Source organism: Miscanthus floridulus, chromosome 1, assembly GCF_019320115.1.
Source record: "Miscanthus floridulus cultivar M001 chromosome 1, ASM1932011v1, whole genome shotgun sequence".
Lineage (NCBI taxonomy): Eukaryota > Viridiplantae > Streptophyta > Magnoliopsida > Poales > Poaceae > Miscanthus > Miscanthus floridulus.
In genome coordinates this window covers 44692411-44835849 of record NC_089580.1, presented here as the reverse complement: position 1 = coordinate 44835849, position 143439 = coordinate 44692411, and the positions used below count along the sequence as shown (strand labels likewise).

At 48.4% G+C, this 143439-nt stretch overlaps 4 protein-coding genes and 1 pseudogene across 8 annotated transcripts; 2 read left to right on the top strand and 3 right to left on the bottom strand.

Moving 5' to 3' along the window:
• Positions 1-63451: 63451 nt before the first annotated feature.
• Positions 63452-64689, bottom strand: LOC136455980 (jasmonate O-methyltransferase-like; annotated as a pseudogene).
• A 15903-nt stretch (positions 64690-80592) lies between these two features.
• On the top strand, positions 80593-82320 carry LOC136482117 (protein NEN4-like). Its single transcript, XM_066479365.1, has 2 exons — positions 80593-81090; positions 81229-82320. The coding sequence occupies exons 1-2, from the start codon at positions 80829-80831 to the stop codon at positions 81945-81947; spliced, it is 981 nt and encodes a 326-aa protein (XP_066335462.1). The 5' UTR covers positions 80593-80828; the 3' UTR covers positions 81948-82320.
• Positions 82321-82793: 473 nt separating this feature from the next.
• On the bottom strand, positions 82794-85459 carry LOC136482107 (uncharacterized). The gene is made up of 4 exons (XM_066479356.1): positions 85362-85459; positions 84464-84691; positions 83528-83588; positions 82794-83418 (listed from the first exon to the last, which is right to left on the bottom strand). Exons 2-4 carry the CDS (start codon positions 84658-84660, stop codon positions 83146-83148), a joined length of 531 nt encoding a protein of 176 aa, XP_066335453.1. The 5' UTR covers positions 84661-84691; positions 85362-85459; the 3' UTR covers positions 82794-83145.
• Positions 85460-106658: 21199 nt separating this feature from the next.
• On the top strand, positions 106659-111755 carry LOC136482100 (E3 ubiquitin-protein ligase ORTHRUS 2-like). Its single transcript, XM_066479349.1, has 9 exons — positions 106659-107292; positions 108259-108791; positions 108894-109019; positions 109291-109390; positions 109871-109935; positions 110036-110138; positions 110209-110347; positions 110453-110667; positions 110759-111755. The coding sequence occupies exons 1-9, from the start codon at positions 106876-106878 to the stop codon at positions 111335-111337; spliced, it is 2277 nt and encodes a 758-aa protein (XP_066335446.1). The 5' UTR covers positions 106659-106875; the 3' UTR covers positions 111338-111755.
• Positions 111756-112278: 523 nt separating this feature from the next.
• LOC136482065 (protein MEI2-like 3) lies at positions 112279-120171 on the bottom strand. 5 transcript variants are annotated; one of them, XM_066479336.1, is made up of 13 exons: positions 119939-120171; positions 118127-118399; positions 117955-118003; positions 116571-116891; positions 116091-116404; positions 115859-116010; positions 115119-115198; positions 114628-115020; positions 113746-114337; positions 113559-113643; positions 113369-113437; positions 113080-113259; positions 112279-112917 (listed from the first exon to the last, which is right to left on the bottom strand). In XM_066479336.1, exons 2-13 carry the CDS (start codon positions 118232-118234, stop codon positions 112810-112812), a joined length of 2451 nt encoding a protein of 816 aa, XP_066335433.1. In that variant the 5' UTR covers positions 118235-118399; positions 119939-120171; the 3' UTR covers positions 112279-112809. The 5 variants fall into 5 exon arrangements, with proteins under 5 accessions (XP_066335433.1, XP_066335417.1, XP_066335439.1 ...); XM_066479320.1 differs by having other exon boundaries at positions 112280-112917; positions 116091-116407; positions 119939-120170; XM_066479342.1 differs by having other exon boundaries at positions 112280-112917; positions 116091-116407; positions 116571-116828; positions 119939-120170.
• Between the last annotated feature and the right edge of the window lie 23268 nt (positions 120172-143439).

The window sequence follows — 143439 nt, the reverse complement described above, 5'->3', positions numbered from 1 at the left end:
GAATCATGCTCGTGGAGCACGAAGGTCTCTGATCCTCTCGGATCTCATTGACTTGACAGTGTGCCGCTTTAAGCATAGCGGCGACCTTGGTGAGCTCGGGCGTCTGCGAGAGGTGGGTGAGCTCGTTGGCGGCCACCGCCAGATTGGCGCTCAGAGTCTTGAAGACGTCATGACCGTCAATGCGAAGAAACTCTTCGTCGAGGTTGCGGTGGAGCGGCCTTCCTTGCGAGTCGAATTGGTTGTCACGAGTGGCCTCGGCCATCGCAAGGGCGCGCTCATTTTCACGGTGTTGCGCGCGGTTGATGTTCCTATTTTCATGAGCGGCGCGTTCCTCATCGGTTTCGCCGTTCTGAGGAGGGTTGTCGATGCTGACATTGAAGATTGCACCACCCCGGAAAGGCAGGAGAGGGGGTTGCTCGGTGAAGGTTTCGGCGAGGGTCTTCGTGGAGCCCTGAGATTCGAAGTCCAGATTTTCCTCTAGGATAGTTTGGAGGGATGCTCTGAGGCCTCGGCTAGCGTGCAGCATGTTGACCATTGGTGGGAGCTGATCGGCGATCTGGTCGGTGAGAGTGTGACAGAACTATCCAATTTATACAAGATCAAGTACGGCTGTCCCCGCTAACACGTTGACACGCACATACTTTTACTTATATAAACCCGGTAGTCCGCCGAGTGTCACGCAGGACCTCGGTAAATCAATATCACAACCAAGATCGCGTGATTAAGCAAATACACATCACAAACGTAGAGTTACAGCGGAAATAATATTACAAATGGATTCACAAATAATAGTAAAAGTTTGGGTTTCAAAACCGATTATTGAAAACAACATAGCTTTCAAATTATTACATTAATATAAGTTCTAAATACATTGCTAGCATAAGTGACGTCCTCAGACAAAAGCATATAGATGAGAACTAAATATAGAATCACCGAGCCCACCGGCGGTTAGCCACCATCTTCAGCAGGCCAAGAACTTCACCTGCAACATGGTGGGATAAACCCTGAGTACTCGAATGTACTCAGCCAGACTTACCCGTCAGAAACCAAAACAAATGACACCAAGGATTATGCAAGGCTTTCTTTAGTGGGCTAGCTGACTTGTTTGCGAAAAGCATAAGCTATCATGAAGGAACCATTTTAAGTACTTTGCATCATCTTTATTATGACATATCCATCTAGGTAAGCACCTGTACTATAGCAATCACTTGATTAACCAATAACATCTAGTTACCAACTTAGATTTAGCATATCTCATACCATCCAGATAACCATTAGTGTTCCATAATAATTACTACGATGCCGTAGCTCGAGTCAAGTGCTCACTATCTAGGAGCGATGGCGATTCGAATCGATTCCTAACCAGCTGGTGATTTATTCCTCACACAAACCATGCTTCCCCCATCAGGGTCGCTTAGATCACCAATGACACTTTCCAAGTAGCCACGGGATAACAGCCAGGACCGCACTACCCAGGGACCGCCCGACTACCAGGACGCACCTTGGGCTCACTCTTCGCGTCCCCGTCATACCCCCTTTAGCACCAGTCTGCCAATCCGGGTTTATCCTGGCTCGAATAGTGTCACTAGCTTCACGGTCGAAAGGTACTTTGTTCGGCCAGCTAAATATGAGGCATGCGTTCAACATGACAAGAGGGATGAGCAACGATCGGTCCTTAATCGACACAAACGGAAACTAACAGCACCCCAGAACCCTGTCTGGTTGCCTCCAACTTTTTCCGTCCGGTCTCCAATTATCCATCACACATGGTTAATTCCAGGATATCATTCTTTCCATAGCTAAATTCTTCCAGTAACCACCTATAATGTAGGTGATTGGATTATCACCGATCGCGATTGGTCTAAGCAAGGCTAAGCAGTTATTCGATCCTGACCTAACAGGGTAACAAGGTAGTAAGGTAGGCAAGGATAGTAATAAATGCATCAACGGTTTCAATCAACTCCTACCACTTAATGCAACAATATATAAACTCATATATATAAAAAGAATTGCTTTTATAAAGTAGGAGACTTAGAATGCTTCGGGGCTTGCCTAGGATCCAACACCAGTCAGTTCAGTTAGCTTGCACCGTCTTGGTGACATCTCCGGTCCTAGCACTTGCTTAGTCCTTCCATCTTCGGGATAGATCCACCAAACCCAATCTTTGAGTTTGGCTCCACATCACATCCTTCACGTGGTTCATCTAGCATACCTAAATGAGATGCAAGATGCATGTGTAAGAATGTGATGAATGGTAACACAAGATGCCTCACATAAGCATCCAAGACCAACACAAGATTATGCAAGACATAGACACCAATAGCTATTTAACTAACATCACACAACTAACCATAGAGAGAAAGCACATCAAGCATGACACAAGTTTAACAAGGTCACAAGTATCATAACTTGACCATCAATAAGGGCATAAGCCACACTTAGCAACACATGTAGTAAACAACCACAACTAGCATATGTCTATTTCTGGACTGGAAACAACAGCTTCATGTTTGGATCATAACTGGAGTTATACAAATCCAATAGCCATGAAACAAAACATTCTGGAAATCTTATGAAATTTTCTACAATTCATCTTTAATCATCTTAGCATGATTCTCAAGTTAACTAAGTCATATATACCCATTTACAGAAACTGATCCACAATTGACAGAGAGCAGCTATTTCTGACACCCAACTTTAAACAGGCATAACTCACAAACTACTTGGCCAAATGACACCAAATTTTAACAACAGCTATATACATGAATTATCTACAACTTTCTTATTATCATCTAGGTGTGATTCAAATCCTAACTAGATCAAACACTAGCATCTTTAAGATCTGCTCAGAATACAATCAAAACCTGACAGAAGACTTAAAAGTCATGTAACTCCTAAACTATCAGGCCTATGGTCTTACAATTTGAACACAAGCAATATTATGAAATTTGCTACAACTTTTGTATTCACTACAACCATAGCAAACATCATTTACACCCCGAAAATAATTGCGCAAGCAAAACTGCAAATGCAGCCCAACAGCAGTGGTACAGAAAACTGATAGAAACTTCAGAGAAGCATAACTGGAGTTCTAAACCTCCAAAAAAACATGAACCATAACTTTTTGAAAAGCTGAGGAAGTTACCTACAACTTTATTATTCTCATATTAAGATTATTCTACAGTTAGAAGGGTCAATTATTCCAATAATTGCATCTCTGTCCAAAACATAGACAGAAACTGACATGCCACTTTAAACAGCTATAAATGGAGTTATACATGTCCAATAAATGTGGTTCTGGACTTTTTAGAAAGATTAGAAAATTCTAAACAACTTTGTTGTAAACACCTAAAGCTAATTCTACTAGTAAGAAGGCCCCACAGTAAGAACAAGGAAACCCTGTTTGGGTTTGGGCAGAAACAACCATAGAGATTTAAGCAAGTATAACTCAAGATCTACTTAGCCAAAAATAATGATATTTAACTTTTTGGAAATCTTAAGAAAAGTACCACAACTCATGTATTTTCACCAAGTCATGATTCATAACTTAACTGAGCCAATTAATTCAAACATGTAGAACTGTTTAGAGTAGAAGCAAAGCAATACAGGGCATTTGTTATTTTTATAACTCTTAAACTATAAATCCTAAACTCCTGAAATTTTTACCAGACAACAACAATGACCTTAGTAGCACTCTACAAAAATTTCACATTTATTTGAGCATAAAAACTGCAGTTATGAAAAAGAGAAGACATGGCAAGTATCAAGAACCTAGCTGCATAGATCTATTTTTACAGCAAAATATTTAAACTAAAACATGCCACATTATAGATCTACTGCATATATAATTTCACAAGGATTCCAAAAAGTCCTCATTTTCTATTTTACGATTTTTGTATGAATTACTATGAATTTTCAAAGTGGAGCATTCAAATCTGCAAAAATTCAGAGAAAGGAAATTTGAATCTTGCATTGAGGACCCTGGAATTTACACAAATTAAACCCGACAATTATATCCTTACTGCACTATTCATCAGAGTCACTGTCTATTCACTTAACCCCCTCCCTTTGTTTAAATTTTTGCGCGAAGTCCCTGGCGTCACTCAGAGCAGAGGAGGTGGCCGGGAACGGCGGCTCTGGCCGGTGGGGCTCCTCCCCGGCGGCGAGCGGCGGTGCCACGGCCAAAGGGGGCCTGCGCTAACCCGCAGAGGGGCACAGCACAGATGGAGAGGGCCCACAGGCGGCCGGCCACAGAAGCCGGTGGCACGAGCCTGCCGGAATTGGCGGCGACGGCACTCCGGTGGCCAGAAGAGACGACGGAGAGGCGAGGGAGGACGTACAGTCCCACGTGCATCCGATGGAGAGCTCTGTGCAGGCACAGGAGGGTTGTAGGAGAGGGAGCAGTGGCGGCACAGAAGCTTGGCAGCGGCGGCCATGGTGGCTCCGCTCTGGCGTGCGCGCACGCAGAGGGAGAGTGCCAGGAAGGGCGAGAGCGAGTGCGGGATGCCAAGGCAGCTCGGGCGTCCGCATTTGGAGCCATAGGGAGCAGGGTGGCACGTGGCGTGGAGTTTGGACGCGCGTCGGCAATGGAGGACGCGCTCTGCTGCATGGTTGACGCGTTGGCCTGCTGTCGAACACCTGGCGTGCGTCGGTGTGGGTAAGGTGGGGAGCCGATTTAGGCCACTTCTAGGCTGAATCAGACCTTGGGCCAAAAATGAAGTTTGTTCACCTCAGCCTGCTCTACATTTTTCATTAAGGCACTCTAGTCATTTGAGCAACCTAACAGTGGGTAATTTAGTCTCCAAAGTGGCATTGTCAATGCATTGACGGCGATTAACAAACTCCAAAAATCGATGGTCAAGACAAAGTCCAACGAGTGCCATCTTTATACATGCTCTTCGCCATCATGTACACTCCAACTTTTATCTTTGGACCAAATCGAGTTGCTTAACAAAATTTGGAGAACGCGAGACGTCAATGCCGATGTCGATGAATTTCTAGACTTAGAATATTTCTAAGTGCTAAAATCAGCAGCAGGTTCCAACTTTGAGCCACTGCTAGACTTAGTTCCGAGCCGATCCATGGTATACTCCAAAAACAAAGTTTCTTGTACATAACATGAGCTCCAACTTTTATTTAATGTCCAACTTTAAAACAGGTGCAGAAGCTATAGTTCTACTTAGACCAAAGTAGGATCACGATAAAGCTTAAATTATCCTTTGTGATTTATTGAAGCATTTTCTTGGCATTTGCTCAACATGAACCTTTCATGACTTTTGTTGTAGAGTTCATCTAGAGTCATTTGGGCATGGTTGCAAGGTTTGGTTGATGATCGAGAATTCCATTCACTTTATAAATTAATTCAAGCAAGGACATAACTTGTCATTTCATGTGACTTCTTGATTCCAAACTTCATGAAACTTTTCCATGGATCAATATAGATGGGTATTATTGTAAGACACATGAAGATATTCCAATAACACTAGCCAAGCATATATCTTGACAAGGGCCTATATGTAAAGCAAGGGTGCAATATCCAAGTTTAGGTTGGGGCTCATTTCCATAGGTTTGACCTTGACATCTTCATCATCACTTAATATGCCATGTTTGAGCTCAAACCCATTGCTTAACTAGTGGCAAACACCTGGGGTGTTACAGAGAGGATGGATAGCCCCCACCTGGTCAGCGAATTTGCCCCTCAGGGTGTCTTGGTATGTAGCAGTGGTGTTGGCGAGCCCAAAGGGCAAGGCCATAACCCCCGGAGTTTGCCAAACAGCTTCCAATGTATGCGGATCAGAGGGTGGTCAGCACTGAACAAAAGTGTCCAGAGCCGACTCGGCGATGGAGAGGCAATCGGCGAGCTTCAGACCGACCCGATCGATGGATTCGATCAGATCGTCATTGTTGATGTGCCTCCTCTAGTAATGAGGAAGCGAGCGGCGAGTCGTCGATGAAGACAACCTCACAAGTGGTTCCAAGATCAAATCTGTAGTTGCAGGTGCAGGGGAGGTTGGCGTAGAATGGATCTGTACTGGCTTAAGGAGCTCTTCGACTCCATCAGCGTTGATGACCCATGAGATGGATCCGACCGTGAAGATCTGGCCGGGCTATGGGAGGGACGAAGAGCCTGCGGAAAAATCATCTTGTTCGACAAGGAAACAGCACGCACACCCCTACCTAGCGCGCCAACTGTCGACAGAATATTGTCAGCAGTCCTCTGAGGGGTACCCCACGAAGGTAGACTAATCGGTAGAGGAGCGTGTGATCAAGAACAAGAAGGCAACAGAGACACACGAGTTATACAGGTTCAGACCGTCAGTATGACGTAATACCTTACTCCTGTGGTCTGTTGGTTTGTATTAGCTATCGTATGATATGCCGTGATTTGGGGGGGGGTCCCTGCCCGCCTTATATAGTCCGGGGGGCAGGGTTACAAGTCGGTTAGATCTGAGAGATAACCGGAAAGTAATAATAGATTACAAGAATCATGGGACATACGTATCCTAACAGATCTCGTAGTATCTTCAGGATATCCTTCCTATATCTTGAGGGAGGCACCGAGCAAAATCGTGTCTAGCAAGGCTTCATCTTGTAGGGCTGGGCCGCCCCTAGGGGCGCAGCTCATGTGGTCCGCCGTGGGTATCTGGGGTCGTACCCCCCACATTTGCATTGAGCTTTTTGTTTTTCTCTTACTTCTTTTCAAGTCCAAGCACTTGATCATCACCATGGCATCACCATCATCAAGTCATGATCTTCATTTGCTTCACCACTTGGAGTAGTGCTACCTATCCCATAGTCACTTTGATAAACTAGGTTAGCACTTAGGATTTCATCAATTCACCAAAATCAAACTAGAGCTTTCAACGTATTCATGAATGGTCAAATGCTGCTGTTGATTAGGTCCTTGCAACTGGGGATGCAACTGATTAGCAATCTGACTCCTGTGGCCTTGGTCCTGCAATTGTTGAACACATGAAAATTAAGTCCTGGTGATTGAGTTAGTTTCGGTTTAGAAAAAAATCATGGGAGGCGAGGGGGTGCTTGCGGATGGAGACGCATAGCCAAGGGCTACTAGCTTGGATATGGTTGAGCGGAGTGTTCAGGTAAAAAGGAGCACATAACCTTATTAGTTAGTGTCTGAATATATATTGATCTCTCAGTCAAGGGCCTACCATCAGGATTGTTTCACTTTGCATGTCCTCCACAAAGCCAAGCACAAAGAATCCAGCACTTGTGGCCTCTGTATTGAGACATAAGTAATAGGACTGAGTCTGTTCAAAGTCAAGAGTTACTGTAGTTAGGCAAAGAATGGTTCACAGAGTTACTCCTTTTGCATGTGACAGTTTACTTCCAGTGTGGGGTTCCTTGTAAAGCTGAGTAGGATATTTGTATGGAGCTTTATGACAGGTCATGTCAGCCTGAACATAAAATATTTTCTATAGCCTGAACATATAAAATATTTGTATGATTTTGCATATTCTCAAATACCCTGAAATATTTGTATCATTTTGTCGTCAGTTGCTGAATCTGTAAAATGAAATATCGAGCAACTGCATTAGGATGGTTTCACACTATTATTTTACATAACCATATTCAAGCAAGCGTGTACAGAGGCTAAAACACATAGTTCTCAAGGTGTCCCTTGCACTAGAGCCCACCAACTTAGAATAACACAGTCCAACACAAGAGATCTGAATTCAGTTTATTGAAACACATAGTTCTCAAGGTCTACATTTTGCCATTGAAATCTGAGGTGGTAGTCAGTTTATTGAAACTGAATTCGGTGACCTTCCTGAAAATTCAGCTTCATGTTCTTGTTCCTGTTCCTGTTCCTGTTCCTGAAAAATCAATGAGCCTACATAAGCATACAGATGTTCCTGAAAAATCAATGAGCCTACATAAACTCTCACGGTTTACCAAGTTACGTTAATTTTGTCATCATTTATTTCTTTCATGTCAATAAATTGCTGACTAAAGCCAATAATGGCCCCGTTTGCTTCGCTGAAAAAACAAGCCAAAACACTGTTCCGGCTGATTTGTTGTGAGAGAAAAACACTGTTCCGGCTGAAAAAACAAGCTAAAAAGTACAGATTATAAGACAAGCGAACATGGTCAATGTTTAGGCAATGTGAGCAATGGCTGCATTGCATTGTTTCATATCATCTTCTTATCTGCACATAGCAGAAATTATGATTCCTTATCTATGTGCATTGTTTTCCAACATTTTCTTCTGTCACTGATAGTTTACTGATTGAAAAAATTGGCACTTCAATGCAGGAAGAACAAGATACTGTTTTGGCAAAATAAAAGTTTCGCATGCTCATCTGGAACTGTTAAAGCATACATATGTTTTGAATGATGCATTCTATATTTCACAACATGGAGTGTTTGGAACAATAAATAACCTCCGGTCTCGGACACTCTCATGAGGTAGGCTGTTGTTGTTTCCTATACATTAAAATGTGATTTTGTTTCATCCCCTTAGAGTCTTACCTCATTAAAGGTTTAATGGGAGGGCAACGCGTGGCATGAAGTTGTTGCATCAAGTTTGGTTTTGCAACTGATTTTGTCAAATAGTTTGAGCTGTAGTTTTTCCTCTGTTCATTGTACAGCACCTCGAGTGAAGATGTGATTCTAGTTTCATGTCAATTGGAATTGGGTTTGGTTTTGCACATGATTTTGTAAAATAGGCCGAGCTGCAGTTTTCTCTGTTTAGTGTACAGAAGCAGCTTGTGCTCTCTTTTTTGTTTTTCAGATCAGATTGTCAGTCCAGCAGCAGATTGTCAAGGCAAAGGGATCAATGAGGTCTGCTGGTCCACTCATAATTGCCATTGCCACATATTTCTTGATAAATTTCTCATCTTATTTGGTTTGGAGCTTTAGAAAGCAGATGGATCTTAGCAGTGATTAATAAATTAAATAAACATGTCCTGAAGTGAAGCATTTGTTCTATTAGAAACAACCACCATTACTCTGTACCCAACGGGATGAGCATGAGTACTATTGCAACAGATTTTTGTCAGGCCAGAGCACATATAAATATTGGACAAGCTGCTCAACAATATTGAATGTGGATAGCCAAAAGGCAAAGTTCTTTTTTTCTTTTTTCAATAACCAAGATGAGCCAGTACAAAAGGTTATGTTCTCTATCGTCACTCATTCAGCAGCGAGCTTCATCTTGTTCAGAACATTATATTAGTTTCTACTTCCTTTGTTTCATTTTGCTTGTAAGATAATCCATTTTCTTTCTTCATGTAGTCACATTATTGTAATACATGATGATATGATAGCTCCTTCGATTAATTGGTTCAAAGCCTTTTGAAACAATTTTTTTCTGATAGTCTGCTACTTTTCCTTTTTTACCATTTTTGGCTGACCCTTCTCCCTTTAAAAGACGATGCAGGATGAAAATTGGACAAATTAAAAGGTGACAGTGCATAAAACTGACCGAGGAACAAAAAGCACAAGGCGATTGTTTATAGGTTCGCAACCTGCTTGATGCCTCATTTGTAGTAAGGAATGTTTCTTTTCAATGCATAGTGTAGATACTAAGTTCAGAAAATTCAGTCTCATGTGATGCTTGAACTTAGTCACCATATTGTCCACATAGGGCTAATGAAATTGTTGTTTTTCCAATGTAATGACCATCTGCTAACTCAGATAGAAAGAGCCGAAAATCTTGAAACTATTCCCACTAGAAAATGATTTGGAAGTGCCATCATATATGTTGAGTTGAGAAAACATCATATATGTACATGGCAGCTTTTGAAGCTTTTTTTGTTACAATAAAATCTCAATCCAACGAACTTACATGTATGAGTATTCTTTTTATAGCATGTTCTTACTAGAAACAATTTTTTCGGTATGTTGCATTTTGACAATTAATAACAGTGAAGCTTCCCTATTTTTTGTCAGGAACAACAATCTTGATGCTTTGGCAATAATGAATGTCCAGATTCAATGGAGGATGATCACTATACCTGCGTAACTTTTGTAGTCACTCCTATTTTGTTAAGTTTTAGTTCATAGCTGTGATGAGGAAGATTATTATGGTTACTCTCGTTCTTCATACCTATATATAGATGTAGTTATATGCACAAAATTTTTCAATATGAACATGTTGCCTGGTGTTGATACTGATTTATGAATGCATGCTTCCTATATGGTTGGATGTAGTATTTGTTGAAATTGGGATGATTTAATGATTTAACTGGACTAATTTCTATGATTCAGTGAAATGCTTTTTTGACAAAATCCCTTGGAACAAACCTTTGCTTGAGATTTTAAGACTTGTTTTGTTGTTTTGACGAACCAGCTTTCCAGGACACCGAATCATAACGCTTTAGTGGACAGAGTGTTGGCATGTTGGCCTCCCTTGTTTGTTCCTGTTACAACGCACGGGCACGATCCTAGTGATGCATAATATTAGTAGTACATGTAAGGAAAATGGACCCTAGGCCCATTTACTTTGGATTTTGGTATTTGATGACCAACACAACCAAATTGGACAAATGGATTTGCAAGTAATTGTTTTGTAGTTTAATAGGATGCAAAATGTGACTTGGATGAGGGCGACGTGATGATCCAATGATCAACACCTCAAGAAAGACATGTAAAGATGCATTGAAGACATATAAGGTCAAACAAAGTCCAAGCACGAAGATTGAAACCAAGCCAGACGCAAAATCGTGAAGAAACGAGCCTGGTAGAGGTGACCGGATGTGGCCCTATGAGTGACCGGGCGCGTCCGATCAGGTGCCAGGCAACAACAGGCATCGGCAGCTATGACCAGACGCTGAGCAGTAGTGACCGAACGCTGAGCAGCAGTGACCGGACGCTGAGCAAAGCAGTGACCAGAAGCACCGGTGACACTGTTCATCATCACAATAGTATTTTCAGCGTGACCGGATGCAGTAGACTGGACGACCGGACGCACGAAGTGCAGCGTTCAATCGAGTCCAGAGAGGTTCCAGAGCAGTGCCAGCGTGACCGGATGCGTCCGGTCGATGATGACCGGACTCTAAGCCGAGCTCCAATGGTCGGGACGACCGGACGTGTCTGGTCAGGACGTGATCAGCGTCCGGTCAGTAGCAGAAAGATGGGTTTCGTCCCCAATAGCTACTTTCTCCATGGGACTTATAAATAGACCCTCCAACCGGCCATTTGAGGATAGTGGAGCTGAGGAAACATACCAAGGGTGTTGATACACCATTTTTGTGATCTCCACTTGCATAGTGCTTAGTGATTCATTAGGTGATTAGCGTAGGTGCTTTGCGAAGTGCTTATGTTGATTAGACCACCGCTTATGCGCTTGCTCTAGGTTTAGGCCTAGTGTTTAGTGAGGTTTGTATACCTCTTACCACTCGGTGCTTGCGTGCACCATTGTTGTTCATCAGAGGGGCTTGTAGCCTTGCGAGATCACACCAACCGCGTTTGTGGTGTGGCCGCCATCGTGTACCAAAGGGAACAAGGCCTACGGCGGTTTGGCCAGAAGCTTGATAGTGAAGACAGTGGAGAGCGGTCCGGGAGAGGCTTGCCAGAAGGCACAATGGAGACCCACTTGCACATGGGGAAGGCCCGGGGCTATCCACGGAGTTACCCGATCGGGAGCTTGGCCCTTGCGAGGGGCTCCAACGAGGACTAGGGAGAAACTTGAGTGCTTCTCGATACCTCGGTAAAAATACCAGAGTCGTCGATGGGAGTTTGCATATCTCTACCTTACTCTTTAGCTTCCGCATTTACATTGTTTGCATAACTCCTTTTTGAGGTAGAGATAACAACACACTAGCAAAACCGTAGTTGCACATTCAGATAGTTTATGTTGGGTTCATAAACCCGGGGTCCCTCATGGACCTGCTTCCTAGCAAAAGCTCAGTCCAGCAGACGATGTCGTGAACGACGCGCAACTCCTGGGTCAGCCCAAAATACCTCAAACGATAGGCCAAGAAGGGCAATCCAGTCTCCGACTGGAAGGACTGGCCAAGGAAGAATGACGCTCGCTTCTGACTCTGGCCTGCCTCTCCGACCGGAAGGCTTGGCCAAGGAGAAATGGCGCTCGCTTCTGACTTCGGCCCGCCTCAGCCGCCTCTCCGACCGGAAGGTCTGGCCAAGGAGGAACGACGCTCGCTTTTGACTCCGGCCCTCCCCTTTGACCTAAAGGCCTGGCCAAGGAGGAATGGCGCTCGCTTCCGACTCCGACGCTTCTGACTCGGACCTGCCTCTCTCCGACTGGGAGTGCACCGAACCCCTGCTTGTAGCTCTTCGCCGACCGGCGCGGTTGGAGCCGACTAGGAAACAACTGAGCGAGGACGCCCGCTTGGTAAAGACCCAAAGAATCAGGCAGAGCGAGTAAGGCAGGGCGCTAAAGTCAAACCACAATACCGAGAACCATACCCTACACACCTATAGGACAATACTGTCGGGTCATGTCAGAAGGGTACTTTATAACCTTCCAGACATGTTAGAACACAAACAGTGTTGTGGGCGCCGATATTTGACCTACAGTATGGTAGGCGCCAACATTTTCCATACCAGAAGAACATGGAGGAACCAACCACATGCATCCAGCCATCAACAGTATTGTGGGCACCGACAAACCACCTTGTACCCAACAACATGGGAATCAAGGCTAGGTAGCATACACACACTCTTTCTCTCACACTCTCTCTCTTGTAAAGTCGTCCCCTTCATCTATAAAAGGGGATGCGCTCTCTCCAAAAGGAGGGCGATCGATTGGAACAACAGACGGATCACTCTGATTCACTCTCTGCTAGCTTTAGACACTCTAAAGCTACATAGAGCACACACTCGAATACTCAACGCTCGTAGGAGCTCCCATCACTCTCGGCCCTTCAGACCAGAGTCCGATCAGACCTCTTGCACCCCCATCATACTCCCTCTCATTTGTAACCCCATAGCAAACTTCGAGCACCTGGGCTTAGGAATAAAGTCACGGACCGACTCAAACTGGACGTAGGGCACGTTGCCTGAACTAGTATAAACCCTGTGCATTGACTGCTAGGTCATATCCAATCACAATGTACGGCAAAACAACAAATATTTATTAGTTGGTCACTTTTCGCACCGACAGTTGGCGCCATCCATGGGGAAGACGTCGTACGTTCACGCTTTTGGTCATTGGATGACCCACTTTTCCGCCATCTTCGCCATGGCGGGCTTAAGCGATACGACCTGCTTTGGCTCGCTGGAGTTTCCCGCACTCCCACCTATTGGGATGTGGGTTCCACCTGTCTTCGAGCTGTCCTAGACCTTCCTCTTCGAAAGCCTGGACTTTGTCGCTGACCGGCTCGGCGTGCTTCGCCTTCACGAGAAGGCACTTGTCCCAGCGCCCTCCGTCGGCTCTGGGACACCCGGTGACCTCAACGACAAGGCGCCCATGCTTCGCTCTGAGCCCACGCTGGGTTCAAACCTCACCGTGAGTAACGTACATACTATTATTTACTCGCTATTTACTAACTTCCGCCGACTCTTCGGAGGGACACCGCTGTCCTCGCCACGACCGCCATGCGACTGGTTCCCCTATGGCCTCACGTCCCCCATGGACATGTATGCACGGGAGCTCCGAAGGATGCTAGCGTCGCCCCCTCTCACATCCAAATTTGTGGGGATGGCGGGCTATGCCCCAACCTCTTTCCATGACCTCATGGATGACATGGTTGAGAGCGACGGCTCCAGCATCGACGATGTTGTGGCACCCAGCCACCCTCTATCCTGGGAGTGTGCTATGGTGGAAGCCCCTAGGACAGCCATCGGTGGTAGCAGAGTCTATACAGACCCACACCCCTCCAAACCCTCGTGCGGAGGCCCTCACATGTGCGTAGGAGCATGGCAAGGAGCTACGACAAAGGCGGTAGGACCAACCACCACCTGCACCGGTGCGCTCAGCATAGCATGCTATGCCCCGTGCGCGTTACCCGATGAGCGGTGCCTGGGGTCGCGCCCGCCAGGTCCAGCGCAACATCATGGATGGGGGAACGATCCCCCATAGTTCGCTCGAGCTGGCCAGAAAATTGCCACTACGGCGATGCTTCTGCGTGGCCTTCCTGAGCCGGACAATCCCCAGGAACAGGCGATCCATCAAAACCTTCGGGCGCTGGTGGAGACCTCCGCCGTTCAACAGGCGGAAAGCTCCGTGTGGTGCCACTAACTCGCGGCCTCTTTCCCTACCGAGGGAATGGGGGCACGCCAGTGCAACCGCTCCATCCGCTCACCACTATAGTAACCAGGCATGGAACAAGAGGCCGTAGCTGTGCCACGGCTTCACCCAGCACCCGCTCCACACCGGCCGCCTATGCGCAAACACCTTAGGCCGAACCGAGATGCTCGCAGCATCATCAACAACTAGTGTCAGGCTAGGCATGACGATGATGTCCATTGGGCAGCGGTGAGAGCAGGCAGCACGGGCTCGGACCGGACCATCAAGGGGACCGGTGAGACACACCCCAGGCATGGTCATCGGCCAGACGACTGGAGTCCCATCCTAGATGGCGCGGGACCATAGGCCTTTGGCCGACGCATCCAAAGAGCGTCGTTCCCACCGTGCTTCTGACTACCTACCAACATCGCCAAATATATCGGGGAGACGAATCTCGGTATATGGCTCAAAGACTTTCGGCTCGCCTACCGAGCCGACGGAGTGGATGATGACCACTTCATCATTCAATACCTCCCCATCTACATGGGGGAACATGTTCGAGCATGGCTCAAATTCCTCCCGCACGACAGCATCCACGACTGGGCGAACCTCAAGAGGATCTTCGTCGGGAATTTCTAGGGGACATATGTCCGTCCTAGGAACTCCTAGGACCTCAAGAGCTGCCAGCAGGAGCCCAACAAGTCCCTGTGGGATTACATCCATAGGTTCTCAAAGCGATGCAACTCCCTTCCTGATGTCGTCGACGTGGACGTCATCAGCGCATTCCTCCCTAGGACAACTTGCGAGTCCCTAATCCACAAGCTTGGCTATCAAAAGCCTCGAACCACCCATGACCTACTCGACGTCGCCACGAACCACGCCTTCGGCGAGGAGGCAGTCAGAGCGATCTTTAATGTGGCCAAGACAAAGGCAAGGCCAAGCGCGAGGACCAAGACGAGGGCCCCTCCACATAGAGAGGCAAAAAGAACAAGAAGGATCGGCGTCAACCGGCCAACTCCGTGTTGGTCGCCGTGGCTGATCGCGCGAGCAAGCAGCCCCAATAGGGCCTGCCTGACCCCTTTGATAAGCTCATGGAGAGCCCGTGCACAAACCACGCCTACCCTATCAAGCACCTCTATAAGGACTATGAGCTCCTCAAGCGCTTCCTACGATAGGCCGGTGGGCCAAAAGAAGGAAAGGGCACGAAGGCAGCAGCCAAGAAAGGAGGCGAGGCGAGCAAGGATGGGGATGACTTTCCTAATCCCAAGGAATGCATCATGATCTTTAGGGGATCTGATGCCATATACTCCAAGTGCCAGCACAAAGTGCGCTACAGAGAGGCATGCATCACCAAAATGGCCGTCCCCTCTTTCCTCAGCTGGTTGGAATCTCTGATCACCTTTGATTAGAGGGACCATCCATCCCACGTTGCCAGACCGGGGTGCTACCTGCTCATGTCGACCCCATTATCCGCAAGAAGCGCATCACCAAGGTGCTAATAGATGGAGGCAGCAGTCTCAACATCCTCTACGTCGACACCCTCAATGCCATGCACATCCCTCAGTCAGAACTCCACTCAGTGAGCTCTCTCTTCCATGGCATGATCTCGGGGACACAGCCGTACCCGCTCGGGCAGATTGACCTGCCTGTCACTTTTGTCGACCGAGCCAACTTCCGCTCAGAGGTCCTAACCTTCGAGGTGGTGGACTTCCCAGGGTCCTACCACGCCATCTTGGGGCGGCCATGCTATGCCAAGTTTAGGGCAATCCCCAACTACACCTACCTCAAGTTGAAGATGCCAGGACCGAACGACGTCATCACTGTGGGTAGCACCTTCTCGCATGCCTTCACGTATGACCGCGAGCATTTCGATCTTGCCACTATCGTGATCAATTCATCTAAGCTCCCACGGCTCGGGGAGTTGTCGACCCCAGCAGTCCCGGACTACAACAAGCCAACCTCCTCGACTGCCTTCCGCCCGCTTGAGGAAACTAAGGTGGTGGGGATCGACCCCACTAACCCAACCAAGACGGTGCGGAGTGGGACCCTGCTCCTGGCCAAATAGGAATACGAGCTCACCAACTTTCTATGCGCCAATCACGATGTCTTCGTGTGGAAACCTTCTAACATGCTGGGCATACCGTGGGAGGTCACCGAGCACGCACTATGCCTCATTGTAGGCATGAAACCCGCCAAGCAACGCATGCGTTGCTTTGACGACGAGAGGCGCAGGGCCATAGGCGAGGAGGTCACCAAACTCTTGGCAGCCGGATTCATCAAGGAGGTATACCACTCTGACTGGATTGCCAATCCTGTTCTTGTTAAAAAGAAGATCGTGAAATGGAGAATGTATGTTGATTATACTAGCCTCAACAAAGCGTGTCCAAAGGATCACTTTCTTTTGCTGTGCATAGACCAGATAGTCGACTCCACCTCGGGATGCGAGATCATCTCCTTTCTAGATGCCTACTCAGGCTATCACTAGATTGCGGTGAAAGAGTCCGATCAACTCGCAACCTCATTCATCACCCCGTATGGTTCGCACTGCTATGTAACCATGCCTTTCAGCCTGAAGAACATTGGCGCCACCTATCAATGGTGCATGTAGCAATGCTTTGCCAATCAAATCGATCTACTCGACCAACCTCATCAAGTCGACCGGCCAAAACCAACAATCGTCGTCTATGTTGATGACATAGTAGCCAAAACGGCTCAAGCTTGCGACCTGATCGTGAACTTAGCCGCAATATTTGCGAACCTCTGAAGGTTCAACATTAAATTAAATCCTAAAAATGTGTTTTCGGGGTTTCGAAGGGGAAGCTCCTTGGATACATCATGTTCGAACGCGGTATCAGGCCAACCCCAAAAAAATCACGGCCATCTCCAACATGGGCCCTATACGCAATGTCAAAGGCGTACAACGGCTCACCGGCTGTTTGGCTACCCTGAGCCAATTCATCTCCCGGCTCGGCAAATGGGGGATGCCTCTCTACAAGCTTCTCAAAAAGACAGACACTTTTGTCTGGACTGAGGAAGCACAGCAGGCTTTGGAGAGCCTCAAAGCGTCATTGACGTCGGCCCCAATCCTCGTCGCTCCTGAACAGGGAGAACCCCTCCTCCTCTACGTCGTGGCAAGTAACCATGTGGTGAGCGCCGCCCAAGTCATCGAAAGGGAGGAGCCGGGACACCACCTTAAGGTCCAACGGCACGTATACTTCATCGAGGAGGTACTCACCGACCCCAAGGTTCGATACCCCCAGGTGCAGAAACTTCTATACACCATGTTGATGGTGACCTGGAAGCTCCTGCACTACTTCACCGACCACGAAATCACAGTCGTCACTTCATACCCGCTCGGAGACATCATCCGCAACCATGATGCCGTGGGACGAATCTCCAAGTGGGCACTTGAGCTAATGGGCCACGACAACAGGTATATCCCCCATATCGCTATTAAGTCTTAGGCTCTTGCGGACTTTGTCACCGAATGGACGGAGATCCATCTCTCGACCCTAGACGTCACCCACGAGTACTGGATGATGTACTTCGATAGGTCCGTAATGGCGCCTGGCTTAGGGGCTGGAGTGGTTTTGATCTCCTTGGACGGGAGTAGGCTTCGCTACGCCATCCGCCTCCATTATTCATTCTCAAACAACACCATGGAGTATGAGGCCCTCATCAATGGGCTGCGCATCGCCATTGAGCTCAGTGCTACGTGGCTATACGTCTCCGGTGACTCAGAGTTGGTCGTTGACCAAGTCATGAAGGAGTCCTCTTGCAAAAGCCCCCTCATGGCAGCATACTGCTAGGAGGTGCGCAAGCTCGAGGACAAATTCTAAGGGATCAAGCTACACCATGTCCCCCGAAAGGACAACGATGTCACCGATTTTCTCACAAAATTGGCTGCCATGCAGGTTCCATCTCCGGACAGGGTGTTCGTCAATGACCTTCATGAACCGTCTTCCCGCATCCTGGAAGGTCCGATCCCGACACACCCTGATGCTGATCCAGCGCTCGGGGGCTCCGACCCTAGTGCCTCTATGACGATGTTGTCCACCGACGTCGCCGTGGTGGCACTCGATCAAGCCGACTAGCGAGCGCCGCTACTCACCTACCTCCTCGAGGAGGTTCTCCCACCTAAAAGGACTGAAGCACGATAGATCGCTCAATGCGCCAAGACGTTCGCGCACTCGGTGACGAACTTTACAAATGAAGTCCATCGGGGTACTCATGAAGTGCATCCCTACCAACCAAGGGAAATAGGTCCTCTTCGATTGACTCAACAAGTACGCCGGGTGATGGGTTGTAGAGGTCCCAACGATCCTCTAGAGCCTGAGAATGACCCCAAACTGATCCACAGGGTTCACACCCTTCTTCCTAGCCTACGAAGCCGAAGCAGTGCTACCCTCCGACCTCGACCACGGTGCCCCAAGAGTGAAGGCCTTCAACCGCGACCAAGCCACAGAGGCTTAGCAAGACGCAGTCGACCTGCTTGAGGAGGCCCGCGAGACAATCGTCATCTGCTCCGCTCGCTACCAGCAAACTCTTTGTAGGTACCATGAAAGAAAAATCAAAGGGAGAATCCTCGAGGTTGGAGACCTCATGCTTCGAAGGACACAATTGACCAAGGAGAAGCACAAACTCTCTACGCCATGGGAAGGACCCTATACGGTGACCGAGGTGATCTGACCGGGTGCCTACCGACTGAAAGACGACAATGGTGATGTTCTCACCAACACTTGAAACATTGAACAGCTACGTCGTTTCTTCCCCTAAAATTTGGTCTTACCGCTTTCTTTCATTCAATGTTCGCTCCTACAAAGCACCCCGGCCGAACACTTTTGGCCTGAGTCGCTCGGGGCTCCATGAGGGTGCGATACCACCACTCTTTTTTACTATCATATGGTAAATACTTTTTACCTAAACGAAAAGGGTAGTATGTTCCTTTAATTACCTTACGTAACTTTGCTTTAAACATTTCGACCGATCACACCCCGCCACGACCTACGGTTACGAGCAGCTGAGCCTCGTGGGCCATGCCCGGGTTCTTAAGGTTGCAGCCTATGGTTCAAACGGGCAGGTGCAAAAAAGAAAGAATAAAAAACAAAGTTATGCTAGGGTAAAAATAAGGAACGGATGGGACAAGCTTCCCCTTACAAAGTGATTCCATCACAAAACGAAGTCGATGTATTCATGGATACAAAGATGTTTACACAGGGACTCCCCAATGAGCTTATCCCTTACACATATTGCCTGTTTCTACTTTAAATGCTATTATGGCTGCCCGGTGGCATCGGCTGCCAGCACGATCGATGAAGATAGGGGCCGCTCGCTCTCTGATGGGGCGACACTGAGCTCAGGCGGAGGCGGGGCGACGTTCACATCCGATCCAGGCTCTGCTCCATCCACAGGCTGGACGACATCTTCCTGGCGCGTGCCTTTAGAAGTGCCCGCGCGGCGAGCCTCCATCACCCACTGCGTAGAGACTTGCTCGGCCACCAACTGTGCATGTGCCAGCAAGCTTTCCCCGAGCGCATGGATGGCATCCAGGCTCCAGCCATCGGCGTACCCACTACAGATGGCAACGAAGTCTAGGTCCGGGTGGTGCGTCACCACCAAAGTCAGCACCCCCAACGTCCCATAGAACATCCCGTAGGAGATGAGCGCCTGAACTTCGTCCAAGACCTCCGCCAGTCGGATAGCGGGCGTGCTGGTGCTCGGTGTCGACCCGAACACCTCCGAGACGACGACCTGGGCAATGTTGCGCATCTAGTCAAGCTCCCCCTTGAGAGCACGTCGCACTTCAAGGGACTTGGCCAGCGCCTCCGCATTCCGACCAATTGTCGCCTTGGCCGTCTCTAGGTCCTGCTCCAGAGAACCAATCCTTCCGCCTAGTTCTAGAAGAAGGACGGCAGGCTCAGAAGCAAGTTAAAGGAAAAACCAAGACATCAACCAAAAGAGGAATAGGTACATACCGAGGTGGGCGTTCTTGAGGATGGAAAGTCCTTCCTCCTACCAAGTCACCTGCTCGCACTATCGAGCGTTCGACTACTCCATCCCTAGCACCTGCCTCCGGAGCGTGAGCACTTTCTGGTCAACCTTAGACTGGGCCTTCCGCTCTGACTCCAGTGCCTCTAGAGAACTCTAGAGCACCGCCTCGGTCTCCACCAGGGACTTCTAGAGCCTCAGACTCCGCCTGGCGGACCTTCACCGCGTCAAGTCCCTACTCAGCGGCAGTCGCTCGCTCCACCATGAGCAGTTCCACTACCCACGCTTCCGTTGCCTCAGCCGCTCGGTCTTGAGACTCACGGCGGGTGAACTCTAGCTGGCGCTCGAACTTGGCGACCTACCATGATACCGCGGCCTCCTGCTCCATCTGAGTGTGCTCCTCCTAGAGGAAACGAGACTTGTGGCTCGATATCTCCTCCAAGCCCTGCAAAGCAAGAAGCAAACACGCTGAAGCAACCAGTGAGAAACCAAGGAGTCAAGGACGTGTGCAAAAAACTTACCTCTACGACATGGGGTAGGTCGACCGTAACCGCCTGAAGGACAACCTTGACCAGCTCATAGGCCTCCTCAAGCCTCGCCCTAGTTTGGGCGAGATCGAACTCCATTGCGAGTCCTCTCCCCCAAGTATGTCCTAGAGCTGCACCTCATCCTCATCCCAAAGGATGAACCGAACCTTCCTTGGGTCGCTGGGGTAGGCCACACCAGGTCGGTGGTCGCCCCTAACCAGCTAGAAGGCCCAGCCGATGACCAGACCACCGCTAGCTCCAACGACGGCACCGGCGGCTCCACCCTAGCACCTTCCTCGATGGAGGAAGGGATCTCTGTTGCCTCGACCCCATGGCCCATCGGAAGAAGCTCTGCCTCCGACCTAGCCGCGTCACCTCCTAACCCCGATAGCTCCGACCAGGAGGGCGAGCCGTGCGTCCCTCTATCGGGAGAGGCAGGGAGCCCTCTCTCTCCCATCTTTCGCCGTAGCCAGTGCGGGAGGGATCGCGAGGGTCACCTCTGACCTAGCCTCAGTCATCGCCACCGGGATCACCACCATCACCTCCGCTGTCGCCACCACCGTACTTGTGACCGGCTGTGAAGGCACCACAGTCAGAGGGGAAGGACACGCCGCCACCAGCCTGCTCTCCCCGCCGCTCGTCACGACTCGCAGCAAGCTGGGTCTTCACTCCTCCCGCATGAAAGGCGGGGCGATGCTTAGCCCCGCTAGTATTTGGCCACTATCAAAAAAGTACAGGTCAGTCGCACTCCAAAAACTCAACTATGAGATCAAAAAAGAAACAAAGAATGCATACCAGGACATAAGCGGCAGGGCTCTAAAGCCCTGACCCACTGGCAATGGGCCCACCAAACGAGGGCCACTCATAGGCCGCGAGCCATGCCCCCTCACCTCGACCGGTGGGAAGCCGACCTGGCCGGCTCCCGATTGGCCCGTGAGTCGCCACGACTGCCGGCTCGAGGTGCATCGACCGGAGCAGCTGGTGAGGCGTCTCCCCATTATGGGTCGCACGCCGGAGCTAGCCCCGATGATGTGGGGGTATGAGCCCGCTCCTCTGACCACCTGGCCTGCCTCACCGTGCCTAGAGCAGGTGGGGATAAGGCCAACGATGCCTCCGAAGAGCACGGCGATCATGTCCGCTTCGCGTCCTGCTCACCGACGGCGTTCGAGCTCGTGGCGCGCTTCCTTGGTGCGGGAATGTCGCCGCGCCTCTCTGCCCCCCGCCAACCGTCGACGAACGTGGCCGCAAGCTCGCGACGTTCCACGAAGTGGCGACGACGCTCCGGCTACCCTCATCCTCGAAAGAGGTCGCATCGCCACCCACCTCTATGGGGTCCTCTGACTCAAGCTCCGCCTCGACGTCGCTCCAATTTTCACCGGCCCGCACCTGCCGGGCAATCTCCATCTCCTTCCTATGCCTCCTCCAAGCCTTCTCAGCTCTCTTCTTCTTCTCGACCACTGCCTCCTTTAGGGCAGCTTGCTGAGCCATGCCCTTTAGCCCCTTCGAAAGGTGCGGCCGGGATTTATACCTGGCGAGTCCCTGCGAAGCGAACGACTTGAAGTCAAATTGCAGGAGAGCAAGATCGAAAGGGACACGTAATAAGAAGAGGAGAACATACCAGATTGGACACCCTCACAGCGTGAAGAGGTCCGGGCTTTCCTTCGAGGGTCTCTTTGGCCCTCAGTTGCAGCACCTGGTCAAGTCGGCTCCAGACTTCGTCGCTCGCCAACTCCTCTCCGCCAGCGTGGCGACCAGATGGTGGAAGAAGGTGTACATCCACATTAGCCGCGTCCTCTCCACCAGCGGGGCGACCAGATGGTGGAAGAAGGTGTGGAACACCTGGACCCCGTCAAGGCCCTACAACACCAGCTTCTGGAGCTCCGCCCCGATGATCTCTAGCTTGTTCTGCTGGCTAGAAGGGCCCCACGACCAGCTGTCACGCCTCTTTGGCCTTCTACCGGTGAACGACGGGAATGGCGCCTCCACTGGGTTCCTGATGTAAAACCACTCCCTATGCCACCCCTGGTTGGAGTCACAGGGGGAGTACGCGGGGTAGGCGCTTGACGAACTTGGCTTCTTCTGCAGCACGAAGCCTCCCACCGACGTGATCCTGAGTGGCATCCCCTCCGACAAACTCACCCGGAGAAGATCCGCCGGAAGAAATCCATGTGTGGCTCCATCCTGAGGAAGGCCTCGTAGACGGTGATGAAGTCGGTGACGTGCAGCACCCTAGTTGGATTGAGGTGCTGTAGTTCTAGGCCCCACTCATCGAGGAGCCCGTGCAAGAACCAGTGCGCGGGGTATCCTAGCCCGCGCTCGTGGAAGGCGAGGAAGGAGACGACCTCGCTGGCCTGAGGTCACAGAAAAGCCTCCCCCATAGGAGCCCTCCAGTGTGCCACCTCCTTCGGCGGCAGCACCCCCTTCTCGACGAAGGCGGCCAGCACCGACTCACTTACACAGGATGACCTCCAGCTCAACATCGCGCTCCGGATTCACGGATGGATCTGTGAGTTCTCCTCTCCCTCGCTTTATCCTCTCTCTCCTAGGAACCGCCGCAGCACACAAACACACTTGGTGAGATGGAAGAAGGAGGAGAGGCAGTAGTTGGAGAATAGGCGAAGGAATGGGACAAAAACCCTCTCCCTTCCCCTATTTAAGGAGAAGACGCAACAGTTGGAGAAAGGCGAAGGATTGGGGTGAAAAAACCTCTCCCTTCCCTCATTCAATGCAGATGGGAAGTGGTGGGACACGCCCTGCCCGACGAAATGGCGCCTAGTTAGACAGGATGTGGCCTGGGCATGGCCCACCACTACCACACGTCGGGTGCGGGAAACAAGGTGCAACCGCACGCGGATGGCCCTTCGCCTTCCCAAGCCGGACTTAGAAGGGCCCACCGATGGGATCTCCGTTGAGGAGAGACCGACTGGCTTCCTAAGCCGATCGGGCGGCTCAGACGACTACCGAGAGACAGGTAAGGAGCAGCAGGATGCCCCATGTGGGCCATGCCATCTCCATCACGAATGAAGGACACGGGTCCCGATCGGACATATCCGATACAAGCTCCTCAAACCCCATCACTCAAGTCATCAAGGTAACATTACCAACCCCCACTATATCTTTATATGATCATTCATTCATCAGTTGTCATTCATACATTCATACACGCATTCACACATTCATTCTAAAAGGACCTTGATGTCGCCGAGGAGGCCTAGAGGGGGGTGAATAGGCCTGTAAAAATTCAACTCGAAACTCTGTCAAAATAGAGGGCGGCACTACCGGCCTTATAGGGTGGCACTACCGCTCTTCAAAAATAAAGCAGACAGCGTTGAGATTTCACAGATAGTAACCTGACCCTCTCAGCTGCTCAATCCTACAACAGAAAGAAAAAATCTAGTTCGAAGACTAGATACCACAGAAATCTCATACAAGAGAGGATTGAGCTACCAAACCCTAACAGTCAGCTAGCAAAGAGCAGAACCAGCAAGAATACAAAGTGAAGCACGCGAGACACAAAATTTATCCCATGGTTTAGCTCACCACCAAGGCTTGCCTAAGTCCACATTGTTGAGGCATCCACAAAAGGATTGGCTCGCCACCAAGGCTTACCTTGCCCTCGTTCTCAAATCAAGAGAATGAACTCTTGAAGTGAGGGGTAATTTCTTAGCTGCAGGATGAGGTTACAAACCTCCCAAGGCTGCCACACGAGTTGGCAAGCACAAGGGCGACGCCTAGCTGGCTAGGAGCAAGCTCCAAGAGTAACAAGCCCTAGAACCGCTGGCCAAACGTGAACCAAATGCTCTTAGACTTTGGGAATCAGTGGATCTGCTCTCCAATCAAGTTTTGCTGCCTTTTCTCTCAAGTTTTGATGGTAGAAATTAAGGCTTGCTTGAGGGATGAAGGAGCAACAATGGAGGAGAGAGAGGTGAGCTTTGGTCTGTTTAGTTTCGAACTGAACCGTTGGAGAAGAAGGATCTACGTTGTGGGCTAGCCCAAATGGTATTTATACCTCTTGGGTCCCAACGGTCATTTATGGGCGGCACTGCCGCCCTAGCCAAAATAGGTAGAATCTAGAGATTTTTGACTGGCTGCTTTGGCTAGGTAAGAGGATATAGATCTGTAGTTTTGAGCATTTGGTTGCACAGTTGACCAACTGTACTAGAATCCCTCTTTATAGTACGGTTTTTCCTAAACTCAAATTCAAAGCATAAAAGAATGTAAATGCCTTTGAGCTGGTTGCCACTTCATTTGGCAATTGAAAACTTTTATTATCCAATATGTTTTCCTCATTCTCATTATACCTTGATTATGTGACTTGAACCATTTCCATACATATGAGTTCACCTTCATGGCTTCAAGTCACTTCCACTAATGATTTGATCATCAACACAATATGACTCCTCATAGCTTGATTAGTACCTCAACTCAATGCAAGTACTTTTTCTTCACCTTAGCCATGGTACCTCGATCGCCAAGCCGTCGCTTGCCCTTCACCTTCGCTTAGTACCTCGAAGCCCTTTTCTTGCTATCTTTACCCTATCAAGCCATACTTAAGTCACATTATATTAAGCATCCATTGAAAAACATTTCTTCAATATTTTGATCCTTGCTTGAATATTTTCTAGATATGAATGTTGAGATCAATCAAGCTTCAGTTTGTCTCACAAAGAGACATACATGGATCAACATCAATATGGTCAAGCTAATTCATGATTCCTTATTCCCTTCTCATTTTGGCTTGACATTCCAATTGATCTTTCATATATTCATCCATGTAAGCAAACCAATGTAGAGACCGACTTATATCCACTATACATTGTTATTTACCAAGTATGTTTGCTTTCACATGATGCTATGATATCCCACAACATAGAAGCCATTTCATTGATTCCATTTGCATTGTTGTCTTTTGCTTGAACTAGATTGCTTCCAAAAACTTCCAATACAACAATACACAGTTTGGCATTCACTTTAACACAATGTGGCATATCATCAAGTTTGCCTACTAGTTGAACCTTGTATATACTTGTTAATACACAACCCACAAGTATATGTAATAGGCTCAATTTCCTATTCAACACTTAGCAAACTTATTAGACCTTTAATTGTGTTGTCATTCAATTTACCAAAACCCACTAAAGGGCTAGATGCACTTACAATCTCCCCCTTTTTGGTGATTGATGACAACACAACTAAAGCTTACAAGAGATTGATAAACATTAAGATTTTGAATCCTATTATATAGTGAGCTCCCCCTAAATGTGTGTATTGAAGGAATTCAAATTTTAGCCTCAAATGCCAAATGCACATATTTAAGATGAAGTGTGGGAACTCCCCTATATCTTAGCATCCATAGGGTGCAAGGTGTAACATGATAACCATGATGCTCATGACAGTTCATGCACTCAAGGATTGCTGACCAGCAGAGGGCGGCACTGCCGCACCTGCCTGACCAGCACAGAAGAAAACAAGCATCACTCAAGGCATGAATGCCACACACTAGCATAAATGGTCCTTATCAAGAGCATCAATTTAAACTGTCCTTGCACACACCACAATATATATATTTTTTAAAACCTTATATGTATGCCTCTCCTTTACCCCTTTCCATCCTCATATCAATCTCGCTCTCCTTTACCCCTTTCCATCCTCATATCAATCTCTCTCCCCTTACATTCTCCCCCAATATTTCTCCCCCTTTGGCATTAATCTCCAAAACAGATCTCTCCACCAAAAGGAAGAAATGATGGTCGACAAGTGAGGGCAAGAGTAGGTAAAAGTTTAGCATATGGGATTTCTCACCTATTTTCTACCAAACAAAGTATGCAACTTTTAGGTCAAGATTCTTGAGAGGTTAGCATATTTGGCTCATACCTCACTTAGATGACAGTATAACATGAGACAAACTCATGCCATCACCACAAAAGGTATCAACCAAATATCTAAAGAATTCTCTAATCGCCACCACAAGAACAAACTTATGGTGTGACTCAAAAATTGCATACACATGCACACACTAGCATGTAAAGGCCTAGATGCACAAAGGTAATACATGAGTTCATGGAGCTATATACCTTTGTTCTAAGCCTCATAATCTCCACCATGAAGATGATTTCAATACTTGGATTTAGTGCTTTGATGGGACTAGTACTTCTTTATGCAAGATAATTTCATTTGTGCCCATCTCTCATCATCATCATCTTCAAGGAGATATCATAAACTTGTGCTTGATATCAATTGAAAGTCCATTGCTAGCTCTTGTTGTCATATTGAGATATCAGCTGAAGACAAATTTCTTGATATACCAAGTTAAAGATTATCAATCAATACCAATTGAAATATGATCTTCATAATTTTGACACCAATTGAGAGAGTCTTCACAAGGCTTTGTAATGTTTTGGTCGTCAGCAGCTAGACCAGGGGCCGTGGGATGAGTATATATACACCCAAAACCAAAACTAGCCATTGGAGTTCAAAAACTAGCCATCAAGACCTGTACAGGTGCGGCACTGCCGCCCTTATGTGCGGCACTACCGCAGCTCTCAAAAACAGCACATGTCACCTCACGGAAAACGTCATATCTCTTTACTCCGAACTCCGTTTTTAGTGATCTTGGACTTTCTGGAAAGCTTGTTTCGAGAGCTATCCAGCCTAACCAAGAGAAATCTCAAGATCAACAAGTGCAAGTGTTGTTCTATTGAAAGGATCTTCACCAGTTGATGCCAATTGGAATGAATGCCCGTATCTCATAATGTCACCTAGGTGGTGCAATTTGGATTGAATTAATGTAGCATACCCATGAGAAACTCATTCTCAGCAAGAGACTACACAAATTCACTAGAAGAAAAGGTTAGTCTTAAAAGACACAAGGCATAGGATGGGCTCCCCCTTAATATGTGCATCAAATGCTTGAATTACTTGTGAAATGCACTAGAATCGGTTTAAGAGTCAAGGGGAGTTCATCCTATATCTTGGTCAAGGCATTATAATTTTGCAACAACTGAAATTATGCCAAGGAAACATACCACCACCAAGGTAGATAGATCACCACACTTATTTTCATCGATATGACCATCATAAGTTAGACTTCAATGATTTGGATGGCTATAGTTCTCTCTTGATGAAATGTGGTGAATTAGAGATTTTGTGATCATCTAAGATCCATATTAGTTTCCTAGTTCTTTCTTTACCTAAAGCAACTCACACAGAGAGCAAAGGTAAAATTCATGAAATTTGCAAGTTATGAACTACGAGTTACCACTTTTTGTTGATAAGATCCTGGGAGATCAATGGGATGGATCATAAGCACTTGATGAGCACCTAGAGAGGAGAAATAGCAATGAAAGCCCACTCTTCAATTATTTTCTCCATCTCATCCAAATCTAGGTCCATTTAAAGGATTGGGACATTCAACATTTAAACCAGGAGCACTTGGTTTATAAAGACCAAGACCTCCTAGAATAATTGTGAAACACCTAGAGAATCCAAAGGGACTACCCATCCTCCTTTTTCCATGTGTGGGACGGCACATCAAACACTTGAAAGAAACCAATAATCCCACAAGATATAGGCTAAGCTCCCCCGAAATTTGTGCATACAAGAGTACACAAAGTTCACTTAAGCACATTAACAATATGAGGTCAAGGGAGTGACTTGCACTATACTTCAACTGATTTAAACTCCTTGAAACTGCTTACAATTCAATAGTCTCAGCTGATTACTTCTTGTTCCAACTAGTTGCAATCACTTGCTGCTGCTTGTACTCTGATTGCAACTTATTTAGGACCCTTGTGTGAGTTCTTTTCTTTCATTGAAACTCCTTTAGACCAAATTTATATTTCTCATATTTACTGATTCTTCATGACCAACTTGAGAGCTAACTCAATCTTGTTGCCACAATGCAATCCAATTCCATTCAGTCAGTTTTCAGATTCTGTCATCCTCAGACAGAAAAAAGAAATCCATATCTCTCAGACCACTAGCCCAATATGCATGAAAATTGGTAGAGATATTCATCTATGAGTCCTCTAACTTCTCTCAAAAATTTGGCTCATTTGAACTCCATTTGGTCAGCTGAAAATAATTTTCTACCAGAACTGCTCAAATCTAAAACTGCACTGTTGAAGCTGTACAGAAACCAACTCAAAACTAATTTTCTTCAAAACCAATCTTCATACCAATTGTACAGCAACAAGTACTAGATGTGTATAGCATGCTCACAAAGTTTAGGTCAATTTATCAGTATTTGAATCTCCAAATCCATGCTTGAAGGCAGTCAACTCAGATTTGCAATTTTCTGGACAGATTTGATGATCGACGATTCTTCTTCTTTTCCTGTCCAATCTTTGAGGTGATTTCAGTTGAGAATACATACAAGATGTTATATCCATTCAGTCCTCTCATCAACACTCGTAATCTTATGAATTCTTCCTGTATAGCTTATTCAGATCAACCTTAAACTTGATTCAAGCGAAACTGAAACTTTTGATCTAAATGGCCTTTAGCAGCAATATCTTTCTTTAGGTGAAGAATAACCTTTAAGCTTGTGAATTAAATTAGCACAACATCTTCTTATTGATTTTCTATGGATAAGCTCAATCACAAGAAGACATTAGTAACACAAGCACTAGTTTTCCATTTAGTAACCATTTATATGTGGATGACAAGTGGGTTACCAAAATGGAGAAACCTCATAACATGGACTAAATCTCCCTTGATGTCTCATGCACATTCTTTTGAGTGGAATGGAAATGTAAATGTGCATGGTTGGTCATTTAAGTCCAAAGGGCAGATTTAAGCCATATTATGGTGAGTGGCTAACATAGACAAATCTAATCCAAATTAGCTAGAGAGAAAATACATCACATGGTTTTGGATTGATAGCCTTCATATAATAGCACACTCTATTTGAGAAACACATTCTCATTTAGTGAGACTACATAAATCACTTAGAGAGAAAGATTAGTCTCACAACTCTAGCCATAGATTAAAGTCTCCTTTTATAAGTGCTCTAAGTATTTGAATTTCTCACATAGCACTTTATTCATTTAAGAACTTGAGATTTTCACTCTATGTCTAGGTCATGGCAACAATAGTGTAATCAATTTGAACTATGCCAAGAGATACTCACAACCATTATAGCATGTAGATGCCCATAAGATGAGAATGAGAATTTGGCAATCTAACATATGACAAGATTCCATCAAGTAGGAAGTTCTCGACTTGTGAGTAATAAGTCCCTTTACTTGACTTGAGCTTGATTCTTTATTCTTGGCCATTTTGAAATCTACTTGTATCCTCCAATGTGTACCAAGATTCCAAATCCATCAAACCAACTCATAATGTGCACGAACATAAACTTGCTTCATCTTGTTTTTCTTGGTTTGAAGTCCACAAAGGAAAGTCAAGTCATCTATGTTGCTTGGTGTGGATGATCAATTCAATTTTGATCATGTTTCTATTCTATGACCAGCAACCAATGAATATCCTCAAGTGCTTCTATTATCCTACGTGGCTACACAAGACACAAAGGAGTTTAGTTTCAAATAAATTGCACTTGAGATTTAGATGTTACCACCCTTCTTGATTGTAATGGATGAGGTGGTCTTTTCATCTTCATCTTGCACATATGAAGGTTGTAGATTTGTCCACGAACTAGAGTGGAGTCAGCTGCTACTATGTAGGAGGGACGGCACTGTCACCCTTGGGTGCGGCACTACCGCCCTGCTGATTTGCAGCAGGGGTGTGCTGCACCTCTGCATCAGAGTTGTCAGCGGAATTTGGTATAGCAGTAACTTGAGGAGCTTCCACTTTTGTAGCATGTACTTCTTGTGGTCTTATATCACCAATGGCCATTTTCTTGATTGCTCCATAAGGTGGTTCCTCATTACCTACAACATGAATAAGATCTTGCTCTACTAGAGAGCCATTAAAAGCATCATATGGCAAATGATTCACTTAGACTTGAAGTACTCTAGCCACTCTTAATAATTCACAAACACACATATATTTGTGAACTATTAGAGACTACACACGTCAAGTGGCTAGCTAGCAAGGGTTAGGTACTAGTTACCGAGGTGAATATGAAGTTTGAAGTATTCCCATTGATTCATCTTCGGGTCAACCATATAAGAATATGCAATGTGAATTGATTGATAGCTTGAGTGAATATTTTCAATCAACTTGCTCAAGCACCCCGAAGCTTCATATCACCTTCAAGTACCTACAACACTTACTAAGCACAATTTGGTACCCAAACTATGTTGGGTCCATTATGGTTAGTCACACGAGACTTAGGCACCCAAATGGCCTGTGTGCTAGCACATGGTGAACCAATCACCTTTCTAGCACAAGTGTCATTTTTGGGCCTCCTAAGCATATTTAAATCAATTGACAAGTTGAGCTTAGAAGTGTTACCCATGGGACAATCCTTACTTAAATGTCCCTTTCCTTTGCAAGTGTAGCATAGGCGGTTCTTGTTCTTTCTAGCCTTCTCTTCTTGCACTTTGCTTGCTACCTTGCTAATGAACCTCTTTGTTGATGATGACAAGCCTTCACTTTTCTTATTAGGACATGAGCCAATTTCATGTCCCTTCTCATGACAACCATAACACTTCCTCTTGCTTCTTCTTGTCTTGTTCTTTGGAAGTGTGGCTTGATCATCGACCTTGTTGGAACACATAGAAGCATTGTGTCCCATGTTGGAGAACTTGACATGAGCCATCTTCTTCTTCTCTTGGATCTTGCTCACGCCCTTCTCTTCTTTCTTCAAGGGGCAATCTCTGACATGGTGACCGTCTTTCTTGCACTTGAAGCAAGTGATGAGAGTCTTCTTTGATTGACGTTGCACCTTGATGGCCTTGGGAACTTTCCTGTTCTGTCCAGGTGTGGCACTGCCGCCCTTGGGGTGCGGCACTGCCATAGTCTGTGCAGCTGGCTGAACTACTGCATTCTAGATAGATTGCACTTCTTTAAGTATCCCCTTCACTTTGCCATTGTTGGACTTGTAACCCTTTTGATAAGGCTTGATGCATGCATCGGTTGATCCCTTCTCAAGCTTCTTCACCATGTCTTCATGGTTATCTTGAGAAGGTTGAGCATTGCACTTGCCCTTCCATTGAATCAAGTCCCCTTTTTAGCATTTCAACTTCTTCCTTGAGCTGTTCATTTTCTTTTGCAATGGAATCATCACAAGTTTCTACAATTACATGCTCAACGGAAGGTTGGCTTGCTTGAGAGCAACACTTGTTAGCACATGATAAAATAGATGAAACTTGTGTATATGTGCATTTGTGAGTGTGAGGTTGGTATGATTTTACCATTGTTACCACAACCTCATGAGCAACTTCTAGCATGAGATGAGACTCCATAAGCTTCTCATGAGAGCACAAAAGCCCATCATGACTTTCTTGCAAAGTCTCATTTTTGCTAGTAAGCCTTTCCAACTTGTCTTTGAGCATATAATTCTGATCTTCTAATTGAGCAACACAAGATAGAGAGTTAATAGTATGAGTTTGCTCAATTAACAAGTTTTCATACCTTTGGACCAAGCTAGCATGAGAGCACTTAAGCTTTTCATGCTTTTTGGTCAACTTCTCCAAGCATTTGATCTTTTCAACGAGAAGCTCTTCTTGCTTGTAGAGATCTTCTTCTTGCTCTTGAATCTTCTCTATGAACTTGATCACTATCAACTTGTCTTTCTTGCTTAGACGTGCAAGGTGTTGATTGATCTCATCATCATCACTACCACTGTCACTATCACTCTCACTCTCACTCTCACTTGCCACTTTCTTCTCTTTCTTTGCCATGAGACCGATATGTGAAGTGGTATAGAGAGTTGAGCTTCTTGGTAAGGTGGATTCATCATTTGGCTTCCACCGATCACAAGCTTCTTCTTCCTTCAAAATGTTAGTCTCACAAGAACTAAAGAAAGTAGAAGTACCACATGTAAAAATATTGTTCTCACCAACTATTTCATTACCATCCAATAAGTCATATGTTGGCGAGGAAGTGGATGTGGCATGATCAAATAGGCCTTTTGAGAGAATCACTTGAGGCTCATCATTTGTCGATGAAGTTGAGCATTCCTCAAGTGGTTTTTCCAATGAGAGGTTGCTCTCTTCACATTTGGAGTTGCCATACATTTCCTTGAGCGTGGTCCAAATGATATGAGCATCACCAAGTGGTTTACCATCTCCAAATATGACAGCATCAAGTACATCTTCACTCAAAGCACTAAATAAGACATTAGCAGCTTGAGCATTGAGTTGTAAGCATTTCACTTCCTCTCTAGATAAGGTAGATCAAATCATCATGAGGAGGTGAAATGCTCACATCTACAATCTGCTCTATTTGAGGACCCATGGTCCTAAAAACATCAAGCACACTAGCAGACCAAGATGTATAATTTGAGCCATCTAAAAGTAAAAGTTCTAGAGATACCTCCTCACTTGTCGACATCGTTCTCTCAAGGCGGTTAAGCCCGAAATTGAGAGCCAGGCTCTGATACCAATTGAAAGGACCTTGATGTCGCCTAGGAGGCCTAGAGGGGGGGTGAATAGGCCTGTAAAAATTCAACTCGAAACTCTGTTAGAACAGAGGGCGGCACTGCCGGCCTTATAGGGCGGCACTGTCGCTCTTCAAAAATAAAGCAGACAGCGTTGAGATTTCACAGATAGTAACCTGACCCTCTCAAGCTGCTCAATCCTGCAACAGAAAGACAAAATCCAGTTCGAAGACTGGATACCACAGAAATCTCACACAAGAGAGGATCGAGCTACCAAACCCTAACAATCAGCTAGCAAAGAGCTGAACCAGCAAGAATACAAAGTGAAGCACGTGAGACACAAAATTTATCCCGTGGTTCAGCTCGCCACCAAGGCTTGCCTAAGTCCACGTTGTTGAGGCATCCACAAAAGGATTGGCTCGCCACCAAGGCTTGCCTTGCCCTCGTTCTCAAATCAAGAGAATGAACTCTTGAAGTGAGGGGTAATTTCTTAGCTGCAGGATGAGGTTACAAACCTCCCAAGGCTGCCACACGAGTTGGCAAGCACAAGGGCGACGCCTAGCCGGCTAGGAGCAAGCTCCAAGAGTAACAAACCCTAGAACCACCGGCCAAACGTGAACCAAATGCTCTTAGACTTTGGGAATCAGTGGATCTTCTCTCCAATCGAGTTTTGCTGCCTTTTCTCTCAAGTTTTGATGGTGGAAATCAAGGATTGCTTGAGGGATGAAGGAGCAACAATGGAGGAGAGAGAGGTGAGCTTTGGTCTGTTCAGTTTCGAACTGAACCGTTGGAGAAGAAGGATCTCCGTTGTGGGCCGGCCCAAATGGTATTTATACCTCTTGGGTCCCAACAGGTCGTTTATGGGCGGCACTGCCGCCCTAGCCAAAACAGGTAGAATCTGGAGATTTTTGGCTGGCTGCTTTGGCTAGGGTAAGAGGATATAGATCTGTAGTTTTGAGCATCTGGTTGCACAGTTGACCAACTGTACTAGAATCCCTCTTTATAGTATAGCTTTTTCCTAAACTCAAATTCAAAGCATAAAAGAATGTAAATGCCTTTGAGCTGGTTGCCACTTCATTTGGCAATTGAAAACTTCTATTATCGAATATGTTTTCCTCATTCTCATTATACCTTGATTATGTGACTTGAACCATTTCCATACATATGAGTTCACCTTCATGGCTTCAAGTCACTTCCACTAATGATTTGATCCTCAACACAATATGACTCCTCATAGCTTGATTAGTACCTCGACTCAATGCAAGTACTCTCTTCTTCACCTTAGCCATGGTACCTCGGTCGCCAAGCCGTCGCTTGCCCTTCACCTTCGCTTAGTACCTCGAAGCCCTTTCCTTGCTATCTTCACCCTATCAAGCCATACTTAAGTCACATTATATTAAGCATCCATTGAAAAACATTTCTTCAATATTTTGATCCTTGCTTGAATATTTTCTAGATATGAATGTTGAGATCAATCAAGCTTCAGTTTGTCTCACATAGAGACATACATGGATCAACATCAATATGGTCAAGCTAATTCACGATTCCTTATTCCCTTCTCATTTTGGCTTGACATTCCAATTGATCTTTCATATATTCATCCATGTAAGCAAACCAATGTAGAGACCGACTTATATCCACTATACATTGTCATTTACCAAGTATGTTTGCTTTCACATGATGCTATGATATCCCACAACATAGAAGCCATTTCATTGATTCCATTTGCATTGTTGTCTTTTGCTTGAACTAGATTGCTTCCAAAAACTTCCAATACAACAATACACAGTTTGGCATTCACTTTAACACAATGTGGCATATCATCAAGTTTGCCTACTAGTTGAACCTTGTATATACTTGTTAATACACAACCCACAAGTATATGCAATAGACTCAATTTCCTGTTCAACACTTAGCAAACTTATTAGACCTTTAATTGTGTTGTCATTCAATTTACCAAAACCCACTAAAGGGCTAGATGCACTTACACATTCATACAAGCATTCATTCATCCCATACATCCGAAGCATCGCATATGCAGTCAATGCATCACAACGCTTCGTGTTGCGTCACGAAAGCGGTAGTTGCCTCATTCAACATGAGCAACGATCGACCGGGGTTTGAAGGCCGGCTCATGAAGGGCTCGAGGCCGCCTCACGTCAAACAGAGCCAGGGAAGAAAATGTAGATGAGCCCCAGCGGCCCTCGCCCAATCTACTCCGAAGCAAACAGGGTCATCTCAAACTTCTCATTCGATCCTAACCTCGAGCCATGCCCATGGAATCTCCATCGAGGGGAGGCTAGCGAGCCACCTGAGTCGGTCTCCGGAACGACCTGGGCATCTGCCAGGACGTGGGTTAAGGAGCAGTGGAATGCCACATGAGGGCTATGCCGACCCTGTCACGAACGACGGACCCGGATTCCACTCGAACATGCCTGTTAGCGAGCTCACCGAGCGCGTCACTCGAGCCATCGAGGCAAGCAACGTTAGCTCAGCCCCTCCGGTTGCGGAAACCGCGGACAGGGTAACGCACGGAACTAGACCAACCCCTACCAAGCCCAACAGGCCTCAGGTCGCCCGACACCGACTTGGGAAATCAACAGATCGCGCAGGTCGTGGGCGGGACCCACACAGGCGAACGCCCCGAACGGCAGTCTGCGGCCCTAGGAAAGAGCACCAAGACGCTCAGCCTCCAACCGACTCACCAGTCGGACGGGGGCTCGGGGCTGTCAAAAAATTCCCCCGCTGGCAAAACGAAAAACACCCTAGACGATTCTACCCGAATAGCCCGGGGGCTCGGGGGCTACACCCGTGGGTGCGCTCCCGTTGTCAAAACAAAAATCCCCTTGACGATTCTACCCGAATCTCCCAGGGGCTCGGGGGCTCCTATCAGGTTCATAAACCCGGGGTCCCTCATGGACCTGCTTCCTAGCAAAAGCTCAGACTAGCAGACGACGTTGCGAACGACGTGCAACTCCTGGGCCGACCCAAAATACCTAAAACAACATGCCAAGAAGGGCGATCCAGTCTCCGACCGGAAGGCCTGGCCAAGTAGGAACGACGCTTGCTTCTGACTCCGGCCCGCCTCTTCGACCGGAAGGCCTGCCCAAGGAGGAACGATGCTCGCTTCCGACTCCGGCCCGCCTCGGCCGCCTCTCCGACCAGAAGACCTGACCAAGGAGGAACGGCGCTCACTTCCGACTCCGGCGCTTCCAACTCCGACCTACCTCTCTCCGACTGGGAGTGCACCGAACCCCTGCTTACAACTCTTCTCCGACCGGTGCGGTCGGAGCCGACTGGGAAACAACCGAACGGGGACGCCCGCTCGGTAAAGACCTAAAGAATCAGGTAGAGCGAGTAAGGGTCATGTACCGAGGACCGTACCCTGCACACTTGCATGACAGCACTGTCAGGTCATGTCAGAAGGGTACTTTATAACCTTCCAGACATGTTAGAACACAAACAGTGTTGTGAGCGTCGACATTTGACCTATAGTATGGTAGGCGCCGACATTTGCCATACCAGAAGAACACGGAGGAACCAACTATATGCATCCAGCCATCAACAGTATTGTGGGCGCCGACAAACCACCTTATACCCGACGACGTAGGAAACAAGGCTAGGTAGCACACACAGTCTCTTTCTCTCACACTCTCTCTCTTGTAAAGCCGTCCCCTTCATCTATAAAGGGGGATGCGCTCTCTCCAAAAGGAGAGCGATCGATTGGAACAACAAACGGATCACTCCGATTCATTCTCTGTTAGCTTTAGACACTCTAAAGCTACATAAAGCACACGCTCGAATACTCAGCGCACGTAGGAGCTTCCGTCACTCTCGGCCCTTCAGACCAGAGTCCGACCGGACCTCTTGCACCCTCCATCTTACTCCCTCTCGTTTGTAACCCCACAGCAAACTTCGAGCACCTGGGCTCAGGAATAAAGTCACCGACCGACTCAAACTGGAGGTAGGACACGTTGCCTGAACCAGTATAAACCCTGTGTCATTGAGTACTAGGCCACATCCAATCACAACGTATAGCAAAACGATAAATATTTACTAGTTGATCACTTTTCGCACCGACAGTTTATCTTTTGCATAGGTTTTGCTAAAAATATAAAAAGAGACCATATTTTAGAGTTAGACTTTTAAGTTGCCTAATTCAAAACCTTCCTCAGATGTCACGGTCCCTTTCACCACCAAACTTGCATGGTGTATTCAGATAAAACTATGAATAAATATCAACTTCGAGATGTCAGAATCCAGAATTGATGAAATGCAAAAGCAAAATTGATTCAGATCTTTTGCTGTTCCCATACAGATCAAGTACAATCGAATGACATTTCACCAGGAATCATTTTTTTACTTGGACTATTACTAAATGGAATGATCATACAACTAAAAGATTTCAAAAGCAACTATAAGAATCCAAATGGTATTCCCATAGATCAATTTTAGCTTAAAGTACTTGGGAAAAGGTCGTGTTCATGTACTAGGAAAATATTTCAAGCAAGGTATTACATTACAGCCCTGTATATGGCACTCCCTCTCCACCTACATCGCAGTTGAGTACATGAATCATCCTTGTAAGGGCCTGCTTGGCAATTTAGGAAAATTATCTTCATAGGAAATATCAATGCCTAGGAAATTATGTGCACATAGGTCTAGGATCTGGATGATTGTTTGGCGGACATGATTAGTATCCTAAAAACAGCCACAGACTTCCCCATGTGCCACTGTAGGGTATGGCGGCTCCTTGCTGCTTCACCGGCGAGCCGAATCAAGGCACCACTCACGACAAGGAAACCATCAGGAGAGAGACAGAACCGGATGCCACTTCAATTCCATTTTGTGGCTCTTGCAGCAAGTGGATCTGCAAAGGGTGCGCCATGGGCGGCTTGCGAGCTTGGGGAGGGTTATCAGGAAGAGACGTGGGGGCGGGAGGAGGGAAATTGGCGTTTAGGGGAGGCAGATGGAGATGTGATGGAGCTCACCTGCTGCTCAATTGGAAGAGAGGTAGACGATGGCTGCAGATCGGCCCTACTTGGGAGTGGAGGGTCGAGAGAGAGAGAAGGGAGATATGGACGGGAAGAGGGTGCGCACAGAGCTTTGAAGATCGACGGTGGCCGGTGAAGACGGCGGAGCTCCAATTCAGAGCAGGGCTTCCTCTCTTCTGTCGGTTCTCCAGTTCTGATTCTGCCGATGCAGCGCCTCACGCTGATCTTGGAGATGTACAAACCGACACCTTGACAACTCCAGGACGAAAAAATTTACCTACACAAGATATTTTCTTTTTCCGCCCAAATACCCCTTCGCGGACCACGAATGGATCCGTGGCACATCCAAACACTTTTATTGGGCTGCTGCACATCCTGAACCTGGGCTATAAAGATCCTGGAAACTAGACCACATCCTACTCTTCCAAACGGCCCTAAGTTGTAACTGACTTTTCTATTCGAAATTGGACTTGTATATAGCATGAAACAAATATATAATGTATCACCCTTGATGATGTAAACTCGAAAACTTAGGAATTGTCAACAATGACTTGATATCTATTTATATAGCATGAAACAAATATATAATGTGTCACTCTTGATGACGTAAACTCGAAAACTTAGGAATTGTCAACAATGACTTATAGGACCAACAGAGCAGTCGTAACTCAACTACTAAGCACTCCAGGATCAAGAAACAAACCTTGGTAACCTGTGAAATACCCTTTCAAACTAAAAGTAGCCGAGTCCCATGGAAATGACACAGTATAAGAAATCATCATAAACATTCTCATCGACTGAGACTGGAATGTGGGTTCCATCTATAGCTCCAATGCATCCATCAAAAAAGGATGAGAATGGTTGCAATTTAGGATGCACAAATCTGAAGGTTGGATCCCTAGGCCTAATAATTGTATGTGCAAAAGATACCACGGCACCCAACACTTCACCAAACTTCCTACTAACGGTGTCCAGTGAACGACCAAATCTTTCTGCCATTTGTCTTTGGCTTTGTCTTGTGCCACATGCCCATAGGTGCATCCCTAAGGCCTCAATGGAATCACATTGCCGTGTAGATTTCAGCCCATGGTTGGCCACTAACGTCCTATGCAACAAATGGAATGCACGAGGACAGAGACGGAAATTTGTGTAGTATTTCTTACTGTTGCCCACTGGCGACCCCTCAGCTCCTGGAAGGGCAAGCGACTGTCTTCTACTCCACATCCACTAGACCGTGAAGATGCAGACACTGCTGACACACCTATGGCTCCACCCATGTCTCACCAGGTAAACCGCTCGTCGCTAGATGATCCACTTGTGTTGCTGGAATGTTCGGTGCTTGACAATCTACAAAAATTAAACATTCACTAATGATTGATAGGAAGAATGGTTCGTATTGCACGAAAGAAACACTTCACAATAAAAACATCGCGGCTCGACACAACTATTTCAGAATCTATGCGAAATAAAAATAATTATAAACATTCTCTTTACTTAACTGTTGAGATGTAATAAGACTAGCATAGATATGCAGTTGTAATGTTTAAATATCTTGTGTAATAAAATAAGTAGCAGGTGGTTCCTTCTTCCGACAATAGTCAGATCTTTTGTCATTATCATCACACGGTTGCTAAATCAAGAAACAAAATAGTTTCAAATAGCATAGATATGCACAGAGATCAATAGATTAGATAACAGAATTACCATAACCCAAACTGATTTGCAACCTGTTAGACAGACACTTTGCCAATATTATGCATTTTTCTACAGGTTAAATTCATATTCATTAAATACAGGACACATTCAATTTTTTGCTTAAAACAAAGGGTATAATTTCCTCTGAATTCCACGTTCCTAGCTTCTTACCTTTAACTGTACCAGTTGCCCTTCAACCATTTCCTGAAAACCATGTATTCATCCTACTGCAATAATTAACACAAGCTATGTAACTAAAAATACATAGGCAATTGTGCAAATGGGCATTATTGCTGTAGTAACATCTTAGGAGACCAAAAACAGATGATTCACAATGGCGGCAGAATTATTAATTGTTGATATTGTAACTCGAGATGAAAGGTCCATGTATTATGTCCTGCAATAGAGTAAGCTAATAAGGACAGATAATAAGGCTAATCAGAGTTCACCTTAAGTACAAGTCTGAGCTGCTTTTGCTCACTTCAATATCTGCAAGCTTTGTCCAAAGTACGGAGCATGCCAACAAAAAAAACAGAACATCAATATGAGAAGATTAGAAAGAGAAATATCTGAATCCCAAATTTGTTTGTTAGACTTGCATTGCCCTGCAGTGTATCTTGTCCCACAAAAAAAATGCACCCAGATGCCAGAGCCAGAATAGGCAGCAGTATTGCGTGGAGCAGGTTTCAGGAGAGATGAAAGAAATTAAAAAATATGGACAATTGAATCAACTAGAATCATGGATGAATGAAGAAACACGAAGACTGGATCACATTTTGTGGAGTGTACAAACCAAACTATTAAATGGACAAGGTTATCAATATCAATTGAGCCATAGAGTAAGCTAAATCAAGGCTTCAGATTTTCAGTATGTATGTTCTATGGAATCAAAATGTTCAAGTTTTTCAAGAGTCTACGATGCAGTGCACAATTAAATACAAGTCGATAGTAGTACATGTTCGCCAAACTAAACAACAATACTTTGTGAAACTGTAAATTGACAGAAAATTTGAGGTCAGTTTAGAAGCAACTACAACATGGACAGCAAAATCGTACTGTTAAAACACAGCATTCTTTTCTCTTAAATGAACCGGCAGTTCATAAGCTGGCAATTTCAACTCTATTCTTAAAATAATCATGTTCTGTAGGAGTGCATTTAGTCGGCCATGGCTTGTACAGATCCAATAGGTAAAAATTGCGTTAGAGTAGTCATCTATGAAGGTATGCATATGCTGTATGCATTGAATAAGTAGCCGCAGCTAGATGCATATTTGACAATAGATAAAATTATGTCCGAGTAGTCGTCTTTGCAGCTATGTGTATGCATTAATAAGTTAGCAGCAGCTATTTGCATAATCAAAACGTCGAAGTATGGCAACACAGTAATATGAAGATGCAAGAAAGGATGAGGCTCGTCTGGGCGAATAAGTAAGAGTGCTCACCGATGGGGTATGTGCGGAAGGTGACAGCTTGACAGTGGTGGCAGTTGACAATGTGCAAACAGGGCCAGGCAATGCTCGGGTGGTGGTGGCTGGTGGCCTCAGTTCCACGCCGGCCCACCGCTGGGCATCCTCCTGGCGTGAATGCAAAAGTGAAGACAGGCACAGCGTGGTGGAGAAGATGGTGCCGCTGGCCTCCCCTCAGCGTCGAGGAAGCAGCAAGCACAGATTGATTCTCGGGCATTGCAGGAGAAGGCGGCGGCAGCGAGGCAGGAGAGAAGTGCGGCGATGGAGGCGCATAGCGGGGAGGGAGGGGCCGCGGCGGCTCCCAGACCCAGACCCGAGCGACGGGATTTACATCGCGTATAACAGAGAGCGAGAGGAATCATAGTAGCATAGAGGGGAGGATGCCAGGAGCCGAACGGCTAGGCTTACCCGATGCCGCTGTTTGGGCTGCCGAACGGCTGGGCTGTACAGCCGCAGCACAGACAGCAGCTTACATCAGAAGCGAACAGCCCCAAAGTCTGATGAGCTAATTCAAACAACACCAGGTCCATTTTACAAAAGGGGATCCACAGAGTGGAGAATCTCATAACAAGAACTACTGGTGAGAAAAGATCACAATGATATATAACAAAAAGATTTTTCAATTCACATCCTCAATGTAACATTCCCAATATTATACCGAATGATATGAGACATTGCTAAGGCATGCACGATGCTTCAAACAATACAAAGGGATACATTTTCAGCTTGGAAATAAAAGCATTGAAGACATTTTGAGTATGAAAAATCATGTAAAAGCAACAGGAGCACGTTTTGACTGGCTAGTGGAATTACATCGTGAGTCACTGCAATTTTTCAAACATAGATTGACGTGAGATTGTTTATAAATTGTTATTATAACTTAAATATTAACAGTTCGAAACAGATGGAGTTTGATACTATCTCGTTTGCTATCAATAACCCAACAATAATTAAGTAGCAACACATGCCGGCAAGCTAGAATTTCATGAGAATTAACTTTTGAACTTTTGGTTAGCTAAAATTCAGTAAGTACTTGACATGGGCTGGCATTCACTATTTTTAATCTAAACGATAACTGACAGCATACATGTGTTGAGCTTTCAAACACTGTTGTACCATAGGAAAGTACTCCCTCCATCCCAGATTTATAGAAAATATTATTGACAATTGTATCTCTAATAAATAGGTTTATACTATGATGAAAATATATGATGTGATTAATCCAATGATGTCTGTTTGTTTGATATCATAAACATTACTATTTGTGTATATATATTTGATCAAACTACTTAAAGATTGATTGACTCATCGAAGTGTGAGATGTGCACTTATTTCAGGAGGGCGGGAGCAGTTCATGTTAGCTTGGTAATAACTGAATTGCAGAAATAGAAGAGCATAACGGCATAATCTAATTTCCAATTTCGACATATCATATTCCAATCGTTCACAATGACAAGTAAAAGCTCCTTCACATGCTAATTCATCCTCTAAATAAACTAGTTATTAAGAGAATTCCCATCCATTGATAGGACAACCACTCAAAGAAGATAACAGAAAGCCATAGAAAGAGCAGAGAAAATAGCCCACAAAACCAGAACTTATTCTCATCACCAAATGTCGATATCAGAGTAACAGAAGACGAGTTTATGACCCAACAAGCATCGCATCTACGAGGATGCGAACAAGTTACAAGCTAAAGGCATCGATCGATAATCGTACAGAGGTGGCGGAGCGCGCGTGGACGGGGCGCCACTGCCGCCTACTTCTTGCCACCTGCCTTATTCTTGTTGTTGTCCGTGGAGGTCCCGGTGCCGCCGGCCGCTGCCTGCTGCGCCTTCTTGGCCGCCTTCTCCTCCAGCGCCTTCTTGTCCCTGGCAACAAAGATCCGGCAACCGGATCGGGACAGGGTCAGCGCCAAGGAACCGAGATCTGGCCATGCCGGAGAACGATCGAATCAAACAAAAACAAACAGAACAAAATAGATTCAACTAAGCGCACCTCTCGCGGCGCTGCTCAGGGGTGAGCCCGTCCTGAGGGCCCTTGCCGTTGGGCTTCCGCGCCGCCGCGCGCTCACGGTCGCGGTCACGCTGGTTGCCGCGTGCGCGCGAGTTAAGGAAGGAGGAACAGGGCAATAACAGAATCGAAACAACGAAACAGATCGATCGTATATACAAAGCAAAAGGTAGATTAGAGGGAGAGTCCCCCTACGCGCAGATCTAATCGGGGTTTAGGAAGGATATGAGTCATGTCGCCGGTCGCGCTAACGCTGGTTGCCGGTCGCGCCGCCCTCAGCCGGAGAAAACGCGGCGACGACACCCGAAGTCACGCGGAGAATTTGTAGGGAGGATGGATAGGGAGGGAGGGAGGGAGGGAAGGCGGGGGCAATCTGCGGTGGGGATCGATGTGTGGAGCCACGCTGTCAGCCAGCCAGCTTGACGTGTGGAGCCATGGAGATGTTACGGGCCAGGCCCAACGGATCGGCACTGTCCTAAAAAAAGCACGGCCTGGGCCACATTTTCAACCCGCAGTGCTGGCTTGGGCCACGTTTTCAACCCATACTGCCGGAGGCGCATGCGTGGCAGTGGTTCCGCTCGCCCCTGTGTCGCACGCTTAGATACCTTGTTTTGAGGATAAAAAAGATATACTACCATCTGTAGCCAAGATACATATGTCCAACTTATGTTTGTTGCCAATTTACATATTTAGAACTTGTTTTCAATTTCAATACATGTCCATGGCAAGAGAGTGCTTCTAAGAGGGAAAGTGGAGCTTCAATGGCATCAACTTCACCTGATGGTAAATTCACTCTCTCTCTCTCTCTCTCTCTATATATATATAACAATGTAGCATTGAGTCTTCCTCTTTCTCCCCATGGCAAAATAAACTACAAAGATGGAGAAGCCAGTGAAGGTGTGGGCGGCTTCATTGGCTCGTGCTACCACTAGTAGTGCACGAGTGGGTTTAAGTCCCGGTTGGAAAACCCCCTCCAGCCCCAGTTCAATTGCCAATCCGGGACTACGGGCCTCAGGCGCTGCCACGTATTACACCTCCAGTCCCGGTTGGTGAATGTCTCTTTTTCTTTTCTTTTCTTTTCTTTTAAGTTTCTTTGCATTGAATATTGTACGCGCATATTAAGAGTGAAACTAATTAAGTAAGATATTGTATATTATAATGATCATCCATCCCGCAATCAAATTTCATACAAACCATAATAAATTTAAACCAAGTCATTACACACTACATGTCCAAGTACTCCCCAAAGTTCATGCAAACATAGTATGTCACCACTGCTACCTAATGAAGTTGACTTTCTCGTATTTTCAATTCGGGTGAAGTGTAGATCACCGATGTGGTATCCAAAAATATCATTGATGAAGACCAACACATTAACTAGTGCACTCTTCCTTGCTTCACAACTACGAGCACAGGGTCTACTAACGACATTTAACGGTGCTCGATAAGTCGGTGGGTCTCCCCTCTTAGTCGCGGACAGCTTTGCCTAAAATCCTTTCGTAGTGAGTGTTGGTCATTCATGAGCATATTTCCAATCATAACCCAATTGATACATTGTCTGGTTTAGAATGGCTTCAAAACCGCACCCTTTGTAGGTTAAGTCATAGTCCTCAACCTGTAAGTGTTGGTAGAAAAAAAAGTTATGAGAAGCAAGCTTTGCAAAATATAACAACAAATCCAGATATAAGCTATGAGTTCGACTTCGACTTTACCACATCATTTCGGTTGTTCCGAGCAATGCTTGCACAAAAACCCTCAACATCATGACGCATGTCCGCATTTATAGCTTGTATCAGCACGGAGGATAGTGTAGGCAGGGCGTACCCAATATTCGCATGCTTAATTACACATGTAATGACAGCATATTTTTATGCAACAGTCTGCTGGGGTGCCTTTATTCCCATCTCTGATATTTATACAACACCTCTACCTCTCCTAGCGACGATGAAAAAGCCAATTCGACATTGGATTAATGGACCATTATCTACATGAAAGGTCTGAACAACCACTTCCTGAACCCCGAAATTTAAGAGTGTCTCTTTAAGCCAAATGATTGGGTCAATTACCTACGGTACATTTAAGAATCACATATATATACATATTAGAAAATATATTTATACAAGCGTATTTGACACATTAATTTATTAGAAACATATAGAGTTGCTTACTATGGTTGGATGATTAAACGGTACATCCGGCAACACTGAATCAAATCCCATCCACTTTACATAGCCCCTGAAACCTATGACTTCTGGCGGAGGGAGACGACGACGTCCAGCCATCTCTTCTCACTAAAGTCAATATATCAAAAATCATATCACTGGAGACAATATTTTTCATACACGAAAATGCATATCACTAAAGTAAATTTTTTTCATAAGTCTACAAATATCAAAATTCACATCACTAAACCCTATATATCAAAATTCAAATCATTGTAGTCAATATTTATCATATACCAAAATGCATAAACAGTAAAGCTAATATATCAACATTCATATATGTATGTCACTGAAGTCAATTTTTTATAAGTCTATATATATATCAAAATTCGCATCAATAAACCTTATATATCAAAATCCATATCACTAAAGTCAATATATCAAAATGCATAACACGTAAATATATCAAAATTCATATATGTATATCATTAAAGTCAATTTTTTATAAGTCTATATATACCAAAATTCACATAAAAACCCTATGTATCAAAAATTAGCATCTTTCCAAGCCCGATTTCACACAGCATGAAGGGATGAAAAGGGGTTGGCAACGAGTATTACCACCCGGCGACAGACTAAGGTCGAGGCCGAGGTCGAAGACGAAGAAGGCGCCGGCGGAGACGATGTCGAGGCCGGAGACGAAGGCGGTGCCGGAGATGAGGGCGAGGCCGGAGACGCGAAGGCGCTGGCCGAAGGCAAGGAGGGCAATGGAGCCGCTGCGCGCGTCGGAGAGGAGGACGAGGGCGCCACGCGCTCCGGAGCCGAGGATGAGGGCAAGGTCGGCCGGCCACCGGAGGACGAGGATGAGGGCGCTGCTACGCGCGCCGAGGAGACGAGGACGAGGGCCCGCCGCACGCGCTGGAGAAGTGGGCGTGCCACGCCCGCGCCGGAGCCGAGACCGAGGACGCTGGCTGGCCGACGGAGGACGAGGACGTGGGCGTCGCCGCGTGTGCCGGAGCCGAGGACGAGGATGAGGACCCGCCGCGCGAGTCGGAGAAGAGGGTGAGGCCGGACACGAGGCGCACGACGGGGGTGGCGGCGCGGCGGAGTGCGTGGCACGGATCCGACGATGTTCGAAAGGAGAGACGAAGAGAATACACGAGTATATGTAGGGTTGGTAGCTTTAGTCCCGGGTTCGGCCACCAACTAAAACCAAATTTTAGCGCGCGGCGAAACTGCTGCCTACCCAGCAGTTTCGTTCCCCGCCCATGCAACAGTTATAACATATCCTTTAACATAAATAGGCTAAAAATTAGAAATTGCGTAGTAAAAAACATATAGCTCAAAAAATTGCAATACAAGTTTGCTTTCATATACAATTTATAATACTTTTGTCTCGTGCTCTAAATATTTAATAACATATGCTATAAATTATAATTACAACTTAAAAATTTAAATTTCAAATCTCAGAAATTCAAACATGGTTTTCTATGGCAAGATTATTTCAAATAAAAAAGTTATCAACTACAAAGTTGCATAATTTTTGAGATCTACAACTTTCGTTTTGGTCATTTCTCCATTTGATTACATTTTAAAATTTAAATTTTAAATTTTAGAAATTCAAACATAATTTGCTTTAACAAAATGATTTCAAATCAAAAAGTTATCAACTATAAAGTTGTGTAATTTTTCGAGATCTACAGCTTTTATTTTGATCATTTCTTCGTCCGATAAAATGGTACAACTTTATCGAACGAAGAAATGACCAAAACAATAATAAAGATCTTAGAGAAACTTGCATACAAATATAATTAAAATGTACATACAAATAAATCTAATTAAAGTACATAACCGTTCGAATAACCCTGATTAAACATAACAGTACGAATAAACCTAACTAGCACATGGATCCTACAAACCGGCTGCAACCCTAGTCTGTCTCAACTGCCAGTAGTGTATGTCTCGGGTTGTGTAACCACAGTCATTGTCTATGTAATGCAAGGCCCGCACTACAACACTCTCCATTGCCTCACAACGCCGAGGACATGGCATCCCATAGATGTAGCCTATTGACAGACTATCGATGGTCTGCTTCTGCCTAAATCTCACGTAATACTGGATGTCAGCTGTCGTCCTCTAGCCCATCGCTTCCACAAAGTCCAAGGCGTACCCCAGTTGCTTAAGAGCTTGCATGAGAATGGGCTGCAAGCCACATATAGCATAGGTGAAATCATAGAGCAAAACCTACAAGCGGACAAACAAAAAATATCAGGAAGCGCTCATATAAAAATAAGAATAAATAAACATTACTCTCATATCATACATGACGTACCACATCCATATAGTTGAATGTCGCATGCCTCTCGCTTACTCGCAGCACATCCAAACCGTGCTGATGTAAAGTTTCTATCTTCAAGGACGAGAAATCAGGCATACGGTAGCCAATTCACTCAATTGCCTGCAAAGAAAGCAACACGGAATCGATCTGGGCGCCTATCTTGGTCGACGACCATCGTCTAGTTTGCACGATGTCCTGGCGCACCTTATTATTGTACCTAACGGGGATTTTGAAGGCGAGACTACACGTCCATAACTCGTCTCCTTCATCATTCACGACCTCACTTGACGTCGTTTCGAAGATGTCCCACATCCCGAGCAGTCATAGTGCTGCTTCCAGACACTTGACCGGTTTTATAGTATGTGACATATGCAACAATCATATTATGAATGAATGTATATATGCAAAAATTATATTAGCACGTAGAACTTAAAATATTCCATAATATTGATGGGTCTGGGTAACGCGGAACGACCCTATCTGGCGATGGCGTGAATGGAAGATTGTTAGGGTGGAAACCTGATTCCTGTGGCTGGGGAAGTCCGCCGCCATTCATCGTAACTAAAAACTGAAAAAACATCCCAATAAATATAGAACCCCCATATAAATATACCATGCAACAATATATATTAGAGAAACATATAAACAATAAATCATCAATATATATATGCATGCCAGGTAAACTTAAACATTTTGCACATAATTTTGTTTAACAATTATTAACTCTTATCAAGAAATAATGTTGCTAACAAAGATCTAGAAAACAATAAATGTTTAAGGTTATGTAGAAATGATGTATAAATAAAAATAAAATCTACCGTTATATCTAAAAACCCACATATTTGAATATTTCTATGCTTATTACTAAAGCATGAAACGATCTACATTATTAGCAATGAAAGATTAGAAGATTGAAGATGAAGCCGGCGGCCGAGAGCAAGAACTTGCTCCCCCAAGCAAGAACACGGATGAACAATAAGCAAAGACCAAGATTTGACCAGTGTATCTCGAGCTGGGGAAGACAGTGGAAACGGGTATATATAGGTGGGGACCTTTAGTCCCGGTTGGTGGAGCCTACCGGGACTAAAGGATCAACATATAGTCTTGGTTGGAGCCAAAACAAGGGACAAATGGCCAGTGGGACCTTTGGTCCCGATTGGTGGTTCCAACCGGGATTGAAGGTTTGAACCATAGACCGGGACTAAAGGTCCCTGCTGCAAAAGTCTGCCGCACTATCCGTTGGGCAGGGGATTCTGGTCCTGTTTTGTGGTTCCAACCGGGACTAAATCCCCTATTACTCCCGGGCCAAATTCCGGCCAGGACTAAAGCCAAAAACCAAAAGTCTGTTATCTATTGGTGTACAGTAACCTGACATTATGCAACGACAAATTAAGAAACTAAAGTCATGTATGTTAAGCTCTACCAAAGAGATCCTAAGTCTTAGCTCGGTAGCATTCTTGGATACGATCCTAAGTCTTAGCTTGGTAGCGTTCTTGGATACGCTGAGTTGTGTGTGTCCCCTCAATCAACAACTAAAATGAATCACATAAGTTCCTCTTCTCGGTTAAAGTACGAGAGGTAGAGGCAACCATGATTTGGTTGATGGATTGCAGGTAAAGACAGAAATTAGAGTGTAGACAGGCTGAATGAAAATGTGCTCATTTGAATAGATACAAGAAATTGCTGCAACTAACCAACTCTTCGCAATGGGATTAGTGCTCTGGCTGTCATCGACAACTTTGACTCGCAGGTCCGAGATCTTTGCGATGTTAAGTAGAGAGGTGGTCATACTATCGAAGTCTGACCTAGATTTTCAGTGTCGTCCTGCTCGGCCATAACAACGAATCGTGAGGCATTATCGAGATGCCTATGAGGGTCGGCACCCTTTGTGGGTTTGTTGCTAAAACTAGGGTTGTGATCGCCAGGGCAGTACATAGGGGCATGTGTGACACCCCTAATAGGCACCGAAGTCAGATATGAAATCCAACTAGGATGTCGTGCATTTTCTTGGTGATGGGACCGTGACACCGAAGAAAGAGGGTGAATTATAGGCAACTTAAAATCTACTTCTAAACTTTCACCTAACCAAAACCTATGCAATAAATAATCTATCTAGATATATATGCAACTAAAGTTTGGCTGGATGTGTTGCTATTTCTACCGAAAAAAATTATGCACCTTAGGTTCCAATCCTATCAATTAGGCTATCAAATTAAGCTAGAAAAGTAAGCACGCAACCAATATACATATAAATATAAATGCCGAAGCTTAATTGAGATAAAGATACAAATTCCTGTCGATGACTCTGTTATTTTTACTAAGATATCGCGTTTCTCTCTAGTCCTCGTTGGAGCCCAAAAACACAAGATAGATCGAGAATTGAAGGGCAAAGTAAGAAGGAAGGAATTGATTGAAGCTAGTACTAGTCGACGGTAAACACGTAGGCATGTAATTTTTTTTTTCTAAGGCCTTGTTTAGATACCATCCAAATTCCTAAGTTTTTTCACTCTCTCTCCATCACATCAATTTTTAGCCGCTTGCCTGAAGTATTAAATGTAGGTAAAAAAAATAACTAATTATACAGTTTAGTTGAAAATCACGAGATGAATCTTTTAAGCCTAGTTGGTCCACGATTAGACAATATTTGTCAAATAAGACGAAAGTGGTACTATTCATCGGGTTGAAAAAAGTTGCAATCTAAACATGGCCCTAAAAGAAAGGAAACAGAGGACTATCGTCGATGGAGATTGGAGCTAGAAAAATAAAGCTGATGGACATGCATGGCAGCAGATAGCTAGCGCTAGTGCTATTTCTTCCCCAAGACGAGGAAGACGTTGGAGTCCTGAGCCACCGCGGCACAGCTCGCCCTACGGTGTCCGTGTCCAATTCTTATACTATTGGATTCCCGTTGGAAGCTTCTAGCAATGATACAGAGTCCAGTTCTTATACTATTGAATTCCAGTTGCAAGCCTCTAGCAATGATAAGGAGTCCAATTCTTATACCATTGGATTCCAGGACATGTTTGCTAGTTGAGATAAAGATACAAACTCTCGTTGTTGACTCCGAGTTTTTTATCGAGGTATCGAGAAGCTCATGCTTCTTCCTGATCCTCGTTGGAGCACAAGATAGATCGATGAATTGAAGGGCAAAGTAAGAAGGAAGGAATTGATCGAAGCTAGTACTGGTCGACGGTAAACAGGTAGGCATGTAATCTTTTTTTCTAAAATAAAGGAAACAGGAAGATGATCGTCGATGAAGATTGGAGCTAGAAAAAAGCGCGCTGTTGTACATGCATGGCAGCAGATAGCTAGCACTAGTAGTTATAGTTGGTCAAACGGACCGCCCGGCACGGCACTAGCACGGGCACGGCCAGGCACGGCACTACGCAGCACAGTAGACTAGCCATGCCGTGTCTGTTAGTGCTGCCATGCCGAGGTGTCGGCCCAGGCATGGCACTATCAGGTCTTAGTCGTGCCGTGCCGTGTCACTGGGCACGGCGGCCCAGTAGTGCCCGTGCCGGCACTGGCACTATAAGTGATCAAACACCTCAAACTGATCAGAATATCAGGGACAAGTTCATCATCTCAAACACATCAAACCGACCAGAATATCAAACACCTCAAACACTTCATCGTCTCTGTCAGGTTCATAAACCCAGGGTCCCTCGTGGACCAGCTTCCCAACGAAGGCTCGGCCCAAGTAGACAAACGCACAACTCATAGGCCGGCCCAAGTACCTAAAACAACAGGCCAGAAGGACGATCCAAATCTTCGACCGGAAGGCCTGGCCAAGGAGGAACAGGCGCCCGCTCCAGACTTCGGCCCGCCTCTCCGACCGGAGCGCTCGCTTCGGTCTCCAGCCCGCCTCCGGACGGCCTCTCCGACCGGAAGACATGGCCAAACACCGCTTCTGACTCCGACCCGCGTCTCCGACCAGGGATGCGTTAAACCCCTGCTCACTACTCTTCTTCGACTGGCGCGATCAGAGCCGACTGGAACCAACCGACCGAGGACGCCCGCTCGGTAAGGACCAGGAAACGGACGGAGAAAGTAAGGCAGGACGCACAAGTCAAACCGTAATACCGGGGACCGTACCCTGTACACCTGCAGAAGCAGTACTCTGCAACCTCCCTGACACAACAAGAGTCCAAGCAGTGTTGTAAGCACCGACATTTTTCCCTACAGTATTATGGGCGCCATTAACTCCCATATGGTAAGGCTCCCCACATGCCTCTAGGCATCAACAGTGTTGTGGGCGTCGGCATTTACCATACCAGGCGAACATGTTAAAACCTCTTGCATGCCTCCAGGTATCAACAGTGTGGCAGGCGCCGACGTCTGCCATACCCGAAGAAGACAACACAACCTCCCACGTACATCTGACATTCAACAGTATTGTGGGCGCCTACCATCATCCTATACCCGTCGGTGTGGGCAACAAGGCTTAGTATCATACGTACTCTCTCCCTCTCACTTGTAAGGCCATTCTCTTCACCTATAAAAGGGGATGCACTCTCTTCCAACAAGTTGATTCAGATTCATTAGATCGATCAAGTTCACTACTACACAACAGCAGAACCACCAGGTTCAAACCACGAGCACACGCTTGAACACTTAGCTCGTAGCAGGGCTCCCATCACTCTCGGACCTTTCGACCGGAGTCCGACCGGACCTCTTGTACCCCCCATTTTTCTCCTTCTCGTTTGTAACCCCACTGTAAACTTCGAGCACCTGGGCTCAGGAATAAGGTCATCGGCCGACTCAAACTGGACGTAGGGCACGTTACCTGAACCAGTATAAACCATGTGTCATTGAGTGCAAGGCCACCTCCGATCACAACGTACGGCAAAACTACAAATATTTACGTGTTGGTCACTTTCTGCACCGATAGTTGGCGCCGTCCGCGGGGAAGACGTTGTACGTTCAACACTTTTTGGTCATCGGATGACCCACTTTTTCCGCCACCTTCACCATGGCGGGCTCACGCGATACTACTCGCTTTGGCTCACTAGAGTTTCCCGCACTCCCACCTGTTGGGATGCGGGTTCCACCCATCTTTGAGCCGTCCCAGGCCTTCCTCTTCGTAAGCCTAGACTTCGTCGCCGACCGGCTCGGCATACTACACCTCTGTGAGGAGGCACTCGTTTCGGCGCCCGTCGGAGGGGTGCCCTCCATCGGCTCCAGGACACACGACAACTACAACAACGAGGTGTCTATGCTTCATTCTGAGCAAACTCTCTGCTCAAACCCCGCTGTGAGTAATGTACATACTGTTATTTACTCGTTATTTACTATCTTCCGTCAATTATCCGGAGGGACCGCGTTGTCCGTACCGCAACCATCGCACGACCGGTACCCCTATGGCCTCGTGTCCTCCGTGGACGCGTATGCCCGGGGGCTCCGAAAAATGTTGACGCCGTCCCCTTTCACATCTGAATTTGTGGGGATGGCGAGCTATGCTCCCACCTGTTTCTACAAACTCCTGGATAACGAGGCTAAGAGCGACGGCTCCAGCATCGGCGATGTGGCGCCTAGCCACCAACCATCCTGGGAGTGCGCTATGGCCGATGCTTCAGGGCAGCCACCGGTAGTTGCGTAGTCTATGCAGACTCACACCCCTCTAGACCTGCGTGCAGTGGCCCTCGCCCTGGCGCAAGGGCACGCCGAGGAGCTATGACAACGATGGTAGAACCATCCACCTCCTGCGTTGGCATGCTCGGTATAGCACGTTGTGCCCCATGCGCATGACCTGGCCGGCTGTGCTCAGGGTCGCGCCCACCAGGTCCAGCGTGACATCATAAACGAGGGGAACAACCCCCCACAATTCGCTTGGGCTAGCCAGAACATCGCTGCTATGGCAATGCTTCTGCGCGGCATTCCCTAGCCCGTTGACCCCCAGGAACGAGCGGTCTATTGGAACCTCCAGACGCTGGTAGAAGCTATCGCCATTAAATAAGCAGAAAGCTCTGCATCGTGACTCTAACACGCGCCTTCTCTCCCCACTAGGAGAGTGGGGACGCACCAGACGGATCGCTCCATCTGCTCACCACTACAGCCACCAAGCGCGGCTCGAGAGGCAGCAGCTGCGCCACGGTCCGACCTAGCGCCTGCTCCACACTGACCGCCAGTTCATGAGTGGTCCGGTTCGCACCAAGACGCTCGTAGCGTCATCAGCAACCAGCATCATGCCCGGTGTGATGATGACGTCCATAGAGCGGCAGTGAGGGCAGGCGACACGGGCCCTAGCCGATCCACTGAGGGGAGCGGCAAAACACACCCCAGGCATGATCACCGGCCAGATGACCGGAGTCCTAGTCCTGAGGGCCCAGGACCATGGGCCTTTGGCCGACGCATTCAGAGAGCGCCGTACCCACAACGCTTCTGACCGCCCACCAACATAGCCAAGTACACCAGGGAGACGGACACTGGTATTTGGCTCAAAGATTTCTGGCTCGCCTGCCAAGCCGAGGGGGTAAATGATGACCTTTTCATCATTCAGTATCTCCCCATCTACGTAGGGAACATGTTCGAGCATGGCTCAGATTCCTCCCGCACAACAGCATCCACGACTGGGCAGACCTCAAGAGGGTCTCCGTTAGAAAATTCTAGAGGACGTATGTCCGCCCTGGTAACTCCTGGGACCTCAAGAGCTGCCAGCAGGAGACTAGCAAGTCCCTACAGGATTACATCCACAGGTTCTCCCAATGATGCAAATCTCTCCCTAATGTCGTTGACGTGGACATCATCAGCGCATTCCTCTCTGAGATGACCTATGAGTCCCTGATCCACAAGCTTGGCTGCCTGAAGCCCCGTACCACCCGCGACCTGCTCGACGTCGCCACTAACCATGCCTCTGGCGAGGAGGCAGTTGGAGCAGTCTTCAATGGAGGCTAGGACAAAGGCAAGGCCAAGCGTGTGGACCAAGACGAGGGCCCCTCCACGCAGAGGGGCAAGAAGAACAAAAAGGACCGGCGCTGACCGGACAACACCACGTTGGTCGCCGCAACTGACCTCATGGGCAAACAACCCCAACAGGGCCTGTCTGACCACTTCAACAAACTCATGGATAGCCCATGCACCAACCATGCCTACCCCGTCAAACACCTCTACAAGGATTGCGAGCTCCTCAAATGTTTCCTTGGATAGGCCGGCGGGCCGAAAGAAGGAGACGACAAAGAAGCAGCAGCCAAGAAAGGAGGCGCGGCGGGAAAGGACAGAGATGGCTTCCCCAACCCTAAGGAATGCATCATGATCTTTGGTGGATCCAACGCCATCTAGACCAAACGCCAGCATAAGGTATGCTATAGGGAGGCATGTGCCGCTGAGACAGCCGTCCCCTTCTTCCTCAGCTGGTTGGAATCTCCGATCACCTTCGATTAGATGGACTATCCCTCCCACGTCGTGAGACCGGGACGCTACCCGCTCGTCGTTGACCCCATCGTCCGCAAGAAGCGCCTCGCTAAGGTGCTAATGGACAGAGGCAGCGGCCTCAACATCCTCTACGTCGACACCCTCGACGCCATGCGCATCCCTCGGTCGAAACTCCGCCTAGCGGGTTCTCCCTTCCACAGGGTGATCTCAGGAGCGTAAGCATACCCACTCGGGCAGATCGATCTGCCCGTCATGTTCGGCAACCGAGCCAACTTTCGCTCGGAGGTCCTTACCTCCGAAGTGGTGGACTTCCTAGGGTCCTACCACGCCATCTTAGGGCAGTCATGCTATGCCAAATTCATGGCGATCCCCAACTACACCTACCTCAAGCTAAAGATGCCGGGACCGAATGACGTCATCACCATGAGCAGCGCCTTCTCACACGCCTTCACATACGACCGCAAGCATTTTGAGCTCGCCACCATGGTCATCAACTCGTTTGAGCTCCCATGGCTCAGGGAGTCATCAACCCCGATAGTCCTAGACTGCAACAAACCAACCTCCTCGATGGCCTTCGACCCGCTCGAGGAAACCAAGGGGGTGGGAATCGACCCCACCGACCTAACCAAGATGGTGCGGATCGGGACCCAACTCCTAGACAAATAGGAATGCGAGCTCGTTGACTTCCTGCACGCCAATCGTGATGTCTTCGCATGGCAGCCTTCTGACATACCGGGCATACCACGGGAGGTCACCGAGCACGCACTACGCCTCATCCCAGGCTCAAAGCCCGCCAAGCAGCGCCTGTGTCGCTTCGACGATGAGAGGCGTAGGGCCATAGGTGAAGAGATCGCCAAACTCCTGGCAGCTGGAATCATCAGAGAGGTATTCCACTCCGACTAGCTCACCAATCCTGTTCTTGTTAAAAAGAAGACCGGGAAATGGAGAATGTGTGTTGATTATACTGGCCTCAACAAAGTGTGTCCAAAGGATCACTTTCCTTTGCAGCGCATAGACTAGATAGTCAACTCCACCTCGGGTTATGAGATCCTCTCCTTTTTGGATGCCTACTCGGGCTATCACCAGATCATGATGAAAGAGTCCAATCAGCTAGCAACCTCGTTCATTACCCTGTATGGTTCATACTGCTACGTAACCATGCCTTTCGGCCTGAAGAACGCTGGCGCTACCTACCAAAGGTGCATGCAGCAATGCTTCGCCAACCAAATCAACCCGCTCGATCAGCCTGATCAAGCCGAGCAGCCAAAACCAACAATCGTCGTCTATGTTGATGACATAGTGGTCAAAACAGCTCAATCTTGCAACCTGATCGCAAACTTGGCTGCAACATTCGTGAACCTCTAAAGGTTCAACATCAAGCTGAATCCCAAAAAATATGTTTTCAGGGTTCCAAAGGGGAAGCTGCTAGGATACATTGTGTCCGAGTGTGGCATCAAGGCCAACCCCAAAAAAATCATGGCCATCTCCAACATGGGCCCATACGCAATGTCAAGGGCGTGCAAAGGCTCACTGGCTGCCCTAAGTCGATTCATCTCCCGGCTCGGCGAACGGGGGATGCCACTCTATAAGCTCCTAAAAAAGACGGACACCTTCGTTTGAGCTAAGGAAGCTCAACAGGCTCTGGAGAGCCTCAAAGCATCCCTAACGTCAGCCCTGATCCTCATCGCTCCCAAACGGGGAGAACCCCTTCTCCTCCACGTCGCCGCCAGCGACCATGTGGTAAGCGCCGCCCTGATCATCGAAAGAGAGGAGCCAGGACACCACCTTAAGGTCCAGCGGCCCGTATACTTCATCGGGGAAGTACTCACCGACCCCAAGGTCCGATACCCCCAGGTGCAGAAACTCCTATATACCGTGCTAATGGTGACCCAAAAGCTCCTGCACTATTTCACCAACAACGAAGTCATGGTCGTCACTTCATACCCGCTCAGGGACATCATCTGCAACCACGACACCGTGGGATGGATCTCCAAGTGGGCACTCGAACTTATGGGCCACGACATCAGGTACATCCCCCGTACCACCATTAAATCTCAGGCTCTCATAGATTTTGTCACCGAATGGACAGAGGTGCAGCTACCAACCCCGGACGTCACCCACGAGTACTAGACAATGTACTTCGATAGGTCCGTAATGGCGCCTGGCTCAGGGGCTGGAGTGGTTCTAATCTCCTCGAACAGGAGTAGGCTCCGCTACACCATCCGCCTCTGCTTTTTAGCCTCAAATAACACCGTGGAGTACGAGGCCCTCATCAATGGACTACGTATCGCCATCGAGCTTGGTGCTATGTGACTCTATGTTCATAGCAACTCAGAGCTGGTCATTGATCAGGTCATGAAGGAGTCCTCCTGTAAAAGCCCCCTCATGGCAGCATACTGCCAAGAGGTGCGCAAGCGCGAGGACAAATTCCAAGGGATCGAGCTGCATCACGTCCCCTGAAAGGACAACGATGCCGCCGATTTTCTTGCAAAATTGGCCACCAGGCGGCATCCATCCCCAAGTGGGGTCTTCATCAATGATGTCCATGAGCCATCCACCCGCATCCTGAAAGGTCTGACCTAGACACACCCGGATGCCCGGCCGGCGCCCGGGGGCCCCGACCCTGATGCCAAGCCAGCGCCTGGGGGCTCCGACCCGAACACTTTTAGCCCAGGTCGCTTGGAGGCTCCATGAGGGTACCATGAAAGGAAGATCAGGGGGAGGATACTCAAAGTCGGTGATCTCGTACTCCGAAGGACCCAATCAACGAAGGAAAACACAAACTCTCTCCACCATGGGAAGGACCCTATACGGTGACTGAAGTGATCCGATCGGGCACCTACCGACTAGAGGACGACAACGGCAATGTTCTCACCAACACTTGGAACATTAAACAGCTATGTCGTTTCCCCCCCTAAATTTGGTCTTACCGCTTTTTAGTCAACACTTGCTCCTATAAAGCACCCCAGCCCGAACACTTTCAGCTCGGGTCGCTCGGGGGCTCCATGAGGGTACAATACTAAATACTACCTCTCTTTTACTATCACATGGTAACAACTTTGTCCCCAAACAAAAACGCATTCCATTCCTTTGATTTCCCTACGTAACTTTGTTCTTACTCCTAACCAAATGCACCCCGCCACGACCTACGATTACGAGCAGCCAAGCCCCGTGGGCCATGCCCAGGTCCTTAAAAGTTGCAGCCTACGGAACTAATGGCCAGGTGCGAAAAAGAAAGGATAAAAATAAAAGCTATGTTAGGATAAAAAACAAGGAACGGATAGTAGTTCTATCACAAAAATAGAACCGATGTATTCATTGATACAAAACTGTTCACATGGGGGCTCACCCACGAACTCAACTATTACATTTTCTAACTACTTCTACTCCAAATACTACTGCAGCCGCTCAACGACATCGCCTGACACCAAAGGAGAGACCACGGCACACGCCGCCGGACATAACCACCGCCACAAGGGCCCCGTCCGGTTTCGCTCCCTCGACTTTGGCGAGCGCAACGAGTACCTCAAGGACATCGCACCCATAGATGCTCAGCAAAAGAGCATGGAGCTCCTGACCTTCTCATGCAGTTGAGGAAGCTCCTAGGTAGGGATGCTACCACCGAGGTATGGCCACCATGGCTGGAAGAGATCTCATCAAACTTTATGAACTGGCCAACCTGAGCAGCTGCAGGCATGGAACCCTCCACCAGCACGATCCTGGGAAACTTCCCCTCCGACAAGGCTCGCCCGATGAAGATCCATCAGAAAGAATCCACACACAGACCCATCCCGAAAAAGGCCTCGCAAATGAATCCACCGCGCCACCTCCTTTGGTGGAAGCTGCCTCTTCTTAGGCAAAGATGGCCAGCACCGCCTTAGGCAGCCTCCAGCTTGACATCACACTCCGGATTCATGAAAGGGTCTGTAAGTCCTCCCCCTCGCTTACCCTCTCTCTCACTTAGGAACCATCGCGGCATACAGGCACTCTCAGTGAGGAGGAAGAAGGAAAGGCAACAGTTGGAGAACAGGCAAAGGACTGTGATGAGAAGCCCTCTCCCTCCCCCTATTTAAGGAGGAAACACGACAGGTGAAGAGGAGCAAAAGATCAGAGCGAAAAACTCTCTCCCTTTCCCCATTCAATGTAGATGGGAAACGATGGGAAGCACCCTGACCGATGGGACGCACACTGACCGACAGAACGATGCCTGGTCAGATGGAATGATGCCTGGTCTGACAAGACGTTGCCTGGGTATGGCCCACCACTACCACATGTCGGGCACAGAAACCAAAGCATCACCATGCGCAGGTGGCTCTCCGCCTCCCCGGGTGGGACAAAAAACCCCAAAACAACAGGATCTCCGCCAGGAGAGACCATCGGGCTTCCTAAGTCAATCGAGCGGCTCAGAAAAACACACCGAGAGATAGGTAAGGAGCAAAGGGACGCCCCATGTAGGCCATGCCAACTCCATCATGAACGACAAGCGTGGGTCTCGGTTGGACATTTCTGACTGGAGCTCTTCAAACCCCGTCACTCGAGTCATCAAGGTAACACTACCGACCCCAGCTATTTCTTTATATATAATCATTCATACATTCATACACACATTCATTCCATACGCCCGTGCCCCCTGATGATTCAGGCCCTGAATCGCCCGGGGGCTCAGGAACTAAAGCATCGCACATGCGGCGAAATGCATCACAACTCTCCGTGTTGCGTCACGAAGCGGCAGTTGCCTCATTCAACATGAGCAACGTCCGACCGGGGTTCGAAGGTCGGCCCACGAAGGGCTTGAGGCCGCTACACGTCAAACAGAGCTAGGGGAGAAAACATAGATGAGCCCCGTGCGGCCCTCGCCCAGGCTGCCCCAAAGCAGACAGGGTCATCTCAACCTTCTCGTTCGATCCTAAACCTCTCGCCAAACCCACAGAATCTCCATTGAGGGTAGGCCAGCAGGCCACCTAGGTCAGTCTCCAGAATGACCTAGGCATCTACCGGGTTGTAGGTAAAGGAGCAGTGGAATGTCACAAGAGGGCTATGCCAACCCCATCATGAACGACGGACCCGGATTCCACTCAATCATACCCATTAACGAGCTCACTGAGCGCGTCACTCAAGCCTGAGCGATCGAGGCAAGCGACAAAACTCAGCCCCTCTGGTTGTGAGAAACTGAGGATGGGGTAATGCACACAACTCAAACCGACCCCGACCAAAGCCCAACGGGGCTCGGGGGCTCAAGACACCCAAAACACCTAGGTCTACGACCCCGAACTCGCCTCATCCCTCGGCTACGCTTCGACTGCACACCAAACGCCTAGGTCTATGATCCTGAACTCGCCCCATCCCTCGGCTATGCTTCGACTGCACACCAAACGCTTGGGTCTGTGACCCCAAACTCGCCCCATCCCTCGGCTACGCTTCAACTGCACACCAAAACGCCTGGGTCTGCGACCCCGAACTCGCCCCATCAGGAACCATGACTCCGACTCGCCCGATCCCACGGCGCGCACCGACACTAGGATCCACGAGCTCTGTCTTGTCCGATCCCTAAACTAACGACCTTGACCCCACGACACGCATCGATGCCAGGATCCACGACTCCTCCTTGTCCGATCCCATGACGTGCACCGACGCCAGGATCCACGAGCTCTGTCTCGCCCGATCCCTAAAACTAAACTGCCTCGGCTGCGCAATGACGCCTTAGTTAAACAAACTCCATCTCAACAAAAAAACATATGCACACGCCTACTGACAAAAACCCCCCAGACAATTCTACCCGAACTGTCCGGGGCTCAGGGGCTACACCCGTGGGTGCGCTCACGCGCACCCGCCATCAAAATAAAAAAAAACCTAGATGATTCTACCCGAATCGCCTGGGGGCTCCTGTCGGGTTCATAAACCTGAGGTCCCTCGTGGACCGGCTTCCCAACGAAGGCTCGGCCCAAGCAGAAAAACGTGCAACTCATGGGCCGGCCCAAGTACCTAAAACAACAAGCCAGAAGGGCGATCCAAATCTTTGACCGAAAGACCTGGCCAAGGAGGAACAGGCGCCCGCTCTAGACTCCGACCTGCCTCTCCGACCGGAGCGCTCGCTTTGGTCTCTAGCCCGCCTTCGGATGGCCTCTCCGACCAGACGGCCTGGCCAAACACCGCTTCCAACTCCAACCCACGTCTCCGACCAAGGATGCGTCAAACCCCTGCTCACTACTCTTCTTTGACTGGTGCGATCAGAGCCGACTGGAACCAACCGACCGTTCGGTAAGGACTAGGAAACGGATGGAGAAAGTAAGGTAGGGCACACAAGTCAAACCGCAATACCGAGGACCGTACCCTGTACACCTACAGAAGCGGTACTCTGCAACCTCCCTGACACAACAAGAGTACAAGTAGTGTTGTAGGCACCGACATTTTCCCCTACAGTATTGGTGCCATTAACTCCCATACAATAAGGCTCCCCCAAATGCCTCTGGGCATCAACAATGTTGTGGACGCCGGCATTTATCGTACCAGGTGAACATGGTAAAACCTCTTGCATGCCTTCAGGTATCAATAGTGTGGCAGGCGTCGACGTCTGCCATACCCGAAGAAGACAACACAACCTCCCACATGCATCTGACATTTAATAGTATTGTGGGCGCCTACCATCATCCTGTACCCGTCGGCGTGGGCAACATGGCTTAGTAGCATACGTACTCTCTTCCTCTCACTTGTAAGGCCACCCCCTTCACCTATAAAAGGGGATGCGCTCTCTTCCAACAAGTTGATTCAGATTCATTAGATCGATCAAGTTCACTACTACACAACAGCAGAACCACCAGGTTTAAACCACGAGCACTCGCTCGAACACTTAGCTCATAGCGGGGCTCCCGTCACTCTCGGCCCTTCCGACCGGAGTCCGATCGGACCTCTTGTACTCCCCCATCTTTCTCCTTCTCGTTTGTAACCCCACTGCAAACTTCGGGCACCTGGGCTCAGGAATAAAGTCACTGGCTGACTCAAACTAGACGTAGGGCACGTTGCCTGAACCAGTATAAACCATGTGTCGTTGAGTGCTAGGCCACCTCCGATCATAACGTACGGCAAAACTACAAATATTTTCGTGTTGGTCACTTTCTGCACCAACAATCTCAATCTTAAGTTACAAGTTCAGAGAACTTATCAAAGACTCAAAGTTATATGTTCACAGAACTTATCAAAGACTCAAAGTCACATAATCACACAAACACTCGTCGGCGCCCCGGTCCCTCAACGGCTTCAGACAAAACAGAGCAAGGGTTAGTAGAGATTGAGGGTTAGGGTTAGGGATTGAGCAAGGGTTAGGTCGACAACGACTTACCTTCAAAGTCGGAGCACCAGAGTCGTCGACGAGGTCGACGAGGCACGGATCCAGCAAGCACAGACGACGAGGGACGGATCCGGTGAGGACGAAGCGAGATCAAGGGTTAGGGTTAGGGATTGAGCAAGGGTTAGGGTTAGGGATTGTGCCAGTGCCGGCCAGCGGTGGCTCCAGAGGCCACCGGGGAGCGAGAAAAAGAGAGGAAGTCGGAGGCGAGAGAGGAGAGCGAGTCGCCGACACGGCGACGTCGACTCGCCGAGAGAGGAGAGCGAGGAGAGAGAGGAGCAGGCGAGACGGCGCTGCGGGGGAGAGCTGAGAGCGAGGCGAGAGAGACAGAGAGTGAGAGCAAATGAATTAGGGCAACGGAGACGTGGCCGGCCGGCCGGGACGGGCGGTTTTATACCCCGATTCCAACGGCCGGATCCAACGGTCCGATGGGAGCGAGGCCGGGGATCCAACGGCCGTCTGAGGCCGAGCCGTGCCGCTGTCGGGCCGATCCATATAGCATGCCGTGCCCGGGCCGACACTACGGGCCAGAATGGTGGCCTAGGCATGGCACTAAAGCCGAGCCATGCAAGGCACTGGCACGAAGGCCGACGGGCCGGGCCGTTTCTGGGCCATGCTAATTAGTGCCGTGCTTGGGCCGGCCCATAGTGCCCGGGCCAAATGGCCAACTATACTAGTAGTGCTGTTTCTTCTCCAAGACGAGGAAGACGTTGGTGAGGTCGTCCTTGTTTCTGCTGGTGTTGCTACGGTAGTCAGTAGCGAAGCCAGTGTGTAATTGTCGGGGTCATGCGACCCCGATAACTTTGTACGAATCAGTGGAACCCCGCGTATTCCTGCCAGCTACGACCCATCAAATTAAGTTCATGAATTTGTGCGACCCCGACAGCAGTTTAGTCTAGATTCGTCGCTGGCGGTAGTATGCCTCGAGCAGCAGGCTGTACCTGCAGAAAGAGTCCGTCCATGGCGTCCCAGCCGAATTGCGTCCGCAGCATGGGCTCCACGACCGCCCTAACGGTGCTTGCCGTCTCCATGGCTAGCCACCGCGGCAACTCGTCGTCGTCCGCCTCACCGCCTGGGCCTGGAGGAGGAGGCAGCGGCGCGTGGTGTCGAAGAGCTGCATGGTCCTGACGGTGAAGGAGCCTTCCTTGGCGATGACCTTGGCGAAGTCGTCGGGACAGGGGCTGTAGTAGGGCGCGTTGAAGGCGTGGACCTGGTCCTCGTCGACGAGCCCGGCGGCGGCCATGTCCATGAGAGCGTCGGCGAGGAGGTCCCAGAGGTAGCAGTCGTGGGCGGTGGGGCGGGCGGTCCTCCTGGCGACGAAGGTGAGGAGGAGCAGGCCGCGGGGCCTCATCTCGGCGGCGCGGCAGGAGAGGAAGGCGAGGAAGTCGGCGTGGAACTGGGAGCGGTAGGCGTCCAGCACCGCCGCGGGGCCGGACTCGGAGACGTAGACGCGGCCAAGGTTGGGATGCTCCATCCTCATCGTCGGCGCCTGTTAGGTAATTGTGCATGCAGACATGATCGCAGTTATATTAGCGAGTCAGTCTCGATCGTCGTTTCTTGTCATTTCAAATGATTTCATCATCTGTATATCTATCGATCGACAGTGCAGTGCACTCAGCCAGCCTATACGAGTCGATCAGTACCTTGGACAGGAAGTGCAGGCTGCTCGAGGATACGACGTAGTCCAGGCTGGCCTCCGGGAAGACGCGCTCGTAGAAGGAGCCCGGCCATGCCGACGCGAGGCAGCAGCCGGTGGCGGCGAGCGGCGACGACGGCAGGTGGGTCTCCGCCAGCACGGCCTCGACGGCGTCGGACACCATAAGCAGCGCGTTGGGCCCCGTGGCGCAGCCCAGGTCGGCGATGGCCATGGAGTCCGGGCGGCCACGGGCGCGGTAGAGCGCCGCCGCCAGCTCCTGCCTGGCCTTCTTGGTGACGGAGGCGATGACCCGCTGGAAGTCGGAGTTGTTGGCGTAGCACATCTTGCCGTCGCTGCTGCTGTTCATGCGGCGCACGGCGACGACCGCTGCTGCTGCTGCTGCTGCTTCTGGCCTCGGCCTCGGCCTCGCGACGACTACCGCCTCGTCCTGCAGCATCTCCATGTATTTACTGGGTTATTACTGTTTCTTAGCTTCGTTTGTTGTTGGAAAAATATCTTCTTTAATTCCTGGACCTGCTGCTTCTTCTCTTGCTACGACTGCAGCATATGCATATGATATATATATATATATATATATATATATATATATATATATATATATATATATATATATATAGCTAGTGAACGAGGGGACGTATAGATGCAGGGTGTAAAGTTTTGGGATGTCACGTTGGATGCTAAATGGGATGTCGCATGCGGTGTTTGGATACTAATAAAAAAATAAATTACAGAGAAGAATTTATTAAACCTAATTAATCCGTTATTAGCGCATTTGTACTGTAGCACTTTATTGTCAAATCATGGACTAATTAGTCTTAAAAGATTCGTCTCGCAAAGTAGTCGCAATCTGTACAATTAGTTATTTTTTTAGTCTATATCTAATACTTTATGCATGTGTCGAAACATTCAACGTGATAGGATGTAAAGTTTTGATGGACGAACTAAACAAGGGCTGATGTGAAGAAGGAAGGGGAGGAAGTGAAGGATTATTGAAGGCATGGATATGCATGTGTAGTGTGTGATGATACTATGTAGGCAACCACAACAACCTACCCATCTATGAGTGGCCGTGGTCTCGCACAGCATCCAGCACTGCATGCATCCATGTCACTATGCATATGTTGTTGCAAGCTTGTTACCCACCGCTCTTCCGTGCCAAACGTTTAGACTCACTTTAGGCTGAAGCCAACATCCTTGTTAGCCTGCGTTGTTGCCTGCATTAATTAAGGGTTGTAAAAGATGAGAGTCAGCAACGATCGAGGAAACCGGCAGGCCCTAGCTTGGGTTCTTCTTAGCTTGGGTCCTTGCGTGGTGTTGAATGATCAGAACAGCCCTGATCGTGGCTTAATTTTTACAGAGGACGGCAACCATCCACCTAGGGCCTTGCTTTAGATTCCAAAGTTTTTTCACTCTCTTCTATCACATCAAATCTTTGGACACATGCATGGAGTATTAAATATAGATAAAAAAATAACTTAATTACACAGTTTGATTGTAAATTACGAGACGAATCTTTTAAGCCTAGTTAGACCATGATTGACAATAATTACTAAATACAAATAAAAGTGCTACCAGTATCAAATACTGATTCCTAACACTCGTGCTAAACAAGGCCCTAGTAGAGTGTATGTAGGCCAAGAGAAGTCAAAGTCATCCGTGACGATGTGTTGATGCAATGCAATGCAACAGCGGAGCGGAGGAGATGGCCGGCGCACAAGCGTCCTCTCATTGATTATCGCTGATGAGGCGCGGTGGCGGCTGGCGGACAGGCGGAGGGAGCCACCGTCGTCTTTTTCTTACATCCAACTCCAACCGCTGCTGATGTCCAAATTAAAAGCTCGCTACCACTAGTAGTAGTTACAAGTACTACTCCACACACACACACACACATATATATATATATATATATATATATATATATATATATATATATATATATATATATATAATATAGATATATATATATGATAGTATATATATAGATATATATATATATATAATATATCTATATATATAATATATAGAGAGAGAGAGAGAGAGAGAGAGAGAGAGAGAGAGAGAGAGAGAGAGAGAGAGAGAGAGAGAGAGAGTACCAATGACCATGACTATCTACGTAACCACAGCGGACGGCTCCACAAATTCCTTTTTTCCTGGCAATTTTTTCAACGTGGAAATCTGTATATAGCCACCACAGATTTTAAACACATACTGCTTTATCTGCTCTACATAACCACCACAGATTTTGAACAAATTGATTTTCATCTTACTCTTTTCGGCCAATGGTTTTTGCGTCTCATAAGCCGGCCGATGCTGTTTTGTTGCGACAGAGAAATACTGTACCATGGCTGATAAGTTCAAACGAACAGGATTGATCGTTCTGTTAACCTAAGTCATACTGCCTTTTGCGGATTCCGTATTAGGTCTATATCTACTCTTGCCACCACGCACGGTGACCCTAAAATTAATTTTAAATTATATTAAAACTCTATTACAATGATTTTTTCAGCACTGTATTTTTCATAGAACAATATTACTACATGTATAATTCTTTGATAGAGGAAATTCAAGATCAACGTGGTAACTAAGAGTGAAATATATGACATCGAATCTTTTTTCAATAAAACATAAAAGGGAAATTATGAATTAAAGATACAATAAACACTAGATTTTGAACACATGGATGAAAATTGCAACAACTGATAATAAAAATTTGAAAGCACATACATCGTTCATGATATCACAAAAGAGATGCAATAAAAGTTGATACTCCATCTGTCCCTAAATAAATAGATTTCTAGCAAGTTTAGAACATATTAGTATGACAGAGAAAAGACCATACTAGCCTTCATTAATTATAGTAGTTGCACACTGGTCGGTAATTGTTCCAGTAACACACTAATTATAGCATTTACTACACACATCCAGACTTTGAGGAAAATAAATAGGTCGATGGACCGTTCAACCTCTCCTAGAGATAGATTTATTTGTAGACAAATTCTTAAGCTACAAATCTATTCATTCAAGGACAGAGGGAGTATAACTTAAGATAAGGTGTCGGCTAAATATATATTAAAACCCCACAAAGGTTTTATGCAAAGGCGAAAACATATATATTAAAACCCCACCGCCGCCCACCGCCCCCCCCCCCCCCCCCCCGCCGCCTTGGCCATGGCGCTCCGCCCTGACCTGACCCGACCGCCTCCACCGCTGCCAAGGCCCCTAAACCGCTCGTCGGCATCCCACCGCCTGGCCAACCTTCCTGCCCCCCCCCCCCCCCTAAACCTTTCCTTCTAAGCCCGCTGGAGTTGGGGAAGATCAAGGGAGAGCTCGCTGAAACCCTAAGCAGCAGCAGATCCAGAGGAGGGAAGAGGAGGATGAAGAGGAGGCCTACCTCGCCATTGCCGCCGGCGGCAGCGAAGGGGAGAGAGGGAGGACCGCATGGGGAGGAGGTGGGGCATGGGCGCGGACTCGCCAAAGGAGGTCCTTGTCGGGGAGAGACCGTGACTGGGAGGAGCTCACCAGGTGCCGCGGGCGAGAGAGGGAGAGAGCGAGTGGGGGTGTGCAGCCACGTGGGCGGGGTGTGCGGGCGGGTTGATTAAAAACCAGCTGAGCGTAATGAAGTCTTTACCAAACTTTTAATACTTGTGTAACGTAAGATTCTAGACTGTACTGGAGCACAGGTTAATGGGCTACTTATACTAACTAATAGGGATTATATATAATCCAATCCGTCACGCGTGCGGACACATGCAAAACCTCTCCGCGTGGGTGTGGAATTTTACATGTTAGACAAAATGTCACAAGTGGGTATTTACTCGGCCTACACTAGTGTGTGGGTCCAATGCCATCCCTAACCATGGATTGTGATATAGTAGATATTTTTGAAGAAATAAAGACATCTCTGGTTAGAAGTATATATATGACCGATATGACACTGACGTGTAAATAAATTTATGAACTAAGCATATAGCTCTGTTGCCCGTTGGTCAGGTTTGTTGTCATGGCGTCCAAGTTCACATACTATACGTACTTGGCATGTGTGTTGTATTTCTATTGATTGATTTGTTCGACGAAGAATGGCGTTATTCACTAAGTGGTAAGCATGCACATAACACCTTCTGGACTTCGTTAATTTCAAAATCTGTTAGTTTATAGCTGATCGACGATGTTCGTCTGTGCGTTTATATATAGTCAATATACATGCGTGTGTATGTAAGCAGCATTACTATTATATTATATTATATATATGTTTAAAAAACATGTGCAAATATGTATTATGTAAATAAATCTAATTAAAAACCTGTCAGGAAGGGGGATCTCTCCTAGACTACAGCGCACATACTACAGTGTAGATGATCTTTTAGCCACACAACACAATTTATTTTAGGACAAGGAAATTCGCCTGTCCATTTCCTTCCATCCGTTAATTGTTGCCCAGCTCTCTGCATCCATCCATATATGTCACCATTCATGTATAGGCGCGCTGCCGCGGCGCCCGTTCTGAAAGCGGCGAACAAAGAGAAAGTGAACAGGAAAAAATTCGGACGAATAGCAACCGGAACATATTTAAAATTTGATGAACAGTGTCACAAAAAAAGTAAACGCCAGCGTCATGAACCGTGCTAAACAGTAGCTGGAGCACGGAGGAGGCAAGAATTTATTCCTGCATGAGGGTTAATTAATTAACTATATATATGTTGCTGTACATATATGTAGCCATCCGCGGGCCGACCGGTAAGCGCTATATATAGGCGTGTCACGTGAAACATATGCATGGAGTGCGTGCGCTATTTGTGTTTTTTTTACATCTCTCGTCGGGATATAGCTGTAGCATCTCTTCGTATATAGATACATGCCGACACCATATACACTCACACCACTTGTACACAAGCAGACCTACAACTATACACAGATGAAGACGCGTCCTTGAGATATCACCAGAAACCAGAAGGCTCTATATGCGACGGAAACATCGCAATCTCTTTGTGGCACCACGCGTTGAGAGGCTTTACTGAAATGTTATTATAGAAATAAATTCTGGTGAGAACACCAGCGCCGAACCAGGCATTCGAACGCCGGTGGGCAGCGTGCCCACCTGCACCGCATGCAAACCGAGCTAGAGCTCGTTCTCGTGCGCTATTTGTGTTGTGCTGGTGGCAACCACCCGGCTCCCTCCCTATCACTTTCTCACGAGTATACATCGTCTCTCCGCCACCCATAATAGTAATATGTAATCTTGAAGGTTTAGTTTAGTTTTGTTAGAATAGTTATTTTGATCCATAAACTATTTTCTAAGGCTTATTTTTATCCCTAAACTTTTAAAACAACTATTTTAGTCCTCAAACTCTACTGTTAGGCTCAGTTTCATCCTAGAACTATGATGATCATCATTTCAGTCCTTAAACTTTGCATTTTATGCTCAATTTCATCCTAAAACTATAAATATGATCGTTTGAGTCCTCAAACTTTGCATTTTGGGAGCGATTGGAGATAGAAAAATAATATTCATCCAAAATCTCTTTACTAGCCATTAATAATTCCAAGATGTTATTTTTAATGTTACCTTATAATGATACCTTTTGTATATATCCGGCTATAAATGATTTTTATGGGAGCAATTACAGTTGCTTCACACGCTATTCCTTAAGAATACATGGATATATTGAAACAATAATAGATCTATAATTTTTTTTCTCAGCTACTTCTAGCGTTAGGCTCAACTAATAACCATGTGTATAGAATAATTATTTTTATCCATGGGATAAAAAGAATTTATATTTAAGAATATTTAGATCTATATTTATATTCATCTTAGAATATAAATATAAATGTTGAAAGTACCTAACAATATCGTGGGTGGTGCTAGACAAAGGATGAAGTTGTGAAAAAATGCATTTTGATAATTCATGGATGAAATTGTGTCTAAAATATAAAGTTTTCTTTTTGGATAGACAAATTTGAGTTGAAAAATAAAAGTTTAAAGACCAAAATGCACTTTAGTAGTTTATGGATGAAATTGGGCCCAAAATGCTAAGTTTCATGACTGAAATTGGGCCTAAAAGTGGAGTTTGAGGACTAAAACGACCGTTTTAAAAGTTCAGGGATAAAATTGAGCGTCGAGCAATAGTTCAGTGACCAAAACGACTATTCTACCTTTAATTTTCAGACGACGCTACCTACGCTGGTATACAACGTGGCTTCAGCCCCGGTTGGAAAACACCTTTAATCCGGTTTCCCAACCAGGACTAGGAATACGGGAATAAAGGCGTCTTTAGTCCCGGTTAACTTGAACCGAGACTAAAGGTCCTCCGAGGCTAAAAAAATGCCTCCCACTCATGTGCCTCATGGGAGGCGAATCTAAGACCTCATGCATTGCCTCGCGCGTACCTTTCCACCCCACATACAAGCACATGTGACCTTGGATGTGATGCTTTTCTTTTGAACTAGCCCATTGGAGGACCTTTAGTCTGGGTTCGTAACACCAACCGGGATTAAAGGGCCCTTTAGTCTAGGTTGATAACACCAACCGGGACTAAAGGTCCTCTGCAGTCCAGGGCCGAGACTAATGTGCTGAACCGAAAGTTTGTTCTCTACTAGTGTACCAATCTTGCTTTTCCTGACGACGCTATAACCCTGTGTGTCACATTTTTTTGATTTTTTGAAGATTTTCCCTGCAATCCTAACATTAGACTAGGAGCTGACGTGGACGGGAAGAGTCCACCTAAGACACATGACATGTGGACCAGCAGCCAAGTAAGATAACAAGATATTTTCTAAAAAATGTAATAGTTCTATATTTTATGACGATCAACTTTGACATTGATTTATCGTCACAAATCCCATGCAGAGTATACTATAAAAGACACAGCCTGATCATAAACAGTTGTCATCTTATGAACAGTCGTCATAAACAGCTGTTTGTGACAGATAGGTGCTCTGTCATCTGGCAATTGTCATAGAAGCCTGGATTTCTTGTAGTGTAGGGTGGGGAGCAGGTGAGAATTGATCATAGAGTGATTCTTGTGGGTTTTGAACAGGGAGCAGCGGAGAGCATGTTTTTTTAGCTTCTACCTCCCAGTGTAAAATGGAAAATTGATTCTTACCTGCTACCCACCTGAATTTGTGCGAGATTTAGCTGTTTGGAGAATCACTTTCAGAGAGCCCTGCCCTTAGTGGATGAGCTTCCCTTTAGTTTCTGACCTCATAGGTTGTGTCAATAGCTATGTGAAGATGTTGGTAGAGTTGCTTATCATGTTCCTCTAATTATTTTCTATGTTTTCATCTAAGTAGATGTGTAGCATGATGGCCCTAAGGACTCAATCTTAGTGTGATCTTTTTAGTCCTAGGCTTAATCCATGCAACGAGCGAACACAAATTAAGATTATTGATTTAAATTTCTAGAGCCCAGTTCACCCCTTCCCTATTGGGGTATTCGATTCTTTCATCATAACATGGAGACAAGAGGAGAACAACACATGGGGTGCAAAGTAGGGTTTAATAAGGAATAAACGGGTGAAATATAAAAGATAGCTTGATTTGGTATGGCGCAATCGACCGTGGCCCTTGATATTTATAGGTTTGGAACTTGGGAGGTTGTCCCCGTTAAGAGTCGAATCTCTTCAAACCCCATGTCAAAATATAACTTAGAATTGGTTGTCAAAACTGTTAGGTTTTGGAATTGGCCTAAACAGTTTCATTTCTCAATGGTGGATCTTCAAATGGACATTGCTACTTCATCTAGAATCCAAATTTGGCGTTCCACATATGTATTTTTCTCATCTCAAGAGAGTTATGCAATTGGATAAAGTTTCCAAAACCATCTTGGCCATTTTCCGAGAAAGCTTAGGTCTTGTTAATTTCGGGTGCGAACAACATCAACCTTAGTGGCGATGGATCAAATCGAAGAGAAACAACTTGTGCTTGGTGGAAACATATATAGGAGGAACAAAATATGGATTGAAACAAGCTCCAATAATCCCATGGTAGCATGAGCCATGGGACATCTTATAGGTGATGCGCTAGGTCTCTGACATCATGATGAACTGATCATGGTGTTGTACGTCACTGAGCATGGCGATGATGGAATTGACATTGGATGGGTCGAGGTTTCCCAAGCCGTTGATGTGTGCTACTCATGCTCCATGACAGCGGTCTATTAGCGCTTGTTGGCGATCTGGCATGAAGGGACTGGTCAATGAGTGTGGCACATGTGAGACAGAAAAAACTCAGTGGAGTACCTAGGTGTGTAGGAGCTCATACATGAAGCACCTTGTGGAAGGTGGAAGGTGTCAAGGCAGCAACACTTGGTCCATGGCTTTCTGAATAGCCTCACAGCCTTGATCCCCATGTTGTCTAAGATATGACATGTCGCCTCTTCCTCCTGTCGCTACCGCACTACTACGATAATCATAACCGAGGCAGGCAAAAAGGGTGTACCAAGGCGGACAACCCGTCCGCCTCGAACACAAGGTCACGGTAAATCACTGATTTACCAAGGCGGACCAGTTGCCTGCCTCAGTTAATAATAAAAAAACCCGTGGATAGGCCCGCCGAACCCATCCACGCGCCGCCGCCGCCGCCGCCACTCGCAGGATCTAGCCTCCCCACCACCTGATCCGGCCTCCCCACCACCAGATCCAGCCTTCACAGAGCCACCATCGTCGCAAGATCCGTCAGGGCGCGTAGACCCCGCCCGGAGCCGCTGGAGAGGCCCGCTCGCCAAATCTGCCGTCGCACTGGAGGAGGGGACCGGGCCCGCGCGCCGCCGGCGCTGGAGGAGGGGGCGAGCCTGCCTGGTTGTCGTCGCCGCTGAGGCCGCGCCCGCATCTGCCTCGGGAGGGGAGCAGAGATGGGAGCCGCGCCACCTGCGCGCCCATGCCTGTGGAGTGAGAGAGACAGAGGGAGAGGGAGTGAGAGAGAGGGCTGCGGCGGCGTGGGAGGGGCGCCGCCGGGAGGGGAAGGGAGGGTGCGGGTGAGAGGAGGGGAATGGAGGGCGTGGGTGAGAGGTGGGGCGTCGCTGGAATCGGGAGGGGAAGGGAGGGCACGGTTGAGTCTCCAACGCTCGGTGGAGAGTGCAGCTGGAAGATAGACAAGTAAGGGAGAGAGTGGATTTAACGTTTCATTTCATTATATAGTGTGACCTGATTTCTAGGCTCAGTGGGCTTCCTGGTGGGCTTGGCCATATTAACCGAGACGGGCCTTATAAGATTTTAACCCGTTTAATGGGGTCCCGCCTCGGTTAATAAATTTTAACCGCCTCCGTAAATCGATTTTGCGAAGCGGTTGATTGTGACCGCCTCGGTTAATCCCAGGCATTAACCGAGGCGGTTGAAATTCCTGCCCACCTTCGAGGTCCATTCCCAAACGCCTCACATAAGTTTTTTCTGTAGTAATGCCGGTGGCATCGTCTAAATATGTTCCCCTAAGTCAGAGGCATCAGAATCCAAAGCATTCTTTGTTGCTCTCGATGGAGAGGTCGTCAAAGGCATCGATAGTGCGAGTCAGACGACAAGGGCAGCGGAGGCAAGAATGAGCCAAGATCGCAGTGCGCCCCCAGGTAAAGAGGAGGAGGTGGCAAAGCACCGTGGCAGTGGAGGCATACAACGCGGCATGGATGCAATTTTATGCATATATATTGTGATAGCACACGGTGACAAATAGGTGGATATATAGTTGCAGTGGACTTCCAACACGAAGAAATTGTAGTGGCATCCGCCTATTATACGTTGTGTGTGTTTCCTCGGCTGTAGCTTTATTATTTAAATAAAATTCTGCTTAGCTAGGGTCTAAGAATGTCTGAATCTTGGAGGTGGTGGATAGGGTGTGGCAAATAAAGTGCAGCCTCGCAAATTATTAGGATATATATAAGCTAGCAGAGCAGAAGAACAATGCAATATATGTGCATTTTATATATTCTCAGGAGTAGTTATTCCCATAATCAATAAATCACGTTGCGTAGTTTTACATACTCATTTATTAGTTTGATTATGTTGACATACTAATATTAAGATACTCCAAATCTTTATTATGTGATTTTTTTTTCAAAAGAGCACATATTTTTTAATATATTATATAATACTATGATAGTAGCATATAAAATAAGTACAATCATATACTCTAAGTATATATACATACTTGTTATATATAGTACCCTAGATAGTCTAATATGATGATATACTCCATCTACATACACTTCGTCGGGTCATAAGAGTAACTACTCCCTGAGAGTAGACAGAGTATATCATCATACTAAACCATCTAGGGTAGTATGTATATCAAGTATGCAAGTATAAGTATAGTATATGGTTATACTTTTTTTTTATATACTACTGCAGTGGTATTTTAGTAATATATTAAAAAGTATGGGCTCTTTTGAAAAAAAATCGTGTACTAAGATTTAAAGAAAGGGAAAATTGGTTTCATAGCATCGAAAGATCACCGTATCCGGAAAATACCATCGAAATTTTGTCGCTCCGCAAAATACCATTGAAAGAATGCGACGTCACCTGGATATAGCATTCCGTCACGTTCAGAGCAAACTCCGTCGCCTCCGTCAAGCTCCTCCCGTTCTTCCTGAGGTGAGTGTATACTTTTCCAAATGGCACTAACACGGTGAGCCGGCACGGGCACGGCACTAAAAAGCACGGCCCAAGCCCGACCCGGCCCGACCTGCTTCGTGCCCGTGCCTGGCATGGCCCGTCAGCAGTGCCGTGCCTGGGCTGCCACCTCGCCCCGCTAGCACGATCCAGGCACGGCACGGCTAACAGGCCGGCACGACCTTGGCATGGATCCAACAAAGGAGGGCCGTTGATCCCCTCCCCCAGATCCTTCATGACCGTTGGATCCGACCGTTGGATGGGTCGACTATATAAGCCAGCGCCCCCACGCCGCCCCGTATCGATGAAACCCTAGCTCATTTGTTTCCAGCTCCCTCTCTCTCTTGTCTCTCGCTCTAACCTCTGCGAGCGGCTCTCTCCTCTCTTCGTCTCCCTCTCTGGTGGTGTCTCCTCTCTTCTTCTTGCCCTCCGGTGGCATCTAGAGCCACTGCTGGCCGGCACGGGCACACGGCACGGCCTCGTCTTGATCTCGCCCCATTGATGTAGCCTTGTCGTCCACCTCATCATCTCATTCGTCACCGTCGTCGACCTCGCCGGGCCCCCAGCAACTCTGGTGCTCCGGATGTCGGTAAGTTGAGCTTTGCTCCCCTCCAGATCTGGCTCTTCCTCCCTTATCCCCTCCTGGATCTCGATCTGATGTGCTCCCCTCCTGTAGGTCCCCTCTTGATTCGCATCCATCGAGGAACCAGAGGGCCGGATCCCGCGTCGTCGACGTCGCCGGTGTTCCCGGTGCTCCGGCCGCCAAGGTACTGTAAACCCTAACCCTAACCCTAACCCTAACCCTAACTAGATCTGCTACTGATTCTTTGTTTATGTGTGAAGCCGTTGAGGAACCGGGCGCCGGCGAGTGACGATGGCCCGCTCCTCCGACGAGACCGTTGAGGTCAGCGCCAACGATGAGAGGTGGATGTGCGGGCTAGCCGAAGATGACGACGAGGATGACCTGCGCGAGGACACTGCGGAGCTGTTCGGTCATGATGGCGGCAGCAATGATGCAGCAGGGGGCGAAGAAGAAGAAGGAGAGGATGACAACGACGACAAGCGCTCACGTCCTTCTACCTCGGCTGTGTGGCTCGATTTCGAGAAGTTGTTCAAAAAAGGTCCCAAAGGTAAGAAGATCAGGTATGCCGCTCGCTGCATCCACTGCAATAAGCATTACTCTGCTCTCTCTAGTGGTGGCACTGGTCACCTCACTCGTCATAGGGACAAATGTGTTAAGAGGCGTGAGAAAACTCGCATGACTCAGTCTCAGATATCTTTTAATCTTGATGGTAGTATGCGTACTTGGGAGTACTGTCCTATTGTTGCTCGCACGGAACTGGTTCGATTGCTTTCTAGACTTGATGTGCCTATCTGTATGGGTGAAACTGATGCTTTTTATAATTACATTAGAAATGCTCATAATCCAAAGTTTGTTCCTGTCTCTAGACAAACCACCACTAGAGACATAGTCAAATACTTCACTGATAAAAAGACTAAGCTTGTTGAGACTCTTAGTTCATCTGCTATAAATTGTGTTTGTCTTACCTCTGATATTTGGTCTGGTAATGCCAAAGAGGACTATCTTAGTGTGGTTGCTCATTACATAAATCCTGATTGGCAACTAGAGAAGAGGGTGCTTGGTCTTGTGCTTATTGATGTGTCCCACAGTGGACAAAACATTGCTGAAAGGGTTATATCTATGCTTGCTGATTATGGTTTGACTAAAAAGGTCTTTGCTGTTACTTTGGACAATGCCTCATCTAATGTTTCTGCCATGCGTACACTTAGGCCTGTACTGTCTAAATATCTTGGTATTGAAGTACCCCCTGATAATGATAGAAATGAAACTGATAATGCAGTTAGTACTTTGTTCATGCATCAGCGCTGTGCATGTCATATCATAAATCTGATTGTTAAGGAGGCCCTTAATGCTCTTCAGCCTTTGATTGAAACATTTAGAACTGCAATATCATTTCTGAACTCATCTAACCAGAGAATTGCTGCATACAAAAGTTACTATATTGCCACTGGTGTTAGACCTAGGAAATTTCAGCTAGACATGGAGGTAAGGTAGAATTCTACATATCTAATGCTCAAGCATTTGTTTCCTCACCAGACTCCTTTCACTACTTTCATGCATGCTCACTATCCTAGGGGTGAAGGTGGTCAGTTGCTTTTAACTGATGAACATTGGGCTGTTGGACAAAAAGTATTTGAATTTCTTGAACTGTTTTATGATGCTACTGTTGCTTTGTCTGGTGTGTACTATCCTACATCTCCACTTATGATTCATTATCTAGTTAAGATTGCTATACACCTAAAAAACTATGGTAATGACACTCACCTCAGACATGTGATTCAACCAATGATAGACAAATATAATAAATACTGAAGGGATATTCCTTTGCTATATTCTTTTGCATTCATCTTGGATCCTAGAGCTAAAATGAAAGGTTTCAGCAGAGTACTGAGGAGGTTGGGTAGCCTTACCAGTACATCCTATGAAACTTACCAGCTTGCCACTAGAGCTCGACTAACTGATGTTTACAATAAGTATGAGGAGAAATTTGGATCTGTTAGGTTGAGGAGGACTGTCCCTCCTAACCTGTCTGGTAAGAAAAGGTCTGCTTGGAATGAGATTTATGATGATGATGAAGGTGATTGTTCTATAGGTGGTATCCATCCTCTATCTGGTACTCTTAATCTGTCTAGACATACCTCTGCAACTGCCCTGCTGCATGCTGCAAGTTCTTCTAATAATAATACTTCTGAACTAGTTTCCTACTTGGACTGTGACACTGTTAGCCAGTTAGATGATGATTTTAACCTGTTGAACTGGTGGCATGAGCACAAACTCACTTATCTAGTTCTGTCAATCATGGCTAAAGATATTTTAATTGTTCCTGTTTCTACCATATCTTCATAGTCCACTTTTAGTATGACTGGCAGGATAATCGAGGAGCGGCGGAGGAGGCTGAAGGCTGAGATGGTGGAGATGCTCACCTGCATCAAAGACTGGGAGGCAGCAGAGGCAAGGATGCAGCACCAATGTGGAAGACCAGGAGCTTGAAGAAGCATTTGAAGAACTTTATCTTAATTAGTTGTCTTAGTTATCATTTATGTACTGGACTGTAATATGCTAGACTTATGAACTTTGATTTAAGGACAATGAACTTAAAAGGAGCCGGGCTGTACTCTTTTTTCCCTATCTAGGGTTTCTCACAAGAGTGAGTTTTACCTAGACAGGTTTTTAATGAGGCAGCCATTGCACTAAAGCTCCAATAAAATTTTATTTTGTTCTCTCTGGTCTGTTTCTGTGTTTGTGATCTTTTGAAGTTTCTGTTAAAGTTTGAACTTGTATCTCTGTTGTCAAAGTGTGATCTTCTAAAGTTTGATGTATTGTATAAGTTTCTGTTAAAATTCTGAAGTTTCTAAGGTGTTTGGCACTTTTAGTGCCAGTGCCGGCACGAGCACTACGGGCTGCCATGCCCAGTGGCACGGCACGGCACGCCTAAGCCATGATAGTGCCATGCCTGGGCCGCCGAGTCGGCACGGCGGCACTATCAGGCATGGGATGGCTAACATGCCGTGCCGCGTAGTGCCGTGCCTAGCCGTGCCCGTGCCAGTGCCGTGCCCGGCGGCCCGTTTGGCCATATATAGGTGAGTGTGGCCGCTGCCTCTCCTCCAGGTGGGACCCGCTCCAACTGCTGTCGCTCTAGAGGAAGAGAGCCGAGTGGTCCTCCGTGCTGGCCGCACTCGACTCCGGTGCGGGGAGCTCCGGGCAGCAGAGTGGTAGCGGGCAGGCCCTGGTGCCCATGGCGGCGAGCTTCAGCGTCTGACTGCTGCAGGTGGAATCACGGGCTGGTGCGGCGCAGCTCCGGCGGAGGCATCTTTGGCGAGCCAGGGCGAGCGCGGTAGCGCTGGAGCGCTCGGCGGCAGCATGCGAGGCAAGCACAGGCGCCGGGCTTGAGCTCCGAGCCCCCTAAGACTCCGCGCCATTTGGGTCGTGGGGCGTGCATGCTCGCGTCGGTGCTGGACATGAAGAAGGCCTCGACGGGCTGCTTCATCGCCGAGAACCCCGGCACGACGGTGCCTTGACAGCGAACGCGACCGGCCTCGTCACGTAGCGCATCAGGCCGCTGTTGAGCCCCGACGCCATGCTGGACACGGTGAGCAGCAGCTGCTTCACATACTCGCAGCCGGCGGCATGTTTTTGCTCTTCATCGCCAGCGCCGTCCATCGGTTGCTCCTCGTTGTCGTAGCCGTCTTCGCGGCTACTGCCGTGGGCGACGGCCTCCGCCGCGCCGTCATGGCTTGGGCACAAGCAGATAGTAGAGCACCTCGAGCAGGTGTGCGTTCTTGCTGACTTCAATCGCGGGGAACGTGTCCACCATCTTGAACGGGCAGAGCTCCTTCATGACCCCGGTGACCATCCGCGGGAGCAGCTCGCCGGGGTACGCGCACTGGGGCTCGAGGATCCTTCGGAGGAGGAAGAGCGGGACTTGGTTCTCGAGCATGAGCATGTCGCGAAGGATGAGGTTGTGCGCCGACTTCATCCCGGCGAAGTCAACGAGGTGCTGCATCCTCGACGACACCCTCCGCAGAGCCTTGCCGTTGCCGTTGCTGTCGTCACCGGTCTGCTCTATCCCTCTGGAGCGGCAGCCGTTGGAGCAGGTCCCACCTGAGGAGAGGCAGCGGCTGCACTCAGCTTAGGAAGGAGAAGGAGAGGAGCTTGACGGAGGCGACGACGTTTGCACCAAACGTGACGGAATGCTATATCGAGGAGACGTCGCATTCTTTGGATGGTATTTTATGGAGCAGCAAAGTTTTGATGGTATTTTCCGGATATGGCGATCTTTCGATGCTATGAAACCAATTTTCCCTTAAAGAAACTACTAATTAATAGTACGTAACGCGGATGGGAAGGTAAGCTACTAGCTTGGAGCGAGAATATTCTATCTCCGTTGTGTTTGTGGCAGTTAAGTTAGTTGGTGCGTGTGTAGAATGGCGACCCATGCACGCACGGAAGAGAAGCAGCCAGCAGCCAGGTGACGCTTGCGTTACACATTTAAATTTGCAGTGCTCTGCTTTGCTTTGCTTTGCATGGAGGAAAGAGGGAAGTAAGAGAACACCTTTTACTATCAATCCCACAAAGTAGCTTAGCTATATATATATATATATATATATATATATATGCAAGTTACTACGACTGTACTCATCAGATGCTGCATGCATGTTCAGATTGAGACATGTTAATTTGCAGCTGGATGCTATATGGTGCAAGTTACTACCGATCCGTTAACGACCTGCGCTGCATTGCCATGTTCGCTCGAAATTATCAGCCATACCGTTTCAGCGAAATAACAGTATTTCTCTCTCACAATAAATTAGCATCAGCATCAGCCGTTTTTTTCGGCCAGACGAACAGAAGCTTCTGCCCCCGGTTGCTTGTATTGCATTGCAGCATTTGGTTGCGTACCCTGTGGGGCTAGCAGTTCCTTAGCTTTGCTTGCCCCCGGCCGGCCGGTTAATTGGAAGGAATGAATAGTAGCGGCCGAGACGTACGCAAGCACACGTCGTTCGTTCCCAACATATGAAGCCATCCATCGAGCGATCGAGCAATTCCGGTCGGACCCGCAAGGAATAAACGACATATGCTTGTTCCTTCTATCTATCTATGTCCGTCCGTCCGTCCGTCCATTAACGGCAAGTACTACATAAACATGATATATATATATACAGCATCGCATCGATCTGCTTTGCCGCCAGAGCATCAGACATTGATGTACAGCTTTAGCTTCTTCTTCTTCTTCGTAGCTTCCATTGCATTGAATTCCATTCCTAGCTAGCAGCTACAGGGAAACGTGCGCTAACAAAGCACTTGTTGCTTCATTAGATAGGTAGCCAGGCCAGACCAGCAGGAGGAGGAAGAATAAGAGATAGAACATTCGTTCATCGATCGAGAATAAGATCTAGGAAGCAGCAGCTAGCACGCAGCCAGCAATCAATCCATCGACATGACGACAGGTGCGATGAGAGAGATCGTCTTCTTCGACGTAGAGACGACGGCTCCGTCGGCGGCGGGGCGGTGGTGGCTGCTGGAGTTCGGCGCCATCCTGGTGTGCCCCAGGAAGCTGGTGGAGGTGGGCAGCTACGACACCCTCATCCGCCCGGGCGACCTCTCCGTCGCCGTCACCAGGCGATTCACGGACGTCGAGGCCATCGCGTCGGCGCCGCCCTTCAAGGACGTGGCCGACAAGATATTCGACATCCTGGACGGTACGTAAGTACGTTTCTTTCTTTCTTGTTGCATGCATGGCATTGGTGCTACATATGCATGCATTCTTAATTAGCTGCCTGATCGATGAGATGCCTGGCTCTGGCCTCTGGCTGCAACTGCAACAACATCCTATCCAGGCCGCGTGTGGGCTGGGCACAACATCCAGCGCTTCGACTGCCCCCGCATCCGCGAGGCCTTCGCCGACATCGGCCGCCCCGCCCCGGAGCCCGCCGGCGTCATCGACTCCCTCAACGTCCTGGCCGCGGAGTTCGGCCGCCGCGCGGGGGACCTCAAGATGGCCACGCTCGCCACCTACTTCGGCATCGGCAAGCAGAAGCACAGGAGCCTGGACGACGCGCGCATGAACCTCGAGGTGCTCAAGCACTGCGCCACCGTCCTGCTGCTCGAGTCCAGCCTGCCCGACGTCCTACGCACGCAGCAGGCTCGCCAAGCCGATGGCGCCGCGGTCACCAGGAGGATGGCGGCGCACCGCGCCACCGTCACCACAGCGGCACCGGCGACGATCACCGTCACCTCGTCCTCCTCTTCTACGACGGCGCCGCCTAAACATGTGCAGCACCACCGGACCGGCGTCTTGTCGCAGACCAAGCTGCCGTTTACTCCTGTGCGCCACCAAGCGCCGCCACGCCCGGCAGCACCAGCAACTGCACCTACGGCAACCTCCACCCCCTGCGGCAAGCGGAATAGCCTGGGCAAGGTGGTGCCGAGGGCCGTCGCCCAGCAAGCTGCTGCTGCTCCATTGAGTACTAGCACAAGCAGGCGCCCGGTGACGGCGACTGCAGCGACGACGCCCTTCCACATGATCCTCAGGCACTCCAGGGCCATCCTCAGATGAGGGATCCGTCTTTCTTTCTTCTTTGGATGATCGATGATGACGGATGCTTATTAGCTAGCTACGGAGAAGAAGATTGAGTTGCCGAATTATTATTGTTTCGGCTCAAATCTGTCTTTTCCTAGCTGTAGCTCAGCGACCATGCACACTATTACTACAACCAACAGACTGAAGATTCATCGACTAGCTAATTGGATTCATTCCTAGCTTGGATTTTCATTCCATTCAATTGTACAGTTCATCGATTTGATTTCATCCACGCACCTTAGTTTAACTGACTCCGTCAGATTTAGTTGTATAGTTTGGTGTTGTATAGTTAACATAACATGTCATTCGACCACTTCATTTGTATAATTTACTCTGAATAATTGCTTCATTTGTATAAACTACTCTGAATAATTGTTTCAGATGCTCTGTTCTCGGCTGCACATACGTGAAGGACTCCAGTTTGGGATAATTGTTGCAAATGCTCTGTTCCCGGTTGCACATACGTGAAGGATTCCAACATGATCCGTGGACAGTACCAATAACCAACAGATTCTTCCATCTCAAAGCTTACGGCATCAGATACGCATGCTTTTGTGCATATATCACCAAGAAATAGATAATAAACAAATCATATAACGATTGCTGCAGCACCGTCAAAATGAGCGGCACGACAGAAAACGACTAATAAGAAGACCACCCGCTTTCAAGCTGCCACTACTCGCTCCATTCCAAATTACAAGCCGTTCTGGCTTTTCTAGGTGTCTAGAGAAGTCAGAACGACTTGTAATTTAGAACAGAAGGAGTACCATTCTTGCAGCATGCTCAGAAGCCTCGCAAGTGACAATGAACAGCATGGCAACATAACTGAAGATGCATTTCAATTTACATCCAAATGCATGACGGTATTTACAGACACCGACATATGGACCCATCCAACCTTACTACATTTAGCAGACACATACAACATCTAGTACATACACCGGACACCTCCATCTATATTTACATCCGAGAGCTATGCTCCCTTCGATCATGCAGTTTCAAAAGCCACAATCACAAGGGGCACCAAACGCTCTGACTCGACTCCGACTTGACTCTTCAATGAGCAGCTAGCAGCTTATATAACGAAAGAAACTAGTTATATCCTCAGCTGGGCAGCGAAAATGTACAGGTTGCGGGGTAGCAAAACAGGGTTAGGTAGGGTCAATGCGGATCATCAGGCAAATGTAACTGCACAGTGAGGGGGCTCTTTGTTCCCGCAAGCAAAACCTTCGATTCTTACTTTCGGGCTGCTGGCCCCGCAGGTCGGAGAACCTACTTCAACTCTTCCAGCTGCCATTTTTCCAAAAGAGCTTCCTAAAGGAGAAAAGGATGGTGTTTTCTTTCCAAACTGTGGGTCATTGATAACAGGGTTGTTAGTGCGTGCAGGAGGTGAGCCACAGAAAAAGGCCACCTGACTGCTTGAATCAGTATCCACATCAGGGTCATTCTGAAAGAAGAGACAGAGTTGGCCATCATAATCCAGAAGAACAACACTGCTGCAATACAACACGCACAGCCTACTTAAATACCAAAAAACCATTGATATGGCAGCATACCTTGCTAAGGATGAGATCCACGATATCACAAGTGGGGTCTGCTCTATACAATGGGAGTGCCCTGCAATCGCAGAACACAAACAGTGTCAGCAAAAGGACCAGTCATATGCTTGGCTACAGCAATTATCGAGAAATTCGAGCATTCCCAGAAAAAAACATTATGAAGTGATCTGAAATGTGGCAGGCAAAACACATAATCTTATCCAACTAGTACATGTAACCGCATTCGACGTTTCTGTTTGGCTAATAAATGTGGACGAGTGCGATTGCAACGGATATCTGTCTATCAACAAATTTATGGAACAGCACATGTAACACTAAGTAACGTCTATTGCCTTTTTTTTTTGCCGCTATATGCACATGTTGCTGACGGAAGCTTGTAAATGTCATGCGCAAAATCCTTGCACCCAGAAGTACTTCTGTTTTGTCGCCACATGTAACACTATCTGTTTTGTCTGTTAATGCTCAGCTTGCGGCCCCCAAGCTTATGTGAACGGATCTCTTGAAACATATGACGTTACATTGCATGAAAAATTTGGCGCGAAACAATAATACTATATCTGCTGCCCTTACTTGGAGCATACGCAAGAGACGGACTACCGATTGGCCTTCCAGATCTAGCAAGTATGCAGGCATTCAAAAATATGCAAACCTAAGCCCTAGCAATTGGTGCTCAAAACCTAGCAAGGATGAAAGTACATACAAACATGCAACATATGGCCTACCAGTTGGCGCTCAAAATCTAGCAAGTATGCAGGCATACAAAAATATGCAAACCTATGGCCTACCAGCTGACGCTGAAAATGTAGCAAGTATGCAGGCAGCAGGCATACATGAATATGCAAACTATAAGGCAGGTTCAACAAATTTTTATTCGATGTCAGTATGGTGCATGTAAGTCCGTGGTGGATAGAGGAGAGTGAAGAAAGAACTAACCCGTTAGACTTGGGGCTGGGCCAATTGAGGAGCTGTGGGCGGGAAGGGCGGCAAGGAAGAGGGCAGATGATGTCTATACGAGGCGCAGGCTGCACATCCGTCTGCCAAAACCTTGACCTTCGGTCAGGCATTGGTTCAGCCCTGGAGATCTGGTGGGCGGCTCCAGCACCAAGCCTCATCATGTGGTCCATGCCCATGCCCTTGACAGAGATGATTGTTGAGCAGCGGCTGGATTGAGAACAAAATTTCAGAGAGGAACAGAGGAAAGCATAAATGAGGTATCAACTCAATCAATCCGACAGAATCAATTGTTTTGCAGGTCAAACTACAGAAATTAACATAGACTTGTACTAGCCTAGTGCTACAGACTTATTAAACTTCCATGGTGTGGCCCCAAAACAACAGGTCGTGTCCAACAAAATACATGTCAAGCAGCACTAAAAGCAGAAGGCCTAGCTGATCCTCGTTTCCACAATTCATCAGCTTGCAATGAACTAATATGCAGAAGACATTTATGAGAAAATCTTCCAACAAAAACTTAATACCCGTTCCATGCATCCACGCATGATGAGATTATAAGCTAAAAATATTTGATACACAAGATCAGATAGGCAGACATTCATCGGTGGTCGGTGGTCATGACAAGATGCACACTGCGCAGGGGCGGACCCAGTAAAGGACATGGGTGCACATCCGATAATTTTTGCAGAAGAAGTCGAAGTTAATAGTAGGCATGACGCTAGATGCATACTGCATAGAGTTGCGATTGGATCAGATCCGAATAGGAATAGGCAAATAGCTTAAGTTAGGGTTTGGGAGCTCGGTTTCGCACAGCAGGAAGGGAAGGGAAGGCAAGCGAAGCGAAGGGAACAGAAGGGGTGGGTGTGCATACGCATACCTTGTGGCTGCTCGGCGCCGGCGAAGAAGACCTGGGCGCCTGGTGTAGAGCAGCGACGGTCGCCCAGGCAGGCGTCGCAACGAGAGAGAGAGAGAGATGAAGAAGGGAAGAAGGCCTGAAGGGGAAAGCAAGGCGAGAAGAAACGGAAGGCAGGTGCAAGGGTGAACCTGGGCTGGGCTGGGCTGCCTTTTCGTAACTGGGCCGCAAGTTTGTTTTGGGCATATACAAAAGCCATCAATCCCTTCCTCCCTACTCATGGTTGATTGGTGACGTGGCAAAAAATTTGTCACCCCGTCATGACGAGGTGCGTGCCGTCTACCGTCAGCACCCTGCGATCGACAATTGCCTCGCCTTGTCCTCTTCCTACGATCCATGGCGCACCACCGCTCTTCTTCCTTCTCTATCGTCATCTTAATTTTCATCTTCCTACACCTTGGACCCATCCTTCCAGTGTCGTGTCTTGCTCTACAGCTTTATTATCTTCAACTCACAGCACCAGCAATAGCCACCGTGATGCTAAATACGACGTGTCGTCTCCAATCAAAGCATTGATCTCATGTTGCCAGCATGCCGCCAGGAGTTGAGATCACAAACAATTGGCGGATGTGTCTCATGTGGCAGTCATAAGTACGAGGCATTTGGGGTTTTTACTATAATTGGAAGCATTTTTAGGATAATTGGGAACAGAGGCAACCCTCGTCTGGCCTTTGAGGCTCTACACTTAGAACTATTGAGGGGCTGCTCTTATGGGTACAAATATTCCTGTCCATAAACAAAAGTGCTTAGGATTAATTTTAGAATATCGGATTCACCACCCCCCCCCCCCCTCATGCCAATTAGCCCCCTTAGGTCCCGGTCACTCGCATTCCTTTCTGCGCCGTCATCATGGTGGTCGTCGTCACAGTGGCATAAGGCCAAACTTAGTATGAGTTTCATCTGTATTTAACAGGTTGTCATATAAACATTTCTAATAGCATGATAACGTTTTAAGAGGAGAGAGAATAAGTGAGATTCATATAGATGAGACTCTCTTGGCTACATTTCAAACTCAAAATAAGTCATAGAATTAAATGTTTGTACAATATTAGAACCAAGGTATGCAATGAGGGTGGTTATTTCATTAACGTTTTATTGCATTCTATCAGATGTGGCATTCTTGAAAAACTACAAACAACTCCCGAGAAAAGATCTGTTGGGGAGATGCATCTAGGCCCCGTTCGCTTGTCTTAAAATCCGGCTTGTTCGGCTTCTTTTTTCAGCTGGAACAGTATTTTTCTCTCACAATAATTCAGCCGGAACAGTATTTTGGCTTGTTTTTTCAGCCAAATTCAGCCAAACGAACGGGGTAGGATTGTTTTATGATCGGTAAGGACACCTAAAAGGTCTACAAATATCATTGGGAAACTTGTAGAATATCAAGATATGGGCCTTGTTATTAAGGCGTCACCTAAGGCGTCTGGGCGGTTTTTAAACCGAGGCTTTGGGCTCGCCACGACTTTGTCGTGTATGACATCGCCTCAGGCGCCGAGGCATCGGCTGCCCACCGCATGCGTGGGAGAAGGTACTGCGCGCGTGAAAGAGAGGGAGTCGCGCGCGGGAGGGAAACGCGCATGCCGAAAAGAGAGCAGAGGAGGGAATCACACAGCGCGCCTATACCTCTCCCGCATGCGCCGCATCAAGATTCCATGTGATTTGAGATAGGAGAGGGGGGAGACAGGAGAGTGGGGGAGAGAAGAGGGCAGTGGGAGAACCTAGAAGCCGCTAGCCCGCCTCGATCTGCCGTCTGCCCGTCTCAATCTGCGCCCCCGCCCCTCTACTCTTCGATTTGTGACTACTCCAACGTCCGCTCATTATCCGGCCTAAACTCCTTCCTCTGCTCTGCGTCTTGGCCAGCGATTCACAGCATAAGTACATCTTTTCAATCCCCCTCGTTCCTCTTGAAAGGTCCTTGTTGGTTTTGGTAATTGAGTGACAACCTAGGTGGACTAATTGTGTTTATGTGAGATACACAGGTGATTAGTCCATAGGTACATGTGCGTGAGCAACATATGCCATGAAGGTGAAAATGGCTTGGAGATGTTGCAAAGCTCACACATGTGATGATGAAGGAGCTTAAATGCACATGAGACATGACATTGAGTCATGTGATCAAGGTGGAGAAGATCAAGACAAGACTTGGCTTGATGGACCGGTTGCAAGCGTGAAGGGCAAGTCGAAGGCTTTGGAGTGATGGACCGCGTGGCGGTGAAGCTTGAGCAAGACTTGGCGCCGATGAACGATGGCAACGGTGAAGAGCAAGTAAAGTCAAGATCGATGAACCAATATGATCATGTGATGATATGAAGTGGATCATATCATTATTGATCGTGTTGGTGCATGTGTTGCATCAACATTGGAGGAGATGGAATGGAATGCGCAAGGCAAAGGTATAACCTAGGGTATTTCATTTCACCGGTCATAGGTGTGTAGAGAAGTTTATGACCGGGTTTATGATAGATGGTCGTACTATCAAGAGGGGCAAACTTGTTTGCATATCGGTCATCTAGTGCCACTCGAGTGATCTAACTTTGCATTGTCGCTAGGATCGAGTGGCGTGGCAAGTTGAGTGGCTAACATCCTTTGGGAAATGATTGTGAAAATGCTAACACACATACACATGGTGGTGTACACTTGGTGGTATTGGCACATTTACAAAGGAGGTGGTGTTTGCAGGGGTGAGATGGGTTTGGGTCCCTCTCTCCCTCCCGTCGAGCTTGCAAGGCGGGATTCGACACTTTCGGGAAAATGGAATGCCTATTTTCTATTGCGCTGGATGCAAATTCTTGGTGGTTGGCACATTTGTGCAAGGGTGAAGAAGTTAGAGTTGAAATGGAGTTGGTCGAAATGATGCTGGCGTCGGTCTACTGACCGGACGCTGGGTCTGAATGCACCGGACGCTGGCTGGCTACGTCCGGTCAGGCTGACGTACGATGACGCAGAAGCTGGAGTGTGACCGGACGCTGGCTGCGTCCGATCAAGTGTGACCGGACGCGTCCGGTCGAGGTCGGTACCTTACTGGAAACGACCGGACGCTGGGGGTTCAACGTCTGGTCAGTTGAAGCTGCTGCGTCCGGTCAGGTCAAGTGACCGTTGGAATCGGGACACGTGGTCGTCTGCGGGCGACCGGACGCTGAGGTCCAGCGTCCGGTCAACACGCCTGGAGCGTCTGGTCGGCCCGACCGTTGCCCAGTGAAGGGGTAACGGCTAGTTTAGCCCTTGGGGCTATAAATAGAAGTGGCCTTCGGCCATGGCTGGTGTTGAGCACCTCAAGGGGCTTAGTGTCGGTGTTTCGTACAAGCACCGGCAAGTAAATTTATAGTAATGTGCGTTAGGCTCGGATGGTGCGCTAAAGGACACAAGATTTATACTGGTTCGGGCGGAACGTCCCTACGTCCAGTTTACTGCTGCTTGTGTTATTAGCACCGTGAACGATCTGTAGTAAGGGGTACAAACTATCGAGAGAGGGACTGGTCCCAAGTCTCTGATAGAAGGGTTGAAAGGTGGTCAAGAGCTTCGTAGCCGCTTGACTGTGCGTATGAGTGCGTTCTCTTGTTCGGTCTTCTTTTTCGGTCCCCCCTCCATGGAGGAAGCGCATCCCCTTTTATAGATGAAGGGGCTGGCTTTACAAGGGTGAGGGCTCTAGGACGCGTACTCTACTTAGTCTTGTGGCTCATGTCTACCCGGTCAGGTCCTTCAGTGCGAAGGAAGATAAGTGCTTACCATGTTGTCGATGTCTCTGTAGGATGTTAGGTTAGCGCAGGGTATGGGCTGCAGTACAGTGGTTTTGACTTATGAGCCTCCCCTAGCCTTGCTCTGCACGCCTTCTGGTTCCCATGAGTCCTCGTTGGAGGAACGCGGGGTCGAGGGTCGATGTAGCGCCGTGGCTAAGGCCTTCTGACTAGGTGGGCCTGAGGGGTCGGGAAGCGGGCGCCGCTCCCCTGGGTCCACAGCGTGGTGACGGAATATCCGTCATTCGTGGAGATAGCAAATCCTTTCCTGGAGCGTAGCGGTTGTCGTATATCTTCGTCGGGTTCCGTGTCCCAGAGCTGAAGGCGGCGCCTACAACTCTACAGGGCGAGATGCACGCACCTGTAATGCCTTTTAGGTTCTGCGATGCCCGGAAGGGTCTAAAGCATCAGTCCTGTCGTTCCCTGGCAGTCCTTTTCCTGCCAGGGCGCAGGGTATGGTCATTGGAGCCATGGTTGACCCGAACGTCTTGTCTCGTCCTGTACCCATCATTATGAGGGATAGATATCGATCAGGGCGAGGCTCGTTCTGGGCCGTCGGGTGAGGCGGAGACCAATCCCTATCTCGAGACCTAACCTATCCCTCTGGGATCGGGCGAGGCAGAATCCATCCCTTTGCCTTTGGGCGAGACCGAGCCCGCCCTATAGGCGTCGGGCGAGACGGAGATTAGCCTTGAGCTTTTGGGGCGAGGCAGGGTTATCCCACAAAGGCGTCGGGTGAGGCTGACCCTGCCCCTCCGGGGTCGGGCGAGACGGAATTCATCCCTCAGCCCTCGGGCGAGACCGAGCCCGCCCTCAAGGCGTCAGGCGAGACGGAGTTTATCCCTCGGCCCTCGGGGCGAGACTGAGCCCGTCCCGAAGGTGTCGGGCGAGGTGGAACCGAACTCCTATCACTCGAACAAGGGATGACATGGAGCCCTTATGCGTCCAGAAGTTTTTCACGTTTGGTGGTCATCGGTTCCACCCTCTGGGGTACCCTGGTATTAAGTCCCCGATAGTAGCCCCCGAGACTCCAGGTGATTCGGGTAGAACCGCCTGGAGGGTGTTTTTGATTTCGTTGAAGCTAATTTGCCGGAGGGTGCGCGCGAGCGCACCCGATGGGTGTAGCCCCCGAGCCCCCGGGTGACTCGAGTAGAGTCGCCCGGGGGGTTGTATCGGCCCCTTCGCGGGTAAGGCTAAAGGACTTAGTTTTTCATCAACTGGGTGTTTTTCCGAGTGGGTCGTGGCGTCCTGTTCGCTAGGGACTGATTCGGGGCCGTCCTAACTGGTGCTTCTACCCTTGGTGGCGGATTGTTCGTGGATTCCTTCTTAGTTGGGCCGGCCGGCGAGTTGCTGGGCCCTAGGTGGGCCAAAGAGAAAAGAACAGGCCTTTGTGGCTTGCGCTTCCCCGGTGGGTAGAGAGTCCGGATTCGCTTGGGGAAGGCGAACCGTCCGCCGAGATTTTTTGGGATGAGAGGATAGGGACTGCGGGCGCGTGTCCCGCGACGTGACGCGGTGGCGCGCGTGGCAGGCCCGGAGATCGAGGCGGACGGTTGCCCTTCTCGCGTCTGTCGCCCCCCATAAAACCGCAGGGTTCACCCCCAGGATCCCGTGTTTCGCTCCCCTTCCTTTGCGTTCTGAAACATCTGCCGCCAATCTTCCCAGCCTCTCACGCCCGCATCGCCACCGTCGACCAGCCTGCGTTCGTGTTCCAGCCGTCGTTAAGCTCGCGCCTGCCCTTCCCCCCTACTGCTTCAATGGAGTTGTGGGGCAGAGCAAGCATCACTTCCCGGCGTCTGGAGGGCCTCGTCCGCCGTGGCCTTCTCCACCCACTATCCGCCGTCCAGGAGTGGTTACTCCCCGGCGACGAGGGTGAGCCGGTGCCGCCTGAAGGGTATGTCGTCTCCTTTGCCATCTTCCATGAGCGGGGATTCGGTGTACCTGCGCATAGATTCCTTCGAGGGCTATTAGATTACTATGAGGTAGAGCTGCAGCATCTCACTCCCAATGGGATTCAGCATATGGCGGCGTTCGTTGCCCTGTGCGAGGGTTTCCTGGGGATCGATCCCCATTTTGATCTGTGGCGGTATTTCTTTAGCATTAGTCTGTCAAAGAGGAAGATTGGGGGGAAAGAAGTGAATGCGCCGATGGGGTGTGCCAGCATTCATCTGCGCCATACCCGGTCGAAGGGTTACCCATACATGCGTCTGGCTACATCCAACAAGGGATGGCATTCGTAGTGGTTTTATGTTAGGGATGATGTGAGTGCCACCCTACCGAAGTACACCGGACGTCTTATTGTGGATGCTCCAGAGTCGTGGGGCTGGGGCGTCCAGACTAAAGACAAGAAACATATCTCCGACCTTCTCTCCGCCCTCCATGCCCTGAAGGGTCGGGGTGTAAAGGGGTCGGGGATTATCGGCGCCTACCACGCGAGGGTGGCACCACTGATGGCGCGTGTGCTTCCCCTGCATCGGATGATGCCCGGGATATCGTTCGAGGGGACGGTGCTCGTTGACGAGGCGCTCCCTTATTCGGAAGTGGCGCAGCGTATCAAGGAGGCGACAGAGCCGACGAAGGATTCCGCCGGCAGGGTCCTCGACATCGTGTATCCGGTGCCCGGGCATCCTCCAATGCGGCCGGAGCCTAGGTTCTTCGAATTCGTAAGCCCTCTTCTCCCGCACTCTTTTCTTTCTCCTGAATCTCCCTCTTTTAACACTTGCTTTTGTAATGTTGGGGCTAGCCGAGGGGGCTAGTCTTCAAGGATAGCCCGGCCCCGCTGCCGAAGGACAAGGTTGTGGTGGCGGCGAATCGACTCACGGTCGAGCGGGACAAGAAGGCAAAGGAGGAGACGAAGAATGCGAAACGACTGAAGCAGGAGGCACGGGATCGGGGAGAGGACGTGAGTAGTGAGGATGACGACGATGATGATGATGACGATGACGACGACGAGGTAGCCGTTGACGTGGATTGGGGCGTCCTGGAGGATGAGGAAACGCTGATAAGTGGCCACCCACCCGTGCAGGGGCCCTTCGCTTTCCACGCAGAGGGAAGTGAATTAATGAGGTCGGTGGAGGCCGGCGAGTCCGCCGCTCCGCACGGCGTGCCGGCCGAGGATCGGTGGATGGGGGATGGCTCCGGTGCCGCGCCCGACGAGACGATGGAAGGGAGCGACTCCGGCACTGCGCCTGACGAGATGAACCCCCCTGCCCCGGAGCAGGGGGTAGGTATGAAACGGTCCCGTCCGGACGAGTCAGGGCAGGGATCTGGGGATCCGTCCCAAAAATGCTTCCGCCGGCCGAGGACGTCAACGTAAGCTCTTGACTCCTCTGTTTTCATTTTTTTTATTTTTTTTATTTTGACTTAACGGTTATTACCTTTGTGTAGGTTCTTGCGAACGGGTCACCCCCTGGGGCTGGCGCCCAAGAAGAGTCTCGCCCTTCAAGTGGGACAGACGGCGTCGCCTGGAGCCACCCCAGTTTTGGGCAGGAGTGGTGCCGATGTCGGGGCCGCGTTGGCCGAACCGACGGCGTCCATGGTGGCTCCCACACCCGCGGAGGTTACTGAGCGAGCGGTCTCTTCCGTGGCGGGCGTGGAACAGCCGGCCGAGGACCGCATACCGCCGGTGAAGGTGATCGTGACTGCGCCAAGCCAGGATCAGCCGGGCGCGGTCGTGGTGGCACCCGAGGGCATGGTGCAATCCGCGCCGCCAGACGCCCCTGTGGATCCGCCCGTGGCGCCCGAAGTGGTCCTGACGGAGGAGGGTCCAGCCAGAGGGTCCTCGAGTGCGGCGGTGGTGCCGCACAGGGTCAGGAGGGAGCCGCCACCGGCCCCTTTGTCGGGAGGAAGCCGCTCCCCTGCGCGGGGGGAGCCGCCGCTCCAGTGGATGGATGCTCAGGACCCGACGTCGACTCTTTTCTCGCTCGATGATCATTCCGAGAGCATGGAGCGGGAGGGTCTTGACATCGGGATCTTGACCATGCTGAACGCCCTGGACCAGGCCAGAGGAGCCCTCCGTGAGATCGTTATCCCTACCACTCAGGTATTTTCTGGACTTTCTTCTTTCTTCATATGTTTTTGTGTTCTCACATTCCTGATATCAGTCTTCTTCCTCCTCAGGTTCTTGTTGCTCGTAGCCGGAATAAATCCCAATTCCTCCGCGAACAGAAGGCGGAGAGGGATCGCCTTTCCGAGGAGGCCCGGCTGCGAGCAGACTTGGCCGCCCAGCTTGCTACTGTCCAGAAGCGGGAGGCCCAGGCGCGTCAGGATGCGGAGGAGGCGCACGAGATGTTCGAGGACCTATCGGCGAGGTCTAAGCTGGATGGAGAGGAGATTGCCAGACTCAAAAAAGAGCGAGACGAGCTGCTGCAGAGGAATGCCGCGGCCAATGAGAAGGCCGGCGAAGTCCTGAAGGAGTTGGAGATGGAGCGGGACCTCCGGCGGAAGGCCGAGAGTAGGGCCACAGCCCTCCAGCAGAAGGTGGACGAGGATGTCGAGGTGGTCCGCTCTCTCCGGGCGGAGCTTGATGACGCGGTGAAAGGAAAGTTGAGTGCTGAGAACATCGCCACCAAGCTGGAGAAAGAGGCTGCCTATACGCGAAGGGCCCTTCAGGTTGAGAGCGATGAGCACGATCTTCTACAAGCTGCGGTCGGGGTGGTCCTTAACGCCCTGAATGTGATGGAGCCGGTGGAGACTAGCCCGCTCGCGGCCCGTGTCGGAGGTATCACGGCTCGGGTGGGCCAACTTGAGGAGAGTGCCTTTCACACCGGGATTACCCAGGCCTTCACCGTCGCCCACGCCCATTATGAGAAGGAAATAAACCTAAAGGTGATGAGCGAAGGCTTTCCGTCCACCTATGAGGATGAAGAGCTGGAGGAAATGGAGAAGATGGTCGCTCCCCTTGCGAAGAACCTGGCAGACAATCTGAAAGAAATGGTTCTCCCTTCGTGGGAGTAATTAATCGAACAATTTTGAGAACAGCTTATATGTAATATGTGGACAAGTGTCGGTACTTTTCGAGTCTGGACGCCTTTCGTGCTTTTTCGTCTTAATTTCGTTTTGTTTGATTTTTTTGCGATTTCATTTTTTACGGTCTTACCAATATGTTCCCCTAAATTATGCCGCTGATTATAACGCGAGGAGATTGAGGAGGTAACCGTACCTTAACAGCACCCGAGTAAGGTCCGACCCCCGCACCTGCTGGGGTCGGGTGTTACTGGAGACCGGAATCGTGGTTTTGGTGATAATGGATGTCACCGCAATAATCCCCGCCCTGTCTTCCAACAGAAATCCCGACTGGGGACTTTATGGGCTCGGCAAGGTGGGGCCTTTGTCCCTGCATTGTTTGGCCCGAGCCCCTGAGCCTTGTTAGGGTCTGATAGGGGTCGGCCGTTATTTGCGTGTTACCCTGTCCTCGGTTTTCGCAATCGGAGGGGCTGAGGGAACGACACTTGCCTCGACGGCTTGAGTACCGCGCTCAACGAGCTCGCTAACGGGTACGTTCGTGCGGAATCCGGGTTCATCATTTGCTGATGGGGTCGGCAGAGCCCTCTGGGGGCACTCCACAACTTCTTAACCCACCTCTTGGCAGATGCCTGAGTCGTTCGATAAGCTCAGGGGGCCCGATGGCCTCTCCTCGATGGAGATTCTGTGGGTTTGGCTCGAGGTTAGAATCGAACGAGAGAAGGTCGAGACGTCCCGGTTCGCTTCTGAGCGGGGTCGGGCAGGGCCGCTGGGGCTCGTCTCGGTTATCTCTCCCTGGCTCTTTTCGGCGTGAGGTGGCCTCGAGCCCTTTGCGGGCCGACCTTCGAACCTCAGCCTGTGGTTGCCTATATCGAAATGAGGCGACAGCCGTTTCATGGTGCGACACAAATCGTTGGGATGCAATTTTTTGCATTTTGAATGTAAGATTTAATTGAAAGTAAAGGCGGTGACGTTACCTTGGTGGTATGAGTGGCGGAAAAGCTCCTACCAGATGGGTTCGGGCCCTGACGTTTGTGACGAGGTTGGAAAAACCTGCGTAAGAATTGCTATTCTTTGTTTTCGTGTCTCGGTGACAATCCGAGCTGTTCGATTAACTTGGGCAACCTGACAGCTTCTCCTTTGGGGGAGATTCTGTAGGCGGACCCCTCCGATCCCCTCTTTGGGAAGGCAGACATCGAAACTAGAGACACGAGGGGCGTTGAGCATGATTTTTCTGGTGAATAGAAACACCATAGCAATCGGGGCGTAGGGTTTGCTAGTTCGTCCAGTTTTACCCAAAGCTTTGTGCCTGTATGTTGCGCCCTTAGTTTCAAGCGTACGGAGGGGTCGGGTGGAGAGGATGTCTAGATTGGTAGTCATCCTCGACAGCCCCCGAGTGATGCTCGCGTCCCTGCTATTTGACGGGGTCGGAATCTTGCGAACAAATTTTAACGCATAAAGTGAGAAAGCTGAGAGGCTTATCTTTCTTTGGTCGTTCGTTCGTCGTGTCTTCTGGGCCGAACGGCCGACCTAGGAGATCTGAAAGGTCCCGTCGCTGGGTCATCCGTGGTCCTTTCGCCTTTCCTTAGTTACAGCGCTTCCTCTTTAAATAGGGAGGGGGAGAGGAGTTCTCATCCCACCTCCCCCTCTGCCTCCGAGCCGCTATCTCTCCTTCTTCTTCCTTTCCGCCAAACGCGTCCGTGCGTCACGGTGGTTCCTGAGTGAGAAAGAGTAAAGCCAGAGAGAGATAGAGAACTTACAAACTTGCTCGTGAGTCTGGTGTGTGATGTCGAGCCGGAGGTTATCCAACGTAGATGAGATGGTGCGCGCGGCCCTTGCTGAGGAGTCGCTGCTGCTGAAGGAAAAAAGGCGTCGGTGGGCGTCGTACGTCGTTGACTGCGCCGTCGTTTGCCGCGCTCCTTCCTTGGCAGGAGGCGTTTCCTACCCATACGCCATTGTCAGGGTTATGGCTGGGGATGATGGCGTAGTCCCCAGACGCCATGGCGGTGGCGTTGCTGCCGGGGTTGCGGCTGACGACGATGGCGTAGTCCCCGGACGCTCCGGCAGAGGCGTCGCAGATGGTGGCGCCTTCGAGGATCCAGCGAAGATGTCGCCGATGGAGAGCGTGGCACGGCGACCACAGTAGACGAGCTGGCCCGTGTACATGCCCCGGACGTCACCGATGGAGAGCGTGGCGCGACGACCGCAGTAGTACTTGTGGTAGAGCTGAACCGAGACTGTAATGAAATAACATTATGGGGAAGCCCCCGAGTAAACAGTCCTCAGAGTATATTGTTCCTTTTTTGTAATGACATCGCTTTGTAAGTGGTGAATTTGTGCAAAAAATGAACAAAATTACATCCTTTGCTTATGGCAAGTCATTTTAACGCTTTCCAACTCTTCTCATGGTCTAAGTCATAGGAAGCTAGGAACATCCTGGGAACTAATTTTGATTGAACTGGTGAGCAAAGAGGTTGCAGCCGCTGGGGCATGGGTGTCTCGCAGTCCTACCAGTTGTATTCAGAATTGGTTCCCATGATCTTAGCCCTCGAGACTCGTTTACGAGGCGAATGGAAAACTTAGAGAATGTTTGTAAGTATAACACAGGGATTTTTTGCAAACGTAATACTTGTATTACACATGACATATGTTACGATCACATGCCAGCCCCCGAGTGAGGTCTGACCCCTCACGATTTGCAAGGGTCGGAAGTCACTAAGGATCGGGGTTCTGTTAAGACAAAAACTGATAAGGAAAGTTGTAAGCTTATTTTAAGGATAGAAACGACGTAGCTGCTCAATGTTCCAGGCGTTGGTGAAGACCTCGCCTTTGATGGTTTTCAACCGGTAGGCGCCTGGGCGAAGTATTTCCGCGACGATGTAGGGCCCTTCCTAGGGCGGGGAGAGTTTGTGGCGATCCTTGTTGCTCTACACCAGACGGAGGACGAGGTCTCCGACGTTGAAGGCTCGACCCCACACCCGTCGGCTGTGGTACCACTGTAACGCTTGTTGGTACTTAGCTGAACGGAGGAGGGTGATGTCGCGGGCCTCATCTAGTTGGTCCATGGCGTCTTGGTGAGATGCCTCGGCGCCCTGTTTGTCATATGCTCTGATTCTTGGTGCTCCATAGTTGAGGTCCGTCGGGAGAACGGCCTCGGAACCGTAGATCATGAAGAAGGGTGTGTAGCTGGTGGCCCGGCTAGGAGTCGTCCTTAGGCTCTAGAGCACAGCCGGGAGCTCAGCGAGCCAACGCGCGCCGAACTTGTTCAACCGGTTGAAAATTCTGGGTTTGAGGCCTTGAAGAAGCATGCCGTTTGCGCGCTCGACCTGTCCGTTCGTCTGGGGGTGCGCGATGGCTGCCCAATTGATTCGGATGTGTTGTTCATCACAGAAACGAATGAATTTCCTACCGGTGAACTGCGTGCCGTTGTCTGTGATGATGGAGTTCGGTACTTCAAAGCGATGGATGATGTCGAGAAAGAACAGCACAGCTTGCTCGGATTTGATTGTGGATATTGGCCGAGCTTCAATCCATTTTGTGAACTTGTCTATGGTGACAAGCAGGTGGGTAAAGCCCCCGGGCGCCTTTTTAAGTGGCCCAACCAGGTCAAGCCCCCAGACCGCGAAGGGCCACGTGACGAGGATCATCTAGAGAGCCTGGGCCGGGAGGTGTGTTTGCCGAGCGTAGTATTGGCACCCTTCGCAGGTGCGTACAATTTGCTCGGCGTCGGCTACTGTAGTGGGCCAATAGAAACCCTGTCGGAATGCCTTCCCAACCAAGGTTCTTGGTGCGGCATGGTGACCGCATGCTCCACCGTGGATGTCGCTCAGTAGGAGTTTTCCCTGTTCGCTAGGGATACAGAGTTGCAAAATTCCGATGTGACTTCGTTTGTAGAGTTCGCCCTCTACAAGAACGAAGGATTTGGCGCGTCGCGCGAGCCGTCGGGCTTCTGTCTTGTCGGTTGGTAGTACGTCGTGGAGGAGATAGTCAAGGTAAAGCGTTCTCCAGTCATTGGGAAGATCGGACTCCATTGCTGGGTCTTCTTCAAGCTCCATGACCTCGGGGTCGGGAGGAGCAGTTGGCGGATCGGCCTTGGGGGTCGGACTTGAAGGGCCATCGTCGGCTTGTTCCGACCCCGCATAGCGTATCGAGGGTTTGTGTTGATCACTGGCAAAGATGCCTGTTGGAACTGGCTCTCGGTTGGATGCTGCTTTTGCGAGTGTGTCGGCCGCTTCGTTGAGGCGTCTGGGGATATGATTGAGTTCGAGGCCGTCGAATTTGTCCTCCAGACGTCGGACCTCTTGACAGTATGCCTCCATCTTGATATCGTGGCAGCCTGACTCTTTCATGACCTGGTTGACGACCAGCTGAGAGTCGCCCCTGATGTCGAGGCGTCGGATGCCCAGTTCGATGGCGATTCGTAGGCCGTTGATGAGCGCTTCGTATTCTGCAGCATTGTTCGATGAGGGAAAATGAAGCCGAACCATGTACCTTATGTGCACTCCGAGGGGGGATACAAAGACTAGTCCTGCTCCGGCGCCCTTCTTCATCAGCGATCTATCAAAGTACATTATCCAGTACTCTTGGTCGACGGCTGCTGGTGGCATCTGGACCTCGGTCCACTCCGCGATGAAATCAGCTAGTGCCTGAGATTTGATCGCCGTTCGGGGGGACATAAGAAATGCCCTGATCCATCAGCTCGAGTGCCCACTTTGCGGTTCTTCCCGTAGCGTCATGGCTACGAACGACCTCGCCGAGGGGGAACGACGTCACTACTGTCACGGGGTGTGACTCGAAGTAGTGGCGTAGCTTCCTTTTGGTGATGAGGACGGTGTAGAGGAGTTTCTGGATCTGGGAGTAGCGGGTTTTGGAGTCGGATAACACCTCGCTGATGAAATATACAGGGCGCTGCACCTTGAAGGCGTGCCCCTCTTCCTCCCGCTCTACTATTAAGGCGGAGCTAACCACTTGGGTGGTGGCCGATATATATAGCAGGAGAGATTCTCCATCGCATGGAGGAACTAGGACCGGTGGCTTAGTTAAAAATCGTTTAACCATGTCAAGTGCCTCCTGAGCCTCGGCCGTCCACTCGAAGCGGTCAGTTTTCTTCAGGAGTCGATAAAGGGGGAGTCCTTGTTCGCCGAGGCGTGAAATGAATCGGCTGAGGGCGGCAAGGCACCCGGTGATCCGCTGAACCCCCTTTATGTTTTGGATCGGGCCCATCCTCGTGATGGCTGATATCTTCTCTGGGTTGGCTTCGATGCCACGCTCGGAGACGATGAAGCCGAGCAGCATGCCCCTCGGGACCCCGAAAACGCATTTTTCAGGATTGAGCTTGATGCCGTTCGCTCGGAGTTTCGCAAAGGTGCGTTCAAGGTCGGCGACAAGGTGGTCAGCCCGCTTGGATTTGACTACGATGTCGTCGACATAGGCCTCAACGGTTCGCCCGATGAGATCTCCGAAGCAACTAAGCATACAGCGCTGGTACGTTGCCCCAGCGTTCTTCAGACCAAACGGCATTGAAACGTAGCAAAATGATCCGAAGGGCGTGATAAAAGATGTCGCGAGCTGGTCGGACTCTTTCATCGCGATTTGATGGTAGCCTGAATATGCGTCAAGGAAACAGAGGGTTTCACACCCTGAGGTGGAATCGACTATTTAGTCTATTCGTGGCAAAGGAAATGGATCCTTTGGACACGCTTTGTTGAGGCCTGTATAATCAACACACATCCTCCATTTCCCGCTCTTTTTCTGGACAAGAACAGGATTTGCTAACCACTCTAGGTGGTACACTTCCTTAATGAATCATGCGGCCAGTAGTTTGGCTATCTCCTCGCCGATGGCCCTGCGTTTCTCCTCGTCGAAGCGGCGCAGGCGTTGTTTCACCGGCTTGGAGCCCGGGAGGATTTGTAGAGTATGCTCGGCGACCTCCCTCGGGATGCCCGGCATATCCGAGGGTTTCCACGCAAAGATGTCCTTGTTGGCGCGGAGGAAGTCGATGAGCGCGCTTTCCTATGCAGAGGAGAGCACGGTCCCGATTCGGACTTTTTTGCCCTCGGAGCTACTGGGATCCAAGAGGACGTCCCTGGAACCCTCTGCCGATTCGAACGATCCGGACGACTTCTTTGCGTCGGGTGTCCCTTCAATGACCTCCTCCCTGAGGGTGGCGAGCTCTTCGGATGCGATGACCGTGGATGCGTGTCCGCAGCATTCGACCTCGCACTCGTAAGCGCGCTGGAAGGAGGTGCTGATGGTGATGATCCCATGGGGGCCTGGCATCTTCAGCTTCAGGTATGTGTAATTGGGTATGGCCATGAACTTCGCGTAACATGGTCGCCCAGAATGGCGTGGAAAGTCCCCGGGAACCCCACTACATCGAAGGTGAGGGTCTCGGTCCGGTAATTGGATCGATCCCCAAAAGTGACGGGCAGGTCAATCTGCCCTAGTGGCATGGCTTGCCTTCCAGGCACGACACCATGGAAAGGTGCTCGAACGGGACGGAGGTGCGTTCGGTCGACGCCCATCTCGTCGAGCGTCTTGGCGTACATGATGTTGAGGCCACTGCCCCCATCCATCAGTACCTTGGTGAGCTGCTTTGGACCGATGATCGGGTCGACGACAAGCGGATACCTTCCCGGGTGTGGGATGGCATCCGGATGGTCGGTCCGGTCGAAGGTTATGGCGGATTCCGACCACCGGAGATAAGCTGGCATAGCCGGTCCAGCGGTATAGACCTCTCGACGTGCGACCTTCTGGTGGCGCCTGGAGTCGTAGGCCGTCGATCCTCCGAAGATCATGAGGGCACCGGTTGGAGTTGGGAAGGTGTCGTCCTTCTCCTCCGTGTCGTTAGTGGTGGGAACAGGCTCCTTCCCCTGCTCCTCCTTGTTCAGGCCCCCGGCCAAGTATTTGCGCATAAGGCCGCATTCCTTGTATAGGTGCTTGGCCAGGAAGGCGTGGTTTGGACATGGCCCCTCGAGCATTTTCTCGAAGTGGTTCGGAGTGTCCTCCGTGGGCTTCCGGCCACCTTTGCGGTCGGCAGCGGCCGCGAGTGAGTTGTCGCGCCGTTGCTTATTATTTTTCCTTTTGGCGGGACAGTTGGAGGCGCCTTCGCTGGCGTCCTCGTCCCGCCTTGTCTTTCCGTCGGAGCGATCAAAGATGGCTCCGACCGCCTCTTCTCCAGAGGCGTGACTGGTGGCGATGTCTAGAAGTTTCTTGGTAGTTCGTGGGCCCCTGCGTCCCAGCTTGTGGACCAGGGATTCGCAGGTCATCCCGGACAGAAAGGCTCCTATCACGTCGGCGTCAGCGACGTTCGGGAGCTCATTGCACTGTCGGGAAAAGCGCCGGATGTACCCGCGGAGGGTTTCATCGGCCTTCTGACGGTAGTTCTTGAGGTCCCATGGGTTTCCAGGGCGTTTGTACGTGCCCTGGAAATTACCCACGAAGATCTCAGTCAAATCCACCCAGCTCTGAATAGCATTGGACGGTAGGTGCTCCAGCCATGCTCGTGCCGAGTCGGCCAAGAACAGCGGGAGATTGCGAATAATGAAGTTATCATCACTCGCACCACCGGCCTAACATGCAAGCCGATAGTCTTTGAGCCAAAGCCCGGGATTTGTTTCGCCAGAATATTTAGGAACGTTCGTAGGTGGTCGATACCTTAGAGGGAACGCAGCGTTGAGGATGTGCCGGCCAAAGGCCTGAGGGCCTGGTAGGACGGGGCTCGGGCTTCGGTCCTCATTGCTGTCATAGCGCCCGCCACGTCGGGGATGATAGCTGTGGCGCGCTGCTTCTCCCTCGTCGCCGTGGGCACGTCTCCGGGCGTTGATGATGCTATGTACGTCGCGGCCACGACCGAGGCGTTGATGTACAGGGACGACGGAGGGCTGCCCACCGGCTGGCGGTGTTTGGTGTATGGATGCGTCCTTGGTGGGATGCACTAAGGGCGTGCGCTGGCTAGTGTCGGGTTCGCGTCGTCGAGACAACGAACTTTCCGCCTGCTGCGCTGCTGCACGCTCGAGCAACGTGCGAATCTCCCGATAAGCGCGTCGATCCTCGGACGTCGCGGCCTCTGGGAGGCCATGCAACAAGGCGGTTGCTGCGGCGATGTTCTGGCTGGCTCGAGCAAAGTGAGGAAAGGCCCCATCGTCAGTGAGGATCCTTTGATGTACGGTGCGGGCTGTGGCGCGCGCGCGCCCCCCGTCTTTGCGGCGTTCAATCTCGCGATTGATGTCCGCGTATTCTCGTGCGAGCCCTTGCCCGGCCTTATCGATCTCTTACTGATGAGCCCTTAGCTGCTCCATCCTCAGGTGAGATGGGGCTGTCCCCTCTTCCCCGGATCTGCTGTCAGGATTGTTTGTAGGGGTGGCCTCTTCCCTAGAGGCGCTTTCGACGTGACCCTCGGGGGTCTGCGTCATGTAGCATTCCCGGGAAGGGTGGTGGCTCCCCCTACTGGAATCTGAGCTGGAGAGCGATACAGGTTCCTCGTTGAGAAGCTCGTAGAGGGTCTCCGTATCCCGCTCAATCGCCCCCACGAACTCGATGTCCATGGGTGGTTGAACCACACGTAGCGCCAGAAGGAGGCCAGCGGTTGCCGCAACGTTGCGGAGACCGAACGGAAACGCTGTCGGGGCGCTCCATACGGACCCTTCCGGACACATGGTGGCGTTGTGAGAGGCCTCCTTGGGTGACGGGACTTCCCCGGGAGTTGCCCGGTGGGCCCCTAAGCCTCAGACAGCTGAGGTTGATCGAAGGGGGAGATGGGGCGGCTGAGCGAGTCAGCGCCAGCTCTCCTCCTAGTGTGATGATGAAATCCAGGTCGCCGAAACGCACGTGTGCGCCCGGGGCCAGGTGATTGCGTGGGTGGCCCATCCGAGACCTAATTTGGAATGCGCAAAGCCCCTACCTGGCGCGCCAACTGTCGGTGTTTCGTACAAGCACCGGCAAGTAAATTTATAGTAATGCACGTTAGGCTCGGATGGTGCGCTAAAGGACACAAGATTTATACTGGTTCGGGCGGAACGTCCCTACGTCCAGTTTGCTGCTGCTTGTGTTATTAGCACCGTGAACGATCTGTAGTAAGGGGTACAAACTATCGAGAGAGGGACTAGTCCCAAGTCTCTGATGGAAGGGTTGAAAGGTGGTCAAGAGCTTCGTAGCCGCTTGACTGTGCGTATGATGCGTTCTCTTGTTCGGTCTTCTTTTTCGGTCCCCCCTCCATGGAGGAAGCACATCCCCTTTTATAGATGAAGGGGCTGGCTTTACAAGGGTGAGGGCTCTAGGACGCGTACTCTACTTAGTCTTGTGGCTCATGTCTACTCGGTCAGGTCCTTCAGTGCGAAGGAAGATAAGTGCTTACCATGTTGTCGATGTCTCTGTAGGATGTCAGGTTAGCGCAGGGTATGGGCTGCAGTACAGTGGTTTTGACTTATGAGCCTCCCCTAGCCTTGCTCTGCACGCCTTCTGGTTCCCATGAGTCCTCGTTGGAGGAACGCGGGGTCGGGGGTCAATGTAGCGCCGTGGCTAAGGCCTTCTGACTAGGTGGGCCTGAGGGGTCGGGAAGCGGGCGCCGCTCCCCCGGGTCCACAGCGTGGTGACGGAATATCCGTCGTTCGTGGAGATAGCAAATCCTTTCCTGGAGCGTAGCGGTTGTCGTATATCTTCATCGGGTTCCGTGTCCCAGAGCTGAAGGCGGCGCCTACAACTCTACAGGGCGAGATGCACGCACCTGTAATGCCTTTTAGGTTCTACGGTGCCTGGAAGGGTCTAAAGCATCAGTCCTGTCGTTCCCTAGCAGTCCTTTTCCTGCCAGGGCGTGGGGTATGGTCGTTGGAGCCATGGTTGACCCGAACGTCTTGTCTCGTCCTGTACCCATCATTATGAGGGATAGATATCGATCAGGGCGAGGCTCGTTCTGGGCCGTCGGGTGAGGCGGAGACCAATCCCTATCTCGAGACCTAACCTATCCCTCTGGGATCGGGCGAGGCGGAATCCATCCCTTTGCAAGGTGCTAGTGAACATATATAGAGGGGTATAGTCTTGGCTAAACCGATTGTTTTTATTCCGCATTTATATCGGTTAGCCGACGCGATTAATTTTAGAAAAGACTATTCATCCCCCCTCTAGTCCGCCATCTCGACCCTTCACCTCTATTCTATGCGCACCCTCGTTCCTCTGTTATGTGTTCTCCCTCGTTCCTCTGTTCTTTGTTGTGGTCTGCTCCTTCCTTTGCTTTGATTAGGGTTCTATCTTTGGCCTCTAAAATCAGAATAACAGATCATGCTTGTATTTATTGCCATGAAAAATAATTCATCTTGCATACTTGCTGCGTCAGGAAACTGACAAATCAAGGTCCTCTAGGTCCCATGGTTCTGAAGCAAAGAAAAAAGATATGAGAATAACAGATGCATCAGTAAAGAGATTTACGATCGGCACTGTAATAGAAAAAGAGCCAAGCATGTTGGTTCACATATTACTATGCAGTCAGCTCAGCTTATTTGAATCCCTACAAAGTGAAGCATTACCACTTTCACCAAAATGGTATCCTAATTTCACCACAAAGCAAACAAAAAACCAAGTACAGACAAATTGACAAAGTGAAGCATCACAACAGAGACATATCATCGAATACGCAGGATGCAAAAAGCAGAGTAACGTATTGAGTCTGGCTGCTTCAAGGTTGCACATGCTGCTGGTCTCCAGGCTTGGGAACGCCATGAACCAGCATTGCACAAGATGTTTCTCAACCCGCTCGAACGCCACAAATTCCAGTAGCCGGAGGCCATCACGGCGTAGCCGTTGTGCTGAGTGCCGTAATCCATTTATGCCGCATGGGACTTCCACTGCCGGTACCTGAGAGTAGAAAACAAAGAGAAAGTGGAGATTAAAACAAAACTACAATTGAGAGAGAGGGGGATGGAGATTAGGGCCATCACATACCTATCACCTTGGCCACCTCGTCGTTAAGTTGGGAAAGCTTTATCTCGCCATCACCAGTGTTGCTTTGACGAAAAAGCGAGGCAGCATGGACGACACCACATGGTTTAACCTGCCTACTGATGGCACCGCGACGGTGGATCCGGTGTCGACGGCGGTAGATTCGACGCCGGCGTAGGTGGACCCGATGTGGAAGCGCGCATTGCGAGCAGATCCGTCGTTGCCGCCTGAGCACGCACGAGCGATGACGATAAGGGCGGCGTGGGATGGGATCGGGGGAAGCGAGGGAGGGGGCGACGACAGAAAGGGGAGACGCCGAGGAGGAAGAGGAAGGGGGCGACTACGGAGAGCACAAGAAGTGGAGGACGGAGACGGAGAGAACGAAGAGCCGAGGACGGAGGGGTGGGGAACAGACAGTGACTGATTTGTGCAGCTCTGTTTGGAGTACAGTCGTAGAGGCCTCCGCTGGCCTCCAAATAACTTCTGGTTGAGGGCCGACGGACGGAGAGAACAAAGACTAACTGGCCCAATTTAACGAAGAGAGAGCGAATCGAACACGCACGAGACCACGTGACCGCACATGATTCATCAACAGGAGGAAAACAGTAATCAGAGCGCTCTCGTTACTCGGACTCCAGGAGCTATATGGAGTAGTGTATATATATATATATATATATATATATACACACACACTAAAAAAAGAAGCGTTCATAGGTTGTGCAATGTTTCGAATGCAAGACCTTTGACTCAAGCCTCTTTCACCCGATCAATTTTGAACCTTTTTTTTTTATCTTCGGTGAATATATCGTCTTTCGTTAATATAGATGTATACTACTAGCGCTTCTTAATCTCTATATATCTTTTCTTTACATAAAATAAATATCTCTAATCTAATTAATTTAGCCCTTAATTAGTTTCCTCTATACAGTACGTATGGTCGACTGTCAGCCTTTTAGTTTGTTCGTATTTAGCTTATAAATCATGATTTATTAGTTAGGTAACAATATTTTTTTCTTTTACCAAACCAATTAACCATACTTTTAGCTGGCCTAATCGAACCGGACGTGTATTATTCGCTACTAGAGCGCAAACCAGGAGAGGGCCCCTGTTCCGTCAGCTCTCCAAGGCCTTGTTTAGATTACAAGTTTTTTTACTCTCTCTCCATCGCATCAAATCTTTGGACACATGCATGGAGTATTAAATATAGATAAAAAATAACTAATTACACAGTTTGATTGTAAATTACGAAACGAATCTTTTGAGCCTAGTTAGACTATGATTAGACAATAATTATCAAATACAAATGAAAGTACTACAGTGTCAAATACTGATTCCTAACTCCAATCTAAACCGGCCCCAAGTCAGGATGGGTCAATCAAATCAAATCAAATCAGGCGCAGGGGCAAATGCGTCATTCCATAGGAGCCGCCCACTGGCCATGCCCATACGCATACGGTTTCTTCTTCCCATTGGCGCTCCCTTCCCGAAACGCCCGGAAAGCCTTGATTCACGGTGACTGCTACGACTTCTCAGCCACCGATCTGTGGGCCCGTGTCGGAAAAGGGACCCCGCTGGCGGTGGCACACAGAAACCCGCATCCACCTGTCACCTCTTCCCGTCCAAAGTGGGCGCCCGCCACCCACCGCCATGGAGGGAGGGGGAAATTGGGAGGGAAGCCCGGAAGGAGGGAGTGGTGTGCCCGCCCAACGGCAAAACCCAAAATTTGAACCCAAGTCTCCACCACCACTACGACTACCCCACCAACACCAAAACCCCTCCTCCCTCCATTTCCATTTCCTCGCCCCACCGATTCCCCGTTCCGACCGCGAAACCCTAGCCTGAGCGCCGCCGCCGCCATGCCGGACCTCCCCTGCGACGGCGATGGCGTCTGCATGGTCTGCCGCGCCGCCTCCCCGACGGAGGTCGACCTCCTCCGCTGCTCCACCTGCGCCACGCCCTGGCACTCCCCGTGCCTCTCCAAGCCCCCCGCCCTCGCCGACGCCGCCAGCTGGAGCTGCCCCGACTGCTCCCCCGACCCTGCCGCCGCCGACCCCGCTCCCTCGGGCCCCGCCAACACCCTCGTCGCCAAAATCCGCGCCATCGAGGCCGACCACAACCTCTCCGACCAGGAGAAGGCGCGCCGCCGCCAGGCCCTCCTCGCCGGCGACGCCCCCGACGACGACGATGACGAAGCGGCCGACGATGCCCTCGAGATCTTCGGCAAGAACTTCAGCTGCGTCTTCTGCATGAAGCTCCCGGAACGACCCGTCACGGTATAAACAAAAACTCTCGCCGACCCCTCTCTCCTCATTTTACATCAGCCGCCGAATCGTCTTCTAGAGTGATGCGCTTCTACTCACCTAGATCTTCTTCGTTCTGATTCCGCCTGTTCAAATCCCAAGGCTCTGGATGCTCATCCACTGTTTGCCTTTGTGTTTCCCTTCTTCTTATGTAATCCCAACTCATATGTGCACTACTTGGCCTGCTATTTGATTCAACCTGTATTCCTACTACACTTTTTAGTCCCAGTGCCGCGGATTTTGTTTTTTTTAATTAACAATGAAAAATAATTAAAATCAACCCAAGCCTCCTCTGTATGTTCATGCCATCTACTTTCGTCCTTATTTATTTCAGTTATGAACCTGTACCGCTACATTTTTGAGTCCCAGTGGTCCTGCTGATTTTTTATTTACAAAAATAACAAAATAAAGATAAAATAACCCAACGCTCCTTCTCTGTGTTCTTGCATATATTTTTCGTTATTATTATTTATTTATTTCAGATATCCCTGTATTGCTATACTTTTGAGTCCTAGTGCTCCTGCTGTCTTTTTAAATAAAATAAAACAAAGCAAAAAAAAAAAAACTCTTACAATATATTCTCATTTTCTTTATTTGTTCAGATATAAACCTGTATCGATACACTTTTATTCTGCACTGTATATCCTTGTTTTTCAATCAGATTTTTTACCCTTCGTGAAGCACCTGCATAATGTTTATTTTCTATGTTCCTTAATTGGTAAGTGTTAATTTACTGAAACTTACCAGATATCACGGATCATGCATTGTCTGTATGTTTGTAACGGTTGCTGTACGGAGTATGTTTGTAACGGTTTTGCCGTTCTTTAATTGGTAACATATTGGTAGTCTCTTTAGTCTTTACTCTTTAGGAGATGATTAACCATTTCACTCAATAATTGCTTGTGCCAATTCTAATCTATATATACTTTTCTTTTGCAGACACCCTGTGGCCATAACTTCTGCTTGAAATGCTTCCAGAAGTGGATTCAGAATGGGAAGAGGACCTGTGGGAAATGTCGGGGACAGATCCCGGCCAAAATGGCTGAGCAGCCAAGAATCAACTCTGCGCTAGTCGAAGTTATCAGGATGGCTAAGATTTCAAAGAATCCTAACTCTGCTGGCTCAGCAGTTCCGTATCACTACATACGAAATGATGATAGGCCTGATAAGGCATTTACAACTGATAGGGCTAAGAAGTCTGGAAAAGCAAACGCATCAAGTGGCCAGATCTTTGTGACCATTGCACCTGATCATTTTGGCCCCATTCTTGCAGAAAATGACCCCCGCAGGAATATTGGTGTTAGAGTTGGGGAAACATGGGAGGACCGACTTGAGTGCAGACAATGGGGTGCTCACTTTCCTCATGTAGCTGGTATTGCTGGCCAGTCTACGTATGGTGCTCAGTCAGTAGCTCTTTCAGGAGGGTATGAAGATGACGAAGATCATGGAGAGTGGTTTCTTTACACTGGAAGGTTTACTAATTTAACCACTTGCTGTTCTCCTTACTTTTCATGATTGATCCTACATGTTATCTCCTTATTGAAATGTCTGCAAAATTATATCTACTAATGCAGTGGTGGAAGGGATCTAAGTGGTAACAAGCGGACAAACAAGGAGCAGTCATCTGATCAGAAATTTGAGAAGCTGAATGCTGCTTTACGCATTAGTTGCTTGAAGGGCTACCCTGTCAGGGTTGTGCGGTATGCTTTCTTTTGATAAATCCTTACACATAAAACTGCAATTTTTGTTCTTCAAGTTTCATGTGATCTTCTGGCGATTTCTGTTTTTTTTATATGACTGGGGCCCTGCTCTTGCTTGATAATGTCAATGATGTTTCCTGGTTGTATTTAGTCTTGTCTATTTCTCTGTTTCCTGAATTCTGAAACATTGAGGTTGTTGGGTGTTTTGACAGTTAGTATACACTATGTCCTGCAATTGTTGGACCTTTGTCTCACTATATTGTCTTAATAGGTCGCACAAAGAGAAACGATCCTCATATGCTCCTGAAAATGGTGTGAGGTACGACGGGGTTTATAGAATTGAGAAGTGCTGGAGGAAGATTGGTATTCAGGTAACTTAGTTCTCCTTTATACAGATTGCAGATGTAGATATACTTTCATACTACTCCCTCCGTCCACGTATAGTAGGCGCAACTCCAAAAACACCAAGACCAAGGAGCTGATTAATTACCACGTGTTTTTAGGCGACTTCCTTTAATTTCGCCTCCAAATAACTGTGCCCCACGCTTCTCCGTCATGCGCCATTAGCACTCGCCCCCGCATGCATTCCGTTTTGGCTTTCACGCGCATGTAGTATCCTTCTGGCTAACGTCTAGTGCTAACGGCCAGCTGCATGCGCGAGAGCCAAAAAGTCCGAGCATAAATGTTGCATGCAGCCATGCGCAGAGCTGCCTTGTATTTGAGGACAGAAAAAAATATGGTTACACCTAGTATACGTGGACGGAGGGAGTATGCAGCTACTTATTAGCTGACAAAGTGAATAAGCATGTGGAAATGTATTTACTCTTCTGTCTTTTTTTTTTTTGCCACAGGGTAAGTTTAAGGTCTGCAGGTATCTCTTTGTACGCTGTGACAATGAACCAGCTCCTTGGACCAGGTTGGACGAAACACTTCATCTCATCACTTCTAGACTAGTTCCTGATCTTCAGGAAAAAAAATGTGATTCTTCCTGCTGACATCTGTGCTCTGATTTTTAGTGATGATCACGGTGATCGTCCAAGACCCTTGCCAAAGATAAAGGAGCTGCAAGGTGCAACTGATATAACTGAGAGGAAAGGGCGTCCTTCATGGGATTATGATGTATGTACATCTGTTTCTTCTTTCAGTGTTACTGTACTGTGTTATGGATGGTTTGTATTCATTGTAATAGGAGAAAAATGGCTGGAAATGGATGGTGCCTCCGCCAGTCAGCAAGAAGCCTGTTCTCTCTGGGGATCCTGAGACTGACAAGCAAATCAGGAGAGCAACAAAGCGTGCTCATTTGTCTGTTGCTGAAAGGCTGCTTAAAGGTTCTTGCTCTTCTGTTTGATTTATTATTTACTTCTTAGGTTCCTTTTATGATGTTACTGTGAAAGCGTGGTCTCAGGATTTGTTTGTGTACCCTGATCCTGCAGAGTTTGGTTGTTCTATCTGCCGGGCAGTGATTAAAGAACCACTTACGACTCCATGTGCTCACAACTTTTGCAAGACTTGTTTGCTTGGGAAATATGATAGCCAGTCCTCTGTGAGGGAAAGAAGCCGTGGTGGTCGGACTCTAAGGGCACAGAAGATTGTGAAGACGTGCCCTTCCTGCCCAACTGACATCTGTGACTTCTTAGAGAATCCCCAGGTGTGTTGAAGTACTGAGTTTTGTTGAAGCATATAAATTTTAGAGTGCAGAGTTGGTCACATGATATGCTTTTGTTATGTATTTGTTTCAGATCAACCGAGAAATGATGGAGCTGATTGAGACTTTGCAACGCAAGGCTGTTGAAGAAGGCAAGGTGGCTTCAGATGATGCCGAGGAATGTGGTGATGGTGACTCTGAGGAAAATGATGGTGCTTTGGTGAAGGGAGAGGACGACAGCGGCTTGAATGAGGAAGAGCAAGACAGTGCAGATGCTGATGCTAATGCTGATGGTTCTGTGAAGATTGTGGTTGAAATCAAGGAGGGAGGAAAAGATGATAAAAAGTCAAAGATGGGCGCGACTGAAGTGGTGGATGTGTTAGTTGATGAAGATGCTGCGAAACAGACGAAGAAGCGCAAGGGTGATGCTGAGACTGGCACCTACGGTGCCAAGAGGATGAAGAGCAGTGCTGCCGTGGAAGAGGTTGCTGTGTGTGGGACTCCTGTGAAACGGACCATGAAGAGTGGTGATATGGATGCTGAAGGCAACGGAAGTCCTGCTGTGAGCAGCGGCCGCAGGGTGACCCGGAGCAGCAGTGTGAATGCCACTGGAGCTGATGATAGTCCGGCGAGGAGGACCAGAAGCCATGTCACAGCTGATGCTGGTTGCTGAAGGTAGAGGAAGCGTGGAGCGTGGATGCTGATGGTCTGGATGGAAGCAGAAGCCAGCCGTCGAAGCAAGGGTCCGTCTTTTTGGGGTGGTTGAACGTAGACTGGGAACCTTGCTTTTTTCATTTGGTTGGGTGGTGCAAGCAAGGCACTCTTCGCTGTGCAGTGTTGCAGCTGTTTCTTTTGGTTTGGTTTGTGAGACCGATTGCTGCTTCCTGGATGCTAAGCGTTCATCCAAGACCCTTAAAACTATTAGTTTTAGCAGATCAGACCCATTGGGCGTAGAATTCTCGTTTCCTACTTGAATTGAATTTCTGCCTACAACTTCTACTCTGTCGTACTCTTATGTGCGTGATTTGAGTACCGCATCCTACCTGCTTGCTCATTCACTGGAAATTCTATAATTCAGATTGCATCCATCACATTTTGCTGTCTCGTACAAGTAGAGAGATCCTGAGTCAGTTCTGGCCCTTAGATACAGTCAGCTCTGGAAGATATGTTTCTTTTACAGATTTTTACAATCGTTCGTTCCAAGGCCCTGTTTGGATGATCTAAAACTAAAGTTTAGATGTTAAAATTTTGTTGAGCTAAAGTTTATGTAGATCATTTTTAGTCAAGTGGTGGTTGGATACATAGACTAAAAGTGAACTAAAGAAAAAAAAACCTACACATAGACTCGTGGATACCTTTTAGTTCACTTTAAGTCTATATTTGCCAACTAATGGACTAATGGTAAGTTAGATTAGAAACCGAAGTTTAGTCCACATGTTTGGATACCTATAGACTAAACTTTAGTTTGGGGTATTCAAACAAGCCATAGATGATCAGCCTGCTCGTATCGGGCTTACAAGCCATAGCTTATCAGCCAACGAACAATATTTTTCTCTCATACCAAACCAGCCAACAGTACTTTCAACCATGGATTATAAGCCAAACCAGCCCAAACGACCAGGGCGGATGAATACAGTGGCAGGCAGCCATTCAAACAAGGAGGATCAACCAGCACACCAGAATCTGACTGCAGAAGTTTCACAAAGACAAGGCATCGGGACATTTGCGTGAACACGTGATGTGCACATAAATGAGATCAAACATAGCAAGATGAACCCTAAGAAAAACAACTCAAATTGATGACCATTTTCCAATCCTGGTGAGTTCAACTGTACAACTTCAATTCACCCGCCTGAAACACACACCTCTCCCTCTCTACCACTTTCAAGCTCTTCTCCATACCTGTAGCCGTCGACATATAGCTCGCTCAATGGTAGGGCAAAACCAAGGCACGATTTAGGGTGAATCTTCAGCAGGCTCATTCAGAGCAGAATTCTCATTAGTCTGTCACACTCAACAAGTCACTGCCTTGCTGACGAGGACAAAAAAGAAGCAAAACTGGGGATGATTTATTACAGGCTCTTCAGCCTCCAGTTAGTGGGCAAATACTGCCTGTCCTCAATTGGATTGGGAGCCAGCTTCTCTTTAGTTAGGAGAGGTTGATGGACTTCCCTCTTTAGTAGTCTCTGAACCAGTGAGTGGTCTGTTTCTCCCAGACCGAGAACGGACATTGTTACCCACAGGGAATGGCTCCTGATAAGAACGTGTGCAACTCTGTGTCAGTCATTTCACAACACGGCAAGTTTTGTTTGTACAAGTTAAGGATTACCGAAAGGTTTGTACAGCTTAACGTGGGTGGGACTGCTACATGGGTTACGGTATACAGTGATGACAACGAGAGAATATTACACGTACCTGATCTCCGGCATGTGGACCATCTTTGTGGAAAAGCATAGGACGGCACCATTTCTCTTCATTCATCAGGCTAGAATTCTGAAAATGAGCAATCAAAGCATTCCTTCCCTGGATTCTGGCGTATGCAAGTGATGCCACTTTCTCACTATTGAACTTCTCCCATTTCTTGCCGTTGAATGTCTGAAAAAATTATCAACTCCAGTTACTTCTTCTCATATTCAATCCAGGAGTTAAACAGGATATATTTTCCCTTACTGTGAGGTATCAAGGCATGGGCACAGCAATATACCTTGTAAAATGGAATTATGTGCTGTGGATCTGTCATATTGATGAAAGCATAGCCCACGTTACATTTGTTCTGAGGAAAGCAAAAGCTGCAAGAGTCAGACCCTATGAATCTCACAAGAAGTTCCATCCTTCACACTTGGGGGGGGGGGGGGGGGGGGGGGGGGGGGGGGGAGGGGGGAATAATAACATACCTTAAAATCAATTGGAAGGTAGATGAAATCATAGGTTCCTCGGTGATTCTCATCAATGACAGCCAAAAGCAGCTTACAGTTGTACCTGTTGATGGCATTGACTATAAGTCTACAGAACAAAAAAGGCCAACCTGATACAATAACCTGGGTGTATGGCATCAAAAGTTGGCATAAGGTGTAAACGTACTTGTTAGGAATGTTTTTTATCATCAGAGTGGTGCGCGAGTCTTCACCCTTAGCTATGCGGTCAAGGTCCAGCTCAAACTGCTTGTTTTCAGACTGGGCAGCATTTCCATCATGCCTGCGGCTCCTTATCCGATCATTAGTGGCATCATATGAGGTGGAAACATGCACCATAGGATTCCTTCCGTTGGTCACATGAAAAATTTGCTGAATTGATGGAAACCCAGCACTTACGGGGGAGAACATGGTCTCCCTGTAATTTCCTCTGGCAGATGCAAATACAGAGAGATCTGATGGATACAGCTGAGGGCTGCCAGGAAACCCTACACTTTCAAGGGATCCTGGATGAAAAGAGTGTGCATTTGCAAAACCACCAACACTGTTTGGAGCTGAACCCAAGTGATGTTGGTCCATAGGATGGGCAGCAGTGCGCCGCACGTGAGGAGGCATAGCAGGATAACAATGCATATGCACTGGTTGCTGAAAGTTAGACCACAGCATTGGAGCAGAGGGGCTTTGAGGAAAAGCATTTGAGTTACTCCAGGTATAGTGATGTCCATGAAGGGGGCAACTTCCAATTCCAGTAACTCTAAATGCTGCAAAACAAACAAACAAACAAACAAACGATGACCTTTGAAACAGAATAAAAGAAAGGAGCATAACGCAATCTAATCAGCAATAACCCATAAGTATAACATCAGCTAACATATCAACGTTTGTACCCATATACCCGTGCTTGGCAACAGTACATATGTGTAATTAAATCCAGTGGAAATAAAAAAAGAGCACCAATTTTACAAATCCATGCTAAACAGGCGAAGGTGCGAAGCAGTTAAACAAAGCATCGAAAAGACAAATTATAAGCAGTTTGCTGAAGAAATTTTACCTTCATTTTGATCCGAGGAATGACCATGAAGGTCATTGTGGTCAACTTTGTGATTATTGTAGTCCATTCCTTCATTTAATCTGAAGTTAGAATTCCTTGCATTTAATGTCATGGAGTTAGCGCCATTGCAAATACCATTATGATACTCTGGCAGTGAGTGTGGGTGGAAGGCTTGCAGTCCACCTCCAAAGTTGCCATGACCAAGTGATCCACTAGGTTCACCAAGAGCAATTTGATTACTGTGCTGTCGTGTAGATTCAATTCTGATAGGCAATGACAACTTCTGAGGAGCATTCACAGAGAAGCCATGTTGTGATTTATCGTGTTGTGGTCTAACTGGAGAATATAAATTACAAACAGTGCTGCTCTCCCAACTTTTAGGGTCTAACTTCCCTGTTTGACATGTGAAAAGAAAGTGCAGGCTCAAAATGTATGAATACTAGTAAGGGGCGAATAATGTTAAAAATGACTACAACTCATATGTTACATACCAATGGTCCCAAGTGGAGAGTTCTTAAGTTGGTGAGCTACGGCATTTTGCTTCTGTTCTCCAGAACATTGCTCTGTGAAGCTGGTAAGCACAGAGAAAACATGTTACTTCACCACATAAACTGATAGGGTTTGGTGGCTATATAGTATAACTTGCCAACCAGAATGCATGGGAATGGAAGTTTAGACTTCAGTTGAAGTTGTACGTTACTCAACCATTAGACATGATAAAAGTACTAGCTATTGACTATTTGTTTGGTTCTCATGCAAATCCTATCGTTAGAAGGATTTGTGCAAGTTGGTCTCGAATTACCATGATGGAAGCACCACAAAGGCTACAAGAGAAACTGTGAAGGTTTTCCTTACACCTATAAGCACTTGATTACCTTTTTTGTCCCACTATCCATATATTACAACTTGCAATATCTTTGGAAAATCTGCTAGCGTATTAGTCCCATGTAATGAAGAAAGATGATAGTGTTCGAGAAAAAAAATGAAGAAAGGTGATACTCCCTCCGTTCCAAATTATAAGACGTTTTGGCTTTTCTAGATTCATAGCTTTTGCTACACACCTAGATACATGTTATGTCTAAATACATAGTAAAAGCTATGAATCTAGAAATGCCAAAACGTCTTATAATTTGGGACGGAGGGAGTAGTATACAGTGTATGTATGACAAGATAATTGGTCATTATGAGATGCTACTGGAAATGGTGAAATGATGCCAGCCAAGTTAATTACCAAGATCCTGCTCCTCCAGAACGGCTATGGTCAACCTTGATTTGTGAGCATGACATGTCACTGTTGTTGAGGTCATTCAGCGCTTCTTGTGCTGCTCTGGTATCATAGAATTCTACAAATTTCTTATTGCAGCTTGTAGGAGCCTTGTAAATCTATAACCCAAAAGGAAAAGAAGATCGTCAGAATAGTTTGGAACTCGAATTTCACAAGGAATGTTCAGAAGTAATAATACCTCCTTGACATCGCCAGAAAGTTGACTCTTGAAGGACACTTCACGAAATTTGTCGACATTGTTGGAATCATCATGCTCTAGCTCCAAACCTCCTCCAGTGTAGAATATATCTTCATCAGCATCATCCTGGTTAGACAAGCCAGTGTATTCGAAGCCATCAATAATTCCCGATATCAAGTCATCGTCATTGGGAAGGAGATCTCCAATAGTTTGAGCTTCCATTTCTTTCATGGACCCTAGAGGTTCATCTCCCTCACAACCGGTATCATTTGCATCAGCTGATTGACCATAAACGCCACTTGCCATCAATCTTGCTGCTGCAGCGTTGAGGCAAGGAGGGAAAACATTGTCAAGGTAAATAAAGAAACTGGCCAATAGCACATTTCGGACGAAATGATACATGCCACGCAATAGTGATGGTACCAGCTTTCCAATTTCTAGTAAGTATTAGTTTCTTGAAAAAATGCAAGGGGAACTCACATTTGCTACTGAAGACTTTGAAGGAGCTGGATGAAGGGCAGTCTCCGTAGTCATGCGCATGTTGATCAGCAGTGTTTGGTTCAACAAAAGCTGTCCCTCCTGTAGACAAGCCAAGACTGGACCTGGAGCTACTGAGGACATCACCCCAAGAAATCGATGGTATGCCAGGAGCATTTTCTTGTTGACCCACCAAATTACCAAGGTTAAGCATGCCCATCTGCCCCTTAAAGGCTTGACCTCGTTGATGTTCCAGACCACCTGCAGGACTTGAGCCCATGGGATGGACCTTATCAAGTGGAGAAGTGAAAGCAGGCTTGCTCCCTGACATTAATGAACATGAAATACACTCAGTTCCTGAAGAGCTGTTCAATCTATTGCATGTTACAGCCTTCAACAAATGAGTCTGACGATATGTGATAAAGGCATTTAATTGCTAACTGTGCTCATTGAACCATCCAACTAATTCCTACCTAATGGTCTTGAGCAAAAGTTGTATAAACATTCCAGGAATAAGGATGGCCATTGGCCAGGCTCGTTCCCTGCTCAACTGCATCCAAAATGCTTACTAAAAAATGAATGCTGATGAATTAGGCAACTTGGGTGGCATGCATCTAGCAGTCCATATGGGAACTTCCTGGCAAGAGAAAGCACGAACTAAAACAATACAGCAGACCAGCTAAGTTTCTTGTTTTAGTCAATTAGTTATTAATAATAAGGTGCAAAGAAAAATTAGGGGAGAATCAAGCAGAATATCTCCCCACACAATTTGTAAACATGAATCATGAGCCTTGTTTAGTTCTTGGGTGTAAAGCTTTGGGGTGTCACATCGGGTGTCACATGGGGGTGTCGCATGGGTGTTCAGATACTAATAAAAAAACAAATTACAGAATCCGTCAGTAAACCGCGAGACGAATTTATTAAGCCTAATTAATCCATCATTAGCACATGTGTTACTGTATTGCTTTATTGTCAAATAATGGACTAATTAGGCTTAAAAGATTCGTCTCGCAAAGTAGTCGCAATCTGTGCAAATTAGTTATTTTTTTAGTCTATAAACATTCGATGGTATAAGTGTAAACTTTTGGGGGAGGAACTAAACAAGGCCAGTTGATATCTGGAGGACGAGTTGGACAGGGCAAGTTAGGTACGTATCATTTTAGGAGATTTAATTTATTTAAGGTACAATAACTCCACTAACTACCAACAGCAAGTATAGAAAGGTCCATACATTTTGCAAGGGTCAATACATGAGGAAATGAGAGAGGGAGGAAAAAAAAGAGAAAGCCTAACTGACAGTTTGCATCATGCAAGAAGCAACAATCATATGAAATGAAATAGCAGCCACGAATATATATATTTTTTTAAAATGAAGCAGGTCGCGCACCTTTGTGATCGACCATTGACTCTGATGATTTCCAGAATCCAACTTGCCTCTGCGTAAGGAAGACATGGGATGGGAGGGAGGTAAGGAAAGCATGTAGATGCACTGATTTTGCATAATTAATCTGAGAAGAGAAGGGGAAAAAAAAGAAACAAGCTAGATATTTGTTGCTAACCTCAGTGGGGACGAGATCCTGGGAGAAGAATGATGAAGATGGCGATTCTGACAGGGGAGCAAACGGGGACAGGTGGCTCCTGTCAACGGCTCCGGATGCTATCACCATAGGTGCAGGATTACAGGAAGCTCCGTTGTTTTATTTGGCAGGGCTAAGTTTGTTGTCTGCGTATGGCACCCCACCCTGTTTTGTTTGTCGAGGAAACCCAGTCCAACTCAGCTCAAAAACTGAAACCGCTGGAGGTTATGGCCCCTCTCGATCATTAACTGCTTCCTGCTTAAGAAACATCGAAGAGTGAATGAGGTGATGAGGAGGAAACATAAAGCCAAAAGTCTCGTTCATTCATTACAGGCAGGTAGTTATCTCATTGTCATTGATGAATTGACAGCAGGAAATGAAGACAGGTTTAATGGATCGTGGCCATGGAATGGAAATTACAGTATTCTTTTAAAGTAAATAATAGTATATTAGTAATAATAATATGAGAGATAGAGTAAATTTGATTAAGGGAGGGAACGATGTGGAAAGAAAGAAAGAAAACGTGTGCAGGTAGGAGAAAAAGGCAGAGAGGTGAGACCACAAGAAAAGGTTGCTTTTGCTTGCTAGTTTTTCACCATAATCAGAAGAAGAAAAACAAAAAGGGGAAAGGTCGCGTCCTGCCTGGCAGAAACTAGTATAAGAGAAAAAAAAATACTAATTGAAGGCGGCATCAAATCCCCATTGGTATTGGTATTTGGTAAGAGCAGCAAGAGAAGAGGGAGGAGGAAGAAGAAAGGGAAAAGGACAGGGGAAAAATAAAGAACTGACCGAAACAACAAGGGAAGGGAAATCCGGTGCAGTGGTTCTTGAATGCTTTGCTATTGGCTTATGGGCAGCATGAATGTAGAAGGCCCCCTCTCTTCGTCAACCCCAGATTAATCAGCAGGATGGATGGATGGATGGATCTGTAAGTAGTAGTATGTCAGAGCGAGGCAGGCTGGTTCCTCTGTCTAGTGCTTGCTGATACTAATACTAATAGATAGTGTTGGAACAGCAAGCATGCCCTGCCCTGCCCTCTCAGAGAAGAGAAGAGAAGAGAAGAGAGGAGAGGAAAAGAAGAGGAGTACAAGTGGAGAAGGCATTGCTTTGGCTTGAGGCAGGAAGCAGAGATCGAGATGGATGGGATTGGAGTGGAGTGCAGTGTTGGAGAATGCAGAGGAGACGACAGACAGGCAGACGAGGGGAGAAACGGAAATGGAAATGAGCGGAGGAACGAAGGAGGATAAGCTACGCAGCACGCCTACGCGATTCCAATCCAATCCAACAGGGCCACCGGCGGCCGCCATGCCTAGTTGCCTTGGCTTGGCTTGCATTAATTAATTCTCCCGCACCGCAAGCAAAGCAAGCCCAAATGGCCAAATCACCTTCACCTTCACTTGGGAGGGGGGATTGATTGGCCTTGGCTTGGGGAAGCAGCAGATGGCAGATGGCTTGCCGCCGCACGCAACGCCCGGGGAAAACGGCCGCCATTACGCAAACAACAGCAAGTAATAAAATCAGTTGTGCTTGTTACTGGACTTTGGATTCACGGATCGGAGACGGAGAGGGAGGAGGAGGAGTAGAGCATCTCTATCTCTATCTCTATCTTATGATGGAAGAATAGATCGATCGACATACTCCTCCTCCTAGTCCGTCCGTCCTTCCTTCATTCCTAGACTCAGGCCAGTCTGAGGGAGGGAGGGAGAGCTAGAAAAGAGAAAGAGAGCAAGCAGCAGGAAGAATAGACAGACAGAGACAGACGACAGATGCATGGAGTGGATGCCATTGCCGTACCTCTAGGTCGCCTGTACTGTACTGTAGTAGTACGACGCAATGCAATGGCAATGCAACACACTGCTGCTTCCTCGTCGGGGGCGGGGGGCGAGGGGCAGGGTGTCGCCGGCCGGAGCTCGAGGAGACGAGGCAGAGGCTGTCTTGTTTTCAATTCTTTTTCTTCTCATCAGCTCGACTCCGAGCAGGCAGGCTGCACTGCTCCCTTGTGTTCGCGTTTCTTGTGCCTGTGGGTTGATTGATGAGGGAGAGAGAAAGTCTACAGTCTAGAGAGAGAAAGGGCAGGGCAGCGCAGGCAGCTGTTCTCTCTCTCTTTTTTTTCTTTTTTGATTGCATCATCCTTCAAACACAAGTTGTACCATCTGAACTTAGGGGCGTTTGGTTGAAGTTTAAGGCTATGTTCGGCTTACCTTATATTCGGCTTATGCGGCTTTTTTTTAGACAGAACAATATTTTTCTCTTACAATATTTCAGTCAGAACAGTATTTTTCAGTCACTTTCAGCCAAGTTTCAGCAAGCCGAACGGGACCTAGTCGCTGTCCCATCGGATGTTTGACACATATACAGAGTATTAAATATAGACTAATTACGAAACTAATTATATAGTTTGCGACTAATTTGCGAGACGAATCTTTTAAGTCTAATTAGTCCATGATTTGACAATGTGGTAAACATGTGCTAATGACAGATTAATTAGGCTTAATAAATTCGTCTCGTGGAGTACCGACGGATTCTGTAATTTATTTTTTATTAGTATAAAACATCCCATGCGACACCCTTACGTGACACCTCCTAAATTTTAGTCACCGGATCCAAACACCCCTTTACAGATAAAGTTAACATCCACTCACTCGCACTCCAAGTAAGCTAGATCTACAACTTATATTGTCTAGGTCTACGCGATACATTGCCGAGAGATATGAACCATCCGTGCGAGGCATCCAAAAACTGCCTTAACGGAACTAAATCCTGGTGAGCAGCAGCCTTTGAACGCTGGTGTAAAGATGGCAACGGGCAATATCCGCGCGGATAGTGGCTTTGCACGTCCGCGCCCACGGGCAAAATCTTGTGCCCGCACCCATGCCCGCCACCCGCCACGGGCAGCGATTTGTGCCCGTGCCCGCTATCCGCGGGCAAGGCTCGCCCGTGGGCATGCCCGCGTACCCGCCAGATGGGGAAGACAATGGTGGCCTGCAGGGCGGAGATGGCGTCCAGCGCGGCCGGGACGGCGGTGTGGGGGCGGAGATGGCGGCCTGTGGGGCCAGCACTCCAGCAGAGGGCAGGGGGCGGGGCGGCGGGCTACGGCGCCGCGACGGTCGCAAAGGGCAGGGGCGTGAGCGGACTGGCCGCGGCGTAGTCGCGCAGTGCGATTCCGCGAAGGGATGCGTCGTTGGCGAACCAAGGGAGCCGTATCCACCGCCACCACCCACCGCATCCGACCCCGCCGGCGTTGAGGCAGGAGAAGAGCAGGTCGTCGCCGACAAGGCTCGTGGCCGCGACCTTCCTCCTCTTCTGCCGGTAGCCCCCCCCCCTTCTCTTCTCGTCGCGCGGGTGGGTGAGGCAGGAGGATCCCGCGGCTGTCGCCGATCCGCACGTCGCGGGGAGCCATCCCCTTGATCCTCAGCTCCACCGCCGGCTTAGGCCAGGCGGGCCCCTCGGCGGAGGCGTGCTGCTGCTCGCCTGGATGTGGGGGTCGGCCTGGACGTGGCGAGGTGGACTGGTTGCGGCGCTGGGGTGGCCGGGTGGGGATTCTAGGGTTTCTGTCTTCCAATATATACTTGGTTGGCCATGACCCCACATGTCAGATAGGTAAAGCGGGTTTGCGGATACGGATAGGCTTTTTTCTTACCCGTTAACAAATGCCCGTTGGGTTTAAAACTCTGCCCGCACCCGTGCCCACGGATGCACTCTATCGCCCGTATCCGCGTCCGTCGGATTTAATATCCGCGGGTACGTGGGTATTCTGTGCCCGTTGCCATCTCTAGCTGGTGGGCAGGCTGCACACCGCAAGCCGTTGCCATCCGAGCTAAAGCTCGGTCTCAGCTGTTCTCTCTCTTGTTTGTGCTGCTTCCCGTTGTGTTTGGTTGGGTGGGGAACAATAGTGATGGCTGGCTGGATGGATGCAGAGCCAGACACAGGGGTAGCACCGCGACGAGAAAAAAGAGAGGAAGAAGAGTCCCGGAGCTGGAGCTCCAACTCCAACACAACACAACAGAGGATGATGATAAGAACAAGCAAGATGAATCAATTATTAGCAGTAGTATTACATTATTTATTTACTTACTTACAAATGATACGAGAATAGTCCTCGCCTTCCCCTCCTGGAGCGAGCCTCGTTTGCTGTTCCTGCCGCGAGAAACACGAGGGAGGGGGGAGTGCAGTGGAGCCACAGCACAAGAAGAGAACGCCTCCGCGTCTCCGTCTGCAATGTACGTAATTGGATATACTCGCGGCCGGCTGAGATAGATCGTTAATCTTATAAAATTATTTGAAGATATAAATATTACTAATATTTTATATAAATCTATGTATCACGGCAACACCTGTGTAGGGGCGGAGCAAGTATCTGGCAATTGCAAGGTAAGAGAGACTATCCTACCACTGTATGTATGGGTACTGTACGATATTGTCTGTCATTCTTTCTCACTTCTTTTAGGCTATCTCCAATAGATAACCCATACGAGAACACAAACCCAAAAATGGGTATGGGATGGTATTAGTCTCCAAGAGAGTACTTATATGTGAGACATATTTTGGGTTACAACAGACAGCCTGTTCGGTTGACTGGTTCGTGAAGAAGTACTGCTGGCTGGTTTGTATCTGAGAAAAATACTGTTCCGGCTGGAAATTTACGATCGTTTACGACAAGCCACAGCCAAACAAACAGGCTGAGAGTCACAACCCAAATATGAGTATTCTCTCTCCTGGAGACTCATTTACAGAAATGGTTCTCTTTTGGATCATGTTGTTAGAGAATACAAAAAATGGGTATTGAACACTTTGCCTGTAGCGCTGCCCAAACGTAGAATGGGTCTTTGTCGATAGAATATCATCGACAGTCCTCCGAGGGGTATCCCGCGAAGGTAAATTGATCGGCAGAGGTGCGCGTAATTAAGAACAAGAATGCAACAGAGATACAAGAGTTAGACATGTTCGGACCATCAGCACGACGTAATATCCTACTCTTATGGAATATCGGTTTGTATTGGCTATCGTATGATATTGCGTATGATCAGATCTGTCGTCTAGGGAACCCCTATCCCTCCTTATATACTGTAGAGGGGTAGGGTTAGCCCGTGTTTAGTTGGCAGAATTTTGGAATTTGGGCTACTGTAGCACTTTTGTTTTTATTTGATAATTAGTGTTCAATCATGGACCAATTAGGCTCAAAACGTTCGTGTCGCGATTTCCAACCAAACTGTGCAATTAGTTTTTTTTCATCTACATTTAATGCTCCATACACGTATCACAAGATTCGATGTGATGGCTACTGTAATACTTTTTGGGATTTTGGGTTTGGAACTGAACGCGTCCTTACAAGAAAAGTATCATAATCGGTTACATGACAAGTATTAGATTACAATATCTGTAGTATCCGATCAAATCTTCTAGATGTCTTGCGGTGTACATCGAGCAGTGCCGTGTGTCGCAAGTCTTAAATCTTGTGGGCTGAACCGTTCCTGACCATGCGGCCCATGTCCTTTGCCGTGAGTATCTGAGATTATACCTCACAGTCTTGTATTTTAGGCGATATTGTCGAAGATAGCCTCGGTGACTATATTTTGCCTCGTCACTAGTAGTTTGTTATTGTCATTGTATTACACAAGATGCGAGTCAGTAGAGCTCTCGTAGTCTTGTTTGGCACCGGCAGGCATATGACTCCGACCCTATCTATTTCCTTCCTTCGATCCGTGTAGCTCAGCTCCATTCCTTTTTTTTTATCTATACTATAGTATAAAAGGCGTGCAATCTCAAATCTCCGACCTCTCTCACATAACACTGTTCCGGGCACAGTAAACGTGTGATACACAGTATCGGGCTTCGATGAACAGTACTCGACCCGTTAAGGAACAGTTTTTTTTCGGCCACAGTATCAACTTTTTTTTTCCCACTGTTGCCCGCGCAAAGCGCGGGGTTGCCGGCTAGTTATTATTATTACTGGACTGACTTGGGGACTAGCCGACTACAGCAGGGTGGAGGAGTAGAGAGAGAAGAGGGCAATGCAAGCAGCCCTCGATCGGGTAAAGAAGTGGAGGAATAATCCAATCCTGATCAAATCAAATAATAATATGCACAAAGAGAAAGAGTCGTTGCTTGCACGACAAACACGAGGAACGAATGGGAGTCAGGACGAAACGCCCTCCTCCGCCTTCGCGTTCAATGGACTACTTGGAGTTGGATGCTCATCAGCTTCAAAAAAAAATCACAAATTATCACTGCTTGCCACAACAAAATTTTTTTTGGTTGCTAAAGTTAAGAAATAGAAAAAAAGGTGCAGGTACATACTAATTATATTTTTTATTTAAAATAAAAAACGGTGCAGAAAAAGAGGAGCAGGAAGGCAGATACGTACAGATCGACAGAGGATGCACTTTTAGATCCGGTTGAAGTCAAACAATCTCATGTCGAGAATAATACCATGACGATTCTAAATAGTGGTAATATAAAAAACAAGCTAGATGACGAATCTAATGTTTTGGTAGTAATATTTTCTGAAATTTTGTTTGAAATGAAGATGCTTAGAATCGACCCAATTAGAATCATCATATTGGGAAAATCGATAATCGAAAAAAAAACGATGTGTGTGTGTTTTGTTCACCGAGAATTTTGTTTGAAATGAAGATGCTTAGGCCCTGTTCGCTTGAACTTATCAGCTGACTTATCATCTAAAATCTACAATATTTTTCTCTCATAACAAAACAGCTTCAGTCGGCTTATGTATCATAGCCTTAAAACGATATGACTAGAGGCACACCATTCTTTGGGATTAGTGCTATGCTACCTTCATGTCAATTAATGTGGAGTAAACAGGGAGCAGTGTTTTGGTTGCTAGCAAGCCAAAACTTCGTATTCACAAGTTTGGCTGGCCGATTTGAAATGTTGAAGTGTGGCAGGATTGGCTTCCATTGAATTAGGCTCTTTTTTTTCTTTTTGGGGCGCGTTTAGTTGCGCCCAAACTTGGCGCCGCCTGAATTCTGTAGGCACGTAGTGCACTGTAGCATTCATTTGTGTTTAGTAATAATTGTTCAATCGTTGACTAAATAGGCTCAAAACGTTCGTCTCTGTGGGGGATAGACCCCCTATACCCTCATGGGTATACATGGGCCGCACCACCGGAGGTAGCCCGGCCCGCAAGATCAAGTTGTACATCGCAAGATTATAAGTTGTACTAGATATTGTAATAGTACCAAATATGATACTTTACTTGTAACCCTCCTCCTCCAGAGTATATAAGGAGAGGCAGGGGTCCCCTAGAGGACAGATTAGACGGATCATACAGTATACATCTCAATACAATACACCAAAGACACAGGACGTAGGGTATTACGTCGATCAGACGGCCCGAACCTGTCTAAATCGCTGTCTCTGCGCCTTGTGTCACCATCTGGTTCCAGATCACACGCATCCTACCGATAATCTACCACCACGGGCACCCCCCTCGGTGGACTGCCGACCATATTTCGTCGACAGTGGCGCGCCAGGTAGGGGACCCCTTTAGGGGATCGTGCGCGCTGATCTATGGCGAGCCAGATGGACCTCAAATCAACGACGCGTTCTCGTCGTCAATCTCGTGGAGATCCATCCCGGTCCACGACGACGATTCATCGCTGCTACACCAGCCCCTGCGACAGCAGATCCGATCTCGGAACCACCTTCGAGGTCGTCTTCACCAACAACTCGCCGTCGCTGCTCTCGTCAGCCCTCGTCGATGACTAGCCGCCGCTGCTCTGGTTGGCCCTCGTCGACAACTCACCGCCGATGCTCTCATCAGCCCTCGTCGACGACTCGCCGTTGCTGGTCTCATCAGCCCTCGTCGACGACTCGCCACCGCTGCCCTCGGCGGCCTTCGCCGATAGCCCTCGCCGACATCTTTCGCCGACGTCCCTCGCCGTCGACTCGTCATCACCGCTCGGCGGCCTTCACCGATATCCTTTGCCGACGTCCCTCGCTGTCGACTCGTCGTCACCGCTCGACGGCCTTCGCCGATGTCCCTCGCCATCGACTCGTCGTCACCGCTCGATGGCCTCCGCCGAGCTCCGACCACCTTGACCACCTCGACCACAAGACTACGTCGCAATAATGATCGCCGCGAAGAACGGCGCTACGACAATCACGACCACAGTCAAGACGACAGGTCGAAAAGCTCGAGGACCGGACAACTTCATCGCCAACGACACGTCAAGCCATCTCTCGAACATCGCAACACGCCGACTACACCCACCGGTCGTCAATAAAGCTAAGTATTATTTTTAATTGAAAATTTCTTCGATCATCGTACACCTCCGCCGACCACCCTTAGGGTGCGCTCCGCATCGAATTTTCTCCATACATACAGTCCAAAACATGTATAAGTTTTTACAATGGTTCGCCGATACGTTTTCCTTCCTGCTTGAGAATCCCAGAGCCGGCACTGTCTCCGGCTCCACCCCACGCGTGCATGAGAGTCCACCCTCTGCGCTACGGGTAGTCGGCAGTCGCTCCCTGGTAACACTAGCACTCTACGCGCGGCAGCGTTCCGTACCTCGCGCTACGAGATGTTGGTCAGCCCAGGGTTGGCGCATTCTTCAGGACAGGTTAATACATCGCGCTACACCTCTACATAACAAAAGGGCTAAAAACAGCTAATGTTATTTTTCGAATATTATACCAAGTATAATTCATCGCCAACCGAACACCAAGTGTTTACTTCACCTCCTACAGAGAGATCAATATATTTCGTACATCATCATGTACTACCGCTCTCCGTGTTTATTTTTCAGGAACATAGTTCGGTCAACGAGCTCATGCTTCGGGGCTCGCCAAGACCACTACGGTGCTCGAGGACTCTGGCCAGACCACCCTCGTGCTCGGAGACTCGCCAGACCACTCCGTGCTCTGGGACCCTCGGGGACTCGCCAGACCACTCCGTGCTCTAGGACTTCTCGCCAGACCACTCCATGCTCGGGGACTGCATCGATCCCTCTCCGACCACAGCTCGGGGACTTCGTCGCTCGCTCCTCGACTTGTGCTCGGGGACTGCCTGACTCGATCACTCTCCGACCACGGTTCGAGGACTTAGTCGCTCGTTCCTCGACTTGTGCTCGGGGACTGCCTGCCTCGATCACTTTCCGACCACGGCTTGGGGACTTCGTCGCTCGTTCCTCGACTTGTGCTCGGGGACTGCCTGCCTCGATCCCTCTCCGACCACAGCTCGGGGACTTCGTCGCTCGCTCCTCGACTTGTGCTCGGGGACTGCCTGACTCGATCACTCTCCGACCACGGTTCGAGGACTTAGTCGCTCGTTCCTCGACTTGTGCTCGGGGACTGCCTGCCTCGATCACTCTTCGACCACGGCTCGGGGACTTCGTCGCTCGCTCCTCGACCTGTGCTCGGGGACTGCCCCGACCACTCTCCGACCACGGCTCGGGGACTTTGCTCCTCGACCTGTGCTCGGGGACTGCCCCGACCACTCTCCGACCACGGCTCGGGGACTTTGCGTCTCGACTACATGCGACTGGTGACTCGCATACAGTTGGGATATTTTTTCTCACTTAGACCTTGCTACAAGGTTCATACCTCACCTTCCAGCAAGCTCGGGGACTACATCGGTACGATGCACCTGCCGGTGCATCTCGTATCGCCTGAACGACGATTGGGTTCTCAACTTAACTGGGAATTCTTTTTAGACCCTGGCACCACGTGACTACGTCACCTACTACCAGGCTCGGGGACTAAGTGGGCACACTTCACCTTGCGGTGAATGTGCTCGATCTGATGATCAAAGACGCTACGCTTCAAGACGCACTTACATTTCTTTTCAGAAATACAAGTGGGCACACTTCGGGGGAAATATTTTTCAAATTTTATCTTGAGCCCCTTACATCCTTCTGGCAAGCTCAAGACGGCGCTACTCGAAGGATACAAGGCGCTCGGGGACTAGCTGTGGGGGATAGACCCCCTATACCCTCATGGGTATACATGGGCCGCACCACCGGAGGTAGCCCGGCCCGCAAGATCAAGTTGTACATCGCAAGATTACAAGTTGTACTAGATATTGTAATAGTACCAAATAGGATACTTTACTTGTAACCCTCCTCCTCCAGAGTATATAAGGAGAGGCAGGGGTCCCCTAGAGGACAGATTAGACGGATCATACAGTATACATCTCAATACAATACACCAAAGACACAGGACGTAGGGTATTACGTCGATCAGACGGCCCGAACCTGTCTAAATCGCTGTCTCTGCGCCTTGTGTCACCATCTGGTTCCAGATCACACGCATCCTACCGATAATCTACCACCACGGGCACCCCCCTCGGTGGACTGCCGACCATATTTCGTCGACAGTCTCGCAAAGTACAACCAAACTGTGCAATTAGTTTTTGATTTCGTCAACATTTAGTACTCCATACATGTACCGCAAGTTTGATGTGACGGAGAATTTTCTTTTTACATAGTGCCAAAGTTTGGATTCTGGGTGAACTAAATATAGCCTTGTCAAGAAGATTTTCATTGAGAGGGAGCAGGATTACAATCTAAGGTCAGCACGTTCGAAACACAGGCCGGGGCCCATTGAATTAGGCTCGAAGCAGCAATTTATGGCTCGAAAGAAAGAAAGAAAAAACTGCCAGATGTAATATGTTGTGCACAAGAATACGACCGTAATTTTTTCTCCGTGGGTATTTGTTTGCAAACGGAGTTCACGCAGTGCGTCCATCAGGCGATAAGGAAAGCCGCAAAGATCGGCGACCCGGAAAGCTAGAACTTGCCGGCCTGCCGCATGGCATCCACAGGCTTGAGCGCCGCGGTGACGACCTTGACGAGCACCTGGTCCTCGGGCATGGCGTCGTGGCCTAGGCCTTCCCGTCCGCCCATCCGAGGTCAATCCAGAATTCTAGATTGGGCAGGAAAAATATTAATTTACAAGTGTATTTTGGTTTGTTTAAGGGCTATAATATCATATTTTATAGTTGAGGGAGTCATGCAGTCAACTTTTAATATGTTAGGGGGTTATATAAAATTTTTAACAGGCTACGTTAGCAAAATCACTTTTAAAACCGTCTCAGGGGATTATTTAAACGGTTTTCAATAATTTGAGAGGTACCAATAGTTGAAGGGGTTAAGTAAACTTCTTCCATAAGGCCCTGTTTAATTCCACTCCAAAATGCTAAATTTTTCAAGATTCCCCGTCACATCGAATCTTTGGACGCATGCATGAAGCATTAAATATAAATAAAAAATAAAACTAATTACACAGTTTAGACGAAATTTACGAGACGAATCTTTTAAGCCTAATTAGACTATGATGAGACACTAATTACCAAATAACAACGAAAGTGCTGCAGTGGCATTTCGCCAAAAAATTTGCCAACTAAACGGTACCTAAGATTTTGGAAACAAGCAGAAACAACAACAGTCCCATACTAGTTTTTTCTTCGTTATATACATACTACGAATATGTTCTATAATAATAACATGTTATTATAGTACGTATTTTTTTAATGATAGAATGGGGACGGAGATATAGATATGCAATTCTTATTTTTCGAGAAGTCAAATAGTTTAAACTTTAACTAAATTTATCAAAAAGTGCAAATGTTTATAATAGAAAGTAAGTACCATTAGATTAATTATAGAATATATTTTTATAATAAATTTATTTGGAGGCATAAATGCTAATAATATTTGCTATAAACTTAGTCAAACTTAGCTCCTTTGATCGACACGCATCCTATAATTGTATTCTTTTGCGGACGGAGGTAATATTTGCCAAAGAATCCATCCAAGGATGAAACGTTGGAACTTACGCCTGCTAGCTTTTTGTAATGAGTTTTTACATGTATGGTCTTGAAAAAAATGCATCTTCCTTGTATGGTCCTTTTTTTCTTGAACTTACTTGTATGTCCTTGAACGAAATTTTCTTCCTTCTATGGCCTTCTGTCCGTTTTTGCTACTTAACGGTGTTAAGTCAAGGGTAAAATAACCATTTTACCCCTGGCAAAAAAATAAAATATAGAATTTTGTTTGTCTGTTGTATATTTGGAGGAATATTAAGCAAATAAATTCACACATAACAGTATATAATAGGACACATAATCAAGTACACAAATGTATTGCAATAAAGTGAGCTTATCAAATGCATAAAAAATTTCACAAATGCATATAACCATAGGTTGACACAAAAATTGTTCATAAATCTACCATAGTTTCAGTCTCACATAAATAAGGTCACACAAAAGTGTAAATTCAAACATACATTGGTCTCACATACAACAAGCGAGCAGGTGTTTATTTTAGCTCTTCAACAGAAATGCCATAAATGGGCGGTGAAGAATTCAACAATTGAATCACTTGGCAGCTTTACACTGTTTACAAAGATTTGTTAAGCAGGTTTCCTAGACAACTCTTTCAGCGATTGGACTACAGAATCCCTCAATATTTGATTTGATCCCAGCATTAAAGTTACGGAAATTGAAGGATTTGAAGTTGCCAAGCTCCTTGAAGCATCCTCTTCACGAGATTCAACAATGCTCCCTTGATTTGAGAAATCACTTCGAAGTTGCTCCCAATCAGCGAATGACTTCAGAATACTCACCAAGCACTGCAATAAAAATCTTCATGTCAAACTATCAATAAACAAGAAATTATAAAGGAGGCTTGAGTAACCTGAATCATAGTAACCTGGAGAAACGAGCCTTTTGCAAAAACTGTTTGGGATGACGCAATGGAGTTAGTATCAGCAATTTGAGATCCTTGTGCTATTCTTTAGAGTGCACTAACCTGGTAGGAGACATATTATCATTCAGATGTGTTACAAGCCAAAGAAAAGAAAGACTAAGAAATTCAGAAGCTATGCTTTGTGGGTATTTGAAAAAAAACATATGATTACTTTGCGTTCAAAAAGATTTGGTCCATCAAGATCACTATCATAGTTCACAAACATATCTGTAAGCATTTGGGGATCTTTGCGAACTTTCTCCAACATCCTGATTGGAAAATCAGTCAAATAACATCAAACATAAATGTACCAGATGTCTCCAATGACCAAACTGTATCTGTTCATGCATTATGCATGCAGCTAAGACAACATAAAGGAAAAAAGATAATCACCTAAGAACACTAGTCTTCTTAATAATATTTCCAAACATGAGTCCTTTTAATAATAATTTTACCTTCAGACTCTCTCTAAACCGGAGCAACAAAACTAAAAACATAACTAAAAAATACTGCAAGCATACTGTAATAAAAGAAGAATCGTCAATTTAGCATGATAGCTCACTCTTCAGAAATGATCAGTACCGTCACACTAAGTATGATGAAAACCAAAACTGAACGAATTTTATTTTTTTACCTGAAAAACAACTGGTAATGAAGAGACAGATGCTCGCAGAAGAGCATATGAAAGATATGCTTTGACCGAATCAATGAAGTGGAAATTTTTTGTGAACGCATTGCTGACTCCCTGCTCGTGCTTGACCCGAGCGGCCTCAACCTGCTGGACGCCGGAGGGGGCACCTGGAACAGTGCAAGGCTGGGTGCGGGAGGGGCCGCTCGCTGCGGACTGGTTGTGGGAGGGGCTGCCTGGTGGCTCGTCAAGCTTGCCGCTGGAGGGGCCGCCTGATGGGGCACCGGGCTAGGCGCGCCGGACCTGCCCTGGCCACGCTCGTGCTACCAGTCGGGCGGCGGTGCCTCCTCCATGCAGAGCTCATCGGTTGACGATGGGAGAGGGGCCGACCGGCCCTGGATCCAGTGGATCCGGTGGCAGAAGGGCTGGCGGCGACGGCGGCCATCTCCCCTACGTACGCGACAGCGTCATTTTTTCTTGAACCCGCTCGATCCTGGTCGGGTGCGGCGGAAAGGTACCAGAGGATATGAAGTAAGAAAATAGAAGGGCATTTTAGTCATTTCGCATGTCATCTAGTAGGGAAACTAACGGTACAGCCTAATAGATATGACGGAAGGCCATATAAGGAAAATAAATTCGTTTTGAGGCCATACAAGGAAGTTCAAAAAATAGGCCATACAAGGAAGAGATATTTTTCTAGGACCATACAGCTAAAAAGCTCTTTGGTAATTGGTACTAGCAGGCACGTGACTCTGCTGACCATAGTACAATATTTCCTTTCTTCTTGCCCACTCCATCTCCATTGGTGTGTACTCCCTCCAATCCAAAGATACTACTGTAGTAGATAAATTTGGTCGATAATAAAAAAACGTACCGGCTTGTCATATGTGTATTAGGCCAGTCTAAGTGGAGAGTTTCATTTCATTGTTTCTAAGACTGCCACGTCATGTAGAATGAAATGAAATTTGTATGAAACATCCACTTTTAATGGAAAGTTTTATTTTATAGTTTCATAGACATTTAATTCTAAGACTGAAAGGTCCTTGTTTGGTTTTGGTAATTGAGTGACAACCTAGATGGACTAATATGTATTTATGTGAGATACACAGGTGATTAGTCCACAAGTACATGTGCGTGAGCAACATATGCCATGACGATAAAGATGGCTTGGATATATTGCAAGGCTCACACATGTGATGAAGGAGCTTATTGCACATAAGACATGACATTGAGTCATGTGATCAAGGTGGAAAAGATCAAGACATGACTTGGCTTGACGGACCGGTTGCAAGTGTGAAGGGAAAGTTGAGTGATGACTTGGCACTCATGGACCAAGGCAACGGTGAAAAGCAAGTGAGGTCAAGATCGATGAGCCAATATAGTCACGTGATGATATGAAGAGGATCATATCATTTGGTGATTGGTTGGTGCATGTGTTGCATCAACAATGAAGGAGTTGGAATGGAATGCGCAAGGCAAAGGTATAACCTAGGGCATTTTATTTCACCGGTCATAGGTTGTGTGGAGAAGTGCTTGATCGGGTTTAGGATAGATGGTCGTACTATCAATAGGGGCAAACTTGTTTGCATATCGGTCATCCAGTGCCACTCGAGTGATCTAACTTTGCATCGTTGCTAGGATTAAGTGGCGCGACAAGTTGAGTGGTTAACTCCTTGAAAATGTTGTGAAAAGCTAACACACGTGCACAAGGTGTTGTATACTTGGCGGTTGTGGGGGTATTAACCCCTATACCCTTACGGCTAAGCTTGGGCTGGCCCGGATCGATGAGTTCGGTCCACCCGAAAGGCGACGTGCGGCCCAGTTAACCTGATCGGAGTCCCGCACAAGGAATCAAGACGGATTTGGTGACCAAGCAGGATCCTGGTCGGTTAGAATAGGAATCCTTATCCGGCCACATATGGCAATTGTAACTGACTAGGATTAGTATCCAGATCTGTAACCCTGCTCCCCGGACTATATAAGGCGGGCAGGGGACCCCTCTAAAAACATCTTTCATTGACATACAGCAATACAAAATCAGACGCAGGACGTAGGTATTACGCCTTCTCGGCGGCCGAACCTGGATAAAACCTCGTGTCTGTCTTGCGTCACCGTCTTGTTTGGGGCTTGCGCATCTGTCTGCCGATAATCTACTACCTTGGGCATACCCCTAGGTAGACTGCCGACCATATTTCGTCGACAGTGGCGCGCCAGGTAGGGGGTGTGCGTACTGCTCTCCAAGCAAACAAGATGGTCCTCATCTCCGGCTCCATGGCTACGCCCAACGGCCTCACGTTCACCGTTGGCTAGATCACCTAGACCACCGGCTCCGACGACTCCATCGCCATGACCACGGAGGAGGCGTGGATTCAACCTGCGCCGACGACTACTTCACCTGCATCGGCTACGGCTTCGACCACGGTGAACACGGCTCTGACCACGGTGAACACGGCTCCGACCACGGTGAACACGGCTCCGACCACGACGAATACGGCTCCGACCACGATGGATCTGGCTCCGACCACGGTACATCTGGCTCTGACCACGCCTACAGCCATGCCGACAACCCATCATCCGCTTCCCCGCTATAGAGGAAGGCAGATCGACAACACCGACCTGCTCGACTCCATCGATCGGGTCGGCATCAAACTCGCTGAAACCCTAGCTCTGGTAAGTACGATTCAAAGCCAACCTAATGAGCAGGTAACAGCTCCCCACAATAGATCTACCCGACCAGCTCAGACCAGTCGTCCTGCGCGACTTGGAACAGATCTCGTGGTCGTATCTACTCCTGAGGGGCGCCTCGCTCGTCGCCAGCCAGCCTTCGCGACGAGTCTCCGACTCTGCGAGTACGAAGTCCCGACGGAGAACCACCAGGTCCAGCCCTACGGCCTGCAAAATGCTACCTCCAGCTATGCGTACAATCTACGACGCCGCTCGGATCTGTGTCCTATACACCGATCCTAGCCGAAGCCATGCAACATCGTCAACATGGTCCGGATTGAAGATTATCAAGAAGGATCCGTCCACACGGTCCGAGAGGGCGACTCCAGCTCCTCATCTGGCATCGCATCCAACGCATCTGTCCACACCGAGCTTCAGCGTCACGAAGATGAAGGCATCAAATACGATCTGGATCTACCAGACCATGCCCCGGGTTTCCCCCAATTTCCGTCTTTCCCGCCAAGACGAGGGGATTTGATCCATGTTGTCAGCAATGACGAGCCGCCAGCAGTTGGCGAAACAGAACAAGAAAGGACTGCACGCGAAGCACGCAATATTGACTAGTTTAATCGCCGGCAAATCGAAGCTGAAGCAGACCAGGAGGCACGACGCATAAGGGTCCAACCACGTGACCTCAACGATGCTTTCGACAGGGTGGGGGACAAACAAGTCTTCAAGACCCCAAGCGCCAACGTAGCCGTCGCCATGGCGACAATGCAGCGGCTGCCCAACACTCCTGAGACCCAAGCGATCCGTGATGACATACAAGCTTATCTGACGGCTGCTATGGCTCAGACCGCAGAGATGAATCAAGCCCGGGCACCATCCGTTTCAGTTGAATCAAGCCACAGCCGCCAATACTCAAGTCGCTCACAGCCGCTCAACCAACATGGCTCGCACAACAACGACCCGTCGGACAACCGTCAAGGCAGAAACGGTGGTCATGATGGTGGTCGGGACAAAAACCGCCGCCGGGAGGATAACCGCCATGACATTCGAGGCGACAACTGCCGAGATAACCGCGACAATCGCCGTGATAACCAGGGTCATAGGGCTAATCCAGATGGCAATCGAGATCACCGCGATGGTAATAACGATCTCCGCCATTACCTCGGTGGACGTGATCTGCGTGCTCGCATCAACCAGAGAGCCAATGATCGTGCATCCTATGAAAGCTATCGCCGTATGGAGTATGACACCGCCCACGGCCCGCCGGGTCTGAAGCAATTCACTCCACACCTTCGCCAAGTCATATGGCCCAAGAATTTCAAGCTCGAGAAACTTCAGAAGTACGACGGCAAGGAAAACCCCGAATTATGGGTCATGCTCTATGAAACTGCGTGCCGATCAGCCATGGCTAACGAGCACGTCATGTCTAACTACTTCCCAGTCGCCGTTGGTCATGCAGGTCACCAATGGCTGGTTAGCTTGCCGGCGAACTATTTTGACTCTTGGCAGGAGCTCAAGCAGGCCTTCATCGACAATTTCATCGCTACTTGTGAACAACCCGGCAACAAGTACGATCTGCAATGGATCCGAGATCGGAAAGACGAACCACTGTGTGAGTACGTTCGGCGTTTCTCGGAGATGCGCATCAAGGTCCCATCAATCTCCGACAACGAAGCAATCGAGGCTTTCGTCACTGGCCTCCGCTTCCACGACGCCCTAAGAGACAAGCTCCTCCGGAAGAGACCTGAATCAGTCATATCGCTCTTGGCCACCGCTAAGAAATACGCGGACACCGATGACGCTAAAAAGATAATCATTGAAGAAGCAGCAAGGGTTCCACGCTCCGACCACCCTCCACACCGCGACGATTACCACGGCAATCGTGGTCGGAACGACAATTTTGACCGCCGCAACCAGCGCAATGACTCCCGCGACCACCGTGACCAACGTAATCAGCGGCGCAACCGCCGTGACGATTACAGGAGCAAGCGTGCTCGGGAAGACGACGGTGAAGTCAATACCGTAAAAAAGGGCGGCGGACGTCGTAACTACGAGGACGACTACGCTAAAGCATTGAAGGGGCCCTGCCAGCTCCATCCGAAGTCGAACCACACCATGGAGAATTGCCGCATCCTCAAGACTATCTACACGCGTCAATAGGCTCCGGTTACGTCTGACAAGCCTAACGACGCGGGAGAACAGTGCAACGAGGACAACGACGACGACGATGCAGACCCTCGTCATAAATATGTCAAGCCGACTGATCGCGTGCACACCATCATCGGTGGCAAGGTGTCCATTGAGACCAAACGGGAACGCAAGCTCCTCGCCCGCGCTTGCTTGAACATGGCAAACACCGACAACCTTCTCACCGATCCGCGGCTTCCTCCGTGGTCTCACCGTGAAATCTACTTTAGCAGGAAGGACCAATGGGCCGCCATACCTGAGCCAGGGCATTTTCCCCTGGTCCTCGATCCTTGTATCAACAAGGTTCAGTTCGACAGGGTACTGATCGACGGCGGTAGCTCCATTGATATACTATTCAAGAACAGCCTGCCCGCCCTGAAAATATCCAAGGCGGACCTGAAGCCGTACGAGGCACAGTTCTGGGGCGTTCTCCCCGAACAGAGCTCTACACCTCTCAGGCAGATCACGCTACCTGTGCAATTCGGGACCCCGGACCACTTCCGCACCGACTACGTCAACTTCGTGGTCGCTGACTTCGACGGCACCTACCATGCTATTCTTGGTCGACCGTCGCTCACCAAGTTCATGGCCATACCTCATTACAGGTATCTGGTGCTCAAGATGCCTATCGAGAAAGGAGTTTTAACCCTCAAGGGCAACGTATACGCAGCTTATACCTGCGAGGACGACAGCTTCAAAATAGCAGAGGCCCACGACCTCTCTATTCATATGGCCGAGACCATGCTCGACGCTAAGAAGACCTCGCCCGACCACCTGGAGATCCCAGAGCTCGAGGCTCTGCGCAAGAACATCAGGTCCAAGGAGCACAAGACGATCCAGCTGGTCGATGGTGATCCCAGCAAAATAGCCCTCATCGGGGCCAACCTGGATCCCAAATAGGAAGACGTGCTCGTCAGGTTCTTGAGGAGCAACGTGGAGGTGTTTGCATGGAAACCTTCCGACATGCCCGGTGTACCTTGGAACTTGATTGAGCACTCCTTAAATGTCAACAGCAAGGCCAAACCAATCAAGCAGAAGCTATGACGGTTCGCTCGCGACAAGAAGGAGGCGATTAGGGTAGAAGTTACATGGCTTTTGGCAGCCGGATTTATCAAAGAAGTGTATTATCCGGAATGGTTAGCCAACCCGGTTCTTGTACGCAAAAAAGAATAATGAATGGAGAATGTGCGTTGATTACACTGATCTCAACAAACACTGCCCTAAGGACCCCTTCGGCTTACCTCGCATAGACGAGGTCATAGATTCAACCGCCGGTTGCGAGCTGCTCTCCTTCTCGATTGCTACTCTGGTTATCACCAGATCGCTCTCAAAAAGGATGATCAGATCAAGACATCTTTCATCACGCCTTTCGGCGCCTACTGCTACATGACTATGTTGTTCGGGCTCAAAAATGCCGGAGCTACCTACCAACGCGCTATACAGGCCTGCCTCAACGACGAGATAAGAGACGGCCTCGTCGAGGCTTATGTTGACGATGTAGTTGTCAAAACCAAGGAAGTACGTACCCTTGTTGACAATCTGGAACGCACCTTTGCAGCCCTCAATACGTTCCAATGGAAATTAAACCCAAAGAAGTGTATCTTTGGCGTTCCTTCTGGCATACTGCTCGGCAACATCGTCAGCTACGACGGCATACGCCCTAACCCAGAGAAAGTCAAAGCTGTCTTAGACATGAAGCCCCCAAAAAAGGTGAAAGATGTCCAGAAGCTTACCGGATGCATGGCCGCTCTAAGCCGTTTCATATCAAGATTAGGAGAAAAAGGGCTACCGTTCTTCAAACTGCTCAAAGCATCCGAGAAGTTTGAGTGGTCGGAGGAAGCAGACGCTGCTTTCACGCAGCTAAAAGAATACCTCACATCACCCCCGGTGCTTACTGCTCCCAGAGAAGACGAAACTCCCCTACTTTACATTGCGGCAACCGATCGGGTGGTTTCCACTACAATGGTGGTCGAGCGCGACGAGCTAGGCCACGCCTACAAGGTACAGCGGCCAATTTATTTCATTAGTGAGGTACTCAACGAATCCAAGACCAGGTACCCACAGATTCAGAAACTGCTCTACGCCATACTGATAACATCCCGAAAGTTGAGACATTACATCGACGGATATCGTGTGGTGGTCATGACCGAGTATCCTTTGGGGGACATCATTCGCAATAAGGATGCGAATGGACGCATTGTCAAATGGGCAATGGAGCTATGCCCCTTTTCCTTGGAATTTGCAAGCCGTACTACAATCAAGTCTCAGGCACTCGTCGATTTTATCGTCGAGTGGACAGACTTAAGCACGCCTGCCTCTTCGGGATCCGACGAATATTGGACGATGTACTTCGACGGTTCTCTCAACATTAACGGTGCGGGAGCAGGAGTTCTTTTCATGTCACCATCCAAGGAGCAGCTCCGGTACGTCCTCAGGATTTATTTCCCAGCATCTAATAACGTCGCCGAGTATGAAGCGTGCCTGCATGGTTTATGCATTGCGGTTGAGCTTGGTGTTAAACGTCTCTATGTCTATGGAGACTCGGCCCTAGTCATCAACCAACTCAACAAGGACTGGGACACGACCAGCGAAAAGATGGACGCATACTGCAAATCGATACGAAAGCTGGAAGGCAGGTTCTATGGCATCGAGTACATACATGTGGTCCGGGACAAGAACCAGGCCGCGGATGCGTTGTCAAAGTTAGGATCATCCCGAGCCAAAATCCCACATGGTGTATTTGTCCAAGACCTGCTCACGCCTTCCATCGAAGATGAAGATTCTACGGTCGACAAAACTCCAGATCAGCAATTAGTGGCAACGGTTCCGGCGCCGAGCACAACCGAGCCGCTTCCGACCACTCATGAGCCGGACTGGAGAACACCTTTCATCAAGTACTTAACAGATGGTAGCGGTTATATCGATCGAACAGAAAACGAGCGCCTGATGCGTCGTAGTAAGCAGTATCTGCTCGTCGATGGCAAGTTATGGCGCAAAAATGCTAAGGAGGAAATCTTGATGAAGTGTATAACCCAGGAGGAAGGCGAGCACCTCCTGGACCAAATTCACTCTGGCTCCTGCGGCAACCACGCAGCCTCAAGAACACTGGTCGGTAAGGCTTTTCGAGCAGGGTTCTATTGGCCGTCAGCAGTAGCCGACGCAGAGAAGCTAGTCCGCCGCTGTGAGGGTTGTCAGTTCTTCTCCAAGAGAATCCATGTACCAGCACATGAGATCCAGACGATTCTAGCCTCTTGGCCCTTCGCATGCTGGGGACTGGACATGATCGGGCCTTTCAAACCGGCTCCTGGGAAATTTACATACGTCTTCGTGCTAATTGATAAATTTTCTAAGTGGATAGAATACATGCCTCTAGTACAGGCATCCTCAGAGAAAGCTGTCACGTTCCTCGACCAGGTCATCCACCGTTTTGGTGTGCCCAACAACATCATTACTGATCTGGGTACTCAGTTCACCGGGAACACTTTTTGGGACTTCTGCGATGAAAGGAGCATAGTTGTAAAATACATCTCGGTGGCGCACCCTAGAGCTAATGGACAAGTCGAGCGGGCAAATGGCATGATCTTGGACGCATTGAAGAAGAGGATGTACAGAGAAAACGATAAAGCTCCTGGAAGATGGCTTAAGGAGTTACCAGCCGTGGTCTGGGGCCTTCGGACTCAGCCCAGTCGTAACACCGGCGTCTCACCATACTTTATGGTTTACGGCGCTGAGGCAGTCCTCCCACCAGATATAGCTTTCAGATCAGCACGGGTAGAGAACTTCGACGAGGGCAAGGTCAATGAAGTATGGGAGCTAGAAGTCAACAGCGCAGAGGAGAAAAGGCTCGATTCTTGTGTACGCACGGCCAAATACCTTGCTGTTTTGCACAGGTACTACAACAAGAATGTTAAAGAGCGTTTCTTCGTGGTCGGGGACTTAGTCCTGAAGTGGAAGACGAACCAGGCTGGTGTCCACAAACTCGCAACCCCATGGGAGGGACCCTTCATGATCAAGGAAGTCACACGTCCAACGTCTTACAGGTTAGCTCACCTGGACGGCACGGACGTACCAAACTCGTGGCACATCGACAAGCTTAGATGTTTCTATGCTTAACTACTGAGATATGTACTCCACTTATATATTCGATTTACTTTAATAAAGCAATTATGATTTCTCTGACCACTCTAATGTGTCACTCCGAATTTTATGGTTATTCTGACTTAGCCAGTACAAGCCGACCACCACTCCTTCTACGGTTTTCGGAGCAGGTCCTGTCTCCGGTTCCTCCCAACGCGTGCACGGGATCCGCTCTCTACGTTGCGGGTGATCGGCAGGTCCCCCTGGTTTGACTTGTCCGCGTCCACGTGTGCACAGGTCATATTACCTCACACTCCGACCACATGCCAACTAGGGCCGCACAAACTCTTCAGGATGATGTGTCGAGCAAAACGGTACAACTAAACAGAACGTTAACACGTTCCCACTTAGTTACACCAACAAAAAATTTCAAGCTTAAATACGTTTTGTATAAAGCAAACAAGCTTATAATGATATACAGTTACGTTATTACAAGCTTGCCTGAAGAGGCTCAAGTTTACAATAACACAACTATGTCCTCCTTCTACAGCTCTAAGCCTATTACACTGGCTGGTCGGGGCGCATGGCATTTACTGCTCGCCGCCTCCGATACCCTACTCGAGTCTCGGGGACTCTTGTGCTAGTCGAGCTGAAGGGGATGGCCCCGCCGGTGCCTGGCTGGTCGAGACCGCAGGCTTCGTTGGTTGGCTTCCAGCTGATGGCATTTCCAGCTGGCTTGTCGATGGCATACCCTATATAGGTGCTGTCCCACCTCCACACAGGTTAATATCGCCAATTATCTTTGACGACAAGTCCAGCTGGGCCGTTCGAAGCTCTTCTGCCTTGTCTGGGTCTATCTCCTTCGGGTACCCAGCCTCTAGGCATTTGAGATCGATGAGGGGGTAGTGAGCACGCACCATGCTTAGCACATGGGCACCCGTGTACTCACCCGTCTCCTTCATGAATTCTTGGAACCATCCCCATGCTTGTTTGCATCTCTCGACCAGTCCGAGCTGGGGCGTCCTTAGCTCTTCCTCTGTGAGCGCCGGGTCGATAAGGTCGAGGACGGGCACAATGCCAGTTGCCATTTCTTGGCACCGCTTGTTCCACGTGTCCCGCTCCTCGGTGGCCTTGAGGCATCGTGCTTTCCAGTCGTCACGCTCCTTGATTATGGCCTCTAGGTGCCTCTTGGCATTGACTTTCAAAACTGAACGTAGTACAAGACATCAAACGTGATGACACGACAAGGCAAGGTGGGCGATAGAATGAGAAAGGTGATCTGGAATGCTTACTTTTCAGGTCATCCTTCATTTTGGTAGTGTGGTCTTGGAGTTCAGACTGGCTGGGTGCCAGTTTCTCGTTGTCCTCCTTCAGGCGACCACATTCTACGGTCACACGGCTATTTTCCCCCTGGAGGCGGGTCACTTCAGCTTCTAAGCCTGCATTACAGCTGTTACTGCCAAGAACACAATAACACAAGTCCTGCACTTGCTATGATACGGTGAAAACTTACTTGTTCTCTCCTGCTCTTTGTTATTGAGCTGGCCGACCAGGTTTTGGTTCTGTGCTTCTCGGTCTGTCCTCTCCTGGTCGGCGGCTTCAAGTTGGCGCCGTAAGCGTTCCACTTCAACCGTCAGCTTCTTATTAGTCGCCGTGATTCCTTCAATCTGGTCGAAGCACCTTTTTTGGTATCTTGCAGTTTTCATCAAGTCCTGCATACAGACAAGCTACGTCAGACAGTTCGACTACACAACAGGGTCAAGGACTCAAGCTAAATATACCTAGACTTCTGTCACCAGACGCTTGGCCGCCCGTTCGACTCTTAAGGTCTCTTTGACCTCTGGGATTTCCTCGTGCATGACCCATTCGTCGTTCCGATAGCGTGACACATATACATGTTGTCGCCTATCTTGGGGACAACCCATGACCTCTTCCACTTCTTCCTCTTTAGCCTCCTGTTCGGGAGGCGGCGCTGGTCTGGAGTTTGCAGACTCCACGACCACCAGGGCTTTTCCATGAGCCGTCGCGTCGGCAAGAACGTTCTAGGCCACTTCTGGCTGCTACTCCTCGGCTAGATCTAGCTCCCTTGGCGCCATGGTATCCGCCTCAGCAGGGTTCGTGCTTGGAGCACTTGTACTCTGCTCGGCTGTCTTCTCGACCAGCCGCTCGGGGACTGGCGTCTGGTCGACCGCCTGCTGAGGTCCAGGCGGAGTTCCTACTACAGGCCCTTCCATGGCTGGCTGCCGGGCAGCTTGTCTTGCCGTTGCTGGCGAAGTTGTGCCGCACCCGGCTAGCTGGTTGGGGCTCTCGGTGGATGCCGATCTAATGCATCAGAGACAAGTTCAGACGATAATAGTATCCAATGCAAATTGCAAGCTTACATAAAAAAATATAGATACTTACAACTTCGATTTGCGGAATGATGTGGCGAAGGAACGTCTCCTCGACCGCCCCTGCTCCGCTTGCTCGGCAGTTTCCACCAGGACTCTTTCAACCTCTGGTACAGGCGTCGGGGTATGATGCTCGATGTTTCCCTCGTTTATCCTCTGTGTTGCAGTGGTCGGTGATGTGACCACTGCTGGCACAGAGGATCCACCCTGCTCCATCAACCCCATTTGCCTTCTCCTCTTTCGAGGGACGAGCCAGAAGATGTCCGCATCCTCTGCTTCGTCGTCCGACAGGGGGAAGATGGCTTGGCGTCATTTGCTGGTAGCCGGATGCTTGCCAGCGGCCCTAGTCGATGCGTCGTCCATAGTCTCGAGTACCGCCCAGTGGACGTCGTCGGTCCTGGCGCTGGTCTGGGCGGCTGGGCCGGTAGCTTGTGGCCATTCTACACCAGGGGGAGGCAACACGAACACCGCTGCCCGGTCATGACCATTAAACTGAGACACAAAATGGGGACAAACAGTTATTTTTGGGCTATAACATGACTCTACAGTTAAAAGGAGGCATCATTTTACCTTTGGGGGAGGTCAAGCCAGCTTGAAGGCATGCTCGATGGCGTTCAGCCCGACATAATT

Coding starts and splice junctions, on each gene's coding strand:
- LOC136482117 (XM_066479365.1), top strand. CDS start 80,829: ATGACGACAGGTGCGATGAGAGAGATCGTCTTCTTCGACGTAGAGACG. Junction 81,091..81,228: donor GATATTCGACATCCTGGACG/GTACGTAAGTAC, acceptor CATCCTATCCAG/GCCGCGTGTGGGCTGGGCAC.
- LOC136482107 (XM_066479356.1), bottom strand. CDS start 84,660: ATGGGCATGGACCACATGATGAGGCTTGGTGCTGGAGCCGCCCACCAG. Junction 83,589..84,463: donor CCCAGCCCCAAGTCTAACGG/GTTAGTTCTTTC, acceptor CTGCGATTGCAG/GGCACTCCCATTGTATAGAG. Junction 83,419..83,527: donor TGGATCTCATCCTTAGCAAG/GTATGCTGCCAT, acceptor CTCTTCTTTCAG/AATGACCCTGATGTGGATAC.
- LOC136482100 (XM_066479349.1), top strand. CDS start 106,876: ATGCCGGACCTCCCCTGCGACGGCGATGGCGTCTGCATGGTCTGCCGC. Junction 109,391..109,870: donor GGAGGAAGATTGGTATTCAG/GTAACTTAGTTC, acceptor TTTTTGCCACAG/GGTAAGTTTAAGGTCTGCAG. Junction 110,348..110,452: donor TGCTGAAAGGCTGCTTAAAG/GTTCTTGCTCTT, acceptor CTGATCCTGCAG/AGTTTGGTTGTTCTATCTGC.
- LOC136482065 (XM_066479320.1), bottom strand. CDS start 118,234: ATGGTGATAGCATCCGGAGCCGTTGACAGGAGCCACCTGTCCCCGTTT. Junction 115,021..115,118: donor CTCTCCACTTGGGACCATTG/GTATGTAACATA, acceptor CATGTCAAACAG/GGAAGTTAGACCCTAAAAGT. Junction 113,260..113,368: donor ACATAATTCCATTTTACAAG/GTATATTGCTGT, acceptor TAATTTTTTCAG/ACATTCAACGGCAAGAAATG.